At 37.6% G+C, this 144,179-nt stretch overlaps 1 protein-coding gene across 1 annotated transcript; it reads left to right on the top strand.

Moving 5' to 3' along the window:
- The first annotated feature begins 54,758 nt into the window (after positions 1-54,758).
- LRPPRC (leucine rich pentatricopeptide repeat containing) lies at positions 54,759-141,511 on the top strand. Its single transcript, XM_058021089.1, has 38 exons — positions 54,759-54,949; positions 64,789-64,991; positions 67,571-67,693; positions 68,368-68,489; positions 68,579-68,637; positions 69,187-69,273; positions 69,757-69,883; positions 70,908-71,052; positions 71,857-71,999; positions 72,280-72,385; positions 72,466-72,573; positions 78,316-78,434; positions 78,986-79,079; positions 82,258-82,327; positions 85,451-85,478; positions 87,722-87,779; positions 88,910-89,016; positions 89,230-89,307; positions 89,635-89,688; positions 90,413-90,526; positions 91,742-91,872; positions 93,291-93,376; positions 95,014-95,218; positions 102,832-102,956; positions 103,580-103,686; positions 116,078-116,146; positions 116,387-116,477; positions 118,709-118,851; positions 118,962-119,043; positions 122,864-122,984; positions 126,678-126,766; positions 129,971-130,175; positions 132,201-132,340; positions 132,503-132,618; positions 135,324-135,398; positions 136,932-137,016; positions 139,580-139,722; positions 141,003-141,511. The coding sequence occupies exons 1-38, from the start codon at positions 54,759-54,761 to the stop codon at positions 141,057-141,059; spliced, it is 4,206 nt and encodes a 1,401-aa protein (XP_057877072.1). The 3' UTR covers positions 141,060-141,511.
- The last annotated feature ends 2,668 nt before the right edge of the window (positions 141,512-144,179 follow it).

Raw genomic sequence — 144,179 nt, 5'->3', positions numbered from 1 at the left:
CTTGCTCTTCAAATGATTCTCACCCCTACAAGCAGAAGAAGGACACGTGTCTGAAAAGTCCTGTGTTAGCAACCAAACCTTCAAGCTTCTAACAGCTCCTAGAGTGCTGAATATGCTGAGCACTCACTGGCAATGGAAGCCCCTCTGCATTTCTGCAGCCAGCACCTGTGAGCACCACAGGGAACAAGATCCGTGCCCCAGTGTGGCCATGGGGAGGAGGGAGGAATGGAACTGCCTTCTGCATTGCTGGAGGTGGCATTGCTGAGCTGCCTCAGACCCAAACTGCTCTCCCTGTACCAAAAGCCTCCATGAGCAGTTCAGAGCAGGGATTGTGCAGCAGTGGGGAAAGCATTCCATCAGTGAGGAGTATGAAGTGCTTCTGGGACTGCAGTTCACATGCTTGGGGTATCTCACAGTACTTGCCAGTGCTTTTCCAGAGCACAGCATCCAGACCCCCACACCAGACATGTGGCCACAACTGGCATAGTTCAAGCTGGAAACCTGTGAAAAATTGAGTAAAGACATCACCTTTTCTTGGTGCTTTCATCAGATTCTGCATGAGCCAGGGACTGAATCTCCACCATGAGGATTTTCCTCCATTTTCCGTGGCAATGATGGTTACTTGGACTAACACAAAGCTGCTGAGTTGCTCTGTTGTAACACTAAGCAAAAAGGTCCACCGGCAATGCACCAATAAAATGACAACAAAGGACAATTAGCTTCTTTCTTCTCTTATGCACACAAAGAACATCTTAAAAGGTGAATTGCTGACTGAGGCACCACTCCAGCTGGGATGAGGATAAATTGGGATTGATAGCTGTAGTAACTTCTAAGAGAAATTCATTTGCTGCCAGTAATGCAGCTCTAACTGATTTTCATCTGCACTTTTATTAAAGCAATTACAAAACAAGGTAGTCTCTGGTATGTGAAAGCATCCAAAGCTGGGACAGGAGCTCAGAACATAACAAGGCAAGGTACCTAGGATTTGGATAAAATCCAAAGGTCCCAGGATTAGAAATGTTAAGGGCTTCTCTTATATATAACTGGCTGGGTATACCAGTGGGCACAGTGGCCTGCCACAAAGCCCACCCTGCACTTTAGTCACTCCAGAGCCTGGGAGCCAGCTTTGTCTCATGCCCAGGTCTTCCCAGCACTGCCAACACTTTTACTGAAGTACCAGAAGTAGGACTGCTGCAGCCATTTCCCAGTGATGTATCTCACCAAAAAGAGTGAAAAGAAATCTTTTGCTGTTGACAGGATTTAGTGATTCAAGACTAGATCTAAAATTTTAGCTGAGACTCCCAGTGTCTCAGAAAGGCTGAAAAATCTGATTACAGCTGAGGTGAAATGGGAAAAGATTTTGCATAGCCTTGCAGACGTCAGGAATGTTTTGTTGATCAGAAAGAGCTACTTCAGCCATCCACAATTCCAGAAAGGATAGTAATTTATAAGGAGGAAAAATAGGTTATAAGGAAGGCATAAACAGATTGTCACTCAAGAAGTTTCTTTTGCCAGTAAACATTTCTGGAGAGATCTTTGTTTCTAATAAACTGAATATCTTGGAATACCCTTGCACTATTTCATAAAATGTGCAGTTATTATTTATAGTATAACAGCAGCACAGAATGGTTTGGGTTGGAAGGAACATTAAAGATCACCTTATTCCAATCACCCTGCCATGGGCAGGGACACCTATTACACCAGGCTGCTCAAAGTTCACTCCAGCCTTAAACACTTCCAGGAATAGGGCATCCACAGCTTCTCTGTGCAGGGTGTTCCAGTGCCTCGCCATCCTCACAGTAAAGAATGTCTTCCTAAATATAGAATATCTAATCTAAACCTTCCCTCTGTCAGTTTCAAGCCATTTCCTCTCGTCCTATCACTACCTGCCCATGTAAAAAGCCCCTCTCCACAACTCTTGTAGCCTCCTTTAGGTACCATCTCTTCTCCAAGCTGAACAAACCTAGCTCTCTCAGCCTCATAGGAGACATGCTCCAATATTGAGAAATTTTGCTGTGCTATAGAGTACTTATTTGTACAAGCATCCTACTTGCTTTGTGCAAAATTTTCAGCTAAACTCCTTGGGTTTTGCAGAGCATTTAAAATACTTGAATGTCAGTGAGTCAGAAGTGAAGACCATTTGATGTAGTTATATCCTGTGTTCTTTCTCTACATATTTTAGTCATGTAATATACATGTAAAAGAATAAAATTAACTGGCATTGCTTTCCTTAAGACAAGTAAGTCCTCTTTGCAGCAGCTCTCAATCTGGCCCTGCAGCTTTGGCTGTCTGCCAGGCAAGTTAGTGCTGGTATCATGTAGGCTAATGTAACTCCTGAATCACTCGACTATATTTAGATGCTTGTCTCAGAATTGTCTCCAAACATTTAAATAGACCTCACAAAGACGCTTTTCAGGTTTTGTGGGGTTTTGTTTTTTAAGTCAGGCACACGCTTTAATTTGGCTTTTAAAATTTCTTCAGTAAAATTGAATTAATATTCATAGTTACTCATGCAAAAAAAAAATTCTAAATAATGCTTTCCTAGCATGGTGTGCATTCAGCAATGTAGATGTTTGAGTGCTTGGGTGCAGGAGCAACATGCAGAGCCACAGGTTCTGGCAGCCCCCAGCAGAAACATGCACAGCAAGAGCTGTGCAACTCAGCATTATCTAACCCCAAACACAATGGCTGTGGGGGCATTGTCTCTTCAGGGCACACGTCCAGGGCTGCTCATTAGGAAAGGAACTTCAGACCAGAGGAAATCAAAGGCACCCACCTGTGTTATCTTCTCTCCATCCTTCCCTCCCTCAAGGTGAAGGATGTGTGGGAAGCAGGAAGAGTCCAGCAAAGCAGGTTTGCAGTCAGGTCTCACCACCCTTTTCAGTGACCCCACACTTGGTGTTTGAGCTGCCTCTCTGAGTAGTTGATGGTATGGTTGTGTTATGGTTGTGTTATGTGTTATGTGATGAGCCATAACTGCGGACAAGTCAGCCCTGAGGAGTGGATCCCTGGCAGAAATATGCCAGTTCCATTTTAGGTGGCAGTCAGGTCCAGTGACACATCTGACAAGCAGAGATTGAAGCTTGATTGGCACAACCCACTCACTACTGGGAAACTGTAGGCTCACAGAAAGTCCAAAAGACTCACAAGAAACACCAGGGATATGACTCCAAGGCATTTCTGAGCCTCTAGGAACGAAATCCCATTTTCTTAGCTGAATCCCACACCAGTGATTTTTCTTTAAAGGATATTGAAAGAAATCTGTCCAACAGAGGGTAAGCTCATGGATGTTTTGGAGTTCATTATACACTGTAAATATTGGTATCTGATTGTCAGTGCATAGAAACTCCCCTGCTGCAGAGCTTCAGAAACTGAAAGCAAAGCCTATAACTGTTGTGTTTGAGAAACACCACAGAGAAGAATTGGGTAAGCAACCAGTCAAACAAGATTTATGAGAATATATATGAACACTTCAGCTGTAAACAGCTGAGACAAACAACCCCACAGTTTAATTAGTGTCAGGGATGTGCAGTCCCTGCTGCCATACTGGAGAAAACGATGTGTTTGTGTGAGAAGCAGAAGGTTTGGAGTGAGCTGGAGACTGTGTTGACCTCCTCACACTCCATACATCACTGGGGGTGGTAACAGCTGACTCCACTCATGTTTTGTCTTCTTAAAATGGATGGTTAATATTCACTCAGTAACTGTGGCAGCTTAGTTTGGTTTATTCTATATAATTAACGAGTTTATTCCAGAAATGCATACTGTAGCATCCTTTAAATTTTTCTCTGAAGCATCTGATATTGGCCAGGGTCAGATCCTAGATTATTTTGGACCAGCTTGGAAATTCTTCCTTGTTTTATTAAACAAAGTCATAACATTTTCCTTGTATATGGCAAATAGCCATATTTGAAGCTTAGAAAACAGTATACTAGCAGCATCTACTCCAAAAGAATCTGAACAAGCTGGATCATATAATTCTACATGTACATACAGATGTCTATGTACATAACTATATAACTATGTATGTAAAGATATACATATCAATATGTAAATAAATATATCTCTACAGGCAACACTGTCTGAAATACTGCATGAGATCCCTAAGGAAAAGCATAGCAGTTGTCTGGTGCTGAACTCACTCCATGGCAGCAGGAGGAAGGGGAATTTTGACAAGCTGCTACCAATCCAGAGTTCCCATTGGTAGCTCCCATGCACAGCATCTCCCCGGCATCAGGTCCCAGCTGAGAGTGGGCAGCACTCCACAGGGCAGCACTCCTAAGTGAGTGCCTTGGAGTTGAGAAGGACTAAATTTGCACTAGAAGACTGAAGTGTTCATTCACAGCCAGAAGACACAGAAAGTTTGCAATGAAAGATGTTCAGTGGAAGATGCAGCTAGAGAAGCAAGGGATTGCTGAGTCCAAAAGGACAAAACTAAGCCCAGATTTGTCTGAGAAACTGATGTCTCAAGTCTGCTGAGTCCATCAGTGCAATGCCTGGGCTTTCTGGGTACTGACAAGGTCTCAGTGATGTATCTTGTTTGGGGAAAGGGAGGTGAAATGGGCTGCTCAGGATAAAGCACTGGGTTTGACAGTGACCAGAGCATTCAGGCTCCTTGTGTGAAAACAGCCAGAACTTCAAAGAGAGTTCCAGTCAGTGGCTGACTCTGTTTAACTCTATTAATTCTTTAATTACATAGTTCACTATCTTCCTCCTTTCAGGAAGGGAGGGCATTTAGCTATAGTTGAATGTGAACTTGCACCTAATTTTGAAAACATGTTTTACCATAAAATGTTAATTTCAGTTTGGATCTCAATTTTACTTCTGATCACTTTAGCATTTAAAAATATTTATCTGGAAGAAAGTCCTTCACAATTGACAATGTTTACCTGTGCATTTGAATTTAAAACCAAAGCTGATGTGAACCCATAGTCCATGCATACTCCACACAATTACACTTTCAGAGAGATACACACTTTCATTTCCCCATGTGGCCTGTGCCCAAGATTACAGCAAAATATTTTCCACATGCCAGAACTAAATTGTCAGCTTTAACAGTAATTTCATCAGTAAAATCATCACATTGGCCAATGTCATTCCTGGTTACTTTTTACCATGACATTCTGTCTCAGATTGAAGTTGATTACCTCTAGCTTTGTCGACAAAGGGAAAAAAGCCCCACTCTTAGGTAATACTGCAATCTGAATGCTTGCTGAAACACAGTAATTTTTTGTTCTTCCTGTGAAGTCCACCTCTTTCAGTACCGTAAATATCCTTATAGCATAGTTTGAGATTATCTGTATCAGCCAAAGTCACTATTGAAATTAGCCTTTATTCAGTCAGTGTTAGGGGGCATTCAATTCTAATTTTAATACCCTTCATCTTCATGCCTCAGAGACAGCCAAAAGAGTCCAAAGAATGACCTAAAAATCCTTGTTTCAGAGGTGAGAAGGATTCCTGCTGAGCAGGAACTGGAGGGACTACAGTAGGTGTTGTTTGGTGACCTTTACAAAGCCAGCAGTAGAAGGCATGGAATTGCACTGCTGATGATTGGAGACTGGCTTATTACTCTAATTAAGCTGCTTTGCTGGCAGTAGCCCAAAGTTAAGAGGGCATAAAGTTGGAATTCCTGCAAAGCAAGGTAGAAATGAGACAAAAAATCCTTTATGATACACTTACACTTTAAGAACAATTGCAATTAACTAAAGAAGAGAGCAAGAGACTAGACACATTCTTTAAATTTGAGTGCATTTCCTCACAATATTTTTTCTATTGAACTTCATTCTCCCCTGCTCATAAACCAGGAAACAGAGTTCTCCTCATAGACCTTTCCTAGTATCAGTTTCCAGGCAGTGGCTCAGCCCATGAGCTATTATTCCACTCTGCACTGCCATTTGCTGTCCTTTCCTTGAAGATTAGTCAAAACACCTGCACTAGCAGTTTGAATTACCTGACTCTGGAAGATACTGCTGTGTACACAACATCAAGTTCCCCCTTTGGAGAGCACATTGAGAATGAAAAACTCACTATCTCACTTGCAGAATATGATGCACAGGCCAGTTATTGTTGGTGAAGAGATCTCACAATTTTTCTTTTCAATGGCAGAGTGTTTCAAGGGAAGATTGAAAGAGATGAATGATCCTTACAATCTGCAAAGTAGCAGCCTGTTCTCAGCAGAAGTGTGATATGAAAAGAAGTGCAAGTCACAAGTGGGAGAAGATGACAAAAGAAGTAGGCAGCAGAAAATGCAGGAACAGATCAGGACTGACTCACACAGCTTTCAAGTCTGTGTATTTCTTTGGAGGACTACTAGAAATCTACTTGCCTCACAGACAACTGCTGCACACAGCCTTGCTTTCTTTCTATGCCCACTCTGTAGGCATAAACCTCCTTCCCCATAGGCAAGCCCTGTAGAACAACCTGAGAATGTGAGGGGAATGAAAAGGGTATTTCGTTACTTCCATGACCTGCAGAAAATTGGAATCAACCACTCCACCCTTGTACTTTTTTATCCTTTAACCGTATTGATGTCAGTGTTCTCCTGACCTTTCCAGTATTTCTTTGCTACTGAGAATGAAGTCCCTAGAGCACTCAGAGCTGGCTGGATCCATGCAAAAGAAGCAGGGAAATGACAATCCTCTGCATTTTAGAGCTTTTCAGGGACAACTTCTCATCAAACACATGCTGGAAAAACAGGTGTCTTAGATGCCTCTAAGATATCACACGGAGAAAGTGTGGGTAGAGTTCAGGACTTAGGTAGCCAAAAGCAAAAAAAGCTTTCAGGAGAGCACTTAGACTAAACTTTATACAGCCTGGAAACTTTGACATCTGCAGAATGCAATGCTTAGTTATTCAGCCTCTGTTTACATCTCCTTCAGATCAAGCCATCTGCTACACTTCAGCTGTTGTGTTTTGATGCCAACCTCCCTGTAAGCAGGCTTGCATTGATTGGATTCCATCTAGCAGTGGAGCTGCTTCTCTGAGAAAGCCTAGCTTAGTAGTGCCTTTTTTACTTCATCTTGGACATGACAATATTGCTTTCTCATCAGATTCAAACTGACACATCATACATCTACTAGTTGCCCACGTCCATTCTTGCAAGTCCATTCATTCACCAGAAATTCCTATGATGTTCCTTTACATTGCACTACTGCAGAGGATGAAAGTAGAGGCGTTCCATACATGAATGGATATGACAGATTTAGCAGTTAGATGTTCACTTTCTTGAACCTTTCACTGGCAGCAATCACATCCTAAGCAAAAGGAACTGTTCAATATATTAAGAGAAGGGAATTTTTAGAGGCTGAGTTGGCTGAGATGCAAAGATTTCCTCACACCTTATTTTTTTCTCCGCTTTTATATTATTTCTTCCACTGCTTTTTTTACTTTTTGTTATCCTTAAATCTGGGAATAATTTTACGTAATATTTACCAAATGCATGGATAGTGGAGGAACCATTCAATAAGCTACTAAATCATAGCCATGCAATGGAGTCTGAGGAGTGGGAAGAGAAAGGATAGAAAACCCCCAGAAAACTGAGACAAATATAATAGGTATAGATCAGTGGGAGTGAAAATTTTGTCATTCTAAGACAGTAATGACACCTTCAGAAAGTAATTTTTTGAAGTGAGGTTCTGAGATTCTTACTGCATACCTAGAAACTGTGATTCTTTCATACAGTTAGAAACATTCTGCAATTGTTTCCCTGTCTGCCAGAGCAAAAGGAAAAGCAGGTATTGGAAAATTAGAAGTGTGTCTAGCTTTAGTTTCACATTTTATCTGCCTTCCTCCCTTACCCTTCACCCCCTCTTTCATACTTTTTCCAACCATCACACTTTGTAGAAGGGGCTGTGCCTTCTAAGGACAGCATTTCGGACATTGTGAGCACACAAGTAACATCAGCAATCAATAATAATTCTACCTCTGAGCAGTCAATCAGCAAAGTACGTCCTGCAGCTCAGCCACAGTAGACACAGAATCTTAATTCTGAAAATATTTCCACAAAGTTGTTTACATAAATCAGCCAGAAAGTCCATGTTGTGAAGTGCAGCACATGAATATGGGCTTTTGAGATTAAGACCCAGGAAGCAACAGAAATTTTTCAGAAAGAGAAAGACAAAAGAATTTATTCAGGTGATTTCCTTTACAAAATGTTATAATGTATTTTTTTTAAATTGTGATTGGAGTCTGGGCTTTTGTTATAAAGCAAATGTAGTTCAATATGCACTTCTTGCTCCATCCTCCAAAAAAGCTTGTTGGATGAACCAATCAATCAAACTTTCTGTTAAAAGTACAATGGATAGTTCCCAAGTAACTTCACTAGATTCTGAAAATACCATTTTATATTATGTGGAGAGTGAAACCTATGATATTAATTTGGGGATTTGTACCATTGCACAGTGATTCTCAGCGAGTTCAGAATTTAACTCTCCAGCATCCTGGGTGGCAATCCCTTCTCATGGATTCTCTTAGGTATCATTGTTCAAGGCAGAGGTCCTACATCCTGTCTTTGTACTACTTCCCTCAACTGTTCTGTCACAGTTCATGCTAAATTATTATTTTTCAGCATGACATCATTTGTAGATATATCCAGTGTTGTCTAAGGAACCTTTATTTAAATTTGACTTTTTCAGCTCAGGGTATGCTAGGCAAAATTTTCCCCTGTTCCGCTGCAGTGAAGAGTTTTGGCCATCTCTTGTTGCAACACCACGTGCAGACAGGAAGCTCCTCTCACTGTAATTCGAGATCTCTGCAATTGCACCTTTGAGAAGGCAACATTTTTGGGGGAGAGGTGATGTATATCAAACCAAGCAGACCAGGTTTCGATTCCACAAGGTCTGATCCCAGAAGTCTCATATGGATAGAATAAATTTTGTGCTAAACATAGATTAAGCTATATCAGCGCCATGTAACAGAGAGGGCACACACAAATTTGTACATTTCTTACAGATAACTACAGATTAAAAAAAAAAAAAAGAAAAAACTAATATTTTTTTATGCATAAAACCCCAGATTTCTACATGGAGGAGATATTTAAAAGTTACAAAACACAGGATATTTTGAACTGAATATGGGCTTATGATGCTACCCATCTTTCAGAGTAAAACATTTTTCCTAGTTCTGTGTTACTCAGATTGTTTCACATCATTCCTAGGTACACAGATGAAGTTTTGCTATGATGAATCAGCTGCTCAAGGCAGAGCATAGTTTTTGGCATAGCATAGCCAGGTTCTTTGGTCCTGCAATGAAGATAATTTCATTTAAAAACACTTGAATGAAGTATAACCAGATTCTTTCCTGTGGTTTATAAAGTGATTGCTAATGCAAATGATATTATCTCTGTTTCTTCCTACAGTTCATTGATATTCTCAGTTTCTTTCTATAGTTCATTGATACAGATCAGTGAGGTGTTCCTTGATGTCTTCTCCCAAACTATATAGAAATATTTAGTTGGAGAGACTATATATTTCTATATAGTTTCTCTGGAGAACTCCCTTCAGAAAAATATTTCTTTACAACATTGTCAAGAAAAGCTGACCTCTCAGAGAGAAGGATTTTGAGGACAACCATGGAAAGTCAGAAAAGGAAACACCAAGGAAGGCATCTGGTTTCTACACACTGCCTCTGCTGCTCATAATCCAGAATTTCTTTGCAATGAAGATTCCAGTCTGGAAGACTGTGTGGGCATGCAAAGGTCAGGACAGCAAGGGGAAAGTTTGAGGTATGTATCTTACCAAGTTTATGATCACAGAAGAATAATAACATTGGTCTAGGCCTTTCACCTCTAGATGCTGTATGACCTCTGACTTCTTTGATGACACTTTCAAGATGCTGTAACAGGGTGATGGAAAGGGAAGTTTTCCTCCTTATGAGTGGTGATAGATAGAAGTGTGCAGGGACTCGGGACTCTCTCTATTTGTAACCTCTGGAAAAATAAATCCCTTGCATTCTCACCCTTACTTTGTATTGACCTTCTCAATTCACATGTTAAGGCAAAGATCCAGAGCCGCCACCAGCAGGAGAAGAGGCCTGTGAATCTCATGTACTCAAGTCTGTTTAGCAGATTTCAGAGTGGTGCATGGTTTCTCAGGCAGACCAAAAAGTATAATTCTGCCTATTTTTTAACAAGTATTCCCTGACTAGAAGTCTATTGACAGAGCCTGCAAAAAATACCACCTTTAAATGTCTGTACTTAGACAAAAAAGAGGCATTTTGCCAAAATGAAAATGGAAATCATTGGCCAAATTAGCATCGTGTGATCTTAGTTTAAAATGACCCTGATGTTGTATAAACAAGATTACATAAGGGTTCAGAGGTATGTGAAGTAGTTCAGTAGTGCCATCTTGAGGGGAGCTCCTTGATGTTATATATAATTCCAGGTCTCAGATCATCAGCATTTGCCTGTGTTTTATTAGTTGGAAATAAGTTAATGAACTATCTCAGAAGGATGAAGTATAATAGATTTAGAAATGCATTAAAACATGCCCTTATTAGCAAAAGAGAAGTCAAAGCCAGGACTAATGCATTTCTATTGCTGCAGAAAATTATAGTCTGGGAAATAAAATTGTAATGTTTTCCACTTTTAGCTGTTTATTGCAAAGCCACTTAGTAATATGAATAAAGCCCGGCAAAACATTAACACTAATTTAGACCACAAATACCTTTGTGTCAGAAGGGAACCAGTGGAAGCAAAGAGTTGATGGCAGACTCTCACAGAATCCTGTTTGTTTTATTAATCATTATTTTCATCTGGGATGCAGACCAGCATCTGTTTATTCTAGCCTGACTTTATCAGTAGCATTAGAACCATACATCGGAAATCAGATTGATTAATTTATGAAGTGGCAAATGGTCAGAATTATAAAAGAGGATGCTTACAATTACGATCTGCTTTGTTTTCCATCCATTCCTATCTTCCCCATCACATTGGTCTGGAAGTGCCATGCACCATCTGGTAGCATAAAATCAGTAAATGTCAACAGTGGTTTTCATTTTTCAGATCTGTCAGTTAGTGACAAGTAGGGCAGTTTAGAGATCATGCAGATTTTTATTTTCCTTTTACTTGTGAGGGATCTGTTCTTATCCATGAACATTTTGCATTTCCTGACCAAAGCCAGAAATAGCATCAAATTATGGAATTTCTTCCCTCCCCCCATTTCCTTCTTTTAGCAAGAGCAGATTTCCACCACAAAAGCAATGCACCATCTTTAAGAGCTTAGATGCTGATGACTTGTTTGTTACTTGACATGCACAATCACCAGAGCTGACGTATGATTTATTGATTACCTATGAAAGGACAGACAGCTGTGAACTTTGAAGCTTCTGTAAATATCACCATCACTCCAGTGTGAATGCATGCAGTGTGTGATCTTACAGCCACACACAATTCCTCTGGGACCTGCGTGTGGAACTAAACACAGAAATTCAAGTCACCTCTTCACAAGACCCAAGCACATTGATTTTTTGGTGAGTTTACCAGGATCAAGGGTATTTTGAGCCTTTAGGAAGCTCTGCCTAGTCCAAGACTCTTGTTGGAAGAAGCAGGAAGGCACAGAGAAAGAAGAGAGCTTCCCTTCAAGGAAAAAATTAAAAGGAGAAGTGAATATCCCCTTGAATGAGGAGTAGATGACTTCAGAAAAATCTGACTTCCTGGCATACTAGTATGATGCTCATTTCACATAAGAGGCTCTTTGAATAAAAAAATAAAACTTGTAAATGTCATCATATTTTACTGGTTAGACATCATGCCGTGACTTTTTGGTGTCTTGTAATTCTTTTAGAGTTGGCAGAGTATTAAGTCCCTGTATGATACCAAATGTTATGCTGTTCCACCACATTCTGGTGTCAAGTATGTAAAATACTGACCCTGGATAGTGCGGCCAGCAGGACCAGGGCAATGGTTGTCCCTCTATACTCACCACTGGTGAGGCCACACCTCAAATGCTGTGCTCAGTTTTGGGCCTCCCCACTACAAGAAACTTACAGAGGTGATGGAGTGAGACCAGAGAAGGGCAATGGAGCTGCTGAATTGTTTGGAACACAAGTCCTGTGAGGAGTGGCTGAAGAAGCTGCAATTGTTTACCCTGGAGAAAAGGAGGCTCAGAGGTGACCTTGTTACTCTCTCCTGAAAGGAGCTTGTGGGAGTCACCATCCTCTACCAGGCAACCAGACACAGGACAAGAGGACAGCCTTAAGCTGTGCCAGGGGAGATTCAGGTTGGACATCAGGAGGAATTTCTTCACACAAAGGGTATCCAGCATTGGAATGCACTGACCAAGGCAGGCAGTGGTGGAGTCACCATCCCTGGAGGTGTTCAAGAAGTGACTGAAATAAGCAGGTACTCAGACTGCTATGGTCTAGTTGGCATGGTGGTGATAGGTCAAAGGTTGGACTCAATAATCTTAGAGGTCTTTTCCAGTTGAAATTATTCTGTGATTCTGCAAGCAAACTGTTAATCACCTGAAAAATAACAAGTACAGAGAAGACAATTGTTCATAAATCTCTTAGAATAAATTCCAAATAAAAAGTGCTGAAGAGGAATACTTTTGCATATATCCTTTTGAAGTGCAATTTGCTTGAAAGATATGCAGAAAATACATATTTTTGCTTAAATGGGAACTATATATTGACTGTGTAGGGCCAGGGTATCAGTACATGCCTTCTTTCTTTTCTCTTTTTTTTTTTTTTTTGTTTCTTTTGCATGTCTTACATCCTTTTTGCTCTTCACCCTGTGTCATAGTCTTAGAAATAAAATCTACAGCCACTTTTGAAGGTGAGGGTCTGGCTTCATTGTGTTTTATGTCTTTTCCATCAATACCGGATGCAGATAAACAATTACTCAAATTATGATGTCATGTTACTTTTTCACCTGGTCCTCAAACCCCAAAGTTTGAACAGTGGAGAATGCACTGAATGTAACAAAAACAATTTTAAGAAAAATACACTGAAGAAAGAAGGAATTTTTCTTCCCTTAAGTGTTTTTATGGGTATTCGTCATTGCACTTCCCAGCACATGCTATCCAAACAGTCTGCTACAACATTGATATCGACTGAGTATTTATATCAGCTTAGTTTCCTTTAGAATTTTCTTGCTGTTCTGTTTCCAAATAACTGATTTGCAATTTGGCAGTTTCATTTAACTGTATTTCTTAACTTCACCCTCCAAGTTAGTAAGTGAAATGATTTTTCTAAATTACAAACCACGAAATCCCAGTTGCAGGGAGTTCCCCTGATGCTTGTCTTTCCATTTATTTTTAATTTTAAATGTCCACCCTCAAAGGAATGGGGTGAAGGATGAACGTGCCAATGTGTTGCCCTGACCTCTAGTCCAACATCAGTGCCTGAAAACTGAGAACCATCTGCTTCATAGTGTTAGTTGCTCCTACCAGAGCACTGTTTCCCAAAAGAAATTCTGTTCACAGGTTTGCTATTTCAAGCACAGAAGGTTTGTCATTGCATCTGTCAAATAGAAATCTGAACAAAAATTAAGCTTGCACTGTATTCCTGGGAAAAAACCATTCTGCAGTAGTAAATAAATGTAGGAAAATCTTTTCTAGATGGATCTGTGCTACTGAATGTGAAGGTTTGCACTCTTCTACACGTGTCCTGTAGAACTTGAGGCACAGCCCATGAGAAAAACAAATCCCAGACTTTTTTCAATTTTTACTTTAACTATCAGGACTTTCAAAACCCCCAAAAAGCCAACCCTCAGTAGATTGTGATTTCATCTTACTCATATATTTATGCTCCAAACAGGAATTCATATATGTGGTGGTGATAGCTATTTTGTTGGTATTTAAGTATGACTTTCTCTTGCAATGAAGAAGCTGTTTCCTCTATTCCAGCAAATTTACTGTGCCAGTATGGTCCTTTGCAGCCATCCAGAAAAGTTGCTGAACAATGGGAGAAGGCAGGGAGAAAACTCATGAAAAAGAAAATACTGAGAGCCTATTTTAAGGTACAATAGGATAAACACTCAGTTTTTCATGGTTAAATATAAAGATTTTGAATAAATCAGAAAAGTCCCTAGAATTACGTTTATATCTGACTATATCTGCAACACGTAAAAGTTCAAGATTTCTTTTACCAAATGGCAAGATACAAACAGGCATCGTGGTTCACTGCAGGGAACAGTCTGCAAGGCTGTACAGAATTCTGAACAACAAAATGACACACATTTAAATGAAGACTTAATTAGACATAATGTTTTAACTGTCTCCATGAAATACTGTATTTGATTTGAGATTGCATTTTAACATCACTTATTTCTGACTCTACGTACATTAAAGCCTTATTCATTCATGACTGGTTGCAAACAATAATCTGATAAACATCAGCTTTAACCCCTTGCATGACAGCCTAAGAAAATAAGACCCTGATCTTGACTAAGGTCTTAGTAAGCTATAATAAGACAAAATGATACAAGTTTCTCCTATAATTTCTGTCAGAGGTCATCAATCTGTATTCAACAAAACCATTATTGATATTTGATGCCAATGAGTTCCTAGTTCAGTGGCTGAAAAAAAACCATACGACACATTAAGCCCATTCTTTTTCTTACGTGAGACCCATAATTAATAGGGCCAAATCATTCTCCACAGATAATTAATTCTCATATAATTCCCCAGGGTGACTGACATTTCATGTAAATACTTCTTTGGACAGGAGAATGCAAAGAAAAAGGGTTTAACTGCTGAACACAGAGAGCTGCAACAACACATGTTTCTCTATTGTGTCCTCCCCCAGCGCCTCTGCAAATGGCCAGAGAAACAGTGTGTAATTTGAAGGAGGAAAGGGATGGACAATGCTGAAAGAACCCCAAGGACCAAAAGCCAAGATTAGGGCAGTTTTGAAAGCATATCACCAAGTGTAATGTCTGCGTAACCCTCCTGTGGTGACAACATCTCAACACAGTCTTTTGGTGTTTTTAAGCAAGATGGCTGAGCCAACCCTATACAGTACAGCAGTACTATAAAAGTGTTCAAACCTGCTCCTTCTTACTCGTCTTTGGAGGAGGCTCTTTACTGAGCTGACACAAGACTCCATCCATTAAACCTATAAAAATTTCAAGACCCACCTAAAATCCATATTAATCAGTTAAAACAGCCCAGTGCAGGAGCAAAGGAGCACTAGAGTTTGCCACAGAAATGGTCAGTGTGAAGAGAACGGGACAAGGGCTTCCCCTGCTGCCAGCCATGACCTGAATGCAGAGCTCACCTCCTGCAGACCTGTCCACCAGAGTCTAACACTCGCAGAACATCCTGACAACCTCATTTCCCAGCTAAAGAGAAAGAAAAGGAGGGCAAGTAGGACAAAAAGCACTCACATGCTTTCTCGTCCCATCTATCTTCAGAAGCAGCTGGCAGCACTTTGCACACACTCACAGAGCAGGCAGCTGTGCAATTAGGCAGCTGCTTTTCCCACCCAACAGCTTGAAGGTGGAATCCTAAAAACTTCAGGAACATACCCTGTGAGGAAGTTTGTATTGGCTACTCTTTCAGGGGGAGAGAAAGATACTTCACCTCATTTCCTGGGGACAGATAACTCACAAATTCAGATTCCTTTAGGACCTGCAGGAAGGACTTTGTGCTGTAACAAAGCCAGCACATAGAAGCTGAGGATCCAAACCCATTTTAGCCTATTCTGATGGAACAATGCTGACTGTTGACATCACTCAGTTTGTGTTCCTGCATGTCTGTCTCAATTTCTTATTACTGTTTTAATCACTTCCAATGACTCTTGGACACGGTACAGAGGTCTCAGGGAGGTCAAATTCCTCTGGCTATCAAGAAGAAACAGTGTGGGTATTGACCAAAGGAAGGGCTGGAGCGAACTAACTATTTGGGTGAGGCCATGTGAAAACTCAGCCTCAATACACAAGTGTAAAATCAAGGGTTTGCTGGTTCTACTGACCCCACAGAAACATCATGAATATAAGACTTGATAGAGGCTGACTATATAAGGCTAACTGCAATGTCAGTCATCTTTTCAGCTCTGGAGACCAAGTAGTTTCGTTCCCTGCTCTTGGGAAAACAGGAAAACAAAGTAATAAATTATAATATTTTCTATCTTTGCAGACATATTCTTTCTTGTCCCATAAGACACACGAAGAAAATGCCTCACAGATAAAATACAAAGGCTTTATCACAATTGTATTTTTATAGAGACCCCAGGATTAATGCAAAATTATAGCAAAATCCATGTGTAAATCACAGCTTTTTTGATAATGCTATCTGCTACTTAATGCAAGGATTTTTGGGGAAAAAGAATGCTGGATTTAGCACCACGCTACTCAATACAGGGCTTTGCAGTTTTAACAAGTTTTAAAACAGTGTTACTTTTTGCCTTTTGGAAACTATTTAAAAATTGACATGAAGGCATGGGAATAAAAATATAAAAATACAAGATATCTGTTAGGTCACCAAATCCATCTCTGTGCCAGACCAGAACAGTTCTCTGTGACAAATTCACCCAGCTGAGTTTAACATTCTTAGGCAATTGGACAACCAGCACTTTCCCTTAGATTATAATGTTTTCAGACCGTATGTTGTGTGCTCCATTTCATTAATTCAACCATATTTTTTCCTCTTCCTTTTAAATAAAGATTGCAGCACTCACATGTCAAGCTGAAGAAGACATTATTCTAACAGTAACATCTAACATCTGTTTTTGGCAGGCACTATGGGCAGTTGGCAGCAGCTCTGCAGTTCCCTCCTTATGTAAATGATCATGTGCTGGTGGCTGTCTAAGATAACATTGCTGGAAGACAAAGGAAGCAAAAGTCCTTTTGCTTTTACTTGATGCTTACTGTTAGCTAGAACATAAGGACTTTTGCATGTTGAGCAGACAGCCTCATTTTCACTGTATGTGGGCCAGATCTGGCTTCAGGGGAGCTGAAGAGAGCCCTGTGCAAGCAGGAATATTCACTAAAATATTTATCAAAGGGAAATGATTTTTAGGGTCTTATTTATGCACAGAGCTATTTACTGTAAAAAAAAAAAAAGAAAGCCAGAGAATGCTGCCTGACACAGAAGCAGCAAAGAAATTAAGATGTGCACCCTCCAGTCCACACAGTAGATGTAAAAGTCTTTCCAAGACTGGAATATGTTTGTAAAAGGTAGGTTCATTGGATGCAAGTGATTGTTCAGACTTTTTAAATATGCTTGTAAAAGACAGCAAATGCAGCGTCCTACTAATTGGGAAAATCTGGCCTTTGCTGGCATCACATAGGAAGCATATTATGTATGTCTCCCTCTCACTCTATGCACTGACTGATGTATGCAATGAACCCAGGAAAACTGGGGAAATTCTGCTCTGTCTTGTTCAAGAACACAAACCAGAGGGTCCTTTCTCCTTATCTGTATAGAGCACTGACATGCAGCTTGGGGAAACTCAGCCTTTTTAGCTCTTGCAGAGATATGGTTTCCAAAGATATCACTTCTCTGATTTGTTTTGGAGATTCTCAAATTGCTCCCCTCCCAGACTTGGTGACAATACTGCCCAGCCTTAATTCAACTGAAACACTAATGGTGGATGCAGTGAGAGCATGAGCAGACCTATGAGACTATCATCCCTTCACAGTGAAGTTGTTGAAAGGCCTTCAGCTCCAAAAAGCAGGTGTTGGCCTGAGACCAGTTTCATATTCATTAGCCCAAGGTGCTCTGAGATGACACTTCCACGCTCCTGCCTTGCCCTCTGTCTTGCTGCATCCTACCACTTTGTATTTCTGTACCTGTACTGGTGGGTTTTTAAAACTGTGGCAGGTAGCTCACATGGCCAAACACTGATTCTACAAGAAACATGGACTCTTCAGTCTGTGCTAACACACTGCCATTTTAGCAGCTCACACACGCCTCAGAGCTGCATTGTGCCATGCTGATGCTGCTCACAAGTACTGAGGAATACACTTTGCAGTTTCAGACTCTGGATAAATACCTCTAATTAGGTCTGCACTGTCAGCTACAGGTGTTTCCCCCCAGCTCTCAGAATACAGTTTTACCATCACAAAAAGACCTCAAAGCTGTTAGAACCATGTCTATGGGTAGCTGTGTTTAAGTGCTGTCATGCAGTTCAGTCAATGATTTCAAACAAAATTAAATAACCTTAGTGTTTGGCATCTGAGTGACATAGACATCAGTACGAGAGGCCACTTGTGGTACTGTGTGGCAGTAAGAGTCCCAAAAGAAAGAACTAACCATGGAATTTGAAGTAGTGGAGATCAGTTTAGATTAGATCCTTCCTATGATCCTGCTCTTGGTAAAAAGCAAATCAAAACATTTGACAATTTGGCAAAGATCATGCTTTGCCATGTTCATACACAGCTATTTTTAGAAAGATAAATTTATTGTAGCTGTGGAGTTGAGGCCTGGATAATGTTTTGGCCCAATTCTAATCTTCAGGGTAATTTTCAAGCCCAAGTACACAGCAGGAAACAGAGTTTCTTTGGTTAAGTGGTCAGAGCTGTTGAGTATGCTCTGTTCCCTCAACCTACAAAAGAATATAATAAGAATGTAATAAGTCTATAATTATAATAAGTACAATAAGAATGTCCAGTGACTTGCAGCACTGGGCTTCAACCTTCTGCAGCAGTTAGTTTGCTGCATTAGTAAAATGCTGCTAATTTCCCCATTTTCTTCAGGGACATCAGGAAGCTGCTGCTATGTGTGCATTGGAGAGGCCTAGACATTTCACTGGTAGCTTCTTCTGCATGTTTACACCAATCTTTCTATCTAAACGCCATCCTAAAGTATGCAGAAAAATGGCTGGGGACATGCTGTGCATACTGCTGTGAGAAAAGAGAAAAGAATGAGCAGAAGGCCAGTAGAAAGCTGAATGGTGTGTGAAAATGAGAATATGACTAAGTGACTTGCCATTCCAATTGCCTCTCACCAAATGTGTGTAATCAATTCCAGTGAGGGAGGGATGGTTAACATTACAAAAGCTCTAATTGTGGATTTGTCCAATATTGCCTTTCCCAAGAAGCAACCTCAGATGCCTAAAAATCATATGTATGAGTTTAGTAACAAAAATTTGATGTTAGACTACTTCATCTTTATAAAATGATTTATATTCCAGATTTTAGGTGTCCCTGCCACAATGATTTTATTCTCAGGGAGCAAGTAACTTCTCAGTATTTGTAAAACTGTGACTACAAATTTGACTGAAAACTGCACTTTGCAGAGACTGAAATGACAGTACTAAAAGATTTTTATATCTTTTATTGCATTTGAGTTTTATACAGAAGGTAAAACAATAACAATCACAATTATGCCTCCCAGGAAAATAAAACTGTACTTGGAAAAGTCACCATGAAAATGACCTCTTGCTCTCCAAGCTAATTCATGTCCTCTGAAAGGACAAAACCAAAAACTTTGGATTTTTTAGTAAATAGGTTAATTCCATGTTGCACTGGAATGATAATCCAAATATTTGTGGCCTTTATATTTAATTTACCAGGTCTAGAAGATCTATGAGATTGTCATCAGAACTAATCTAAAATCCATTGAATCTGTAATTTTAATTAATTCATTGTTTTAAAATTGAAAATGAAGTCTCCCTTCTGTGGAACTTTGTGCTTCTTCAGAAATCCAATTCTCCATTCATTATTTCAGCAGAGAAATTCCCACCTAATTTCCAACCCTAATTCAGATCCAGAAATCACAAGCCTTGTCCTGAGTCTCTAAAATAGGACTCCTTCTGAGTAATTTCTCATTAAAAGTATTTGCATTTCTATCTTGAACTGGATTACCAGAGAAAAAAGCCTCAGGGGCATTTGATCAGTCTTGGCTTTTTCCAAGTGAAGAGCTACATGAGCCTTCAGCTTGAATATAAAATAGTCTGTAGAAATTAAAGATGCTTAGAAAATGTGCTAATTTTCTGAAAAACTGAAATACAGAGGCTCTGAGCATTGACCAGATATAGATATTTGGTAAAAATATAAAACAATTCCTTTGATATTAATTGAATTTCTATTTATTACACTACAAGTAACATCAGAACTTGGCCTAATTTCTGAAGTTGCCTGCAGTACTCATTGCAGAGGGAAAAATCTGTCATTAGAGTTCTGTTAAATGAGTTCAATATCATTACATCACAACCTTAATAGTGTGTGTCTCAATAATTTTCAAGATTAGTGAAAAACATGGGCACAAAAAAGAAACCTGAGCTTTCTTATGTAATGCTTCTATTGCCATTTTTTTCTATTGTCATAAGGATCTTCTTTTCCTCAGTGCACTACAAAAGAAACCTCTTTAGACAGCTTTCTGCTGACTTCTTCTTTTATCTGTAAATGCTTTCAGTGACTAGTTCACATATCTATTTTTTTTTCTTCAAGCAAAATAGCCTTCTATAGCCTCAATGAACCTGACAGTGAAAAGCACTAAAGTTGGACTACACAGGGTCATATCACAGCTTATAGAGAAATGTGGGGCCACCAAAAGGAGATAACTGTAGACAGCACAGGGGGCCAGGATAGCTCCTGATTCAGTCCTGCCTCAAGGTAGCATCTCATGAGTACCCACTTTCCATTTCAGTAATCCATCTTTGTATAATATACTCATTGTTCATGGCCATCAAGTAAGGCAGGCAGCCCTCATCCCATTACTATTTTAGCTCCAGGGTGAGGCTTATTTTTCTTATCTACAAAGAGGATATTAAGGAGTGGAATACATACACATAGTTCTCCTTAGGTTTATTGTGTTCAGCCTACTGCCCTGCCAATCATGCCATTTTTGTTTTGTTATCACTTTTCTTAGTTTAGTGCCATAACCTCAGGCTCTGATCTCATCAGATCTCACAAACTAAATAGGGTCAGGCCAGGTCAGTACTCAGACAGGAAACTTCCAAGAAAACTCAGACTTTTGCAGGAAGGAGTACTTTTCCACCCATGCTGTATTTTTCAGCCTCAGTCAGCACCTGGCATTACTGAACCAACACCAGTGAATGATTTTCAAAATTGACAGACTTCATGTCTGAAGTGAAACTCATCTTGAGCACATTGTAAAACAACAGCAACATTTATTTCAGTGGGCTCTTTCATTTTTCAGCTGTCCTACAAGTCCATGGTTGCCTTCACTGCCTGTCTGCAGATCTTTCTGCCAGTACTGTATTTTTCCCTTCATTGCTAATGGTCACTGAGAGCTCCTAGCTCAGAATTCTTTCTTCTCTAGGCCTACCACAGCTCATAATGCCACAGGATCAGGTTCCAATTATCGATGACTGCCTCCCTCACAGGGCATTGGCATTTCACTGTATTGAAAAAACTTGTGCAACTCAGTGTGTTCCCCACAAGGTAGAAGCCAAGTCAGTTGGGATTTTGGTGACTTATTTGAAACTTAAAGCCATTGTCGATAATTTGGAAAAAATATACCAACTTTATTCACTAAAGGTATTAGTCTTCTACATGGAAATCATGGCAATATTGAATAAAATATATTTAAATATATTTAAATAAGAATCATAGAACCTGTGCTTCTGATACGTTATAGACATTATTCTCAGCTTGTCTTTTAAGAGGATAAATAGATGCATGAGAAGTTTATTTTTATTGTTGAAATGCTATTTTCATTAAAGTTATAGGGCAGGAGGCAACATGATGTCATAACCATGATGGTAAAATGAGAATTGGGATATTTGGGTAATATCATCATGATTTTGCCACAGTCATTACTACAAATAGATAGTCATAAAGTTGGGGAAAGAAACAGATTCAGGGGCACATGTGGAATGTGTTATGGAGATTGTTTACCAAAGAATGATTTCTTAATTGGACACAGTGTTTTGGATTCATTGACCAATTGGATCCACATGTGTCGGGACTGTCTGGCAAGGGTGATGGGTTTTTCTTAAGAGTAGTATAGTGTAGTAACAATAAAGTGATTGATCAGCCTTCTGCAATCATGGAGTCAAAGCCTGTTCAGAGGCTTGCTGCTACTATATGGCATCACCTGCCCACAGTGTTTATGTCACCCACTGCCCCATCTATAAAATGAAGCTAATTATTCTAGACACGTATAACCTTGGAAAATCCTTTGCATACCTTAAATAAACAATTGTGTGCAAAGACATACTACATCCCTCACAGATATGATGTGTCCTTGTGCTTACTACCATGATCCTCTTTGGAAAGCAGTACTGACTAAAAGTAAGAGTGGAGCCACATACAGAGCAAAGTGCTTCTTAAGTAGGTCTGAATTTGTATCTCAGGGGCTAAACAATTTGCCAAGGATTGTAAATAATTTTTAGAAAATGAGTAGGACTGCATTAATTTCCTCTAAAATTTATTCTTTGTTTGATATAGATTCTTTCTTTTGAGTAAACAGTTCAACCATGACATTAAAATGTTACATAAATAAAGAAATTCATGGAGTTAAAAACAATGAATTGTGAACCTATCATTTGAAAACAAAGGAGAAAAATGGACAAAGTACAAAAAAGCTTTTTTGCATTGACACTATGTACCATGTGCCTTAAAGAAGCTGCCTGTGATTTGTTTTCTTATTTCACATTTTCTCAGTGTATAAATCCTGCTAGAGAGCTTATTGCTTGTTTACATCAAACTTTTGACCTGGTAATGAAACTTCACACAATGCCACAAACAGAAATAATATTGAAAGGCGTGAAAAGAATGGGTCCATTGGGATTGCTATTTATTTTAAACAGTTCTCTGTGCCAACATCCATCTAGAGTTACCTGTTTTATCCATTAATAACCACTAAGTGTTAAAATGTGTCCCAGATTCTGCTGGCTTCTGCACTACAAACACGCTGCCTTCTTTGTCAAGAACCACTTTCAGATAAGGGCATGTGGCAGATTACTGTTTCTACTGTTCCTTCCTTGCCATTATGAATCTCAGCATGTTGTCCTCATGCTTTACAGAATTTCACAAGATCCTCTATGTGATGCAAAATTTTCACTTTACATGGACTAAAGTACCCCACGACAATTCCCAAGGGACAAACCCTCATCAACTGACAACACTTAAATGTGAGATACAGAATGGAGAAAACTAATACAGCTCCCATCTTATTTTCACAGCTGGACTCTTATGAATTTTTGACCCCAGCATGTTAGACATTAACAGAACTGATTTTTGATTCAGCATTTAAGCTTCACTTTGACTTTTTATTCCCACTGCCAGATGATTACTATCTCTGATCCCACTATGAAAGTTTACCAGTCACAAATCCCTATAATGTGTAACCTTTATACTGCTTTGATTTACATTAATCTGATCTACCAACAAATGGACACATCTGTTTCATTCTGACAAAGTTGATTTATGTTGACATGTTGACTTTTGTACTTTCCAATGCTGCATTCCCTTTATTAGGTTTCTGGCATTGTGTCAGCTAGACAGGGCTGGCTTTCCTGCATTTTTTTATCCAGCTGGGAGATATTTCAGTGCTTGTAAAAATTAGGATGCTGAACTCTTAAAATCAATGCATTTGTTACTCCTGTGGACAGTTAAATAAGGTTCTTTTTCACTTCCTAAGATTTCTATGCTTTGATTTCCTTCCCACTTTGGCTGATGTAAATCATTAACAATGCAGCTAAAATTATGTAAATTACAGTGGTGTAAAGGCAGAAATTTAGATGTAATTGATGCCTAATTATTTTAAAACATTTAGAGCAAACTTTGGTACCAAGAGGTACCGGAGTGCAAAAAATATCTCTGAACTGCATTTGCCAGGTCAGGACTCCCATCTTCTGACAGAAAGCCATGCTTTGTGTCCTGTTCCAGCCCTTCAGCAAAAAGAAACATCTGAACCCAGGCTCTCACTGGGGAGATCATACTCTGACAATAATCCCAGTTGAGAAGAAAAGAACAGAATAGCAGAAGTCTGTAATTGGATATCAGCAATGCAGCATCAGGACTGTGTGTCCAGGCCACCTACAATGGAAAAGGATGGGGAGGAAATATCACAGAGATATATGCATTTTCACATAAAACTGAGGTAAAGAACAGCTAAGAATACTTTAGTGAGACAAGGGCTTTAGGAAAGCTTCTATTCCTAGCAGCTAAGTTAAATGCCTTTTTCCACAGTTCAGTGATAGAGAGAAGTACAGAGATACTCAGGTGTCTGCACACTGAGCTGATGGCATCAAAATAAGTATTTTCATTCTTAAGAACTTCTAAGAACTCTATATGAAAAGGGCAGTGTATTTTTTTCAGGTATATCCAAACCAGGTTTTAAAGGAGATTTTGTAATACCACAGAAAGCTCTGTCTCAAGCCATCACTGAATCATAGAATAGTTTGCCTTGGAAAAGACCTTGAAGATCATTGAGTCCAACCATTAGCCCAGAACTGCCCAGCATCCCTAAACCATATCCCTCACCACTACATGTATTTTAAATATGTCTGGGAATGGTGACTCCACTGCTTCCCAGGGCAGTCTGTTCCAGTGCTTGACAGCCCTTTCCATGAAGAAATTTTTCCTAATATCCAATCTAAACCTGCCCTGGCACAGCTTGAGACCATTTCCTCTCAGACCCCCACCTGGGTACACCCTCCTTTCAAGTAGTTGAAGAGAGTAATGAGGTCTCCCCTGAGCCTCCTTTTCTCCAGACTAAACACTCCCATCTCTCTCAGATGATCCTCATAAGACTTGTGTCCCAGACCCTCCACCAGCTCTGTTGCCCTTTTCTGAAGCCTCTTCACCTCAATGTCTTTCTTGTAATGAGAGCCCCAACACTGTGGCCTCACCAATGCTGAGTAGAGACAAGTGGTCAAGCTCTTTCCTGGTGCTGCTGGATCACATTATTGCTGATCCAAGCCAGGATGCCATTGGCTTCTTGGCCACCTGGACACACTGGCTCATGTTCAGCAGGCTGTGGACCAGCACCCCCAGGTCCTTTTCCATCAGGCAGCCTTCCAAACACTGCCCCCAGCCTGCGGTGTTGCATGGGGTTGTGACACAAGGGCCGGACCCAGCACTGACCCTTGTTGAACCTCTTTTACCTTTGTCCTCAGCCCATCTATCCAGCCTGTCCAAGGTGCTCCAGCAGATCAACACTCCCACCCAACCTGGTGTTTTCTCCAAACTGACTGAGGGGGCACTTGATTACCTCACCCAGGTTGTTGATGAAAATATTCAACAGGACCTACCCCCATTCTGAGCCTTGGCGAACCCCACTTGTGATCAACTGGATGTAACTCCATTCACCACCCCTCTCTGGGTCTGGCCATCCAGCCAGTTTTTCACCAAGCAAAGAGTGCACTTGTCCAAGCTGTGAGCAGTCAGCTTCTCCAGGAGAATGCAGTGAGGAATGGTGTCCAAGGCTTTACTGGTGTCTAGACAGACAAAATCTACAGCCTTTTCCTCATCCACTAAGCAGGTTACCGTGCATAGAAGGAGACCAAGTTAGTCAGGCAGGTCTTTCCCTTCATAAACCCATTTTGGCTGAGTCTGATCCTCTAGCTGTCCTGCACATGCATGCGATGGAAATCAGGATGATCTGATCCATGCACCTTTTTCAACACTGAGGTCAGACTGACAGACTTGTATTTCTTTGGTTCTTCCTTCTCACCCTTCTTGTAGGTGTCATACTGGCCAATTTCCAGTGAATTGTGATCTCCTTGGTTGTCTGGGACTACTGGGAAATGATGGAGAGTGGCTTGATCAGCACTTCCACCAGCTCCCTCAGTACCCTTGTGTGAATGCTGCCTGGCTGCACAGATTTCTGTGTGTCTGAGTAGTACAGCAGACCTCTGACCATTTTGCCTTGGAATATGGGGGCCCCTTTCTTCTCCCCACCACTGCTTTCCAGCTCAGGGGGCTGGGTGCATGAAAAATAACAGGCCTTACTATTAAAGACTGAGGAAAAGAAGGCAATAAATACCTCAATCTTTTCCTCATTCTTTGTGGCAATGTTTCACCCCACATCCAATAAAAAGACAGAGATTCTCCTTAGTCTTTCTTTTGTGAGAATGTATTTATAGAGATGTTTTTGACTGTCTTCCACAGCAGTAGTCAAATTAAATTCTAGTTGGTCTTTAGCCTTTACCAAGGCCAATGCAATTACACCAGAGATTGAGATCCAAAGCCTTGCCTGCTGTATGGGAATTGAGCCCTCAGGACCAGATTAGAGCCAGTCAAAGTAACTTCTCTGAATCTCATTTTGTGTGAACATTGAATCCTTAGATCCATCCACTTTGCTCTTTAATCCCAATCCCATTATGTCCCGCTAGTTCCTGACACAGGCAGAGGCAGCTCATGACACAGGCAGAAGCTAAGTGTAACACTTTGCTTTGGAGGCACTGAAAATGTGGATTTTTGGTTCAGTGACCAAATCAAGAATTGTAACAAAATAAATTTTTGGCTTGGATCAAATTGACATGAAGCAATTTATTTTTAGGTTATGTAACCATTTTTAATCTGCCAGCATAAGAATAATAGATGATGGGGATGGAATAGAGGAGGGGGGAAATGGTGAAAATAGTTTTGCATTCCCTTTTCTTTTTTTCTTAGAACTTACTAAAAAACTCTACTATTTGCACTCCAATTTCTTCTATTTTCTCTGCATATTCAGGGATTTTTAAATTTCTCTTTCAAAATCTGGAGAATGAAGTGGCTTGGAGAAGAACACACAACAGAGGATTCAAAATTCCTCTACTAGAGTTGCCCAGCTGTACCCTGTAACTTCACGGACATTTTTTACTAGAAACTGCGGAAAAGAGACCAAAGCGGGAAAGCACTTGGGTGATGCAAGGACAGGCACAAGCGGCTGTGATCTTGAGGCCAAGCGTGCCATCTAGTGTTGGAGAGTGCTTGTCAAAGGGAAAGTGTCTGTTCCTCTCCACAAGGCTCTCAATAGCTGCAACAAATCTTTCATCACTTACTGGACAGGTTACTGCTATTAAATGTAAAGCTCAACAATAATAACAACAACTTTTCACCCTCGTGACCTTTAAGCAGACATGTATACGAATGAATAATTTGTGAACACCTTTTATTTGAAAGCTGCTGATCAATATCTGGTGAGCACGTCCAAAAAGTAATGAGACTTGTCCTGAAACAGAGGTGCACAACATTACAATAAAATACTTTGAATATACTGTGGCCTTTTTGATGATCACTTATTTCAGGAAACGGTGGGAACTGATAGCCCAGTGTGATGTAGAACAGATTGTAACAACATTCTCTCCCTGAAACCCCAGTAAGCAGGACAATGACCCAATTACCACCCTCATATGACGGAAAAATGGGTACAGAAAGTTGAAGATATGAAGGCTGCCATTTTTTGTTCTTTTGGCTTTTGTCAGCCACTGCATATTCAGTTATGAGGTATGAGCAGCAAGACAGGTATCAGTAAAATCCACGGCACCACTGTCATTCCAGCAGTTCTCTTAGCACAAATGCTCTGCTACCACTGAGGAGCACAGACTTCTAACATATGTTACCATAGAGTTCTCCTAAACAATTGCTAAAACCTCTCTTTGTGACACAATAAAGACATATGTGAACCCATGAAATTTGGTGCATTCCCACAAATACAAAAGTGTAAATTCTTTGGGATAAGGTGTCTTTGTTTCTTCAGTTATTCCATTTCAGGTCCCCCAAGCAGAAATGCCAGGAAACATTGGGGATGAGCTGAATTGGAGGCAAGAAGTTGTATTCCAGTCATAGAGATGAAGAAAAGACTGGCTGTGAAAGTCTATGGAAACACTCATTTCAAGCATCTCCAAGCATCATCATCTTCACGATGTACTGCTAGAATTAAGGCTGATGTGAATGCAGGCACTACAGTGATGGGCAGAGTCAGGGGAGAAAAAGGAGGGTAATTCAGAGTTATTGAGTCACATTTCCCCTGTTTGTTAAGCATAATAAAAAACACCACTATTAACTGCTAAGGGGCTTGATGATACACCTTATCTTGTGCAAGTTAAACTGATGGTATAAAAGTCACTCCCTTGCCCTCCTGTGCTGCTGTGCTCCCACCACTTCCCTCATGTCGGGTCAAGAGATCCTGTAGCATCAGATTTTGCCAGGTCAGTGAGCTGATCCAACTGAAAACTAACTGGGGGTAGAAAAAGTTTTCTATCAGGTAGCCACCAAGAATTATGTCCTTCAGCAGATGCTGGGGCAGAAAAAGCAGAGTAATCCTTCAAGGAAAATCAGCCCTTTTAGCATCAGCCCTTTTGGCAGCGACTGGCTTAAGAATAAGTGAAACCATGCCCAAGAGAGTAGTACAGACTGAATCAATACTAAAATTAGAATTATTTATATACAGACAGAGTGATATTTTTAAAAGTTTGAATCGTATCCTTTGAAGACAAAAAATTTGCTTCTTTACATTAAGATCACATCAAAATTCAAAATGTTTTCTTCTCAGCAGTTTTTTATTTCATTAGGTGCCTAAAGGTTTCCTTGATTGCAAAAATGCATAGAATATTGTAAAGATGAACAACTAGAAGTTTTCTTCAGTGAAAGCCATTAGATGTTTTCTTCAGTTCAATGTTGTTCATAATCATTCAAGACTGTGAAGCTGAAAGCAAGCAGAAACAGTGGGAGACACCATGTTTGTAGCAATCTACTCGTATTTTAAAGAAAACATGTCTCTATACAGCTAGGAGAGCACCCACACTAGCAACAGCTCTAATTCTTGTTCAGGAGTAGGCTGGAAGCCCAAACCACTCATTAAATAGACTAGAAGTTCCCATGTGTCTTTTTCCCAGCAGTGATCCAGTTTGGAGTTACTACTTGTGGGGAGTCTGCATGCCAAGGTCAAGTAGGTAATGCACAGCAATTTGCAATGTTCCTCCCAACAACTATTTTTGAAGCATGTTACAGCAGGACAACTCTTGAGAGCAGCACATCTCCTGTAGGAAGCACTATTTCAGACTTTGATGTGCAGCAAAGATATAGGAGAAATATCATTTCCTTTCTCAATTTCAGTGCCAATGATCACAGTAGTAATTCAAAGACCAAACCGAGGACTCATTTGCACTGAATATTAATGCAGGTGTAATACATAAAAAAACTGGCAGGAGTAGTTTTCAGAACAATGCATCTGTCAGCCAAGATCTTTGAAACAAATCCAAGTTTAACAGAGCAGCTTCTTTCCCTTTCTTTAAAAAGGGATTCAATATGATCAGCTACATCTTCTCAAAAGAAAACATTTAGACTCTTGGCTTTTACTGACTTTGATCCAACGTCAGAATGGCGCTGATTTCAGTGGAGGCAAGATCTTAAATAAGCTTGGGGCATTTAGCTGTCTTTGAAGCTAGGTGCTCGTTTCTGTCACAGGACTTACTTGACAGCCTAAAGACGAAAGCCTCTTTTCGTGCCAAAAATAGAATAAATGCACCATTTCAGAAAACTGCTCACACGGTCCTGCCAGCTTGCCTTGACATTTTGGTGCAGGAATCACCTTGAGCTTCAGAGAGGAGCTATTTCCCAGGTAGTTTGTCTCATCACCTCTGCCAAAAAGTCTACTGCAGGTGCTTAAATCATGGTAGTGGTGGGGAGCTGCTTCAGATCCAAGTGTCTGCTGGACAGAAAACAGGCAAGTGAGCCATTTGTTAAATATCACCAGTCACTACTGGTTTACACCCAGATCCTGCACTGGTGAAACTGCACAGAAGTAAACGGAGCTCTGCAAGCAGAACACTTGATCGGAACACTGATTTAATCAGTGAGTATAAAGTAGTCTGGTATTGGTGGTCATTCAATCTACCTGCAAAAAACAGCTTTTAACCCAAAGAAACTAAAGAACTAAACCTGTTCACAACTTCAATTTTTATGTGAAGGTACATTTCAAATGCTACAATGAAAAAAGGTACAATTTTCATAACAAAATAGTGAGAATTAAATGACCATTTTTATGCATGGATCCTTTAAGAGAACGCTTTTGGCAAAACAAGACACCTTTTCCTGTCAGTATCCTGAAGTACACTTTCTCCCTCCTCTTATACTTTGATGAAAGAATACTTCATGTCATCTCCATTACTTTCATGCTTAATGGCATTGCAATGAAAGAAATGACACCTTAAAGAATTAGGACCCAGACTAGCATCCCTTGGAGGCTGAGTTTCAGATCATTATTTCTGCTGACACTGTGCAGCTGTTGCAGAGGGTTTTTTTTTTCTAGGAGCAACTTCGGGTGTTTTGTTTTGGTTTTTTTTCTTTTTTTTCGCCACAGAAATCTTTAGTGGGAAGAGAAAGGCACGGCTTGTTGGATCAGTGATGTAACACCAGCTGACAGGTGGGTTTCAGGGAACTCTCTGGGGCCATGGCCTCTTTAGTGGTTTTACCACTCTAAACTCAATTACAGTAGAGTTTCACGCTCCACAGCAAACTCCAGTCCTTTTTTGATAAAAACTCTACAAAGTAAATAAGTCATGATGATGATATGGGTCTGCCATTTAATATTCATTGAAGTACATATGTTTGAAAATTGGAAGCAGAGTTTAATCCATTTTCATATTTATATCAACATGCAGCTTTAAAAAGGATATATTTCCTTTTCTCAGAGAATCTTGACAATTTCTGGTCTGACAAGATAAATAAAGATGTAAAAACCTGACTTAGAATGTAAGGAGAAGACCCAAAGAGATTTAAAATGCAAATCTTAAAATACATATCCTAGGTCTACTCACTTTCAAGGAGGAGCACACCTCCCTTCCACATGACTTTTGTTTTCATTGAAATTATATAAAATACTTTCAAGGATCCATAGTTCTTGATGATATGTGCATTATTCGATCACTATTTACTCCTTATTTTGTACACTGCACTGACAGTATAACAGGTAATATATTTTATAAAGGGACTTGTACATTTATGATCAATTTCTTCCCTCATTTAAGTATTAGCTTGATGTCACTTTTCCATCTTTGACATAATTAAGTCACAGTAATATTCAGAATTCCATTGTGCATAGCTATGACAGTTAAATCAAAACACACAAGGAGCAGTCTCTGTAAGAATCACACATAAAACTGGCAAAATAAACAACACATTGCTCTAAAATAACTAAAGAATTCTAATTTGCAAAATCTCACCTCATATAGCACTAGGTTTAATCATTATTTTGCAATATCAGAGAGGTTTTCCTGCCCACATTTACAAATCTTCTGGGGAAATGAAAACAAAGACACAATAAATTTTCCTTTGTCTTGATGTTTTATTTTAGATGGCTGAAGGATAAATGAAGCTGGTGAAAAAAGAGTTAACCTAATGATGTCGTCTTTTATTTGAGTGAATGTTTAAGCATGGTGCTACGGCTGATGGCACCTTGTTTAATAATGCAGTACAGAGCTTCCTAAGGGGACAGGGCTTGATCTGAAAACTGAATATGGTGCACTCTAAATTCTCTTCCCTGAGGAAGGCTGACTAACTGATAAGTGCCATGAGCTAGCGCAGGGACTGATTCTGTCAAATCAAGCTCAAATGGAAGGCACAATGTAGACTCTTCTCAAGTCTTAGTGAAGTAATTTGAGCAGACATTTGTGACATTAGACAGTGCATCAACTATGGAATGCTGTAAAAGTTCACTGTCTTACTACAAGGTGGTCTTTAGATGACAGGATAAAGAAATCAGTGCAAATTTGTTAATGTAACAACTTGGAAAAGCATGCTAAAAATGTCACTCTATTGGGATATGTGATAAAATGTATAGGGAAGTGACTGCCAGTTGGGTTTCCTTGTGAATCCTTTATTAGAACTCATGTAAAAGGCATAGGAAATAGGGAAAGGCAATAAGTACAAAATTTGTATTAGGTTCTATCAGCTAAGCTTCCGTTCTTTCTGAGCTAAAAAATCCCAATTGACAACTGAAGCAAAAAAGTCCACCATTCAGCTGTTTGTTTCTCACTTTGGGATCACATTGTCATTCAGTTCAAACTTCCCCTACTGAAGTTCTTGAATATTTTTTCTAAATGGGAACTGAAAAATATGGTCTTTAAAGTCAGGAAGAAAATTGTTCAGGTTGAGAAGGAGATAAAACCTGTTAATCAGACATAAATAATTTGCTAGCATAAAGGGAATAACTTTGAGCATATCAGCAAGAAAGACTGGAAACTAATGGAAATTCTTCGATAAACAGAAGGGAAAATAGGAGGAAAAAAAGAATTTTTCACTACTAATTCACATTTGTCTTAGGTTGCTTTTTTCTTCAAGTAAATAATGGTTCCCAGTTATAAGAAATGAGTATTTCTTTTTATAAGAATTTCAATTATAAGAAATGAGTATGAGTTCCCAGTTTTCCTGTGAAAAATTTGACAAATTGCTACCCGTGAAAAATGAAGATGAAATTAATAAAGGAAAATCTGGTACATAAGGAATTGATCTAAGAGGATAGAAGAACAAATAATGTTGAAAATAAGCGCTTCAAGTTTGAGAGATGTATTGATGGGTATATTCCAGGATAATTTAAAAAAAAGTTTTCAAAAGCTCTGTGACCTTTACAGAAAAATGCCAGTGTGCTGATGGGATGAGCTGACACTGCTCAGCTAAGAGGTAGAGCAGTACACAGTGAGGCAGTGTTTCTCAGAGAAAGACCTGATGGCTGGAATAATAAACCTGTGAAGAAATGGTTTATGATACCACACAAGATGGTGCATTTGGAGACTAATAACAAACTCTATGTTGCAAGGTGGGAATCCATCAGCTGGGTAAGGAGCAAGATTCTAGTGCAATGAGTGATGAGAGAAGGAGTTGCAGATGGCAATCTGCTGACAGCGTGAGAAAGGCAAATGACACCAAACCAGTACCAGATGAGACTTTTCTGTTGAAGATCTACTAATGTCAATGTCCAACACAGCAGGAAAGACCCTTTAGGTGACACGTTACTGAGAAGCCTTCACATCACTTAGCTCAGGAAAGAACTCCTCAAACCGCGATGGTTCTGCAAGAAGATGCTCTCTGATGGGATAATATGAGAAGAGAGTGACATGTTGTGGCTGATTACAGATAAAAATTTTCCTTTATGAAATGTAAGGGATAAGAATTTCCATTTACTCACCATGACTTCCTATTTGTATGGAGGCCAAGGAGCTGCTGCAGGAAGCTCCTGTGGAGCTTCTGGAAAGCAGCTTCTCATCTGAGCAGTGAAAGCAAAAAGACTGCTCCTCAGACAATAATTTCTGACAAGGTCAGGAAAAAGGTTATCTGATGTACTATGTGTGATCATGTTTAGTGTGAAGATCTAGGAGGTCCTCTGCTTATGTTGTTGTGGGCTGCATGGAGCTCTCTAACTCTGTTTTTATCACTGGTATGCTCAAAGGTACAATTTAGGCCAGTGCCTGAGAAGTGTCCTCAGCTCAAAGTGCTACACAAGTAAATATATTAATAACCTTGTATTAATGGACCACGGGGAGAATTTTCAAAGGCCTGTAGAACTTTACAACCAGTGATGTTAATGGCATTAAATGGAAAAAAAAATTGAAAGAGGGATCCTCAGTCACCTTGCTCTTCAGCGATTAAGTAAAGATCCAAGCAGACTTCCAGTGCAGGTAACACTGACAACTATGAGCAACAAACTCATATTCTAGCTATAAATAGTACATCTCTGGTACACAGAAATGTCAGGTTTTCACAGGACCTTAATGATTTGCATAGAATCACCAGGTGATTACACCTTACTACAGGGCTCAAACGCTGTCGCTCAGTTTTTATTTTAATGCCTTCCTCTTTTTAGACCAAAAACCCAGTGGAAATGAGTCCTGTCCAGCCAGAATGGAGGATACTCACCAGTAGCTTACTTAGGAAGATAAAGGAAAAAAAAGACAAGGAATTTTCTGGTTAAGTAGGGGAAAAATAAAAGAATTTTTATATTCTCCACTCATAGGAACAAGAGTGAAAAAAGACATTCTGATTTTTTAGAAACTGAGGTGGTCTCTCTGTGATGCAATATGAGTCAGCTGTTACTCCACATCTTGAAGTTCTGAAGCAGGATTCACTAGAACAGATATCACTGCTTCATGGGTAAAACCTGTTCTGCAAGCCCCAATAGCACTACAGCATGCTTCCAATAAGAAAACTATAAAATAATCTTACAGATCTAATGTTTAATCTAGCAAGATTTCTTACCCCAAAAAGCTGACAGAGCAACTAATTACGTTCACACAGAGCTACATTTAGGAACACTGACAGAGAAAAGTTTCAAATAAACCAGAATTGTTGTACACAGACTTCTGCTTTATATTTTCTTTAACTCATTCACTTATTTAATTCTGTTAATCCCTTCAGACACAGTATATCAGTGGTAGTGCTCAACTCCAAAATAAATGTTCAATTTCAAGTCAACCATTCTGACTTCATCTGCAAAATGAACTGTAAGTTCACCCTGTTTCCAGTGTCAGGATTTCCAAGATGGTTATATTTGGAAGTACCTACACGGCATTTGATATTAGCTATGGTCCCATTTTGCAGTCTGATTTTATCATTCTACAGCCAAGTAATTTATTTAATTTAGAAAAAAAATTGTGAAGCATTGGAAATAAGGATTAACCATATAACAATACTGCAAACTATGAAACAACACGAATTACAAGATGATGAAATAAGCACATTATGAAGAAGAACTATGTATTTGTAAAGAACAGTTTCTCAAGTCTGAAGTAATTAATGAATAACTTACATGTGTAATTTTCCTTTGTTATTTTCTGCAAAGGAGGGTGTCCTATGGAGCACAAGCAAAATTCTAAATATGTAAGTCTATAAACATCAAGCGATGAAACCTGAATTTTTCTAAAATAAGGACATAAAGCAGGGTTCCTTTTACAAACAAAGTGTAAATTTTCCACTGGTTTTATCTATGCCACTTATACTTTCACTAAGAGTTGCCTACAGTGCTGACTGGTTTTGATCCCCATTCTTACACCCTCATGTCAGATGTTCTGGTACATAGAATTGCAGCAGCTTTGTACTACTGTCAATAAACTCCATCAAGAATTTCTTCCATAGCTAGTTGAAGTAGAAGCCACAAAAATCATTAGATTGAATATCATATAGATATACCAATCCTTTTAAAGCCAAAGGAACTTTACATTATTGTAAAGACCCAGCAGTTTTCATTAGCTCGTATTTGTGGAGCAGAGCGTAGATCAAGTATTGCCTGCACCTATGGGTTACTGTCATAAAGGAGTCCAGTGAGTGGTGCTAAATGTTTATTATTCATCAAGACTGCAAGATTTTTTAACATTTCATGCAATGTCTCTTCCTTGTCTTTTTAAGACTTTTCCTATTGCACAAGCAAAACTGAATATCTGCAGCAATGGAGAGAATTCTTCTACACCTTTCTGTTTGTAATACCACATTGGAGGTACAAGGATATTGACATTTTGAAACATTTCTCTGCCCATTTAAGAGAAATATTTTTAAATGCATGTCTAGAAAACCTGGAATCGATTTATCATCAAAACATAAAATGTTCATAAGATATTTTGGAAAGTCATCTAGGAGTCATGTTCACATACAATTGTACATTGTTATGAGTTGTAAGAGTCACAGTACTTAATGCACTACATTATGCAAAAGGTCTGATGATGTTCACAACAGCCCTTTCTTTCCAGATAATCTGCTTTTCTTTACAATCATGAACATTCTTCTAGACTACTGCTCATTTGCCTAGGACAAATAGTGCAGAAGTGATGACAGCATCACAAAACTTTTTCCTTACACTTTCACCAATTTGATAATGTATTGTTTGACAATGTAGTGTCATTTTTTTCACTGAGAGAGAATGGAAGCATCTCAAAGTACTGTCAGGGGCTACCCTTGAGGCATTTGCTTAAATATCTCTATGCCTCAGTTTTCCTATTTTAAAAAAGGTTCATAATATTCATTCACACCAGCAGGGTGTTGTAAAGCTAAATTTATTATTGTTTGTTAGATGCTTTTAGAGCATCCAGCTGGAAGAATGATAGATATGCAAAACAGAACCTGATGTAGCTATTATTCTCAGACAATTTCTGTTGAATTTATATAAAAGGAATACTGATTATTCCCAGACAATTATTCTCAAAAAATATATATTGAATTTGTACAAAATGGAAGGCTATTTTTTGAACAATATAAATGTACTTGACCATTATTCATAAAATTCCTTTTTTTTGCAAATAACCAATAATAAATTACATTGAAAATACATCCAATCACTCAGCTTCTGCTAAGATGCACTGAACATACAGACATATTACATGAACACAGGCCCCCAGTCATCCTTGCCTCTTCTTGTCAGTAAAACATGCACAAAGCTTCCTAAGTGTGTGTTTGCTTCTGATGGGCAACTTTTAAGTAAGGAGAAACACAAGACACTGCTTACTAGTTCTTAATTCTGGTACTTGTCTGTGAATCCTGTCAAACTCACACTTCTAAAGGAGCTTCTAACAGTTTTCAGAGCATGAGCATAACTCATTCCTATCATATCCTAACCAAATGAAAACAGGCAAGAGTTGCTCTGATATACAAAACTAGAAGTCAAACCAAGTTTGTGGTTAGCACTGCAATCCATTAACTTTTCAACTTCAGTCACAAAACTCTGAATTTTCATTAATGCGACCATAAATTTACTGCTGCAGTTCCCATAAGGCAACTCAACCTCCTTCCATTCAAAAAAGAATCCATTCCTCTCCTCAGATTTTGACATTGAAATTACTGTGAATTAGCCAACAGCTGAGCTCTTCTTTTTAATGCTTTCACCATCCATTCTTACCACTTCCAATTCTTCACAGAATGGCTGCAATTTGATCAAAATTGAAATTTAATTTGAAGTTTTTATTTCCTTGTAGGCCAATGTGTAAGCAGGTCAGACAAATATACAACTTAAAATATTACCAACATTCAGAGTAACACATGAATTTCAGTAAGGTGCTGTCTGGACCAGAGCTACTTGCTACCATAACACACTAACTCAAGGAAATGGCCCGAATGAATATACACACTCCCAATATTATGAATAAAAGTTATTGATCAAAGGAAAGCATGTTACTCAGAACCAGAATAAGGAGTTGTGACATTTTCAAGAAATCTGAGTTGAGAAAAATCTGAATAGCCTTATATTTATCAATGAACGTGATCATTCATGTAAAAATAAATTGGTGAACTGAAGATGTATTTATTACCAGCACACCACCTACATCTTTGAAGACCGGGCTCAGCTTTGTCCAAACCACAACTCTTCTGGGACTCTTCACATATTTAATGAGCCAGGAATTGTGTCCTATAAAGCACCAAATCCGCTGGGAAGCAGCAATTATAACGTGATCCAGGATTTTCCCTTCTGTCCAAGCTCTCTCACTAAGCCCTCCCCTGGCTGGGGGCAAGATGGCAAACACGTGTGGGTGGGCACATGTGCACAGATGTCCCTTCCCACCCTTTTCTAACAGACCTGTGTTCTGTGCAGGTGGCAGGAATGGCCTGCCTGTGCCAGAGACACCCTCTCAGTTTACAGATGAGAGACTAATCCCTGGCAGACTTCTTCATTTAAACAAGGGGGAATGAATAAAGAATCAGAAAAAAGCTAAAAGAGAAGCTGCATCTCTTTGTCCTCAGTCCTTTTATATGTTTACATGGTGGGGACAGGCCATGTGGGCTGTAAAACCTTGAGATCTGACCCCAGGCTGTATTGGCTTGGCACCACACTACCTCATTTTCCCCAAGACCAAATGAAATGCCTAAAAATGTCAAGGCTTGCCAAAACATTTATGCTTTTAGCTTCACTCGGTTGTCTTCACATTCAGAGCACTTTTCTTCTTCAGGCCTACCCCTCTGATTAGATTACATTTCTCTTAGTTGTGGGAGGTGGGATGAGCCTGAGCTGGCAACTGGAGGGAATAGAGCAAAGCAGTCCAAAGGGGAAGGGGGAGTATTTCTGACATTTCTCCTGGTGAAAGCGAGCAGCAATTGACCAAACACGCTGTACATCCACACTCAGCACTTACACACTGGGTGAAAGGGTCAGCCCTTGATCTCTGTGCTGCCTTATTGCATTTCCCACAAGGCATTACCTTTGTTGACAGATTCCACCCTTCTCATCCATGAGGACTGTCATCTGGTCCCTCAGGCTATGCTCTTGACTACTTCAATTGATCCTTTAGTTTGCCTTTATTTCTGGATGCCATTGTTTTCTCTCTTTCTGGGATTTTATATGTGCAACTGAGTATTATTGTTATTCTAAATCATAGCTCATCAATTTTAAAAATACAAATAATTTTAAAAAGAAGATGTCCAAATTCCTCTAGCTTTTCTTTTGATTGAGTTTAATGCTTCTAAACATTAACATTCCTCTCTCTCTTCATTCCCCCCAAGTTAAACAGCTCTGAAAAACTTCCAACCTCACTGCCAACTATTGCAAAAAGAATAAATCAGGTAGCAACTGGTTTCAGCCAAAGCCTACAGTGATTCTTACTGGCATTGCAAAGCTTACTTGAATTCACAAGGGGCTTAAAAAGCACTGAGATGGCAGAGATTGTTGTGGCAGAAGCAACTGGAAAATGTCCTGAGATTGAAACACAGACATATTAACATCACCCTTGTGGACGCTAATGACTTGCACTTTAAAATGCCAGAGGCTCATACTGCCAGCTAAAACAAAGAAAAAACCACATTTTTAGTCTCCAAAGACTTTAGATCTTTCCAAACTCTGAGGGCAAATTCAGCCATAATGTATTTTTGCAGTAGAGCAGGGCAGCTCATGCATGCCACTGGGGGAATCATTGCCTGGAGTTGCTGTAGGCAGTGTAGTCGGTATAGCTAAATAAAACAGCAGCTGAAAACCTCAGAGAGGTTCAGCCAGTAATGATGCATTCTATAATGCAATGCAATCAAACCTAAACAGTCTGAAGGCATTTCTTGCTGACACTCACAGCCCTTGCCTTTCTCACTGGAAAGAATTTAAGGAAACGACCACCAAACACAAGGATTTCTGCAAGAGCTCTACAATTTAAATTGACACATAATTAGGAAAAAAATACTGAAATCTTTTGATGAAGTAGCAATGTCCTACTTAGACACTTCTAGATAAGTTCCTTGAGGAGTTTACTAGTAATGGCAGATTGGAAACTTTCTGGAACTGTTAATGCTTAAAGAGCTCTCCTCCAAGACATGGAAAGGTAACAGGAAAGGAAGAAAGATACTGACAATAAGAAGAAGGCTAAGAAAAGGCTTAGAAGCAAATATTTGGAACAAAAAGTAATAAACCAAACTGGCTTGAGTGGGAAAATATCTGTAGGATAGGAAGAATACAGAAGTCAAAGTCATCTCCGGTAGAAATTCAGTTATGATACAAGCCCAAGAAACTTTAAATGGACTGAATTTTAAATGGGAAAAGGTTTTTTTTCATTCTTTTTGATACTCTTTAATATGTAAAAGAAAAGAATTCCAAGTATTCTTGGCTTACATTAGAAATGTGAGCCACATGCACTTTCTTCTTCACAGATTCCATGGATGGCTAAACAAAGAAAAGGGTAAGATTTTTGTGCTATTTAACCTGAATAACTGAGAAAGTAATTTATACTTTGCCTAACTGAACATACATCTTCTGCTGAAGGATAAAAAATTCAAAGTAATGTTATGTTGCTTTCTTGGTGACCTACTGCTACCTGCAAAAATTAAACAAAACATCTCTTTTAAAAATTTTTATAAAAATCAGAAGAATTAAAGTAAAAGTCTTTCTTTAATTTTCAAATTACATTTTAATTTACAAATTACATTTTAAATAATTCTTATAATATAATGAATATGAAAAGTAAATGCTTTCTTAAAGTTGAGGAAAAAAGGGTTGTAAAAGAGGTGAAAAGTCAAGAAGATTTTTAAGAAAAACTTTTGCACCCCACAATTCTTTAGGCGCATCTCTTTCCTCACATACCCCTCAGTAAAGATAAGTCATAAGTACATTTAGGCCAATGGCTAGCATTGTCAAGTGAGTTGGTAAAAAGATAGAAGTAAATGTGAAATTTTGAAACTTGCAGGCAGAAATTAAAAATAAAACAAAACTCAGACAAAAGCAATTAAATTCCTCCGAAAAAAGAGGAAATAAAAGCAACACATGCACACAACTAAAAAACAGAAGAAAACATTTAAATTCTGAAGGCTAATATTGAGGAAAAATGTAAGAAATGAACTTGCCAAGACCCTCTGTGTAAGAGACATCCATCATTCTTCCTTTGACTTTTCTCATGAATAGGCTAAACTCTTCCTATTGCAGTCCCAATGCATTCCAGCTAATTATTATGCATCTTCTAAATTCAAATTTTGATGTAAAAGTGTTGGAAGTGGGTTTATAGTGGTTGAGATTCCATTTGTTCTTGTAAAAATGTGTTCTAAAAGTTTTAGCCCTGAATTTTGGCATGTACAAATAACTTTTATTAAAAGATCTGGGAAGATGGAGAGATAGGATAATGAGAATTAAATGTAAATGAATCTACATGAAAGTGGCTGCACCTAAGCTAAGAATGAGCAAATTATAAAAGATTCAAACATAATTTGACCAGAAAAAATGTGCAGCAGTACTGAATTGGAGCAAGTGAAGCAGTTTAATATAATTGTTATTAAGCTTACCCATAAATCCTTGCACATCCTAAATGTTAATAATGAAGTCCTTACATTGAAGTTCCACAAGAACTAGAAACACAACTTTGGGCTGTGACCCAAAGATTTTTCTGTACATTTACCTTTTTGGGGGGGGGAATGCAGAATGTGAATTTAGAGTGTCTGTATCAGGCACATTTTTGTACCAGTTTAATTTTCATATACTTCAAAAAGTTCTTCCACTACAAAAAAAAATTTAAACATCAAGCTTACCTCCAGAATTGCATTCAGTGCTGAAACAAGCTAAGTAGGACTATTACTGAAGATCATTCTGGGAAGCCAGGGAATATCTAATACAGGAACCCAGGGTGTGGATAGCTAACAGTTGTCACCAGGATCCTTCTCTTAGCTTCCACTTCCACCCCAGAGCTAAATCAGGGAAATATGCTGCTTGGCTTGACTTCACTTAGAGCACTGTAAAGCATTGGAACCTGACAGCAGCATTAGAACCAATTCAGTTGTACTTTACTAAATTTTTCACTTAAATAAAGCCTAATAACTCACTAGATTGCATTTTAAAAATTGAAAGGATACTTACAGGTAAGAGAGCATCAACACTAGAAAAAGACAGGCACCATCAGTCTCTTAGCTTCTGATTTCTGCACTGGCCCCGTCCTTGTGATCAGTTTGTGCTGGCACAGTCAGAGGACAGACACAAGGATGACCAGATGGATGGAGCCCCTCTCCTATGCAGACAGGCTGAGAGAGTTGGGGTTGTTTAGCTTGTGGAAGAGAAGGTTCCAGAGAGCCCCTATAAAAGCTTACCAGTTCCTAAAGGGGAAGTGGGCCTACAAGAGAGCTGGAGAGGGACTTTCGAGAAAGGCATGTAGTGACAGGACAAGGGAGAATGGCTTTAAACTGAAAGAGGTTTGGATTAGACATTAGAAAGAAATTCTTCACTGTGAGGCAGTGAAGGCGCTGGAACAGGTTGCCCAGAGAAGTTGTGGATGCCTCATCCTTGGCAATGCTCGGGGCTGGATTGGACAGGGCTTTGAACAACTTGGTCTAGAGGATGGGGAGTTGGATCTTGATGGTGTTTGAGGCCCCTTCTATCACAAACTGCTCTATCATTTGTGTGGTTGTGCATTGTAAAAGGCCAGGGAGATGATTTGGGTTAAAACTAATCCAGACTGATACATGCATGTGGTTCATCTAGAAACTCTATGAACACTTGCTGCCAGAACAAAAGGATGGTGCAGGTGAGGACTCAGATAAAATAGAGGTTGGAGGAAATATTTTCAGTATATTCTTCCTGCTACTTATCTCAGAGTGTTTCTCAGCTCCTGGTGACAGATTGATTCCCCCACACACACCAGACTGTGCTCACACAACAGCCTCACACTTTGACACTTAATCCACCGCTTCAAAGAGAGCAACTACTTTTCAGGGTATAAAGATCAGGTTAAGCTGATTTACTTGAAAAATCAAAATTGTTTCAAACTTTTATATATTTCCCTAGTGCTGCCCTGACCCACACAAGGGATATTCACAGGCAGGCCCCAAGTAGGTAATGATGCATCTTCAGAGAACTTCCCTTTCCAATAAAGTCCTCTTGAGCACAGACCACTCATTCTAACACACCTGAACTTACATGTGCTGAAATAACCTGGTTCTTGTTCATCTGTATCACCTGACTTAATTCAAATAATTTTGTGTAAGTGAACCATTTCCATCACTTAGTGCTCCATGATTTTTCTCACTAATTCAAATAGTGACTTTTCTTTTAGGTTTCAAGTAAAATACTAAGCTAAGAACTATCTCCATATAACCTCACTAGATTGTAATTTATTTTGCTAACCTTTCCTAGCAAATACAATTTTTGTATTAGTAGTTCACTCATGCTGAATTTACCATTGTTGAAGAGCAGTAATTTTTTAATTGGTGCCACTAAGTCAAATGCTTTCTAGAAGTGTGTCAGCACAGCTGCCACCTGTATCAAGCAGACTTGTAGTCCTTGTAGTCCTTCAAAACAGTTACAATCTCATTTGACAAGACCTAATTGCTATGAAATCATGTTGGTTAGCATTAAGTACATTGTCAGCATTAAAATCTCTGTTGAAGTCCATTATAAGCTGACCTGTTACTTTCTTAAGGCTCTGTGCCTAAATAGTAGTCTTATCTTACTTTTCCCAAATCCCATATCTCACCTGCTACAGCAGGAGCAGATCATACCCTCAATTCTCTGGAATTTCTCAGATTTTCATTCAAAATCAACATCTTGGTACAGACAGATTTGTTAAGAAACTCTTGGGATAACCTGTTTCAACCTGCTAACATAAAAATCACAGAATCAGACAATGTTTTGGGTTGGAAGGGACCTTAAAGACCACCTGCTTCCAATGCCCCTGCTGTAGATAGGCACATCTTCCACTTAGACCAGGTTTTTCAGGGCCCCATCCAACCCAGCCTTGAGCACTTCCAAGGATGGGGCATCCACCTCATCTCTGGGTAACCTGCTTTAATGCTTTACTACCCTCACAGTAAAGAATTTCCCCCTAACATCTGTTTCTTCCTTGCTTTTTTTTTGTAAATGTTGACTACAGAGTACCTGTATAACAACAGGACATTATATCAGATATAGGAGCACCAAGAAATTCTGAATATCTGAAGATTATAAAGTGCCTAAGCTTCAAACAAGACTCAAGACAGCATGGTTTTCACTGATGCTGCAAGCCCAGCACGCTGCATGTTGGAGACATCTGGTCTCATGGATGGAAAACAAGTTTTCCAGGCATTCAGATGTAGCCAGAAGATTCTTTGCATAAAGCAGAAGGAAGAATCCTTCAATCTCAGTTTGTCCTGCAAATTTCTAAACCTACCCATGCTATTTAAGAACTGGGGTTTTTCACGTGTTGTGTTTTTTTCCCTTGCTAACATTTATTCAGCTCAAATATGACAAATATATTGGAAGAAATTCTCACTGTGAAAGATGCAATATGCTATTCCTTCTGAAAATAAGCAGTTCTTGCTGGTACCTTCCAAAGGACAGCAACAATCAAGAAATAAAATGAACAGGGACAAAGCTGTTCTTTAAATTTCATTTTAAGCCAATATTCAGTGTACAAAATCAGACTTAGTGGAGCACGAAATTCTTGTCCGAGTCACTGATTTAGGAAAATAATCAAAAAGTGTTTCATGGCTTCATCAAAACATATATTTTCCAATAATAAGGAGACAATTTCGCAGGGTGAATCCACATTTGAAAAATTTCTTATTTCTTTCTGCACTAAAAACACCATCTATTTTGCAAGCTTTTGATGAATGCCTCTAAAACATGAGTTTACAGAAATACACAAATACCTTTATGCCACAACTCATATATTTAAAATAATTAATTAGACACAACAGGGAAAACAAAAAAGGATTTTTTCACATGAGATATGTTTAAAATGTAAATAATTTCTTCTTCCTTCACAGAGATAATTTGTGCTGCACCTTCGATAGCCCAATATATTCAACTGTTATTTTATCTTAATTTATCCAGACAGTGTCTGCCCCAAGGGAAATATTTGAACTTTCCAGCCTTCACACATTGCAGCAATGGGAAAATATTAGCACTACAACCCATGCTGCTGAAACAGGTTCCTCTCTCCAGTTAAATGATACCCATTCCAGTCATCCTAACTGAGTTTTGTGGGAAAAAAAAGCTTGATAGAGTTTGCAGTATTTAATGATAAATGCTTGAGTAGTATAAAAACTAATTAGTTAGAAAAAATATAGAGTACTCACAAACCACAAAGGAATTGAAGCTGTTTGTTAAGCAAATTTGGAATTCACCCTTGAATTTGAGTTTCTTTAACCAAAATTTTATTTCAGTTGAGCTGACATTTTGTCCCCAGCTCACTGGGTGCATACACAGGCTTAGCTAGAAAGATGTTTCACTACAGATGTGCATTCTTGTGGGTAAAAACCCCACCCCCACCATATTTTGTTTTTATGATACAACATGAAAATGTATAAAACCCATTCAATGGCTTAAAGCAACAAGACCACCACTGAATATTGTTTATGGTAAGTATATCTGTCTGGATTTTAAGTTTTTTAAATTCTGGAGTTCAGAAAGAAACACCTTCCAAAAAAAAAAAAAAAAAACAGGGAAACTAAATAATTTTTCTGCACAACTAACTGACACTTGAGTTCAAAGTTTAGTTTTGTAAGACAATCAGTATTTGTACTGGAAAAAAAGATAAAATATAATTTTTTCTGCCTCATCTTCACAATTGGAAATATTACTCCTCAGTTAGAGCACAGCCATATAAACATTTGTTTTGGCATTTGACTTAACTGTGGGGCAGAAATATCCAGCAGGGATGATGGAAAAATTAGCAAGAGAAGAAAAAAATTTTTCAAAGTAGATCAGCTGCCAAAAAAACCAACAACTTTTTCCAGCAGTGACTGATCTGTTTTAAGAGATTCTTGATCTCTGCCCTTCAAAATGCTTTTTTACACCTCTCTGGATATTTCTGTCTTCTTGGTCACTCAGGGTTGTCGACCTACAACATGAGGGAAGAGAAATAAACATAAATGGAAGTCTTCAACACAATGCAAGCTGATCTGATTATTGTTCATGAAGAGAACAGTCCAAGTGCCATTTTAGACAGCCACCTCATATTTGAAGGACCTGAATGGAACTAAATTGCTACTCAGGTAAATGAGCCATACAAATAAGCAGCATACTGTATCTGCCCCTGGTGTGGGTGCCAGTGAGGCAGGCATGTGAGGCACATGCAATCTGCATGTGATTTAACATTTCTTTTAATGTCAGTGGATCAGAGTATAAGTGGCCTTTGGATTAAACCACCTACATCCCATATCATTAACTGCCCAAGTCCCAAACTGTATCCAGTAACTATTGAGATCGATCCGAACATTTGTGAGAAAATCTCAAATACTTCAAACTAAAGCAGATGTCTAGAGTTTAGATGCTCCTTACTTCATCTGTCTCATATCCAGAATTATTAATTTCTTTTTTTGGGGAGGTATAGGAGGAGATTTGACAGAGACTTGGCCAGTGTGCCCAGCAATATAAAAACAGCATCAGAATTCTTGCATAAAGTAAAACCTGAAAGCTTAATAATGTTTTATTATGATTTCCCAGTCCAGCTGGTAATCTGTATGACCTCCAAGTCATTCCACTTCTGTTTCCAACCAAAAGTTAAACTATGCATCAAAATCTCAAAGTGTTTTATTACATACTGGAGATACAAACAGCTGAAATTCAATTTTACTATTCCTGAAACTTGTTTTACTGTTTTCTCCAACTACTTCCTCTCCAATACTCATAGCAGCCAAATCCTGGGACATGATACTCTTTGTAGTACAGCATGCTCCCAGTTTAAGGTGTAAAACAAAGGTAATGACAGAAGAAATTCAGTGTGTGACACTTGTGTGTGTGTGTATGTACACAAACATATATATAAATTCTTACTTTGTTATTATTTCAATGCAGAAGGTTTAAGATACTGAAGGGCTACTAATTGGTTACAGATTTATGACTGGTTTGCAGTTTTCACTAACAGTACAATATGCAAATCTCTGAGCTGTGTGAGTCACTACAGCTCGAAGAATATACCTTCTGACAAAAGCAGCCACCTCAACTTCTCATTTTATGCAGCTTATAGAAAAATTTCAGATGTGACCCAGTTATGTCATAACCATTTTCATATTGTGATCCTCTGAAAAGTAACTCTACAAAAAAAGCACCTTCTTACTCATCAGATCTACTCCCTGTAGATAGTCAGGACAAGATCTGCTGACTTGGTTACAAAAATAAAGGCACTACTACTTATTAAAATTTCTACTAACCTTGCAAAACTAACATAGCTGAGGAGCCAAGGGAGATAAATTCTTTTGCAATTTCAGTGGAAAAAATTATTTTACAGTGCAGTACAGCTTTAAAAGAACTCATCAAAGATTTTGATTGGGATCCAACAAGAGCAAACACATAGTTTTGCCTGCAGAAACATTTTAACTAAGAGATACATACAATAAGACATAAATTTAGCATTTTGTTAGGGATTAGGTCACCATTGCTCATTGGAAAGGAATTGTTTTACATTAAAATCAAGCATTCTTTATATAGAAATCAGCAGAACCCTGAAGAAGTAATTTTCCATTCAAATTGTCTATTATTCACCTTTCTCTACTTCTCAGGTTTGCCTTCTTGATTGAAATTTCAACAAGACACTTGGATACTATTCTACAAATCCTGAAACATGACTCGGATTTTTACTTGCTACTGCTATTTCCTGTTCCAGTTCCTTGGTTTGATTCTACCAAGACTCTGAGCACAGCAAACCAACATGCCAAACCAATATGCCAACACCAGCAAAGCTGTGCTGTCAGATCTCCATAAAATCTGAGATTGTCTTAAACTTAAGAAAATTTACAGCAGGGATAGGAGAATTTACTTTGGGGGAAGAGTGGAAACAATTGACACTTGAAAGATAAACAGGTCCCAAAAGCATCTGAGCAGCAAAGTATAAACTTAAAAGTCCAGGGGAAAAAAAAATCTTCTCACCATCTTCCTGAAAGTGAGCAGTACTTACTTTCACCTTGTTTCTGCAAGTGAACAGAAATCCCTTTTGTCATGGTCTAATCCCAGCTGCCAACTAAGCACCATACATTCAGCAGCTTGCTTTATCCCCAGCACGATGAGGGAAGAGAACTGGAAGAGTAAATGTGAGCAAACTCATGGGCTGAGAATACTCATGGGGTTTCATTGTGATGAAAAGAAAAATAACACAGAGAAATAAAATCCAAGAGAGGCAAGCAATGCAAATTAAAGCAATTGCTCACCACCATCCAACCAGGCAGTGGTCCTGCAGCCAACCTTGGCCCTGATTTTAGGGCTGGGCATGATGCCATATTATTGTATTTACAGGGACCCTTGTGGCAGGGAGGAATGATGAATCTGACTCCATGTTCTCAGAAAGCTAATTTATTACTTTATGATACTATATGACACTATATTATATTAAAGAATACTATTCTCTACTATACTAAAGAATACAGGAAGGATACTTACACAATGCTAAAAAGATAATAATGAAAACTTGTGACTCTTTCCAGAGTCTCGACACAGCTTGGCCCTGATTGGCCAGAGAGTCAAAACAACTCACACCAGAATCCAATGAAAGAATCACCTGGGGTAAACAATCTCTAAACACATTCCAGATGAGCAAAACACAGGAGAAGCAAATGAGATAAGAACTGTTTTCCTTTTTCTCTGAGGCTTCTCACCTTCCCAGGAGAAAAATCCTGGGTGAAGGGATTTTCCAGAGAATGTGAATGCCACTCTGTATGGTGTGGGACGTCCCTTTGGTCAGTGGGGCTCAACCCATTGTGCAACCCCAACCTCCCTGCTGGTGGGGCAGTGTGAGGAGCAGAGAAAGCCTTGACTGCAAGTGCTGCTCATCAATGCAGAATGCATCCCTGTTCCCTGCACAAATCCAAAACCCAGCCCCATACTAGTGAAAATTAACTCTGTCCCAGCCAAAACCAACACAGTTTTCCATCCAGCAACCTTACCAATTACTCAGTTACTCCCATCTCAGATTTCTCCTTCCTTTCTGTCAAGCTACTTTGTCACATTTCCCCACTTTTCTTCTGAGCATGTATGCTTCTACCATGTCTACCTCACTTGTGCAGCTCTTGAATATCTCACTTCATTTTTATCCTCTCAAAATAAAACCCAACTAGTGCAAAAATCTTGGTGACTTCAATCTTATGTGCAACTAGAGATTTTTCATGGAGCACCTGCTTTGCTATATGTAACACCAGCTACATTACAAGACCAGAAAGACACTGAAGTAATAAAAGAAGGGAATCTGGGAACCTGGAAAATGTCCCGAACAAGAAAATCACATTATTGCTAGCATTAAGCAATTCTGAAAAACATACATTTGTTTAAAAAAAACCCCACTCTTTTCACATATTTTTTTCTCTAAATTCATCAGACATCCTCAGTTTACACTTTTTATTTATTTTTTCTTTTTTTTGCAAATGAATCTGGAATATGTATTCTCACAAGGTCTGAGAAATATTAGGAATTCAACTGGAAAAAGTGAGTTTGAAGTAACAAGTGTGTGAGTTCTTTAAGCTGCTCCCACTGTGTCCTAGAACAAAATGGAAATGAGATATTAAAAGTGTACAAAAACCTTGGCAAGCATGAATTTCACTTAGATTTTCTTTGCTGTCAGAGGAGTATCTGTATATTATCTAAATATAGATCTATCTAAATATATATATAAACATACAAAATATCACAGAGAACCACATTCTTCATTATCCTTTAATCTTGAGCTGGCTTGGGAGTCACCTTTTCTAGGGGTGCACTCCTGAAATTAGGCAAGAGGCTTAAGCCAACACTTTCAGTCAGGTTTAGTGAACAAGCCATGGGGAAAGATCATGTTTCCTCCAGAAATATTAAGGAGGCATATTCTTCATACCAGAAGCTCTTAAATAATAATAAATTTCAGAAAATAACACATTGTCTGAAATCTCACCTTACTCAGCCATCAAAAATTAAACCAATCTTGATACTTACATTGCATATACATAAGTATCTCACCATCCTCTCAATTCCATGGCCTACCTTCCCCCAGAGTCCCAGGTAAAGGCTACAAATGATCCCCTCCATGGCAAACCTTCCTGACAGTGCACTTCTCAAGAGGAATGCAGCCACAAAATGAGTGCTGGGGACTGTGTTCCACTATGCTCCCTCTCCCCATTGTGTAACGTGGATCATGCCCCACCTTGGATTAGGACCTTGGTGGGAATGGATGTCACACTGCGCTGGTGACATCTGCACAGAGCTGCCTCTCGATGAGGCCATTTGAATCTAGGGAATGGGATACAACAAGCAAAAGTATGAGGAGGTTAGGAGCACAACATCTTCCCTACACACCACAGGATGCCTTGTCCTCACTTGAAAACTTCCTTGAAACATCTAGACAGGAGCCCCACCTTTCCAATAGGGACTTGATGGCTCCACCACACAACTCAAATACCAGTAGAGGACACAGCTGAGGCTGCTGAGGGACCCCAGAAATTCACCCACACCCCACTGCACAGCCCATGTCTGACTTTTTCAATGGCCAACCTCTCAGAAACCTCCTGCATGAGAGAAGTCAAACAGCCACACTCCCTGCTACCATCTATGCTCTGACACACAGCAGCCACACCCAAACTGCCTGCAGGCAACACTGATTCTCTTCTGCATGTCCTCTTATTTTCCCCTCCCTTAGACATGACTTGGATCATTCACGCCAAAAGCTTTACACTGAGATTCTGGGGATGCATTTACAGCATCATTTTAACTTTGGATGTTCCAAGTTTCCAAAGTCAACTGTGGTATAAGCTAGTTTTTTAAGATGTTTTATATGTACAGGGTTTTGTTTGAAAGACAGGACAGTGAATGAGGAAAACTCTCATTACCCATGTCATTATAACTCTTCTTTTGGAAATTTCTATGACACATTTCAAATCAATTTTAAAAGCTAATAATAAGTGCTTATGATAAATTCTCAATGGAATTAGCAGAAACCTTGAGAGAATTTATGAGTTGCAGTGGAGGTAGTATGCAGACAACTGAAAGAATCTGGACAGAATCCTTCCTTTTAAATCCCTCCCCTCTCCAGCATAGCATGGCCATCTCCAAACCACCTACTGGAAACAGTCCCCAGCTGATTGATGCTAATTCCTCAAACTTTGCCAAGCAATTGTCTGGCATAGGCTGAAACTATGGTAGAGAATTCAATACCAGAGATGTAGTTCCAGAGCCCAGGAACATAACCTGGCACTGTTTAATTATTATCCCCAGGAGTAATTAACTTAATGATGGGAATCAATTCCTTGAGCAGAGTGAATCAAGCCAAGATTTTTAGACTATGTGGTCTATGGTACGTGTCTGCAGGGAGAAAAGCTTCTCAACAACTACTAGTGACACAGTGCTTTCTCTGGATTTTTGCATAAAAAGGCAAATTTTTTTTCTCCACAAATAACATACCTAATTACAAAACTCATCTTCATCATCCAAAGAGCTAAAACTCACCTAGACTCCATAAACATTATGTCTCAATTTACTGATTAAAGTTTTTCTTATTTTCAGATCTTGATAAAAGTGACCTACACCCTCTCATCCAGAGAACTTCAGAAAATATAATTTCCTAAGTTTTCTGTTTCAGCTAAATCACATTTTGAATTAATTTCCCAGGACCTCTTTTCCTTTTCATATCAACCAAACAGTTGTCTTTACCTGTGAAGCAGAATCATGTCTATGGCTTCTCAGTCAGCAGTGAAAAGACAGAACATCTCTGAGCAGCCTTTCATTTCAGATCCAGTTATCCACCAACTGGATTATCAAACAGAGTTCTGTTTTTTCTTCATCCTTTGGAGGAATTGTGGTCAACATCTGCCCCAATGTTCTCTAAAACACTTCTTAAAATGTTCTTTACTGAGTCTGAAGCAGGGAAGTCTCAGTGACCGGAACTTACTATCATGCTAACCAATGCCACCTCATTTTTTTTCTTTCTATCTTCCGGTCTGTTGGGGTTCAGGGTTTTCCCTTTTGTTTGTTTCTCCCAGGGGATTTTCTCCCAAATGTTGCAAAGAGACAATAACACCAATACTTAAGAGAGACAAAAGCAGCTGTCACAGGAAAGGGGCAGCCAGGTTCTCTCTCACCTGGGGGGTTCTCTTGGAGGGGCAGATACCCAGATTTGGGCTGGAAGGAAAGGGGCTGGGGCAGCTCCCAGTGCTCTTGCTCCCTCGCCATTTGGAGGGGGAACAGCTGAGTCGCTGTGGGGAGATTACGGCACCTCTGCTGGGCTCCATCTCCTGCTGCCTTCTTCAACGGGAGCGAAGTTCTGCTTGTGGGAGAGGTCGTTACATTGGGACCTTATTAAAAAAAGACCTTTCCACCATCTGCTCGGGTGCCTCAGGGGAAAGCCTCCTTTCAACCCCCAAGGAAGCCTCTCCTGGCCGTGTCCTGGAGCCGGGCTGCCGCTGTTCTCGGCTGCTGCTCTGGGGCTGTTGCTACACTGTAGCCGCACACCCGGTGCCTGTTGGGACACCCCATCTGCCACAGGCCATGTCCATCCCATCCACTGTCACCGCGTGAGGGGGACGCGGCCGGCCTGGCGCCGCAGCGCCCCCTGCAGGCGGGGCAGTCACGGCTCCTGCCCTGCCCCGAGCCACCAGCGCCCCTGCCGGCCGTGGCCGGAACTGCACCGGAGGGCAGAGCACTGGAAGAGCAGGAGATTCACTGGGCTGTCCGCTCTCGTTTGTATTTGCTGCTTATCTGCCTTGTTGTATGTACAGAGACTAGTGTAATGTATGTTATGAAATGACTCATGCTTATAGAGAGAATGTATTTTATAAGATTGTGAAATCCAAACGAGCCTCTCTGACCGCAAGCAGCCCAGAGGCAGACGTCTACTTTGGAATCTTGAAATTCCTGAAGGCCAGCGTGATGATCGATGATCGCCGCTATCCTGAGTGATCAGAAGAAGCCCAAGGATGATCATTGCCCAACTGATAACATTGATTGAGATAGCAGAAGTCGCCAGAAAAATACATCTGAATACGCAACTTCCCTGGACACAATAAACACCAGCTACCACTCAGGAAACAGTGATTGTCCGGCTCTGCACAGTGAAAGAAACCATCTTGAACATGCAGGGTTACAATAGAAATTGGGAAACTCCTCTGCCTCAGGCATGAAAAACTGTATAAAATAGCCCTGCAGGAAGCGGTGCTCATGAACAGAGGGAGATCTGATGCAATAGAGGTCAGTCTAGGTTCACCCAGCACTGATACAGGGCTCGACGCTGTCTCTTTAGCTGTGGGTTTTTGAGGACCATATTTTGGTTGCAGAAAAAAAAAATTATATATTTTCCCCATTTTGATATACTTGTCTTTTCGATTAATCATTTATAACACTAGTAAAGAACTGATTCCTCTTCCCATATCTCTGCCTAAAAGCCCTTTAATTTCGAAGTTATATATTTGAAGGGGAGGGGGTAATATTCTCCATTCCAAGGGTGGTTCCTTCCTTTCTTAGCAGATACATGTCTTTCAAACCTAGATACAGTCCTTCGCTGTATCATTTCTGGTCCTTATTGTAAACAATGCATTGTTTCACTGAAGTGAGCTCTCAGGGGCTCTGCCACCGGGCTTCCTCTCTCTAGGTTTTGGAGGGTGCAGCCTCCTTTTTATCCTACTTCCCAGTAACATGTTGCCCTCTTCCTTTCCCCACTGGCTGAGGTACTAGGAAGGTACAGCCTTCCCAAACCACGTGCCACGTATTCCCCCCTTGAACCTACTGTTTTATCCCAAAATTCAGAAGTTCAGCCTTGTGCAGACCCTTGTCTGTTTCAGGAGCCAAGCTGTCTGAGCTGTGCAACACACCTGCTGTCCAAAGTTAGTAGAGACATTAAAGCCCCATTTCAAAGATGTTAACACCCATAGTTTCACCCAAATTATTTGTAAAGACATTAGCTTTCCTCTCAAGACTGAACTTTGTATTCCATGAAATGCTGTAACACTGATACAGCAAAAGCCACGATAACACTGCAAATATTGTCTTACAAGCTGCAAGTTATTCCTCAGTGAGCAATGTTGAATATCCAGGACTTTGATAAATAACAAAAATGAGTGTACATAACAATTAAAAACTGAGCATTTTGCATCTTGATGATGAGACAAGTCTTTCCAAGTAAAGTGTAATTGGAAAAGGCTGGTCATAGCCGATCTACCTTTAGAGTAATTATTAGCAAGTTACGGCAAAAATGACATATGAGTTTTGTATGAAAATATGCATTTAATTTCTAGATACCTCAGCTAATGTTTTATGTCACAGAAACCAGGTTAACTTGGATGCTAAAATGAAACATCAATTCAGGTGGCATCTCAGTAAATACATGCAACCTCAGTCAGAGATTTACTATTGATATTTCGTTTAATGACGTTCTTCCCTCTGCCTGCCGCTCCCAGGTGTGAAAAACGCCAATCACTTGTTTTAAAAATTTAAAAACTTAATAGTAATAAAATGGTTATAAAAATAGTAATACAATTAGAGTAATAATAATTTGGACAATTTGAATTAGGACAATATGAGACAATAGAAACAAAGAGTTATGGACGTCCAGGTACCTTTTTCTGGGCAGCACAAGCCTGAAAAAGAACCCACGTTAACAAAGGATTAACCCTTAAAAACAACAGCCTGTTGCATATTCATACATCTCATACAGAATGCATAAATTGCATTCAAATACAGGATTCTGTCTGGTCGTTGTCAGCTTCTTTCTCGGAATCCTAACAGTGCCTTCGAGGCAAAAAGAAGTTCGTTTCTCCTGATAATGGGGCAATAAATTCTCTTTCTCTGAAAGATTTAGGTGTCCTGTGGCTGCTATCTCGCTACAAGTCCTTTCTTTAAAAAAAGTATCCTACATAGCATAGCATAGTTTCTATTTTAACAATTTTTTATAACCAAGAACTATATTTAACACACTACTTAAAAGAATTAATACAGCATTACTTTCTAACACAACACATATAAGACTCATTTTAATATTTGCGAAAAGCCAATCATAAAATACGCATTTTTCACAGAGGCAATGATAACATTTCGGCGGAAAAGCTGACAGCGACCAGCAGCTTTCCCAGCCCAGTTCCCCATGGCTCCCCTGGCGTACACGGCGGCCCGCTACGCTTTCGGTAGGATGTGGAACCATCAGGGGCAGCGAAGAAGCGGCGGCCGCCGCCGGACTGCAGAGAAGCAGTACTTGGGCGGGCAGCCCGGAGAGCCGGGCGGGTAGGGCCAGCAGGCCACAGAGGGGACCGGCATGGAAGAGATCCCGGGAGTGCCCACCGAGAGAGCCGGGCGGGCAGGGCCAGCAGGCCAGGGAAGAGCTCCCGGCAGTGCCCGGCAGGGCCAGCAGGCCCCGCGGACCGGCACGGAAGAGCTCCCGGGAGCGCCCGGCAGGGCCAGCAGGCCCCGCGGACCGGCACGGAGGAGCTCCCAGGAGCGCCCTTCGGCAAACCCGCCGTTTCCTCCGGCGCGCCCGCCTTCCGCCGGGGCCGCTCCCGGTTGGCTGCCGGGCGGCCCAACCCGGGCCTGCGTGGAACGGCCCATCGGCCGCACGGGGTGGAAATTAGCAGCGCGCTGGTGCCTTAGCGGGCTCTTTCTGAGGCCGCGCTCAGCGCCTCCCCCCTGAGCTGAATGGTTCGTCCCCATCACGTGGGGCTGACGGCGGCGCGGCGCCGGCGCGCGGCTCACGTGCTGCGAGCGGTCATGGCCGCGCTGCTGAGCTCCGCCGGGCGCCTCCGGGCGCTGCGCCCTCGCCTCCCGCCGCTGCTCCCGCCGCTCCTCCGCCCGCCCGCCGCCCCCGCCCCACCGCCCGGCCCCGCCAGGTGAGGTCCCGCGCCGTCGCGCCGCCTGGTAGGGTTGGCGGGGCCGGCTGAGGCTGCGCTCCGCACGCCCAAGGGCACTGCCGGCCATGCTGCCGGGCCCTGCGGCGCCGCTCGGCGTGGCTGCCCCGGGGGCTCTGAGGCAGCGCTCGGCCCGGGCCGGCCCGGCGGCCTCACCGCGTGTGCACGGCCTCGGGGTGAGCGCAGGGCAAAGGCCGCGCCAGAGCCACGCTGCCCTCAGGCTGGGCGGCCTGGGCTGGCCGCGCTTCCCGCCGCGCCGCGCCCAGCAGAGCCCCGACCGCCGGGGACGCGGCTGTGGGGGGAGCTACAAGGCTGGGGGGGGACACGGCTGTGGGGGGACACGCCGAGGGGAAGGGGCGTGGAGGGAGAGGGGAAGACTAGAGGAGATAAGCAGTGATGGAGCGGAGTTACTGTCCCTTGAGGCGTTCAAGGAACGACTGGACGTGGGTCTTGGGGTTCTGATTATAGCTGACAAGGTGGCGATCGGTCACAGGTCAGACTTGATGATCTTGGAGGTCTTTTGCACCCTGAGTGAGTCGGTGGTTCTGTGACCGACTCTGGGTACCTGCACAGTTGGAATCTGGGATTCCTCTTCGTGCTCTCCGACTCTGCTGTGCCTCCTGTGAGGAGGCACGGCAAGATTTCTTTGCCGTGGTTTTCTCTCCCTTCTGTCATGCAGGTAGGGCGGAGAACAGCCTGTGCTACCTGTGTGCATCCCTGCTGCAGGTTTGACGGCACTTACGCGTGGTTAGTGCCCTGCAGGAAGCTTAGAGACGCCAACCTTCATTAACACAACTTCAGACATACAGATTTATGAGCTGATATAAGGGCTTAGTGCTACCCAAGTTGTTCTGTCTCTTGTTTCATGTTGTATTTCTGGTGCTCCCTCTAAGTCAGTGTAGCTTAATTCCTGGTGAAAAACCATAACAGTGTTCTGCTATTCTAAGTAGATAAATATGTTCAGCAAAGAACTTGGTGTGTTCCAGAGCTCCTTCAGAAGAAGGAATGGGAAAAGAAGAATCAGAAATTGAGAACTCCTAGAGGAAAGTCTCACTGTCAAAATAAGGACATTGTTGCTAATTTCCCTTCTTTTAGTGCTTATTAGTCTTAGTTTGGAGCTGTTTTATTGGTAGCCTGGCCAAAATCTTACTTGAAAAAAGATGGTTTTCTTTAATCACTGATGTATATCAGCTGCCAACAATTGTTAAAATTGGTGTGAAAGATGGAGTAGGAAGGACCAGGAATGTCTGATTTATGGTTGGCAACAGAACTGCACATTTAATTATCTATAAATTATCAATAAACCTTTCTTCTTTCTAGTAACTAAGTTTTGTTTTACTGAACTGGAAGCTTAATTCACTAAATTTGTTGCAAGAAATAATATTCACTGAAATTCATGTGTGACTTGGTGAAGGACTAACATTTTATGACCCTAGAATTCCATTTCCAGAAAGAACTTTAGAAGTGCTTTATGTGATGATATTTTGGTGCTTACAGCTGAGGTTTGGTTTATTGGTTGTTTCCCTCCCTATACGTTTTTCTTACACCAAATTATATTTCATTTCAGTTATAAATTTGGTCATATGTGGGATAGTTCAGTGATCATGCTGAAAACTCTTTTGAAACTTTTTGTACATCCTTCTTGTTCAGTAATTTCATTCCTAAGATAAGTTTTCACTTAAAATCTCCCTGTCACACTACTGTGTGTTTGGGCATCCTAGTGCACAAGTGATGATCTAGAGTCAAAGTGTAAAGCAAAGGTAATACTTACAAACTCATATTTCATGTATTAAGCATATGATCTAATTTAATTTTTTTACCTTAAGTAACTATTTATTGCCTTTTTTTTTTTTTTTACTTAAGCCTTAATTTCTGGAACTGGACCTCCTTTGAAGAACTAGAGTGGCATGTGGACAACATTTGGGCTTACTGTACTTGCTGTTCAGGTCTCAAGATTATTTTGAGAATGACATGCAGTCTATTTGGAATAGTAGGGGAAGACACACTCAGTTTTAAGATTCAATAAATAAACAGGAATAAACTTGCATTTTGCAAGTAAATTGTGTAAATAACTGTTTCCATGTGCTGTAGTCACTTTAACATTGAACATAATAAAGTCAGTTCAGAGCAAATCTCTGACTACTATTACATTAATGGTTGCAGAAAAGTTGCAAATCTGTGAACTTCTTTAGAGATGTGAAAGAGCAAGCATCACATTCAAGCTGAGGTTTTATCAAAGCATCGTGATTGCTTTGATTTTTAATCTAAGCTTTTTGGAAAAATGAAGTAGGATAGTACATGAATGTTCTAATGGTTGAGCAGCATTTCATAGCAAGTCAGATTTAAGACAAATTTACTCTTTCACTTGACCCACCTGTGCTGTGAAATGTGAAATAACTTGAGCTACATCATCACTTTCCTTCCATGCAATTTCATTGCAGATCAACTTCAGCAGACCAATACAACAAACTTCTGATCTGCAGGAGCAGAGTTCAGCAGTGCCCTGATTTATGTGGTACAGATAGCTTACTGGAACTTACAAAAGCTTCACTAGGGGGAAAAATGCCTGGATTTGCTGTTACTATCTGACTGTCAAGAATGGTGTAACAAACCTCTCCACTGACATGTGTTCAGAGTATTTTTGAGTTCACATCAAGGTATTCTACATACTGTAGGTGATGTTACAGTTTGATGTTGCAGCTTTCTGCTCTGGGAAAGTTAGTGCTCAGAAATAGGGTCTTGGCTCCATTCTTCTGACAGCCTCCTGTTGCTGGCCACCTTGGCTGGCTCTAAATCAGGGAAGGAGAACAGTTAGGCTCCTAAAGCTTAGAGATCATGGAAGTATAGCTGAAGAGGAAAATCAAGGAGAATCAGTACAATAACAAAATGAAATCAAACTAGCAAACCTGCTCCAGTGTGGGCTCTTCTCTCCACAGGCCCAAAGGTCCTGCCAGGACTCTGCTCCTTCACGAGCTTGTCTCTGTTTTCAAAAATGAATTCAGCATAAATCCAAAAGACAGCCCCATACTTGCTACTTTGAAGAAAATTAACCCAGGCAAAACCAGCACAGAAGGTGCTTGTAAGAACTCTTGCCTTTTGATTCATTGTGCTGTGTTTAATTATGTTGTTAAGATGGGAGAGGAAATATCTCTTTAAAAAAGGTTTCAGACTGGGGAGATGGATTTTATTAAGTCATAAATAAAAGACCCAAATGATTCATGGCTTAGTGAATAGTGCATTTTCATTTTTTAATTTGTTTTAGGTTAGCTGCAAACAAGTTCTTTTTGGCTATTTGCTGTCATACTCAGCAATCCATTACCAATGGATAGAAATGTACAGCTGAATGCTTAATGAAAGCATAGAACTGAATGCTTAATTACATTAGCAAAATGATAGAAGGAAGGGTCTTCAAATGCAGAGGAGACATAGAGTAGACTTGCTTTCCATAATACTTTGCTGTAATAAAGTTGCACAAACTGTGCTGTTGTAATTAAGTGTTCTGGTGATGGATATAAAATGCCCAGATACTTCCCAAGAAATCACAGAATCTTAGAGGTGTTAAGGTTGGGAAAGATCTCTAGGATTATCGAGTCCAACAGTTGGCTGACACTGCCAACTTCACCACTAAGCCACGTCCCCAAGTACCTCACCTACCTGTCCTTTGAACACTCCAGGGAAGGTGACTGACACTTCCCTGGGCACCCTGTTCCAGTGCTTGACACCCTTTTCAGTGATGAGGTTTTTCCCAAGATCCTAAGTGCAGTACAAAAGGTTTTCTCTTTTACTTCTTGTGAATCACTTAAAGAATTTTTTAGACATTCTCCAAGAAACACAAAGCTTGTCAATCTACATGGAAAGACATGGATTTTTCTCTCTGGTAAGATCCTGCTGTATCTCATTGTAGCAACTATATGGTGGCCTGAGCATTGTGCCTTTTTGTACAGCTGATCATGGCTAACAGCACAAATACTGCTTTAACAGTCATGTGAATCGTGCTGGGATCTCAGGTGGTAAATTTAGTGTTAGGTTTACTGAATTTAGTGTTAGATCTGGAGTGCTTTTATGTACACTAATGAATTCTAACTCACTTAAGTTTGCCATTATTCTGCTTCAATGATGACTTTATTTTGAGAACTATTTCATGCAGGTTTTGCATATTTAGTTTAGAAAGAATGAAATATTTGATACTTTCTGTAGAAAAAGCACAACAACTACCTAATTATGGCTCTGGTAAAGGGAGGCAAATGTCTCATATTTATAATTAAACATGTGGTTATCTTCATATATTTATACGAATATATAAATAATGTATGAATAAATATATAGCTGAATATATAAATATAATTTAATGTTTGTAATTGGTCAAGTCTTATGGACAGCAACCCTTCTGCTGCTGCAAGGGGAAACATGAACATCACCTACTTTTTGGGTTTTGGGAAAGATGGGACTTATACTCAGGCTGGTGTGTAAGATATGTTCCTATAGGAAATTAAAGGCAGTGCCTTAAGTCTGCTCTAGCAGTGTGGAAGACATAAGTATGTGGGCACAGCACTGGGATTCCTACTTAAACCCTTGTAAACAGAAGAATTTTACTGGTTGATTTGATGTAAATTTCTCCATGCACACTTCATCGCTGCATCAGTTTTTGTGAGTTGATGTTCAGCTGCTTTCCCAGTGTTGTAAGCTAAACTGGAGGTGGAGTTGCCACTTGTTTTGGGATTACAACTGCACAGGTAACCTTTCCTGTGTGGGTGAGGGCTGCAGTTGTAGAGACAAAGCTGAAAATGGTGTAAAGGCTCCGATATCTCAAGGCTGCTTCCAATCCTGTGATTGTGGGAGTTGGAGAGAGATTGTCGTAGGGCTCAGTGTATCCTTTTGAGCTTTTTCCAGTTCTGAAGTGTATTAGAGAGAAATTACATGTTTTGGGGAAGAACCACATTGCTTGTTCAGACAGATCTGAAATTTACTGTGCAGCTTTATGTGCTTGTAAATAAAGTGTTTCACATGGAGAAAATATTAAAATACCTTTTGGAGGTAATAGATGAAAGTAAATACTTGGTACTCATTGCAGCTCTTAGGGAAGTATGTATTTTGTTGTGTAGCATAGCATTTAAGTCTGGAAAAAGTGAATTAAAGTAATGGGGGAAATATTATTACATCATAAAACTGTAATCAAACATCTAGTTCTGAGGCAGCATCAGAAATATCAAGGTCATGCATGATAGATTTTTTCCCCACTCCTAATCTTACTTTAGAAACTTCCAAATGAGAAACCTTGACTGAAGTATCCCATTCAAATATTTCCTTACAATTAATATTACAACCATTAGTATTGGTTGTGTGATTCCTGGTGGATTAGGTTCAGTTGCTTCTGTGCTTGGAGAGTGAGATGGGAGAGACAAGTCCTTTAGGTCTTTTATACTTGGTTTTTTTTTCCTGAATGAACACACCATGATGGAGAGATCATTATCTGTATTTTAGCTATCTTCCTGTGTTTAGGAGCTGAGAATTCAAAGTCTTTTTCCTGTGTGGTGTTTCATGCTTAGTAATGCCTCATTTTCAGTGCCCTCTGGGCTGCACAGCTTAGCAAGTTGTACCCCATCTTGAATTTCTGCTTTTGTCCAAAACACAACTCTTTGTGTTCTGTATTGAAGCTGTTATTGCACATGGATTGTGCCAGTCCTTTCCTAGTTGGGTCAGGAGATAGTTTCACTTAGACTCCCCCACAATATTCCCAGTTCTGCAAGGAACCACATTTTAATTTTGTGTATGGATTTAAAATTTTCTTTGCACAACTACTGCTCCCATACTAGAAGTACATTGTGTCTCCTTGCTTTGCTTGCAAGCAGGTTGTCAGGTAAAGTGGTGCCAGAAGCCTGTACATCAATCTGTATTTTTTTGTTAGGCTTCTGTTTTTCCCACAACTTACATGGATTTTTCAGAGTAAATCCAAAGAACTGGAGTTTGAGTAAGATCCAGTCATTTGCCTTCAATATATCTTAATGTTTTCAGGAATTATTTGAGTCATTCTTCCATATTCTCAGCTACGCCCCCATCTCCTTGTTAAAATTAGTAATGATAGTTAAAATTTACAGATGGTTGCAATTAACATTTCTTGAAAGCCAAACAGTGTATGAGCTGTCATTTTTTTCCCTGTGAAGAAGTGATTTCTAAAATCATCTTTATTAAATTTAGCAACCTTTCTTGCTGCCTTTTTAGGTCACTTCCTGAGAGAAATAGTTAACCTGGCCTTCTTGATTTTTATCCTTGCCTTTTTTTCCTATTTGTCTTAATTGGATGTTGTTTTTCAGCTTCTGAAAATTAAAGATTCCTGATGCATGGATAACTGCCTCGTTTTGTTAGCTTCTTTTTGTGTTTCATAGGGAGGTTGCCTACTCTGTTCTCCTATCATTTGCCTGAAATCAAACCTAATGCTGTGTCCCTTAATTTGTTAAGTTTGTATCTTTTTATGAAAGCTGACTTTCTGGTCTGCTTAGTCTTTCATCTTAAAAAATAGTGAGTTCTTTTTTGGTGTTTTTGGTTTTTTGTGGACTTTTTTCTTTTTTTTTCTTTTTTTTTTTTTTTTTAATTTGGAGTTCTTAGTTGATTTGTAGTGCTACATACCAGATTCAAAACAGTAGATGCTGCAGCATCATTCACCTTTTGAAGCCATAGTTATTTTTAACAAATTCTTATTATGGGATTGGCTTAACATTACACAGCACCTTAGTGTAAAGATGTAGTTCATTCAAATGCTGAAGGCCTGCTGAAGAAATGCTGAATTGTGCTCACCTTTCAGAAGGTGAAGTTACTGTATAAAAATAACACTTTCATATGTGTCTAGTGTTTTACAGTGTGCAACTGTAGCAAATGATACTTATGTTATAAATAGCGTGGTGCTAAATGTGAAGCAGGAGAGTTTAGAAGCAAATGAAACTTAAGAGTCTTCTTGTGCTGTTAACCAGCTTATGCTGAGCATGCACATAGTGTTGTCTTTACACTTCATCTGATGGTGCTGTGCAAGTGTTTAAAGTACTTGTGACTTCTGAGAAGAAACTCTTACAAAGATGGCTTTCTTAAAACAGTGCAGGACTTAGATACCAATTTGTCTATGGTTAGAAGTGTGCTGTATGTCATAAGATACTGTTCAATAATTTGAAAAATACTTTAAACATGAGCAGGTTTTTACAGGGAAAAGCATTTCAATTCTAATCTGAAGCACAAGAGTTGTGTCCACTCATGCTTTGATTGTTAGTGGGAGTTAAAGTATCAATTTCTGTGTTCTGAATACAGCCCTGTGTTGCTACAGCTTCCAGAGCATTTTTCTAACCTTTCTGGAAGTATTCTGAAAAGCTTTCAAGTAGCTTTTCAATTTTCTTTTTTAATTTATATCTTTAAGAAAATTATAAAGAACTTGCATTCACTACAATTTCATTCTTCTAGCTGTCCACTGGCTAGCTCAAAGTTGAGTATTGCTATTCATGTGTTATAAGGAGTTATTTGAGTTCTAGGCATCTCACTTGTTTGTTAAATCCTGGAGGAGTGAAAATTTAGTGTCTCACTGTTATTCTTACCTTGTGCTACTGGATTTTATGCTAATTAGTCTAATGATTTCAGTTTTCCAGAAGTACCCTCTGGTCATAGGAGGCAATAGAAGGAGAGGAAAAAGAGGGAAAGAACTGAGGAAAATGACACCCTTGGGAATACTTTTAGTGAGACATGGCATTACTAGTAGCAGCAAAAAAGTTTGTTGTTAATCTGACAAGATGCTTACCATGAAAAATAGTGTTTCAGAGCTTTTCCTTTTTTGTTTGTTTTTATTTCTAGCTTCTCTGATTTTAGGTACTTTTTCTTTCTCAGTTTCTTTTTATTCCATGTTAATTCTGGTGGGCTGTAGACCTGGTGAGCTGTTTCCTCTCTAAATTGATGCAACAGTAATTTTACTTTTTTGTAGAAGGGGATAAATTGATATTGTGCTTGGTTAGTAAGTGAAATAAACTCACAGAGGGATCTGAATAAAATGAGAGCTAGCCCAAAGGGATTGGTGGGAACTTGCATCTATCAAGGAATGGAACTGAGACTACAGGAGGGGATCTCTCCTTTTTTGTCAGTCTTTCTTCCCTTCTTCAGTTCTTTCTTCTTTATACTTTCCCTAGTGAAATACCATGTAGATAGTTAGCTGGGCTCTGGGATATTCTTCAGGAGGAAACTTTAGAAGATAGGGCAGTGTAAAAATCATGTTCTTGAAAAAGCTAATGCCAAATAATAGTGATGTTCTTCATTACTGAAGGATTTTTTTTTTAATCAAATATCATCTGTTAAACTGCTGTCGTGGCTCCATTAGGGAAGACATTCTGCTTCAGGCTACTTCTAGAATTTATGGCCTGCTGAGCTACCAAATCAAGATTTCAAAGAGCAAGGAAGAAGTTGGCCTTTTGGGCTACTTTCTGCTCACAAGAGGCAAGCAGATGGTAAACCACCAGTCTGTGTTTTGTACCCCAGTGATGATTTCTCTGCCATTTAGCAGCTTGCTGCCAGTGCTTCTGAAACACGCAATTGCCACCAGCAAGCTTTTCTCCTCCGCTGGGCTTGTCTCCTTGGGCCCTAAACAATGACTGTTGGGTGAGAAAGCAGCCAGCAGATAGAGCTGGGAAAAGCTGCAGGGACAGGAAATGGTTTTGTAGAGAAAGTCAGCACTCCTGGCTTTTAGAGCTGCCATTTCACAAAATGTGGAGCCATTACTTTGTGGTATAGACTCCTGGAGCACCTGTAACAGCAGGGAGTACAAACCTTGGGGGTTTGGGGCTTTTTTAAACTAGTCTAGAAAGCTTACAGAAATTTAACTTAAGAGTTGTCTGAAGAGCCAGAGATGAGGAAGGGCAATTTTAGAAGTTGCTGAATCTTGCTTTTTGCCACCCAGGAAATAGTACCTTTTTTTGTACAGGATTCTGGAGGAGAATAATCTGGTTTATTTTATGAAGTTGTAAGCACAGTTGAGAACAGACTTCCTGAAATGCTTATGTGTAATGATAATTTCACCTGCACAGGCTGTTCATAACCTTGGTGTGGCACATATTCAATTTTTTTTACTCTTACATATTAACTTGTTCTTTAAAAAAAAAAAAAGGCAAGCTTTTTTTTATTGCTTTGCTGGAAATAAGATCACTTTCTCGTTATGCTTCTTTTTGTCATATTTTATTTTGAGAAAATAAATGTTTAAACAAATCTGCTGTTGATGTCTGGTTTACATGGCAGAATGGGTGGATACTTCATGCTGGTTATTGTCAATTCTGTAAAATGTGGAATGATCCTGTTGGTGTCCAAGCCATTGCTGTCTAACACACCAACCTCTGCATTAGTTCTTGTACAGTTTAATTGACGTGGAAGGTATGATTTGCTACCTTGATTTAATGTGTTCTGGAAGATCTGTCTGTGACTGTTCTTGAGAGTTTTCAAAACCTTTTGAGAGCTTTTGGGAGTGGCTGTAATGGGACAATAGACTTTTATAGCACTTTGGATGACTTAAAAGTTTTATTTTTGTGGGAATATTATTTGAACCATTTAATTCATGAGATGAAACTAACTAAAAATTTCAGAGAAACTTGTCACTGTGAGAAAATGTATGGCTGACTTTTTAAGTAGAAAGACACTGAAATGAATCACTTAAATATTTGTTTGTTTATTTTAAAATGGAATGTTTTTGAGACTGTTCATCAGCAAGCAGTGCATTATTATATTTTTGACATTATGTGACTAGTCTGGATCCAAAATGACTCACAGAAATGTAATCTTTATTTTTTTGTTTGTTTCTGTTCAAGCAGAAATGCTGTAAGCCAAATCAGGTTCCTCACACTTGCACCTCAAGAGGAAGGAAGTGTTAAAGAAGAAGCAGTCGCAGAAGTTCGAACCAGACGGACCTGGCAGTTTGACTGGGCGTTAAATAGAGTGGATAACTCTGTCAGAAAAACTGGCCGCATCCCTAAAACTCTTCTACTCAAAATCTTCCAGGATATAAGCAATGCAGGTAAGTTGCTTCCACTTAAAACCCAGTTAAGCTGAATTTCAGGCTGCTGTCTAACCAAGGAAATGAACTGAGTGTTCTGATCTGTGTTTTGTCTTTGAATGTTGTTTGATCTGCTGTATATGTTGATGGACAGGCTTTAACTGCTTTGGAGATATTATTTTGTTTTGAATGCTCATGGTAGCTTATTCAAGCTTGGGTTTTTTGTGTCTTTAAGAATTTAAGTCTTATAAATGTGTACTTTTAAGGTATGTTATATTGCCTTGCTTATTGTCGAGTTTTAATCTGGTAATGCACTTTCCTCATGTAACTGTATTTTGCTCTCTGAGCAGGGATCATACATGCCTCCTTTGCAGTGTATATTTTTAAAGCATCTATAATGAACCATGCTGCCCTTAAGACATTATTTGTCTTAAATGGAATTACAACAGGGAAATGTGGAGGTGATACACAAATTTCCATGTTCCCAGGTAGCTGTGTTCATGACAAGAAAGCTTTGGTTTTTTTTAATAAAAGAAAACCAAATAGCTGAGGCATTGTCCATTCTGATAGATTCAATACCTCTTTGGCTAAAATATGCAGTCCACATTAGTGTTTTGCAGACCAGCTGCCACCATTGCTGAGGTTTGGTACCAGTTGGGATGAGTCATTGGAGGTATTTAAAGAATATACTTGCTAACTACTACTGCTAATATTTATCAATGGCAGCCTGTCGCAGACATCTTTTCATTAAAATCCTTTCTTAGGATTTTTCCTGCTGAAGCTGAGAAGTTTCAGCCACAAATGTAAACAATGGTTATCTGCTGCTGTGGAATGCAACAGGTGGATCCTGTGGATGGTCTCCTGTGGATGTTTGGATTTACTGACCACTCACGGCAGAGCTGCTCTCGCTCTCTGCTGAGACACAGACCTTTGTTATTCATTCTGTTCTATTCTTAGCTTAGCTAGCCTTCTGAGAACTTTTCCTTCCATTTCTTTTAGTATAGATATAATGTAATGTGTATATGTCATAAAATAATAAATCAAGCCTTCTGATCATGGAATCAACATTCTCGGCTCTCTCTCATCCTGAAAACCCCTGTGACCACGGTCACAGCAGCATGTATTGTTTTGCTTAAGTTTTAAACTTTGCTGTGTGTTACTCTATTCTGTAACGCCTTGTCTAGCTGGCATTGTGCTTTTAGAAGTGTTCCATTTTACTGTTTAAAGGCTGAACCTTCAATTCATGCTCTTTCTGTTGAATGTAGTTTTTTCTTTTTTGCTTGGGACATCCTTTCTGGTTCTGACTGCTTTGTTGTTTTTTCCATGTAAACCTTTAATTTGGGAATGTGGGTTGGCACGAGCTTTGTGTCTATAAACCTCTCTGCAAGTTGTTCTTCATGAACCTTGACTAGTTCCACAGTTTCTAAGTCATACTAACAAAAAAAAATCTTAATCTCTTATAGGGTATTCCTTTGGCTTTGGAATTGTATTTAAAAATAAAAGCATAGAACCTCACAAATGATTTAGCTAAGGTGCTATTAAAATAAATGGCAAATATTACCATATGAAAAATTTAGTCCTTGTTTATTTATGAATAATGAAACTAGTTTAGCAAAAGTGTGGAAAGTTAGTGTTGATTTCTGCCTGTTTTTATTATTTTTCCATTTCTAATTATAATACAAAAAATACCTGAAAAAGGTGTTTGCAGTAGATCTCAATGTGCATCTCTCCATCCTCACACTGCCAAAAGTTTTTGATTTTCTTTTCCTTTTCAAGGTACTATGAAACTGAAGATGTGTTGTCGTTTTCATTGCATGAAGTAATTATGTGCAGGGATTTAAATGCTGGTCAGTTAAGAATTGATGATCATACTTGACAGCATGTTGCTTTCTAAGGAAACTCATTTTTGTATCTAAACTCTCTTTGTATCTAAAGGTGGGATAGAGAAAATAATTGTCGTCAGCTGACTTCTGCAGTTCTGCCTTTGCCTCAGTAATAGTAGTGAAGTACAAGAAAGAGATGAGTTTATAGTTAACTTTTTTGACATTCTGTGACTAGTAGAGAAGTCAGAAAAGGCAGATAATCTTACAGTTCACTATTCTCTAGGTGTAAATTTTCTCATTTATTATGTATTAAGTAAGCATAGGCCGAACTGGAAATGGAAGTTTGTGTGGAAGTGTCTCTGACTACCACTTGTGGAATTATATTGAATTGCTATGAAGCATTTTGACATTTTAGAAATTTATGAGAAAGTCATGTCCCTGTTACAATGAAATTATCTCAGGATCTTGAGTTGGGAAGTTGAAAGTATTGGATAATCTAAGTTTAGGAATTTTGTGTTGTCTTCTGACAATTTCTGCTCAGCTAAGCTCATTATTGTACTAAATGGCATGTTTTGTCATGAATCTTTTTGGGTAATGCACAGTAGTGCTGTTGTTTAATCATTTGGGTATCCTGTTCATTTAAAATCTTCAGTCTTGGAGAAAATTCTGTTTTATAGAAAATGCTAAAATATTTCAGTAGATCGGTCTCAAATCTTATTTCTGATATTGAATTCATAATCATGTATTAATAAATGTGTGGTTTTGTTCCATTTGCAGGGTGTCCAGGGAGTAACCACACCTTGCTTTTGTTACAAAGTTGTGGTGCTGTCTTACCAGAGGTATTGTCATCGGAAAGAACAGAACTGGCCCATATGATATGGGACAAGATGAAAGAACTTGGTACGTTGTGTCTGTTAGTCCTTCTTGCAAGAACAGCTCTGTGCTTTAGTTGCTCTCTTTGTAATGAGACACAATTTATTTTAACGGTATTTAAATGTTAGGTTATAACAGGTTGCACTTACTACTGAATGAACAGTGGGTTTTATTGTTCAGGTGAGAGACCTGTTTGTAATTCTGGGGGTTATAGTGACATCTAGGGGTGTTAATCTAAATTTCTAAAATCTAAAGATTTTTTGAAATGTGCTTAAATTGGACTTCTGCTTGATTTTTATTATTGAGTTTACTTTCTGTTAGATGCTACCTAAATATTTGATGGGCTATGTATTCCTAGTGCTACCAGCAATTTTATCAGATTATATTTTTATTGTGAGTCATTTATGTATAGATAATGCATAGGTAAATGCTTTTTTGATAGTAACATTGCCGAATCTGTAAAATAAATACAGCTGTAGAGACTGTAGAATAGCATTGCTGTTACTGTGCTCATTATGTTTTAACCTTTTATAAACACCAGAGCTGTTAAATAAATGTCTGATGCTTCAAAGGTGAATAAAATTACTGTCTCCTAAGTTCATACAGAATAAAATTGACAGGAAATTAATTACCTGAGAAAGCTATGGAACTGTGTTGAATTTAGAGAATCTACATTGACTGTGGTTGAAATATTTTCTTAGGTGCTGTGTATGATACGAGCCATTACAATGCTTTGCTTAAAGTGTATCTTCAGAATGAGCACAAGTTTTCTCCGACAGAATTCTTGGCCAGGATGGAGGAAGCAAATGTGCAGCCCAATCGAGTAGGTGTCCTTTTAAAGATCTTCATTCTCAATAGCAGGCTCCATTTATTGAATGGAAATAATTAAATTCCCCATTTTGTTTTCTACAGGTTACATACCAAAGGTTGATTGCTGCTTATTGCAATGAGGGTGACATTGAAGGAGCAAGGTATTCTTTTGCATTTATGTTTAAAGGGATTTCCACAAAATCTGTTTCTCATATTCCCTACCAGTGATGTTAAAACTGATTTCTGTGTGATTCACCAAAATTGAGCAAAGCAAAGAAGGATTTTCATAGAAGTATATTTTTAACCATGCAATGAAGAACGATTTCCTGGAGACTGCCAAAACCTACACAAACGAAATAAAAATAAGTGATAGACCAGTGTGTTCAAATCAAGTTGTAATCACATTGCTCAGAAAATAACTTGTTTTTGTCATTGCTAGAGCCATCATGCAAAAGTGTGAGGTTATGAAGGCTTACTGGCAAAGGCATTTGAGAATAAAGTGGGCTAAGGAGCAAATAGTAATAATTCTGGTTGTTGTTGTTCTTACACAGGGCTTGCCAGGTATCTCTAACAATTTTAGCAAGGTTAAGCTGTAACAGTGTGATTGAGGGGTATGAGAAATAAGTAAAAGGAAGATAAAAATAAAAAGAACCCAGCCCCACTTTAGTGTCTGCATGTTCCAAAGTGGCAAATACAATTTTTTTTTTCAGTAAGATTCTTGGATTTATGAAGAGCAAAGATCTCCCCATCACCGAGGCAGTATTCAGTAGTCTTTTGAAAGGACATGCAAGATCGGGGTAATGTTTAATGCCTTTTATTCCTTTTGTTTACCGTTAGCTTTACTAAAATACAAAGTGTTACTGTACAGAAAAAATTACATGCTGCAGAATAGTGTGGTGGTTTTGAATAATCATGTGTAGAAGACTGTCTCTACATTTATGAAGCAAAAAAGCTATTTAACAAAGGAAGTAGATTTTTTCTTGTGTCTGAAAATCTTGTATTTCAAGATAAATTGCTGTACTTTTGTAGTGTTTAAGAAATTTGCTGCACTTAGTTCTGAACTTTATAATCTGTTAAAGTTGAAAGAGTATTTTAAGTAATATAATTATTAAAAAGATACGCACTTTCACCTTTCAGGATTTGCTTTGTTAAAATAAGTTTCTCTAAGCCTGTTGCAGTCTTTGTTTCCAATTCTAATTAATTTAGTGAGGAAATGTAGTAGTCGCAATAAGCATCATTATGATTAAATCTGCTGAGAATCTTGCTTTGAATTCTTTCAGAGATATGAAAAGTGCAGAAAACATCCTTTCAGTGATGAGGATGGCTGGTGTTGAACCAGGTCCAGACACCTATTTATCACTGCTGAATGCGTATGCTGAAAAGGGTGATGCTGATAGCATCAAAAAGGTATTGCCAATTTGAATCTAAATACAACTTGTTTTATCTTTTGTTCAATATAACTTTGGAATGCTTTCTGTCCCGACTGGAGAAATAAAAATTTATAATTGGTTTCCTCCTACTTGGAAGTAATTATCAAAAATTTTTTATTGCAATTAAATAGCTGATTTAACAGAAAGCAATGTCACAATTTCTAAAAAATATTTGTCTTTTGATAGTGGCATTTCACTCTGGGAAGATAGATTTGTCAGCGAGCAATTTAATAATTTAGGTTTTTTTTTAAAGACAGTACATGTGGGATATCTATGTATTTATTTATGAAAACAACAAAAAAAGTAAACCTTGCTTATTCTGTTCCCATTGAGCCATTCTTTGGCCATTGAAATCACAGGATCTTTCCAGTAAAAATGAATTTTTGTTTTGAGAATTCATACAAACAGCTTAGGTATTTGTAAGGTGAGGCTTCCTTACAGCCCTTTGTGTAGCTGATTTTTTTCAAGTATTCTCTCACTTTTTTTTAAATCAAAGAAATACTCATGAAGCAATGAGAAAAGATCAAATCAGTTTTCTTAAGTTGTTTCAGGAGTTTAATCAGATGTAGAGGACCAAATCAAGGAAGAAGATATTGGAAATAATTTTCTGCTATGACTTGAACAAATATTCATCAACCAATATTCTTCCAAACAGTGTCAAAATGTTGGATTTGTCCTTCTTCCCTTTAGAAAGTAATTTCTTTTGAAAGTCATCTCACAATGAGAATACCTCTAGTGTTTTAATATATTATTAGATATTAGAAAGAAACTATATGCTGTATCCCTTTTAGGTGTCCCTTTTTCTTTTCACAGTTTAAAGGTGTTTGAATGTCTCTTAATACTTCTTGCGTGTTTTTTTTCTCTACCATGTTCCATTATCTAAATCTGTGGATTTTAAAAAACAAAAAACCCCAGGTTATTATGCTTGTTTTGATTTAAAAAGTATTCTGTTTTGAGTCACTTTGGAGTTGATTCAAGTTAAATTTATTTTGATTTTACAGACTCTAGAGCAGGTTGAGAAGACTGAAGGGTACCTTATAGATAGGATTTTGATGCAGGTGATTTTTAGCCTTGCCAAGGCTGGATATCCACAGCACATCGAGGATATTAAAAGACGTATAAGATTTGAAAAGGAAATAATTCCAGGTATGTCCTTGGTTCCCACAGCAGGGTGGAGAGAGAACACTTTTTTCCTTTTTTTCTTATTTTTGTTTTTTTTGTTTGGTTTTGTTGTTGCTGGTTTTTCCTTCTTTTTCCAAAAATAGGTAATTTTGCAGTTTTCTCTTGAATACTGAGGGAAAGGAACATTTTTGCCATTAGTTTGTGGATTATTTGTGTGCTTTTGTGGTTTAGATTGTATTTCATAAAATCTAAATATGCAACAGCTTTAATAATTTCAAAAATTAATCTATCTTTAAAAAAAATTCTAACATGAATTAAGTTTTTATAAGAAGGCAGCAAGTGTGGAGTCCTTTCTTAACACTGCTGTTAAGATTCCTGTTGTGAGAGCTCTTCAAGACTGCCATAAAAAAGGGATAGTAAATACTGAATACAGTTTTTTATTACCTACCTTTAAAGTTGCTTGTGGATCCCAGTATGTTTAATCTGATTGATAACTATTAATTATACTTCATGCTTTTTTTTTTTTTTTGATGTGTCTAGGAATTAGTTTATTTTTTCCTTATCCTTCTGTCATGCTGCAGGGGTGATACTTCTGTAATTTTTGGCCTAGTCTTCTTATGAGAAAAGTGAATTTCATTGATAAATATAAATAATTTTGAAAAAGGTAGTCTCAGATTTGGATTGTGAATCTTATTTAAAGGTATGTTAATAGTACTTGTAAAACATTTACTTTTCTAGCTTTCACTAATTTTAGTAGCTTAAAGTGAAAAAGTTTTGTGCACTTTATTAATGTATTAATATTGTTGTTCTCTGTTTTTCACTTGCTAGATGTAATGAACCTGTGTTTGACTCTGATAACTCATGGCTTTGAAGATATCAGCTTCAGCATCTTGAGGTCTTTAAGTCATTTATCACGTGAAGATATGGACCAAGGTAGCTTCTTCTTGCAACATTGTGTAAATAAAAATCTGGTAAGCAGAATAGTAATACTTTTTTTCTTAATAATAGCAGTATATTTATTTAGTTTAATGCAGCTGTGAAGATTGCAGATGTTGAGTTGTTGCACAGTTCTTCAAGAGGAAAAGAAGCATTTTATTATTCTGTATCAACTTGTATAGTAAATTGAAATTCACAGAGGAATCCTGTTTTGCTTATGTAATATCCATTTTCTAAACATTAGAAGAATCTGACATTCTTAGTAGTTGGATAAATTGATAAATACCTTAAATTAATTTTTGAAATTGTTTGCAGCCTATGAGCAAGCTGAAGCAGTTCTGTAAGGAGTTAAAAGAAGCAAAGATGCACTCGGCGCCGTTACCATTTATCTTGCGTTGCGCTTTGGAGGCCAACAGATCAGGTACTCTGCTTTTTAGTTATTCTACCTGTGCTCATTTAGAGTACCTGGTCACTGTTTAATTATTTGGTTAATATTTTCAGCCTTGGCCATTGATGTAATGAAGATGATGAAGGAGGAAGGCTTGCCACTCAGACCTCACTATTGCTGGCCACTGCTAGTTGCACACCAGAAAGAGAATAATCTTAAAGGTGAGTTGTCTGAAAAATGCTCCTGTGGCATTATTGCATACCTTGAGCACAAATCCTACTGCTATGAGATTCATCAGAAATTTAACAAAGCCCTTGCTATATGTCCTCATTTCAAACAATTTTTCCTTCAGAAAGACTTTTTTCAAAACCTCCTTTCTTGCTTGATTGTGATACAGTTCTACAAATTTCAAATCTCACTTGACATAGAAAGATGTGAGAGAGTGTTTGGTTATCTTTTTAACTCTTCACATTCTTTGTGCATTCCAGCGTCCTCTATGTTACTCATTACTATTTACAGTTTACTCTTGAAGAAACCGCACTCCAAGTGAAGAATTTAAAAGTAAGGTTATGTTATTATAGCTCTCTTGGACTGCAAACCCAGTCCTTTATTCAAGCCAGCTTCTTACTATTTGCCAGATGAACCAAATGTGAGTTTTGTTAGAATCATAAAAACTGCAGGAGAACTTACATTGCTGAATGTGTGAGCCTGACCTGACAGCATACTGATTGAAGGACAAAAATGCTCAATCTTTGGGATTCTTAAGTAGGTCGAAGCATTTAGCATACTTTCCCCTGTTACACATGGGGATGTCTACAGGATATGAATAAGAATTGAAAAAATATTAAATTTTATAGTACAGTATCTAATTCTTTGGTTTGCGTTATTGGTAATTCAGAAAGAACGGTATTGTAAAAAGATGCTTTTAACAGAAGTACTTCCCCCTTGGGGAAACAAAAAACTGTCTTTTTCATCTTATCTCACAGTATAATGTGCTTTAGAATGAGATGCAGAGTTGTTAGTGTGACACTGGGTGACAAACAAAATGCACAAACAAAAAAAAAGTGCTTTTAGCAGACTCTTCCATATCGCAATTTTATCTTAAATATACAGTCACATTCCAGTTTGGAAGAAATGCTGAAACAAGTATTCCCTAATTGTTTCTGGCTATAAAAATGTCTCAAGTCTTTTTCAAAAAGCCTTTGTGAAAACAATATTCAGTTTTTATTAACTCCTTAGGCTCTGTTTCTGCTAGGCTACTGCCCAGGTTTATCTTCTCCCAGGTTTTCAAATCCTTGAAAGTTCTATGATATTTTAAAAGTCTGGCAATGTTGTTTTAGTTGGGTCCTCTGTGACTTACTTGATACATGGTGTTGCCAAAAATAAGTAAATGGAAATAAATCAGTACCATGCTTCCCTGTGTGGATGTTGTCTACTGAAGAAAGCTGCTTTCTTTTACTCCATGAAAAATTTCACCTCACTGACACAATTCTGGGAGATGTTGGAAGTATTTTTAGATTTAGACTTGGCTCCCAAAATTAAAGCAATAGTTGAACATCAAGAGAAACTTAGGTTTTCATACTTCTTTTGGTCTTTGTCAAGATCAGAGTTTGCCTTAATTTGGACTCCCTGCTGTAGAAATCAACTGTGCTTTGGCAACTGTATTTGCTGCTGGAGGTCAGCAATTGTAAACAAATTGAGAAGTGATGAAGGATCCCTCAGTTCCAGCATTTTTAGCCATTTTCTGTAGAGCCTTTGTTTTTCTGTCTGCAATGGCTTTGCTTACATGTACTTCTGTATGGCTGTAAGATAACGCTGTGAATTTGCAAACTGAGTTTGTAGCCTGGTGCTCACTATCCAACTTGATATTGTCAAGTGGAAGCACAGTACATACCTACACAAGTGATTTTTCAATTCTTTAAATATATTAGGTAAGAAATCCCTGCTCAGTTGCTTCTGTAGTGAGGAACCAGTGTAACTATTCTTGATGAATGGTGAAACAACTTGTCTTCTTCTCTTATGTAAGCTTGCATTCAATTTTTTCCGAGTTAATAATTTAAAAAAAAAAGAATAAGTAAGTTCCACTATCTAAAAATACAACCAGTACACTTGAAGAAAGGTAAATAGGGGGGAAAAAACCTCATCCACCTTGGAATTGTTTCATAGAAATAATAGAGCAAATAGTCATGCTGCAGTGAGAGTCTAAGGATGACAGCAGGTAGTAAATTAATAGAATAGTGCTTTCTAGGAGCAAAAAATAATGTGAACAGGAGTATAGACACAGTATCACATCTCATACCAAAAATATGGTCATTAATTTCTCAACAAAGTAGTAATGCCCTGCCTAATGTGTGTAGTTTTGTGTCTTGCTGTAGGCAAGGCTGGTAATGGAAGAGAACTTGGAGGAAAAACTATTATAAATATGATAGAATGTAGACTGGACTAAGTAATTAGAATGAACAGAATAACAGCAACAAGTTATCTAGAACTGCAGTGTACAAACATCTGGATCAGGACATATAGTGTGACCCAATCAATTAAATAACAGTGTTTAATTACACGTTTCTCTAATGTTAATTACAGCAAAATCTGACACTGAATAACAAAGAAAATTCTGTAATTTCTGTATTATGGAATTGTGTTTGAAAGAAAAGTAGCAGTGAAGTGGTGGCTAGGAGGTATGAAACTAAATAAGGCCATTTTGAAATGCACCTTAACCACTCTGAAATAGCAAACAGTTCTTTTCAGTCATTTTACACAGGCAGATAATTTCAGGTGGGGCATTGCCTTTATGTGCATCTGTTACATGAGTTGAGAAATACTTATTTTCTTAGTATTTATTAGACTTTTAGGAATGAAAAGTGCTTGCCCAGTTTAGAAGATCAGTATGCAGTGGATCTGAAACTGTTACTGGCACTGAGAGTCATTTTGTATCAGATTATGCACTAAAGTCTAGAGGGCCTAGTGTAAGTAAGCAGAAATGTTCAACTTAGGCTTATTCCTGAATATTTTATTGATCCCCTTTGCCTTTGAATGATCATGCTATTTTTAAAAACTCTTCTTACAAGTGTGTATTTTGCTTTTGGGTTCTACTGTTGTTGAACTATTGTATAAACTACTGTTACATACAAAAGCCATGGTTAGTGAATGGTAATTCAGTTTTTACTTTGGAAAATAAGAGTGTTGGTCCAAAGGGAATAAGGGTGGTGATTTCACAAAGTTACTGCTTGAAATCTTGTTTTATATGCAGACTCTTCTGGCAAAGAATGTTCTGAGTGGATCTGAAACTACCAGCACAGCAAAAATACATTAAATGCTATACTTTCCTGAATGTGAGCTTACTTTTTGACCTGAAGTTTCGGTTTTTTGTTTCCTCAGAAAACTGCTTAAAGCCAAATTTATCTTCCCTTGCTCATGTAGAGCCATACATAGCTGCCTTAGAAATTCCTTCTGTTCTCATGGGACTGCTTTAGGGAGTAGACATGACTTAACTCTGAGAACTTGAGGAGATGAATGGTAGGCTGAAATGAAAGCCTCACTTTGCAGTTTTTGCAAAGCTGCTCTACCACATAAATACTATGACCACCTCATAGTTAATCTCTTATATTTGTTCTTCAATATACTGATTTGAGGTTGGAATCTGTTCGTTGTGGTGTTTGAGTGCTGTTTCCAGTATTGACAAAAAGGGGTTGTTCGACTTGGTTTTGTTTTCTATTTCTGTCTTCTTTCTACTCAGTTATTTAATTTTGTTTACTCAGCTCCTGTTTACTTACACGTGTCAGCCTAAAACCTCAAAAAGCCTGTTCTCAATTGAGTGGGGAGATAATCAAAAGACTTTACTGGGGGTTTTAGTCATGCCCAGTCTTCTGGATCAGTGGTCTCCAGAGTGGGGTGTGCAGGGCAATGCATTGGGTTGTGAGTGGACTGTTAGCAAATAAATATGGTATCATTTAAATATTGTATCATTTTATCATTTTTGCCTCTCTATTTTCATGTATGTTTGGTAATGCCCACAATACATGTGAATGTGTTCTCTACATGTGAATAATTTCTAAATCAATATACATGTATATTTGGGGGAGTGATCTCGAAAAAGATTGTGAGACCAGTGTTCTGCATGAGCATGACTGCACTTTTGTGCCTTTCTTTTTTAGTCTGTTTTTTGGTTGGGAGGGAGAGAAGAAGTCAGTGTGCTTTCCATTATGAGCAGCAAAGAACTTGTGAAAGTCCATGTACATAATGCTCAAATCTTTTTAACTGAAATGGAAATGTTTCATTGCTTAGTATTGTGGAAGATGTTTATTTGACTATAAAGTAGTTCTGCTTTTGATGAGGTAGAAAATGTATGCAAAACTGTAGAACTCTGTGTTGGTTTCATTAATCTTCTGTCCCCCCAAAAATTGTATATCAGCTGCCTTAAAAAAATGCTGCTGCACATATTTTCATTTTAAGTTTGTGATTACTTTGGCTATGGAATTACTTTGGTGCAGTATGGTTGTGCTGGTGTTCTCACACCTGCCTTTTGCTGCTCAGGAAATGTGCCCTAGTCTGTCTGCCAGGGAGTGGGGATGCTTAATAAGCCTGTTTTCTGCACTCTGCTGCATACAGGCTTGAGCTCGAACCTCCTGAGTGCACCACACCTTATTCACTGTTGGATCTAGTTCTTGGTCTTCAAACTAATTTTAGTGTTAGAGTTATTTTTGAAAAGGTTTCAGCATGAGAGGACTTAATGTATTTTCTGCATGTTGAAAACATGAAATAGAAACTAGCTGTCAACATTTGAAAGGTATGAAGAAAGACTTGGTGTAATTAATTCTTTATTCATATTTTTGCAGATTCTGGTCCAAAATCGGAGTTTTGTTTAAGGCAAACTTGAACAGATGATGCGACTTTAATCTAGTGTGACTTGCCTGCATGTATTTTCAAGTGCTCAAAGGGAATTCACATTTGATTATTTGCACCATAGTGCACTGCATAAAATATTCATGGAAGTGTCACTTTTCCATAGGTGGCACTCCAGGGCAAAGACAGGGACTTTGGACATTTTTAAAGTAATAAGTATGAAATGCAAGTTGAAAAAAACATATGCTGTTTGGTACTGGTGTCCTGCAGCAACTGACAAATCCTTTTTAGACCAGCAAAAAATTATTATACCTGTATTGGTTTTGACAGGAGTTCAGAGTTTGGTAGCTAAGGTTACTGCAAGAAGTTTCTGCAAATCAGAAGAGTGTAGGCAATTAAAAAGAATTACATATACTCTACACTTTGCTTGCTGGACTATTAATATTGGTGTCTGGTGTCTTCAAATGTGACTCTACAGAAGTGATACACAGTCTCGTTGTGTGACATGATGTGAACCCTGTAAAAGTTACAATGTGGCTTCACTGGGATTGGGAGACTCCTTTTTCTGAGTTTCCAGTTTGAAGCTGATGTGTTGTAATCAACCAGCTTGATTGCAAACATGTTACTGCTTTTAAACAAGTCCAGAGGAAAGTCCTGAATACTGACACTAATTAGACTTGGATACTGGAAACAAAACGAGGAATATATGATGTGTTGAAGAATGTGTTTGTATCTTGAGTTTATGTACTTTATATCAAATTTCAGATTTGTTTATTATGCACAATAATATGGGCATTTTGATACATAGCTCTATTAGATGTTGTGCAAACATGAGTAACTCATATTTGCTGTGTAAGAAAATACCTTTGTATTATAGCAATTTCCAAACTGAACTTTCATGGGTTTTATAGTACAGCACAGAATACAAAGTTTTGTGAATTGATTTTAAGTTTCACAGTTAAAAATTTTATTAATACCTAAAATAGAAATGCAGGAATTTTCATGGCAATTTCAAGGAGGGAAATTGAGCCTTTTTTTGTAAAGCAACATTTATTTTTACATGTTTATTATCGAGTTTTCATTTTTCTAAAGGCTTAGCCTTATTAATTTTGCCTTGATAGGTATCTTTGAAGTTCTCAAAGTGATGCACACATTGGGAGTGGACCTTGATGCAGAAACCTATACAGACTATGTTTTTACAAACTTTGCTGATACTGAAACTGCCCATGCCCAGCTGAAGGTGAGTTTATATGTAAAATTTGTAAAAATGGCTATTACATGGCTTCTTATATTCTCTGTGAGGCCTTTAGATCCCAGTAGTGCTCCAGACATGAACCTGGTATGATAAAACCTGTTATGAGTATTTAGAATATTTTTTAAACAGTTATTGCACTGATGGTTTGTTTATCATGTTTTCCTCCTGCTGCTTTATTTTTTTCTTTTTCAGAGCTAACCGAAGTATTTTGCTCCAGACCTAGTAGCGCTTTGTTTCCTGAAGTGGAAAACAAATGAATGAATAGTCTCTTTTTTTTTCTGGTGAATAGTTTTTTTACTCACTAAAGAAGTGAGAATTGGAGACCAAATATAAGTGTCCCAGTCTTTCTGCCTTTCATAACTTTGTCTCTTGCAGTTGAGTTCAATGCTAAAAAAAATTTGATCAGTAGCAACTCGTTTGGCTGCCATATAGACTTGTGTAGAGCACCCTCTGTGTTCTCAGCAGCTAGCTTTGGGAAGGAAATGTTTAAAAATATGAAGTATCAGAAGTTCCATGGTTGATTGCTTTTTCTCTAGGAAAATGGCTGCCTGTTTGAAAGTGCTGGGCTCTATGTAGCAGAACTAAGAAGTGAAGCACTTCAGGGGAGATTGGACAAAGTTCTTTCTATATGTGAGTATTTTTCATGTTGCTTGTTGCTGTGTACTTGGTGATAGTTTGGATTGGTTGTAGGCTGAGAGATTTACTTGTATTAATATGTCAGGTTTCAACATATGTGGGGAACTTGAGCAAAGTGCTTATCATGTGAGGTCTTCTATGATGACTTGCCAGATAGAAACTACCAGTTCTGAACCATAAATCATAGTTTAATTCTTCTTTGGTATTGAACCTGACCATAAGATTTGTATACAAGTTATTTGCAAATAGCAGCTTTACTGTGATTGTGACAGGAATGTGACACCCTTGTACTTAGAGAGTTAAGCAAAGAGTTTGTTTTTCACAAGGCCTTGTGAGGTGGTTGGTGCTGAGATTGCTTTTGTTTGCAGCATCAATGACCGTAGAAAACGGGAACGATACAGCTCTGAAGTACTGCAGAGTTACTCTTAAAAGAACCAGCTTTAAAGATCTGATGGTCACTGACATTAACCTGAGGGTGTTCTGCTGATCTTTTGGTCATGGAAGTTGTGTATAAATGTGATTGGTTAATTAGGCATTGAATTGTAGCATGTTTAACAGGTTTTTTCAAAGACTGTTCTGAGGCTCAGTGCTTGCAAATGTTAATTTGTGTCATTGACTGAATGTAGGGATGGGATAATTGGCTTGGTTAAGTAAGAATGAGATTCTCTTCAAAATTTAAAGAAATAGTTTTTATATTCCTAGTATGCTGATACATTAATAAAATACCTAAACTTGGGCTAAATCTGATACAGGAAAATCTCTTTGTAAAGAACAGTTTTATTTGTCCCAGTGTCAGGGAAAAGCTTAAGCAGTTGCTTGCTGTGGTTGTCTTCAACTGTTTTATTTAACAAATACAGAGATAAATAGTCTATATACCATGACTCTGGGAAGCTGTTGTGTTACAGATGAGAAAATTGAGTAGTTGCTACTCAGTGATTTGATTTTGGTATTGGAGAGTTATCAATTGGTGAATCCTCAAGATTCACCTTACATTTTGTTTGGTTTTATTACAAAAAGAACCTAAAAAGCATGAACCCAGCCATTGACCCATAAAATTTAAGTACCTAAAAAGAAACTTTGAATTTTCTTTCTAAGGAGGACTGTTTATTAATAACAATGAAATCTCTTCTGGAATGTGAAATAGTTTGGGGAATTTTTTTCTCCATGAAAATGTAGACCACTCCTTTCATTCTGCTTAACTGAAACAGGCTGGCTTTAATATGTTGTAAGACTCAAATGCATGTATGCCTGGTTTGTGGTAAATGTATATATCAAAAGTATGATACAGGCACATAGAGTAAGTTGAATTCTGTCTTACTGTCACAAAATTAGTATCACTTAGTATATTGTTTAGCCATTGTCTGTGAGTTGAATTTAAATCTTTTATTGGTATTTCTGTTTACAAAGAACAGGGTTAATAATTCATGGAGACATATCAAATTTCTTTGAACTTGAGCTTTAAAGGAAGCTATTCCCTAAATAGTTTACCAAGCTGAAATGAATGCTAGTAAATCTAATTAGCACCTATGTGATGATAAGGCACAGATATTAAACAGCTGATTTTTTTTTTTCTTTTTGACTTGTCTCCTTTTGCAGTATTACAAAGAGGGAAAAATAAATGCAGTATGGAAAATAGTTTGAGATTGTCTCATCAGTATAGTCAGAGGAGGCAAAGGTTGGTTATTAATGCTGGCTGCTATCTAGGTGTATTGATTCAGCTTCTCATGCCTTATAATGTATAGATTGGTGCTACTGACAAGATGAAAACTCCGAACATCAGCTGAGGAATCTGGGCACATAAGGCAGCGTACATGAGAGCCGCTTTTTCCCTTTATCATGCCGTTCCATTCCACTTCATTGTCAGCCCCTCGATTTTCTCAGACTTGTTTGTTGCTAAGGAAACCAGGTTGCCGATTGTCAGCAGCAGCTGAGCATACTAAGATGCTTTTCTGCTGGTTTTTGTATGAGCAAAAAGTTTAATATACTGCTGGAGGAGAATTTGTATTGAGGGTGTCTCGAAACCAACTTTACCTGAGGTTTTCAAACAAAAAGTAATGCTCCAGCATTTAAAGCTAGAGTTAGACTAAGGAGGTGCTCTTAGCATATTCTTGTCTTTGACTTCCCAGGTTCCTTTAGAGCTGGGGTTTTTATTTTGGTTATCTTCTACCATATTGCAGCCCTTGCAGAAAGGGCCCTGTGCAGTCAGGTTTTTTCCAGCAGTTAATTCCATTGTGGTGCTGCAGTGAGATGGTGATAACTTCATACAGGACATAAATGCACCCACTACTGCATTTTTGTCTTTGCTGGTCTGCGGTGCTGGAGTGAGAGACAGCAATTCTACAGGAAGAAGGTAGAAAGCTATGGAATATTTAGTCAAGCAATGGTGTAAAGATGAGGACATGAATCATAACTGTAAATTGCCTCTCAGAGACATCTAATTTTAAGTGATTTTGCAGTTTCCTTTGTGTTCAAATATTATTGTATATAACAACATATAGAACTGTATATTTGTCTCTTCCCCCCCCCCTTTAATTTAATTCAGTGGATGACACTTTACGTGGAACTACTTTTTCTTTCTTGTCAGGGAATTTATACTAGTGGAAGCAAACACTTAAGAAAGTGTTGTGCCACTGATTTTTGCTTGGATTGTTATGATTTTATTTTTATTATTATTTAAAAAATAAAAGGCAAGAATTTAAAACCTATTTTAAGGCAGATGTTCAGTCTGAAACAATTAGCAAACCATTTGCCTTCAGTGGATTTTTTTTGTTCCAGCATTAGTATCTCAGGTTTTCTTGATTAGTATTGTTTGAGGTTTGTCCGGCTTTATGGAATTGGTCTTGTACTTTCTTTAGAAAGATGCTTTATGCAATTAATAATAATTACAAAAAGTTAATTTATTAACTATTGACATTGAAGACAATGTAGAGGGAAAACTTCTGACTCTCTGAATATTTGATTGCTTTTGAAATGGATCCGATTTTGAGCTGATAAAAACAAGACTGTTTCAAACACTTGGACATTTTAAATCTTGGTTTATAAATGTTTGTCAGCATTTAGTAAACCATCAAAATAGCTTTTCAAGTGATGGTTTATTTACATGATCTGCTCAGTTGTTGCAGTTCAGGGATTTTTTGACAATGACTATTGAGAAAATTTTCTTTATTTCCAGTGTCTTCAGCAAACACACCTGCTATAGATAATCGTCTGTTTAGAAACAGCCTCTTTATGGGTTTTAAAAGGTAAGGTTGTTATATGACTACTTTCTTTTTCCTGTGTAACAAAGTTCCCTCTCTTTTTGTCTTGTTGAACACAAGTCTGTCTAGTCTTTTGTCCCCTGCTCCATGTTTTAAAAGTAGCATTCCAGGTGTAGTAGGAGATACTGTTGTTCCTCCCTGCTTTCTTCGTTTTCCTTGCCTCTGCTATGTATGAGCCTACACTTGAAACGTTATGTGTAGTAGATGAAAAAGAATTTCATTATTCTTCGTTCTGTGCTATGTGCCCATATATAAACTTAGGGTAGTAAACATTTGGGGATTTATCTTTATTCACTTTTTTAAAAATAAACAGCTGTGCTACTGTAAAATTTTCCTAAAGATTGTCACTATTAACCCATAAAGTAATAGGGTGCTTGATGAAGATGAAATACCAGTAGGAGCCTGGCTTTTTCTGCTACATGTGCTAACTTTCTGTGCCCTCTGGGTTAATGTGGCTCCTGAACACTGACATGTAACACCTGGTTCTGAGCTACATTGCCAGGACTTTGTGTTGCCAGTCATATGGTCCTGTTCTGCAAGGAAGGTTCCTTGTGTGTTTGCAAGATTGTCTTAAGCTTCTGCAAGCAGATGTGAATTAGCAAGCACTTCTATCATGCACTGCTTGCCCCAGTCAAATGTTTAGGACTGGGAATGATAGGGTTTTTTTCAGCATGCCTACACCACAGGGAACAAGAGAAGTCACCTAAGATTATCTAGGACCAGGGTTTGAAGGTTGATTTTGTTATTTCTTGGAATTTTGTAATGAGTGAGAAGTAGAACTGGTTTTGGTTGGATATTAGTAAAACGTAACAGGTGAATATAACAAAATAATTTCCTAGTAAATTGCATGTTTTATCTAGCTGGTCCTGTTGTATCATAGGAAAAGGAGGAGAAAAAGCAAACCAGTGTTGAAATTTGGTTTCTCAGCTAGGCCCTAGCTGGCCTTGGCATCCAAGGGATAAGTGAAATAATATTTTAGATCCAGTAGGAGTATATTGCTGTTCCTTTAATAGTCAGCCCCAGAATCATCTGTTTCAGATGTATTAATTAAAGTGACAGATTTTCTAAACACATTTCCTCTCTATAAGTATGGGTAAATATCCAGCTGAAGTAGGATTTTCACTAGAAAGCAATCCATGCCAATGTTTACCACCCACAACCAACACTAGGCTGAAATATCCCTGCCACGGGGAAACTGTGCAGGTGTGCAGAATGTGATTTAAAGTATCTTCAACATGTCATCATCTTGCTAGCAAACTATTTGCTAAATATTAGAGTCTTCCCAAGTGAAACAGTTACTTTCCTCATAGTGGAAACAATTCCTGCTGTTCTGATTACATCAGTTATTGGACATCTGGGTTAAAAGCTCAGAATTCTGATAGAAATTAAGGTTAGAGGTCTTTTGATGTGATTTTTTTGGGGGGTGGGGTGGTGGTGGGTTTTTTTCACTTCTTGCTTCAGCTTTCATTGCCACTCTTAAGTGTGTCATAAGTTTTGTTTATCTGTTTTATGTTTTGCTTTTGTTTGCCTTTCTCGCTCCCTGGTTTCAGACGCTGTGTCCAAGGTCACCTGTGCTCAGATTTTACCCTTACATTATTTCTGAAAGCATACCCACTCATGTTGCCTTTTCTGTTTTAAACTTTAATGGCTATAACAGCCTGAGCATGAAACTTGAGGGTATGATAGGAGAGAAGAAAGAATATTTGTAACTTTTGTAAAGACCACAGCAAAATTTTATGGCTAAATGCAGGTCTTGTGTGTTCAAATGAACAAAGTTCAGGATTAGAGTGCAAAAGTACAGGGTAGGGATGCCAGGGACACGTAAACAATGGCTGTGGCAGACTAGTTTATGGATTTCTGGTGAAACTGCTCTTTTCCAGTAACTGCTTGAAAGTATTCCCATTCTATTTGCCTGATGTACCATTACTATTTCAGAGTCAAGTACTTTAGGAAATTGATGCATTTGATATCTGCAGTTCATTGTCATGCTGTCAGTGTTGGAGTGAGTTCACCCAACAAAGCTTGACTAACCTCACAGATGGCATTTTCTTTTCCCTCTGTGTGGACCTGCATTTGACTCATTTTCAAATACAAGTGGCACTTGCACAGAAGGAACAAATGTTTCATAGGCTTGAACTTCCTAAATAAAGTCCTAAATTTCTGTGAATGCATTCTAATTTTTGTGCATCTCTTTAGACTGCCATCTTACTTTGCTCTAATGAGAATTACAGGAAGATAAAATAATGTAATAAGATTTTGTTTTCTTACCTGTGCCTATATTAATGCTGTTTTATAGTTTTCCAAAAGTTACAATTCTTGAAAACTTACAGATTCTAATGAGAATTTTGAAGTTCTATGAATTACAGGAAAATGTCAGGTTTTTAATAGTTGAGACAGCTGGTTTACATTAAGATGTCAGGGGTTTAATACTTTGGTGAACTGGTTGACATGATTTTTGGTTGTAACCTCATGATATACAGGGAATGTTCTTCTTCAAGTTCTGTTTCAATCTATGAGGGGAGAAAATCTATGTTTTGTTTTCTACTTTTTAAAATATTATGTGTTTCTCTCACTATAATGACCATTATACCTTAAGAGATTTGATTACTTTCTTTTTTTGCATAGAATAAATGCATTAATAGCTGCCTGTAGTTAGCTTGGTGTGTAAAAGGTCTAATGCACAGGAGAGTTAGATTTTTTTGTTCCTAGCAAATTCCATGTATGAAGTGCTTTCTATGTAAAGTGCAGCTTAAGTGAAGCTTATTTTCTTGAAATGCTAAATAGAGAAGTATAAAACAAAAAATATACAATTAGGATATGTTAAAAAATTGAACTAAGACCAAAACTAAAACACTTTCTAGTCATAAGTGGTCTATTTGGAATGTTGGATTGTTTCAAGTTTTTTAGCAGAAATTATGAGCATATTGAGTATAATAAAAAGCCCTAAAGATATTCTGTACAAAATTGGTTTAAACAGTATGTGGAAATTATTGTATTTTAATTTCATCTAAATAAGATCTTCAGTGTTAATGTTCTGTGTTGTTTTAAAGAAAGCTACAAGAGTAAAATCATTTTGTTGCTTTTGTTATCCTTTGCTGCCCTCTTCAGCTCAGATGATGTACATCTATGGAGCAAGGTAAGTGGAGATAAAACTGTAAATAAAATCAAGATTCTTTAGGCATTGCATGTTTATGGGGCATTATTGTAAATCTGAATTCTGAGACTGAAAATGGTAGGCCAGGTAATCTGAGCAAGACTTCTGTCAGTGGCAGATCGGACAAGTGTATCAAACTGAGTTTTCAAATCAGACAGTTAAGTGGAATTGTGAAAAGTCAAGTGTGGTATTACCAAGTCATTTAGCTTATTCTACTGCAGTTTCTAGATCAATGTAGTTACTTCTGAAGGTAATTGTAGCTTCTGGACAAAGTCTGCCATGGTTGTGCCATCCAGCATCAATTCACTTTCCTGCCCTCCTTAAACTTTCTCCCTGTCCTGACACCGGTGCTACCAAAATAGTAAGGCGGACTTAGTTTCTCAGAGTTTCTGTTATATCACTTAAAGCATCGAAGTCAAAGCCAGATAAAGAAGTTACCTGGATGAACTCCAAGGGAAATTGCTGATTGTCTTGCTCAATCCTGCGTTTGGGCTACAGTAAAGACATTCAAATATAACTTTGTTGTTACATTTTACACAATTCTAGAATAGGGGAGATGTTGGCAGGTACTGCTTTGGATGTGGTTTCAGAATTTGGGAAGGGATGCACTGTGTTTTTTATTGTTATTCCTCAGGACTGTAACTGCTGATTAATAAAGTGCATTTTAGATTTCACAAAGAAATCTTGTAATGAAATGGAATTTGAGATTTGGAAAGTCTCTGATCAATGATTTGCGTAAGATCAGTTCAGGATTTTTTTGACATTTTATTACCTTTTACTGCTATGTGATGTTTCTGGTGAGAGGATATTTTTGTCTGCTGCCTCTCTCCTTCCTTTTTTTACATTTAAAAGAAAGGGACAGCAGGAGAAGAAAATAGGACATCTCTTATTGATCCCATTATGAAAATAATTTTGAAGGACAGAGAGCTGAAGTAATAGTGGTCTGCAGGTGAAGTAAAATCTAGAGTTAATTTTGTTCTTCATCACAATGGAAGAGAAATTTTGTTGTCTTCACTAAGTTTAAGAGTAAATACATTCATTGAACTTCTAAAATAAGAAATGCTTACTTGGGAAGTAAATAGACACTTAGAAACAGAAATAATATTGCACATTTTTTCTGTAATTCATTGCTTTTAGTATTCTGATATTTGCTTCAGAAGAACTGTTATGACTTCTTTGGATTTTATTGCAGTGTGTATTGATTTGTCATAGGAAGATGAGTGGAAGAGGGCAGAAAAATGCTGTGTTTTCTGTGTGAACAGTGTCCATGGTGTTGGTAGAAAAGTAATAGATAAGATATTCAGGTGCACATTTGGTATTTTCGGTCTTTATTTATCCATTCTCATCAACAATTGAAAGTGAGGATTCTTTTTCTTTTGTCATTACTTAAAACACAGCACTTTGGCAGTGAGAATGCATCTCTTTCTGACTTCCTTGAGATTGCATTCTAGAATCATGGGAGATAAAACAAAAATTCTTGAAGCGCAATTTCAGTTTTTAACTGAACATTTAATTAATAAAATTATTTTATTTCCTTAAGAAGAGTCAAATGATTTTTAAAGTGATGTTGTTTGGGTTAAAGTATTTGTAGGTAAGATGTGGGGGGCTTTTGGGTAAATGTTTCTTTTCTTTCAGAGGAGGTAAAATCTCTATATTTCTTTGGTTTGCAGGATGGATCAAACAAGTGCTAAATAGAGTTGTATTTAATTTTTATGAACACATGTTCTGTCATTCAAAATTGCATTTATTTACAACTGCTTATTTACAACTAGCTATACTAGTTACCTTAACTCTACCAGAGCATTATAAATGTTGTTCCTTTATAATTTTTTATTTCCTTCTTTCAGATACAAAAAATAAGAAGCTTTTTAGGACAATTTCAGCCTTTTGATAAATTGGAAGATAATTGTAGCATCTTCAGGAGTGACACACGTTAAGCAGTGTCTTAGGGATAGCTAACTTCCTGAGAAGATATATAAACAGAATACTAGTGTTCCCTGTCTTAATGCTATACCTCAGAAAGCATTTCTGTTGCAATATTTTTTCAAGAAAACCCTATTATTTACCAAAAAACCCCTTTGTGTTTCTTAGGGAATGACTATGATGTGGTAAAGAATAATACTTTAACAGAGAGATGCTTTATTATTTTGAGAATTCAATTTCAGATACTATTTGTCCTTGCTTGCTGCTTTTGGCTGCAATGTACGATTATTCTGTCTCACCAGATAACAGAAGTGTTGTACAAGGATGAACGTTATTGCCTGACGCCTTCAGGACCAACTGGTAGAGTTTCAATTTCTATGATTGTAACTTATCCACAAATCCCTTCTTCTGTGTAATGATGGGTTTGAGGGATTACAACAGTAAACACTGATTGCTTCTTTTTGAAAGTGAAATTTGAAAACATGTTGGGTGAAATCCTGATTCGAATAATCAGAGCATATTCTGTGAGATCCACAAGATATTTTTTCTTTTTAGAATGATAAACAAATCTTACCGATAATGATGTATTTTTCTAAATTTATAGATCAAAATGGAGAAGGAATACAGTATCAGTGCTTAAATACTTTAAAAAGAAAGCAGTTTTTCAACCTATTTTCACATTTAATGTTAAAGGTACTGATTTTGTTAGGCAAAATGGTACTTAATATCCCAAATCTTCTAGCTTGAAATAAGTATACTTTTTTGTTTGATGTGTTTGTTTTAAAAAGGTTTGGGTTTTCTCCCTCCTTTCAGAGCTAGAGGGACAAGGAGGTATGAGGATGGCTAACCTTTGAGAAGGCAGTACTTGATACTCTTCCTGTTCTGGGAAGAGCTACAGAGCCCCGCATATTTTGCACTGCATAGATAAGAAACTTAGCATAATTTGATGAAATCTGTTCATCTTAATTTTCATTGGCTAATAGGCAGTTTCTTTGGTGTTACTTGCTCAAATGGTTAAAATATTTTTGTATGCTTTTATATTAATATTACAATACTTAAAGTAGCTTGGTAATGGAATATAATGGATAAAATGTACAGAATAAATATGCAAAGTGTTAGAAATCTGTTTTTTCTTTTGAGCAATGACAAAATATTTGTGGCAACTATTTGGGGTAGCAGGCAGGAAAGGGGGGGAAGGCCTTGGGCAGTACCACTTCTGTCATACGGTAGTGGAAAAAAATAGATTGAAGTAAGATTCTGTACTGAAAAGCTGTCACTAGGTCTGAAAATAATTAATATTCCTTTCACTCACCAGTTAGATATGTGCTCCCAAACCACATAATCTCTATGCCTCAGTGATCATTGTTGCCATTTCAGAGCCTCTCATCAGGGTGACATCTCACACCAAAATGATTTCTTATAAATTAATCTTGATAACATGACAGTCTCGGTAATTTTAGTGGAATGCTTTCTCTTGTTTTTTTCCACAGAAGCTGTTGGCTATTTTCTTTATCACTTGATTGACAGCATGAGTGACTCAGAGGTACAGGCCAAGGAGGAGCGTTTGAGACAATACTTCCATCAGCTGAAGAAGATGGTACCGTTTCATTTTTTGCTACATAATGCCTGTCCTGCCTGACATGTATCTATTAGGTTTGAAATTGCTGCTTTTAAGTACAACCAGACCACTTCTCAATGACATGCAAGAGCTGGAGACTTGAATTACGTCTGAGATAATTTCTGTTAGACAAATTTCAGTTTGGTTCTGTTTCAAAACTCATATAATTTTTTTCCCCACCTCTTGGTACAGAATATAGTTATCCCCACCAGCCACTACAGCGGCATTTGCAGACTGCTGGACTCCTCTCAAGTTCCTGAATTAATTAAGGTCTGTGGTTCTATAGCAATTACTTTGAATCTAAAAAAATCTCTGAATATATTCTCCTTTGCAAAATAAATATCTTCATGCAGTGATTATGTGTAAGCCTTTTAACCTTTCTGTGATTTTTCACTGTTGTAGCTGGTTTCATTTCTAATGTGAAAGGGATACATTTAATAAGTGCTGTTTCAAGTCAGTGTAATAATGCTGCAGAACACAGCTTTTTTTTACCATTGCTATTATATGATTACCTTGAACCTTTTGAGTACGATATGCTTACTTAGAGATTGAACTTAGGGGGAGATCAGTGATATTTTTTGTCTTACTGAATTTCAGGATGTAAGGTTACTGTGTCATAAACCATCCCCGTCTACAGACAACATTCCAGAAGTAAGTAAATTCACAGATAGCTGTGCTTCTTCTTACTGTAATAATACTGTTTGGATGTAGGGTTTAGATGAAGTGTAATCACTGGCTTTCAGGTCATGGAAGTATATTAACGTTATTTAAATCTACCATTTCAAGTTCAGAGGTTACTTTCCAGAGCAGGAGTAAAGGCTGTCCAGATTTTCATACAGACCTGATACTTGACCTTGGAGTTGGCTGAGGTCTCATGCCTCAGTTTCCCTGCCTGGTAGATATTTTTTTTGAAAGTTCTAGTTAGTTAACAGTAGTGGTGTGAGGCTTAATTCATGCTTGTAAATTACAGTGATCCACTTGAGTGGCAGGAACCATATAAATCCATACTGCTTCTAATGGTCGAGTGTCAAGTCCTTACATTTCTGATCTGAGCAAAGTGGAGATGGAAAAAGAAACAGGCTTGTATTCCCTACTTCCCTGAACACAAAGAACTGAGTGCGAGAGAAATAGTAATGTTGACCTTTGTAGATATGTGACTTAATATTGGGTTTTTATTTTTTGTACTGTATTCTGACTCAAGTCTTCAATTAGTATGTACTGTTTAAACAGATAAAAGCACCTTAAATGATTAAAAAAATTTCTTCGAGTATGAAAGAAAAGGATTATTTTGTCTGTCTTTTATTAAAGTGATCCGACAAGTTGCTCAGGGAAGGGTGTTTTCACAATTGACATTCTTTCTGTTACCTCCATTTAGAGTGCTAAATCTGACGTGTCTGCTTTGGAGAAGAAACTGGAAAAGCGAAAAGCTGAAAACCAGCCTATTACAGATGTCTTGAAACAACTCATACATGCTCTTTGTGAAGAAGAGGTATCTTAAGCAATGCAGAGATAATTGGAAACACATAGCTATATTTTTAAAGGGACATAAATGACTGTGTTATGGAAAGACACAGTTAAGCAAAGACAAGTGCCGTGCTTCAGGTTTCATGGTTTGATGCTAATAAATCAAACATAAGTGCAAAAAGCAATTAAATCAAAAGGTTAACTAATTTCAGCAACACCTTGAATGGCATGTTTTGGGGTTGCTGAAGTTTGTTTACAATAATCTGCAAAGTGAATGATAGTAACAGCTGTGATAGGTTTATCATACATGCCAAATGTCCTTTCAAGCCATGGCTCCGGTCTCTTATATCTAGATTGTCAAGCAACTGATACATGCACTAGTCATTTGCAATTCAAATATTACTAGGTTGTTAATGCAGGGATTGAAATTCCATTTTCCTGCAGGAGGAAAGCTCTTCTGAGATAAAGGGTCTCTTGCCTTCATTCGGCAGGCGTCCAGCTGTAGTTTACATTCATTTAGTGTGTGTCTGTAATTTGTGGGGTATCACCACACTTTTGTTAGGTTTCTTGTTCAGTATGATCCTGCCTGTAAAGCTGGATCTATAGGAACAGTAACAGTTGTGCAGGTGATAGCACAATATTCTCTGCTGCTACGAACACAATTTAGAAGAGTTGAGTATCTCGGCTGTGTATCTCTACAGTTTTGCATATGAAATAAGCCTAGATGCAAACACCATTGCAAGTTCAGTGTGGTCAAAATGTATGAATAAGAATTTATAGAAAGATAAGCTTTCTATGGAATTAATAAGTAGTTTCTTATTCTTTAGAAAGTAGTTTTGTTATGTGTTTGGCAGTGTACCAGGTGAAAATGGTTATGAATTCCAAATAAATAAGAACTGTTTTAGAATATGGGTTAATCATGTTCATGATTATTGGGATGAAAAAAAAAAAGACGTCTCTCTTACATTAAAAAATGCAAGAAATATAAATGCAAAGCAAGAAATTTTATTTAGAAGTCTATTCTCAAATTAATGTAAAAAGTGTTCTACAAAAATAATGTTTGCAAAAGAGCTTTCACTCTTAAAATTTCCTAAGGCATTACAGCACTGTGTTCTTGTATGTGATCCTACACTACTAAAAGCACTAAAGCAGTCATATAACTGCACACTGAATGTATAAGATTCATAATGTCAGATTGACTTTTCCTCTCGTTCACATCTTTGCTTTGTTCCTTTTTTAGAATATGCAAAAAGCCCTTGAAGTGAAAGCCAAATACGAACCGGACATGGTTGTCGGTGGCTATGCAGCCTTAATAAATTTGTGCTGTCGACATGATAATGTAGAAGAGGCAATGAACCTGAAAGAAAAAGTGTAAGTACACCGGCACTGAAACATGTCACAGAGATTTATGCTGATACACAGACCTTGTTGAATTAAGTAGGTTGAGTATTAACCCTCTCATCCATTTTTAATTAGTTTTCCCCAACAATGTATGTGCATTTAAAACAGTCATGGGTGTGGTTTTTGGAAACAAAAAAATTTGCTTTGTGTAATTGAACATTAGAAGCAGCTACTTTTTGTGGTCAGTAATTTCATTTTATTTTTATTTTGAAAAAGGCAGATTGCTACATAAGATGTTTTATTTTTATTTTAAACAGGCATGGTGTCTAAATTGAATTTTGGCTTAATTTACAGTTAAAGATGGGCACCTGTATTGTGTGTTACAAAGCACCTAGAATGTGTTTAGAGTGTGGAACACCTATATTGTTTTTGGAATAGCAGTATTTGAGTAGTGTTACTTTAAGACTGTCAACAAGCATTCTGTTTTAAATTTTTATATTCAGTTCTTTGAAACTTGGCAGTAAAAGTTAGCTCCCAGCTAAAACATGCCATGCATGACTTAGCCCCGGAGCAAATTCTTACAGATGATCCTTTTATTTGTCCCTTTCTTTTTTCCCTCAAAGGGCTCCTTTTGGTCTGGTGCTGTAGTGAATTGAAAACAAGTTATATGTGACTTTCAGGGTCTCTCTCTCACATACACCCACAAAGTACTTGTTTAGGTTTTACAGTAGGTTGGCAGCCAGGTGCTCATTACACCTTGCTAGTGTTAGAAATTATGTGAAATGATTGAGCTGTGAATATAAAGAATTTTGCCACTCTACAAATAAGGGTTGTGTATTGGCTTTGACTGCAGTTCTTCTCTCACACAGTCCCCAGTGTGAGTTTGCAGGAAGTGTAATTCAGTCTTCTGCTGGAGTTTCACTGCAATAGCACATTTTTACTGATCTGCCTCAAGCGTAGCCTCATATTGCAAAAAAGTGTCTCTTTGGATTGTTATACAAAGAAATAGTGGTGAAGGAATTAACTTTTAGTACTTCCAGAGAAAAGAAACAATGCATAGAAGAAACTTTAAAATAGTGGCTATGAACTTAGGCAAATAGTTTCAGTCTCTCTGTCAAAAAAAAATATAGCCCCGTTCCAGTCATCTGAACTTTTCTTCCCTTGCTTCTGAAAAATACCCTATTTTAGAGTTAGAGGATTTAATTATCTGCCTTTCTCAGAAGCATAACCTTTGGCTTTTGAGGGTGGGAAAGTGCATGGATCATATTTTTAAATCATGTTCTAATAATGCATCTTTTCAATTCTATCAGATTTTTCCTTTAAGACTCACTATCATTTTTAGCTCTTAATGCTGTGGCTGTGTTATGCACTTTTAAAAATAAATATTTAAGCAGAAGCTATGAAATGTCAGCCTCTGTTGATAAAATTCTTAATGCTTTAATTTCCAGCTTCCCTAAGAATTCACCTGTTGCTCTTGACAGTGGAAAGTACGTAGCACTGATAGAAGTCTTAGAAAAGCATGGTAGACTGGAAGGTAATCCATTTGCTTTCATTGTGTGTTTCTGCTATATAATAAAGGTATCTTGCCTCGAGAATAAAAATGTGACTTGATATTAATGGTATATCATGTCCTGAAAAGTGCTTGAACATTTTGCATACAAATTTGCATGTGAATTCAACCAGAGATGCTTGGACAGTGCAGGCCATTAGTTTTAATGGATTGGCAAGCTTGTCATTTACATTTGCACAGCTCAGTGCTTTTTGCATTTCTGCAGCTAGTTTTTATTAGCATTGCTGTTTGGATTGAGTTTGAAGATCATGACTTATGGCACAAATTGCGTATGTGCCTAGACTAATGGCTTTGTTTTTGCTTAAGAAGGTCTGAAGGCTGAACATAAAACCTATAAACATAACCCTCTCATAAGAGCCAAGTACTGCAAAAAAAAAAATTAACTTTTCATAAAGTATATATTTTTCTGTTACTATTCTTTTTTATGTTTGCTATTGGATTTTATATTCAATCTGTAAACTGCCTGGAAATTTTGGCTTTTTAATGAGTGTTCCACAAACAGCGTATTTCACATTTCTAGATGTTTGCATTAAGCTGTTAGCTCTTTGATTTTTGTAATTTAGTCTGATATAATTCTGTGGCTTACATGGTTTGGTTGATCTTTAAAAATAACTCTAGACTGTCATTAGCTTTAGAAGACAATTCTGAGTATTGAGTTCTATGATTTTGTAGAGTAACAACTAAAGTAACACTATAAAACATGGTCTAAGCCTAGACACAAAATGTAATGGTTTTATTTAAAGCACTGTGAAACAAAACAAAAAAGCTAATACAGTTTTTTTCATGTAAGATCAATTTTGAAATTTGTATTGGCCTTTTATTAAGCTTACTGTTAGAAAAATAATAAACAAAGCTGATGTTGTCCAAATAATAATAAATCAGATCATGTCCACCTCTGCATTAAGCAGTTTGAAAATATGAGCTTGCTTTTAAGACTATAAATGTTCCTCAGAAAATAAAATAATTCAGAAATGTAGCCAAATGTAAAGTGGTCAAAACATTCTGTCTATGCAGTAATTAAGAACATTATAAAAATGCACTTATTCCATATACAAAAATGTTTGTTTCCACCTTACTAATGAAGCTTAATGAACCTAATGTTTTAACATGCAGTCTGTTAGAAAGCTTTCATTGGCTCTCCTTGGCTAATTAGTATCGACACAGCAAACAGGCCCTATCGGTATCAGACCATTAGTCTGGCTGTATATACAGTGTAAACATATCTTTATTATCTGGCCTCGTGACAAGCCATCTGCTGAAGAAACAATGGAGTGATTTAGCAGATGTTAGCATTGAACGATAAAAGCATCCATTTAGTAGAATCTTGCAGCTATAGGGCAGGCTGTACAGGGTTATGTGGTGCAGAGTGGGCACACAGTTCCTATCTATAATTTGTAGTCAAAGTTGCAGGAAAATGATAAAACCATGCTATTGTGGATTTATAATTGTAGTCTCGTTTAGAAATGCAAGTAGTAATTAACTTGAAATCGGCATTATACACCAGAATTTACATTCCTGCTGGGTTTGAAATGCTGTTTTAATAGCAGTTTGTTTTCCCTACATGAAATTACCTAAGGGTCTTTTGTGTTGTTTCATTGTAGACGCTATTAACATTCTAACGGAGATGAAAGAGAAGGATGTTCCTATCTCAGGCAGAACAGTTGCATCTTTTCTCCGCATTCTTAATGCCGCTGCCACGCGAGGTGAAGTTGAAACAGTGAATCGATTACATGACACCATTGCAAACCTGGGCTTGGTGCGAACTGCTGCCCTTCATGCCCCTCTGATTACAGTTCACCTTGAAAAGTAAGCTATGCTTGGGCTTCAGATGAACCAGGTTATGATATTTATATGTGTTCTGTGACCTGTGTACGCAATTCACAGCTGCGCATACGTGTCTGGAAGTGCTCACGCACGTGCAATTACTGAAGTGATCTTAGAGCAGTAATGAACAAATATGTTTTCTTCATTTAGCTAAGTCTCTTTTCATCAGCTAGACATCATGTCACGATCTCTGGGAACAGCAGCTGTGTTTTACGGGCACATCAGAGATGAAGTGGCTATATGTTGGAATATGCTTATGAATTAGTTTGTTCTAAAGTCTGTTTGACAAGATAGCTATTGAGTGCATGATAGGTGCAGTGTCAGCTCTTGTGGTTAAGTGGAACCACATCAAAACAGCATTATTTTGCTGTGCCTTCCAGTATATCTCAGGTGAGTTGCAGGACGGTTGTTGAATACTGAAGTATTTTTAATTCATGTAATTCAAATAATTTGATATCATTGCCAGTAGGCTGCTGTGTTTCTGTATTTAAAATTCAAAGCAAATACTGTCTTGTCTGTTATGTTTGAGGGATTTTGCCAATATATACTTGTACCATTTATTAGAGAGAAGGAATTTTGTAGAGGCATTCTGTTGGGAAGTATCTTTAATTCCTTGTGAATTATTCCTTTGCATAAGTTTTCATTATGACGTGTAGGATATTTGAATTAACATGCATATGAATTTTATAGTAATTTCCTTTTAAAATTAAGGCAAGAGTCGCTTTTCCTTTACCATATTCACAATCCTTTTATTATTCTTTTGCGTGTCACTTCTGTAGTTCCTGGATTTTCGACACTTGTAGCTAGAGTTTATGAATCGATTTCTTAAGACTTGGTTCATGTAAACAAAATGTTAATGGCATAAATATAATATCTATGAAATAAATGATTTTTCGTATTATCATATAAGTCAGCCAATAGGGGCTTTTAGTTCTTGTAGGTATTCTGGGTATGCAAGGTCTGTATAACATTTCTGTATTGGAAATTCTTGAGCAAGCGCTAACTCTTGGTAGATGTGTGCACATTCTCTTTTAAAAACAGTGTTTTAATAAGTGGTCAGCAGTTAAGAATATAGTGTACATCTTCTCAGTCAGTGACTCTGCCTTGGTTGCATCACAAGCCAGGCAGATGTTTATGAAAGCAATTTAACTGCAATCATATGTAACTAATGTGTCGGAAAAATATCTGATATGCTTTGCAGTGTGCATAAGAGCAGCTGCCTTTTGCATAATTGCTTTATGCACATTGACATGCAAGTTGTACCTGGTGCTACTTCAGCTCTTTTCACTTGAGATGCAGTGTATGATGGTGTAGATAAAGGTGTGATCATGTGCAGATGAAGAGGGGGACAGTAATGAGTGTTATTTGATTTTGATTCCACTGGGTTTTTTTGAATTACAAGTTTTTGGGAAAACTTTATAAAAAGTTAGAGGTTTTTTTATTAATAAAGGAACTTTTGATGCGACTAGATTCACGAAGGAGAAAGTAGTTCCAGACTTTGGAATTGTATGGCTTGAAGTCATTGGTCCTTAACTGTAGGGGTGCCAATATAATTCATACATATAAATAAAAAGGAAAGTATGCTAATGGAGAGACTACATCTTCTCTGATGGTAGACAGAATTTGGAAGGTTTTTTCCTGCATATTTGCGTAGGAGGAATAACTGCATTTTTACTGGGGTGTTTGGTTTTTGGCAAGGGGGAGGTGTTGTGGTTTGAGGTTTGTTTGTATTTCTTAGATATGCCAAGAGAATTTTGAAAGTTATGAGTGACTGAAATAAGTGTTAGTCATTTCTTTCAGTAGTAGTGCTTATTGTTTTCCATCCTACAGCTCAGGTATCATGCTGCAATGTTGTCATTTAGCTGCAGGTCATCAGCATGACTCTGAAATAAATTCTGGGGTATTTTAAAATGTTCCGCAGTAGTGATTATACTAGTGTTTTGTTTTCTTAATTTATTTCAAACTTTTTAATTGCTTGTAAAGGAATCTGTGATTTGCTTTTGAAGACTTCAACAATTACAGGTATAAAATGTTTTCATCCACCCTTTTCTTCCAATCCTGAATATTCTTAAGTTCTTATTAAGTCCTAGTGCAAGTTAAAAGCTTTTAACAGAGCATGGAAAAGAAAAAAAATGTTGGTGGTGGACAGCATAACTTTACAAAAGCCAACATTCTAGTAGAATGGACATTTTGCCTTTAATATTCTGTGAAGTATTTAACTGAAGTAACTAGAGAAAGAACCTATGCTTACTTTACAGACTTTCTGACACTGAGTAATGGAACTATCCCCCTGCATTAAATTTTGTTTTTTATTTATGACCTTGAACAGTTTCTCAAGATGGGAAAATCACATTAAAAATTAAGACAATCCATATGGTCTTGGTCTGTCATATAATGTCATAAACCTTCCTTGGATTGTGTGAGAAAATCTGCAGGTATTTAAAGAACTTGTACTTTGTCTTAAAATATGTCTTACTTTTGAACTGATTTTTCTACCTGCTGATAATTAGAAAAACTTCTGATATCTACATCATGTAAAAATTACTAAGATTTTTAAGTATTGTGGGTTTGGCTTAAGTTCTCTACAAACTCACCTTTGAGAAAAGAAACAAAAAATAAAAAATCTTCAGGTTTGAAAATTTACTAATTCTTGTTATAAGAAGTACTCTTAAGCAGAGGGAAGAAAATTTGCAGGTTAACTTTGAAAGCATTATGTTACAGACCATATGAGTAGATTATTTTGTAGTTTTAAGTCAGGGAACACAGGCTGTTAATACCTATATCTTTAATGATAAAAAGGCTATATAGTTGGATTGTTTTTCTTTAAAAATAGTGTATTTTAATACAGCATTGTCCAGTAGAGCATTGTGTGCTCATTTGTCATTAATCTCATATAAACCCATTTTGATTAGTTTCTTATGTAGTAGACAGAGCATGAATGCAGTGCCTTGACAATTTTCCTTCTGTTGTTTTCACAGAGTTAAAATCACCTGTGATTCTTTTTGAGATCACTCTGCACCACTTACAAGTTATTTGACTTTTATATGCACTTGTAAAAACAGGCATCTTTGTAAATGAAGTGGTATTTTTAGTGGGGGACACATGTCTCTACTGGGGAGAGGTTTTTTCCTAATTTTTTTAGCAGCTTTATTTCAAATATTGTATTAAAACTCCTTATGTGTTGCAATGAAATTAGGGATGTTTGGCTCTCTTACTCCATTATTGCAATTAGGAATTTAGCATCATCAGTGCCAAAGGACAAAAGTGTCTCATTTGCCCTATGGGGACAGGACAGTGATAAGATGATTTTTCGTCAAGGATCATTGGGTCGTAATTAAGTTACATTCATGGCTATTGCTTTTTGAAGGATGATTGGTAAATGACAGGCTTCATGTGCTTGCTATGGACAGTGTTCACTAGGGTTTTTTCTCCCTCTGTCAGAAAATCCTGTTGAGTCTGATAATGTAAATGTGGCATTTTATTCTGAACAAAAGAGCAGGGAAATGAGCTATCTTGTCTAATCATTCAGTTGTTTAACACCGACTTCCAGTTTAGACTCAATTGGCTGGAAAGCACTTGACATGTGAAGTTAGTGCTGTTCCGAACGCATGTTTGAGTAAATTTTAAAGTAAGTGACAGCTAAATTGTACCTAGGGAAATTACAAAGCCTTCAACACAGTTAATTTTTTGGGGAGGATTAGTTGTAATTGCAACACCAGTCTCCTTGAAGATTCCTTAGTACAGCAAATGAACAGAAACACATTTAGCTCTTTCAAGAGCCTGTTCTCTTTTTACAGAATAATTTTTGTAAAGCTGATTGTACCTTGCTGAATTGACTTCCCTCTACACTAACATCTGCTTCAGATTTGTAGAGAGGGATTTGTTTTACCAGGCTACCCTCCACCCCCACTCCAGAGAGTCCCTTTTTTCTTTTTACCTCTCTAGTGATTTCAGGTTTGAGAGCTTTTCAATCAGTAAACCCCTTAGGTAAATTGCCACTTCACTAAAGCTTTATGCATAATGTTGCAGCACTTCATTCCAATTAAAATCAATATTTGGAGTCTTATTTTTATCAGGCAGACTCTCTGGTTGGGAAAGTTGTTTATTACAAGGAAAAGGGTTGGATTTAGTGCTACATTCTTTAAGCAAGACGGGAGTGGCTTGTTGAAAGAGAGGGGGGCTGAAATATTGGGGAATGCTATAGCCAGTCCTGCCACAGTGTATCCTGCAAACCTTCCACTTCCTGAGTAATTTTGGCTCTTCAGATAGCTTTGTGTGATTAAGATTGCCCACACAAATATTTTGGAAGATTGGACCCATAATACCTTGGACTTCGTAGCCACTCTAAACAGAAAAGTATCATAAAACTTGGTGTCTTAACTTGAACTTCAGCTGGAAAATAATGCCCAAATAGGACTCCCCTGGGGCTGCATAAAGGCCAAGCAGAATGTACTCATGGCTGAGGCTTCTTCTGTCATTCAAAAATAATAGTGTATCTTCTTTTTTAAAAGAGCAAGTTTCAAAGTGCCAGAAAAATACACCTAATCTTTAAGTGGAACAGGTCTTAGTCTTGAAAAGATAGTATTTGTGAGTGACTTAAAGCTGTAGTATCTGGCCAACTCAAAATGAAGCATGGACTGTCTGTGTTCACACTTTAAATACTGTTTATTCCAAACTGATGCCAGAAATATGGTTTTTCCAACATAGCTATGAATATATGGGCTTTTTTTTCCCTTTTTGACTAGAACCATATTAATGAAATTGTAGTTTTAGAGAAGGCTTTTAATGTCTTAGAGTAGTAAGTATCCTTGGGGAAGATAAAAGGGTGTTTGACATGCATAACTTCTTACAGAAAGGCTCCCAAATACTTTCAAATGTACAGCTGTTTGTTAGTTTGAAATCATTATGTCTAAATAGCGTTTTCTTAAATGTAGAAATTCTCTTTTGTGCAGCTCTTTTTATTATAATTGTTTCAAGAAACATATTAAAATGTTATGTCTGCTTGAAATTTGAAGCCTACAGTGAGTTCCTTATTTTTCATTTTCGAAAATGACTGTAAAAACTGCTCACAAAAGTTGCTGCTGGTACTTACTTGGAATTAACTGCAGTTTGTGACAGTTAAAAAATACTGCAGTTTGCTAAATCATAGGAGCTCAAGTACAGGCATAAGCTTGATAATTTTTTCTTTGCAGTAGTGATTTATCAAGTTGGAACTTCTCTGTGTTTTCTTGTTTTATATTTGTCTTTGTCAGTTTTAGTATTTATATGTTCTGTAAACCCCATTCTCTGGTAAACTGTGGATGACTGGTTGGTTGATTAAATGCAACTGAACAAATATATCTGATTTTAGTAGATTAAAAACAGTTGTAACAATACATCAGTGTGTAAGATACAGTACTCCTTAAACACAAACTTACTCAGCCCCTTTGAGCAGTACGTCCCAGTTACAAGTACAATATTTCAATTTATTTTTGTATCAGGTCTTTGCTGACTTTTTTTTCTCTGCATGTGCAGTATTAATGCCTTCAGAAGTATACATGTAGAGACTAGAAAACTCTTAATGCTACTGCTTGAATGACATTGCAATTATTCATTCATTTATTGATAGCTTTGACCTAAAAACAGTCACTTTAATCCTTTAGGAATACAGCTGAGACAATACTAGAGCTGTTTGAGCATCAGTCTGAAAAGCTAGATTTATCACTGAAAACTTTAATTTGAATGTATAAATGTTGTTGTGCCTCCTTAGAAATTGAGTAGTTTTCTGTAAAACTGTTTTTTTTCTAGATGTTAACTGAACTTGCATCTAAAGCAGGAGAAAAATACTGATTATATAAATCTTTATATCTGACTATGGTAACTACCATAGTATTTTGCTTTTATGACAGTAATCTAGACTGCAACATCTACTTGCAGTTTTGAAATTAACCTGTAATTTAGTCTTCACCCCAAATGACAAAAATTCAAATGACTCCATGGGGTGCCAGAAGATGCACTGTAAACAGGGCTCAGTAAGGGGGATAAGGTAGAAATACATCATCTTAGGTTCTTTTAAAGAATGCCAGTATTACTGAATAAAATTAATTCTTCCTCTGTGTTTTACTGTTAAATTTTAAAAAAATATTAGCCTAGATAATGATAGTAGTATATGGTAGTTTAGTTAGTTATTCTTTGAAAAAGCAAAATCTGTGCTGCACAAGAAATGTAGTGTGAGGAGAGGACATCTGAATTGGGCTTGTTTTAACAGTAATGTCGTGATTTGTTAAGGTTTTGTTGGTGAAAAATAACATTTTCATCATGCTTGGGAATGTAGCTTCGGGAATGTTAAATCATTATTTCGAGTCAGCATCTCAGCTGCTGTTGTTAAGTGATTTTTAATTTTTTTTTTCCCTTTGGTAACTTACATCACCCGTATCAAATAAGGCTCTTGGAATCTAAAATGCAGTCTCACTGACTGCCTGGCTACTTACATTTTGTGTGTGTGGTCTTGCTTTGTTTCTGCTTAAACCTCACCCTTCAAAGAATAATTTGACCTATTGTTTTACCAGTGTTTCTGTGGTTGTCCTTGGTTGTTTCTGGTGTTTTTGCTTTGTTTTGTTTGGTTTTGTTTCAAGATAGGGTTGTAATTCTTTGAAAAAAGGTCTGCAGCAGATGATTAAGTACAATTAGAGTTACACAATATGGAAGGTTATTTTGTATTTGTTGTTACTGTGATTGTTTTTATGACTTTCCAGTTTTGCATTTTAATTTTGTGTACTTCTGAAGGTGTTAATAGTTTGTACATAGGGGAAAATTCAGTGAAGGATTGAGGTACCAGAAATGGAAATACTCTCTGTGTTACTTCTACTTGCTGCTCAAAGGCTCCTGACAAAATGCATTTAATGCCATCTTGTACACTTACTTACCCTTACACTAGTGCCATGTCTGACATGAATAGGCCAGCATAAAACACATTTTGGTACCACACTATATTGTTGGATTAACTGCAAAAAATGTATTTTTTAAAGTAGAAAATATCTGTTGTATTCTGATTTTCATATAGAACGTAATAATGCTATAGCCCTTCCACTGTGATGGAGTGGACATCAACAGATGTTTTACAGGCACTCTGTTAAGGTGTAAAACCAGTGTAAAGCAATGTAATGAGCTGTGGTTATCTTAACTCTGGTGATCTCTGTTGAAACAAAATGTTGTGGAATAATTGTGAAGAACTTAAAAACTGGAAATGCCCAAGCATAGAGAGAGAGGTAGTAGAGTGTACACGGTATTACTTATAAATGAGAAAATAAAGCTGTTAAGCGCTTAAGTGAAATTTCCATGAAGTTTGGGTTTTGTCAAGATAGGACATAGCATAACTTAAGAATATTGCTCAGAATTTAAGTGCATCTGATGCTGAGGAACATTCACACCTTTGGCTAATTTGTAGTAAACAAGTGGTCATGGAATCAAAAACAGTAAGACTTGAGGGGGGAATAAGCACTTGGATTTTAGACTGCTAAATGAATTTTCTGTGAAATTTTCAAGATTAAAGTGCTTTCAGCATGGATTGCTCCTGCTCAGAATGTTTTTATTCTTGTTTTGTTTCTTTCCACAAGGGATGACATGCCTGCAGCTCTGGAAGCTTTAATCAGCTGTTACAAGAAGTATGGTAAAATTCTTCAACTCCATAACATCTGCTGTAAACTGGTAGAAAAAGGAGATGCTGATCTTCTGCAAAAGGGTTAGTTGCATGTACTCAAATGCTGTCTACTAATATGAAGTGTTTTCTGGGGGTTTTTCTTTCAGGATTTGTATATAATTTCTTTCAACTGAAAGAAAAAACAGTTTGTCTTAATATATTAACTTCAAAGCACTAATATGATGCCTGCATTCTTCAGATTGAAAAATTGATTGTAATTTTGAACATGGAACAGCTCTGTTTGTATAATACATCATTGAGCTCTCACAGATTAGTGCTAATACTTGTTCTAGCTATGTATGCTACTGTTAAGAAACGAATTAATAGTAACACATCACACTAACAAAACAATACATCTGTTTTTCAAATAGCTGTGCAGTTCACAAACCATATATCCTCACTTTCTATGAGCAGAGCATGCCAGTATAGTCTATTTTGTTGAATATAGTTCAAAATATAGCGCAGAAAAACATTTTAAATATACTCAGCCACAAAGCTACAACAAATTGTGTCACATGTTATAATCATTCTGTTTGTTTCAAAATTATCGCCCCGTAGCTTATCTTTTATGAGGCTTGGAAAATATTGGTGTTAGGAATGTCTGACATAAATATTGAAATGCTTCAGTATATTGAGTAAATTAATGAGTTTTGTTCTGTCTTTAGTTTCAGATTTTATAAGCAGAGAATATGGTGACATGATGGCTCTTTACGATCTCTTCTTCGCTTTCTTGCAAACAGGAAAATACAAAGAGGCCAAGAAGGTCATCGAGGTGGGATTTTAACTATAGTACTCTAATAGTGCAGCTATTTAGACTCTTAATTAGAAACATTTAAAGTTTTTAACCTTTAATTAGTCTTGTTCTGATTCATGTTAATAGAATGCAATCCCAGTAATAAAAAACCCTCGGCCGGCTTTATTTTGTATAATTGCAGTTCAGAAGAGAGACAGTCGTCTTGTACATTGAAATTGTTTCCTCACTTTTTCAAATTTTCTCTTATATATCAAAATGATATTTGCATATTAAATATCGGATTGTGGAACAATTAAATTAAACTGGCATTCCTGGGTGTAAAGTTGCTAATCCTCTTTCCGAAGGAATTCTTTGTTCTTAAAAGCACTGGAATTTAATTTGCTGCAGACCATGCTCAGATTTATTTGTAATGCTTGTCTACAAGTTAATCAGCCAAACAAGCGCTGTCTGCTACTGTTTGGCATTTAATTTAGCATTTCTTCTCTCTCTCCCTTTTTCAGGATAGTAAGCAGCTTATAGGAAGTGGTAGGTGACAAACTTGGTCTATTTAGGATTAGTATATTTTATCTAGACTTGATTGAAATTGTGCTTACTGAAATTGATAAGTCAAAGGGGCAGCTGCAGAGTCTGCCCAGATTGTGATTATTTTTTCTTCTTAACACTGTTGTATGTTTTTAAAATGCTGCATAAGTTTTTCACTTAATGTATGGGAGGAGGCATCTTGCAGAAAAAGTAATAGTTTATCCTCAGCATTTTTGTGTTACGCACATACACAACTCTAACCTAATTTTTGTTTGTTTGTTTGTTTGTTTGTTTTTTAATTTCTTGAGACAAAGAATGCTTTTCCCCCAGTTCCCCTTAGAGTATCTGAAATATTAGCTATCTCTGCTTGAATTGTCTAATGGAATTTTTGCATTTAAAAAAATCTTAACTGAAGGTCTGTTTGTTTGTCTGCCATGGAACAATAATGTCCTGCTGTAGGGTGTGTGGATATTGCTAAGCACGGTGTTGAAACATTGTATTTTTGTTCTGAGAGGTTGTTTTGGAGCTCAAATCTTACAGTACAGAAGAACAGAAATATCAGTGTCTGACAGCAGATGACACTGAGGACTTGAGTTCTTTTTACAGTGATTAAAGCATATAGGAGGTGAAAGTATGAAATCTGAGATTGGGAGTAAAATTAAAGCTAAATGAGCTAATGTTACATCATGTGATTTAGCAGCTCTTTCTTTGATATTGGCATTTAATTTCCCAGAATTTCCCTTGGTGTCTGGAGCTCAGCAATTGTGAATAGGATAATAAACAAGTTATCAAATTGTTGGGGCACTGAAACTCTTTTTTCTTAAAACATGCCAGATTCTCTCTGCAGGTATTCAGTATTTGGTGATGGATTGTGAGTTACTAATATCCACAAATCTTTAAGCATAAATCTAAACACCAAATATCTGGAGATGAAATGGACATTGTCCTGCCTTTTATGCTAGTTAAAGTATTTTTATCTAACTTTTATGAAGTATGATTTAGAGCTTTGTTTATGCTGCAGAGGAAGAGCTGTTTTAAATTACAGAATTTTTAATAGGGAATTTTCTAGGACTAGTATGCCTGTATTTTACTAGTGGAAAAAGTGTTACAAAATCAATTCTATATGGTGCATAATATTTTAAATATGCCTTTGTTATGTCACAATAAGTTAAATATTTTCAAAGAAATTGTTTCCAAAAGGGGAAGACAGAAACCTTATTGTTGATATTTTGCTGAAGAAGAAAATAGTTTGTATTGTTTTAAAACATAAGCAAGTTCTGCTTGCTCTTTGATTTGTTGCAAAGTGAAAGTCTTATTCAGTATAATGTGAAATGGTGTGTGTGTGTATGTAATATATATATATGTGTATGTATATATATAAAAAATGAGTTGTAGGTGTATTTTTTTCTCTAGTCCAGTGGGTTTTGTGACTAAATTACTGCTTTGATGGTCATCTTAGATTATTTTTCTGTCTTCTTTGCTTGTGAAATAATACTTAGTGAAGGAGATTAGTTGGTGCTGCTTTCTCTTTTAGATGCTGTTGCATGTACCTTTAGGCATATACTTTGTACCTTTAGGCATATACTTTGTACCTTTAGGCATATATTTTAATCAAGTATTGCTGGTTATGATGGTCAATTTTAGTGATTTGAAAACATCTATGGAATTCATAAAGAGTATCTAAAAGGATAGTAATAAAACTGGAAAGAAAACTCTTAAGGAGCTAAGGAAATTCCACTGTGGAGGATAATGGTTGCTTAAATGGGATTTTTACTCATTGCAGACCACTGCCTCTGCTTGCTCCTGTTTTTTTTAGAAATTAGAGATATACTATATGCTTATGTGAAACTTAATGACAAGTGCTACTTTGAAAAACTTGGAACTCAAAGGAATGAAAAAATAACTCTTAAATCTCAAATCTTTGGTAAAATGAAAGTGGGTGACAATACTGGGAAAGGACAAAGGGTAAGATTTGAGTGAGATTATAAAAATCAGGTCAGACTTGTGTATGTTACATTATCTGGCCACAAATGTGTTGTGAATGCATATATATGCAAGATCATGTCATGGGAAATAATGAGAAAGCCGAAAGCCCTGGGCTTCATCTGCTTGGTGGAGTAAAAGCAGGACTAACCAGAGAATGAGTGTGAGAAGCAGTGAAAGGTAAATACAAAGGAGATGAGGCAAAGAATTTGTCTGGCCCATGCTAGAACAGCTGGACTGAAGCATGTGGTAGTTTTGTAGTGGGAGTCTCTTCTGAGGCAATGCTGACTGGAAGAGGAGCTGTGTTTGAGAAGGCTGTGGGGGAATGCTGTTCCTGAGGCATCATGGGCTTTGTGTGACAAGGTAACAGTTTGCATTATTGTTGAACTGCCTCCTTAAGCACTTGAAAGTCTTGTTCTCAGAGACAACAGCTACAGATAAGGTAGCCTTGGTTGCTCTGTAAAGTGCCTGGAGATTCCTGAGCCCCCAAAGTTGTGCTGATAGATGCTGTTTTGCTTTACACTGAAAAAAAAGTTCTACCAATGGGTACATCCAGACATAATTGAGTCTTCTTAACTGCACCTCAACTGAGAAGTTAGCTTTGTCTTTAGTCCTTCAAAGATGATCTTGTCAAAACAAAGTTGGCACATCTCTCTTCTTGCCCCTTACTGCAAGGTCACATACTAGCTTGCTTTCCCTTGGATTGGCACAGCATGACTTCTATGTCATCAATTCTAGCTCTGGATACTTAGGATTTTTTCCCTTACTTAGAAAGGCAGCTTAATTGCCTTTTGTCCTTGAATTTTGTTTTTCATAAAGAAAAAAGGAAGTAAATTAGGTCAGTATGTTTTGCTGTTAACTAAACTACGTTAGAACCAATGTAGGCTAAAAGAAAGGGATGTGAATTTTCAATAAATGGCATTAGGGGAAAAATACGTTTTTAAAAATACCTATCCTCTGAAATGTTTTTTTATTTCAAAAATGTTTAATCAGATCTCCTTCTGGAGAGAGGTCTTACATAATTATGTGGCAAGAATATAGAATAATTGTTTGGCCTTATGTTCTTCTAAGTCTGGTTTATAAATGGTAAAAGAATATTTTAGAGCCTAGTCCACAAGATCTTTCAACTTCTTACCTCTTGCCTGTACTGGACAGTTAAAAGTCTCTTTTGTTTACTCTGCTGTTGATTGCGACTTTATTAAACAGGTGCTTAAGATCTGTACTAATGGGAAGGTCATCCAGAAGAATAGGTGAAAAAGGGAATCTTACAACACCTTGGAGGAATTTATTCCCCTTTTAACCTGTTACCCTGTTTGTTTTCATGCTGCTTGGAGGTTTACAAATTTCACTACTTAGAGTAGTTAAAATATAATGGATGTCTGCCATTTTGGTTGGATGTAATATTTTGGTCATCTCTGAATCTTTCACCAGGATCTCATGATTTGCAGCTGTTTGCATTCGTGGTGATTGAATATTTCTAGACCCACCTTTTCCCCTTCATTTACTCATGCTAAATGCAGCTATTTAAATACCCACTGAATCAGTGTGTAATGCAGCCCATGTCCAGTCTTGGCTTTTTCTGAAAAGGTTTGTGTCTCTTTCAGTACTGTAACAGTTCTGCAGCAGAGGGTCAAGCAAAGCCCAGCTGTAAATCTGCTTACTGAAAGTCTGAACCATGTTTTCATAAGCAGAACATTCCTGTGACTGAGCAGGCAAGGTAGTAAACTGATGTTAAACTATTTCTGTGCTGTATCAGTAAAATCATTGCACCTTAAATGAAGTTTCATTGTACTGGAAAATACTTACCTGAATAAACCAAAACAAGCCTGTTCAGAATCATGTATCAGGTCACTTGCATTTTAAATTGGGAGCTTATGGATCCCTCTGATAGGAAGTAGGAGTTGGTAGCAGTGTTCCACTGTCTTTGTGTTATTCCACAGATCATCTTGAAATCTTTCTAGATCAAATTACTTGAGCTGTTAAAATAACAGCTGTTAATTTGCTCCTTCAGTGAAAGAGTGAAAGTTCTCATTCCTGCTGTGGTTTTGGTTTTGCTGGAACTGAAGGCAAAGATTGGAATACAGGGAAAGATCTCAGAACTGTGTGGCAGAGTTTTTGAGGAGAAGTTCAACCTATTTTGTTTCCATTAGAGGAGCCTTCCTTGAAAATGGCCATGGATAGTGCATGGCTTCAGAATTCCTTAAACCAAATTTTAACCAAGTGTGATACTATCTTCATCTACTCTTATACTAAATATGTTGTTTATATTGAATAATTAGATTTATCATACTGTATCCCACATATGTTGAGACATTAGTATGAAGAATTCAGGATCAAATGGTTGTGAAATAGCTTAATGAAATGTGTTCCATTGTGGAGAAATGTAGGAAAAGGCATTTGCTGCTGCAGTCTGGGACCTGAGGAAAGAGCTGTTTTGGGTGAGTTCAGTGTACAGGAATATATCTATCAACAGATGTCAAGTTAATTTAAGAGGTAAATAGATTTAAGCAAAGAATTGTGACATTCATTGTCAGCAGACCTCAAGATACCAGTAGCCTTTGGATTTAATCTGCCATAAAGACAATGAGAATATTTCTACATGATATTGAGAGATTACAACCTTCTTTCATCCAGATTGCTTTTTTTAAGAGTCTGCATCATAAAATTGCATCCTGATTTTATGCTGGAGATGAACTACCAGGAGAAGATGCTTTCTTGATTTGTGACAGCAGGGTTGGGGGAGTGAGGGGGTGCATCAGTTATGTGTAATTTAGTGATGGTTTATATCTAGTCTCTGAATTTATTTACAAAGACTTAATTTTGGTCCTGTTGAGAAGAGAGTGGACATGATTTAAACAAAATTTAAATGTTTGTGAACAAGGTTGTATGAGATAATGGTGGTCTGAGATTTAGGAATAGTTGGTAGGAGGTGCCATAGCTTTTATTAGACTAACTATATACAACTGAGACAGAGGGGAAAGAGCTTTTAAGCATGCAAGCCCTATACAAGAAAAGATTAATTTTTTAAATTATTGCTATTGAGTCCTATTAGTCCAGTAAAATCATTACTTCTCCTTCTGTAACTGGACTCTGATACAGTTAGTTATTAGTGAACTTGGATTTTCTTTCCATGCACCAATGTATGTAGGGTAATTTAAAATGGGGTGCTTACTAGTTCAGTGCACGTTATTTTTCAGAAGTTCCTAAGTATTCCTTTCTTACAGGGAAGGGATATGTTTCAAATAAGTAAATTTGGTAAAGGAGATGACTACTGAAAAAATTCCTTCCCAAAAGGAAGGCAGTAATGCATTCAGAATGTGGGATTATGGCAAGATCTGTGCTTGTTTTCTTAGCTCCTGGGACTTTGTGTTAGAAGGAAGAGGTTTATAGTGCTTTTTTTTTTTTTTTTTTTTCATTCATCATACACTGTAAAACTACATTACGAGGCCAAGAGCAAATTTTTGCTCTGTTTTGAGTCTAGGATAACCTTGAGGAATTTGTTTTAAGCAGAGTTTTTGTGTGTTTTTTGTGTCACCTTTTCTTCCAGTGTAGTTATTGTTGGGAATGTCTACTGATTTTGTTTTTTTTTGTAATAGTATTTTACCGCATAATTGATCTTGGAAAACTTACTGTAAATGTAGAATATTCCAATAGTGATTAAATCTACATCAGTTTCACTTGTCTTGAGAACAATAAAGTTGTAGAACTCTATCCTACTTTTATTTAGTATTTTTGGAAAATAATCTACTTGCCTGACATTTTTCTCCAGGTTTACCTAAAATATAGCCGTGTGTATTTCTCTTTCAAGTGAAATAAATTAAATCATGAGTATTTACTCAACAGATTCTTGCCTTGGTAAAGTCAGTGAACTGTGAAACTGACAGAAGCTTTGAAGCAAATACATATGTAGGAAGAAAAAAGCCACAAACCAGCAGTACAAACTTAACCAGTGGGGACTGTAAACTTTGTATTTTCTTACTGTCAACTTCTGCTGCTTTTTACATCAAAATTGACCTAGTAGAAGTTGACTGGTTGCCATCTTGTGTGATTTTAGAAGAGGAGAGCAATAGCTTGAATTCTCATCAGTCTCAGGAGAATAGTTAGTGAGGATAGATGTGTAGGCATGTGTCCCTTTGTCTTTCATTAACTATCTGGTACTGCAAATAAAATATCAAATACACTTTAGCTGAGCAGGCTTTGAAGGCATGACTTGCAGTGGAGCAGCTCATAAGTTTCGATATTGCAGTACTGCATTAGGGTACGTGCCCTCATTATCAAACATGAAAAGTAGACATATTGAAGGTACAGATATCATTGTTTTCAAGCTTACATACAGTTATCTCTTGCCCAAAAAGTTGAACAAGAGTCCACATATTTTGGATGAGTTTCTCTTTAAAGAATTCTGTGTTATAGGGGTTGTATTTTGTTTAGTCATGTTTAGTTCTGGGCAAAGTTGCTTATAAGAAGAAAAGAAATTACTCATTTTTTAGAGAGTTTGCAAGGTTTTCTTTTGTTTAGAAAGAGTGAAGTGAGTGAGGGTGTCATGCTGTGCTATCACCAAAAAAGCCATTTTTGAAGTCATTGAAGACTACTTTCAAAGTGGAAAATGAACTTGTAGAAAAAGTATTGCTTCCATTGCCAGCCATAAACAGCCGTAGCTGTAATGCCATCCTGGTAGCACAATGACTTAAATAATAGCTGAGCTAGGAGAGCACTAATGTGTTTTGTTGGGCAGTTGGTATGATTGCAACAGGAAAGGATGCTCTTTGAGGCACAGGTTATTTTTAGATCGCTCAATCTCTAAAGCTGGATCTTTTGTGAGCTTCTGGACTATTGCATAAAATTAGAGCCAATAATCAAAATAGGGTTTTTTTCCTGTATATTTAACAATGATACTTCACTTGGACTTTGCAATGATGACTATAGTGGGAGAAATACAGCAAAGTGATGTGCCTGCATACATATGAACTCAAGATGTAAGATTACTTTTAAAAATAATATAAAGATGTTAATTGGTATTTTTAAAAAACTCATGCATTGTTATTTGAAAGTAAAGGAGTGTTTAGCAGGAGGAAAAAATAATAGAAGTTTAAAATAGTTTTAACCATCTCAGTCAACACTTATAGACTAGGATGGCTACATGAGGTACAGAAATTTTATTTATATTCTTTTGATTAAGAGGTGCACCTACTGCTTAGCAGAAGTGAAGACTTCTGCTACAAGTTTTAACCTAAGAGAAGATTCAAGGAAAACATCCAGTGTTTATATTGTAAACAACTTTGTTCAAATAACCTGCTATGCAAAAATATTCCAGGCTTCATTAAAGCTGTATGGAATTAGTGAGATTTTCCTAGACATTTTTGTGGAATCAGGGAAAAATCTGTCTTTAAATTAAGAACTTCCCATCAAGTGTTCTGTTTTCCATGGTGCTTATGTTGGGGAGAGCTGTTAGGAATGACACACATCAGTTCCTATAGCTGTCTGCCCAAGGCTGTCTGCTTGGAGGAGTAAAGCATTTTCCTGCAAGACATTGCTTTGGCATCTCAATCTCAGTAACTGGTTCTGGTACTGGTAGCATAAGTCTCTTATTGCTGCTGATGTAACTCTTCATGAAATGTTCTTCTTCCTCTAGCAGCATTAGCTGTCTCTTACTATTACTGGATTTTTCAGCTGCAAAGAGAGGAATGAATGGATCTGTCCTTCCAAAGAACACCATCAGGAAGTGCAACATGGGTGGCTTCTATAAAATTTGCCAGTTTCTTTCCAATATGTTTGTATTAGTGATTATAGTAGAACTGTTTCCCTAAGAAAAGACTGGACTTTTTGCAAACAAAATGCAGAAATTTTGAAGTAAATGTAAACTGGGTAAGGTGGTTGGGGTTAAACTTGAATAGTTAGAATTGATGTGTTATTCACAGTGCAGTTATGAAAGGCTAGAAAAAGTTGACTGCTATATGTAAGAATTATTTTGCCAAACAGGCACAGTGGTCATTTGTGAACGTGCAGCATTGCAAGGTTAAAACAGAAGCTCTCCATCTCGTGTCACATATATGCCAAATGAAAAATGCTGCTGCTGGTTTTTAAACAGTTATGCAACCTAAGCCAGCAAAAGTGGCACTGTTTTGGGGCAGTTCTCAACTTTTAGTTTGCTGAAAGTCATCTTTTTGAAAAGGACTCAACTTCTGGTCTGTATGTTGTCTTTTGTGGTTTTTCTCTGTAAGTTTTGTGTTTAAAAAGAAAAAGTTTGGTTTAGGCAAGTGGAGAGGAGTAAATAAATATTTTCATATGTCTTCTGTAATTTTTAAAACTTTTTTGTTAGAAAAGCTTTTTTGAAAGTAAAAAACCAGTATGGCTCTATTGGCTGTAGCAGTTACAGAATACTAAGGTAAACAGAACTTGAATATTTCTATTGTTATTTTAAAATCTGGAAGAACATCTCATAGATTCCTCTCTGACAGGTCACTATTTTTCCAGACAATCTGTTTTCTTTCAGCTGTAATAGGTAGAAATTAGCTCAAATAAAACTGTTAGTACAGAAAATCTGCTGATTGGACCCCTTCAATCACCTGAACTGACTGGTTCTCAGAAGGAGGAGAACAAATCAAATGCTCTCAGTGTGTTAGGACTGTTGAATGATTTTTATTGCTTCTTCACAAGAGTTCTTCCAAAGATGCAGCATATTTATCCCTTTCTGGTTAGTGTTCCTTTCTGTGTGTGAAGGTGCAGAATCAGTGAGTAAATTGGCATGGGTGTAAGTGTAGAATAAGTGTAATTCTCATAGAATCACACAATATGCTGAGTTGGAAGGGGCCCATCTGCATCATCGAGTCCCCCTCCTGGCCCTGTGTAGGACACCCCAAGAATCACATCACATGTAAGTTCTGGTCAAAACTCTGGGCTGATTTCTGTAGGAGATGCAATGAAGTAGCTGAATTCTGCTCAGCCTAGAGAAGAGTCAAGGAATTATTTTATATACTAATCATTAAATTAGTATGAAATTGAGATATTAAAGAAAAATCAGTTGTATATTGTCTTCTAATACAAAATCCAAGCTAGTAGAAGTTAGACTGAAAGCAGTCAGAAGTGGTTTACTTTGGTTGCTCTCTGCAGAAGGTGGTGGAGGCAACCCATTGCCAAAAGATCTTCTGAATAAATCTTAAGGGGTTTTAGGGGAACCAGAAGAGCACATGGAAGAGAAATAACTTACTAGAATAATCCACTCAACCTCAGGTAGTTGGAGAGTGGAAGAGCACTAAAGGGAAAGTATTGCTGTGTTTCCTGACATTTTATATTCTCCTGTTGTTACTGTTACAGAGAGGATAACAAGGTTTGATTTAGTACAGTACAACTGTTTTCTATTTCAAAAGAATGTAAAAGCCAGAAATCTGTGTTTGGTTTATATGCTGGATGAATTGCATGAGACTCTCAAAAAAGCCCAAGAAAACAAAGAAACCACTAAGACTCGATATAGATGTATTTTTTTAATTTAGTCCATTGAAACAAGCAAGATTGAAATTGTAAATAGGAATTTGGAAGAGTGATTGTAGTTTTTTACTTAATTTTTCTTTATTCCTTGCATTCTCTTATTCTTTATTTCAGTCTGCTGTATCGTGGAAACACTGCTTGCTGCTAAATGCAATGTTTAAAATTCCCTAAGATTGTAAAGGATAAGCTGCAAATATGGACTATCAGGCAAGCCCTGGAGATTTAGTTAATCTGACCTAGATGTTCTTTTGATGATTGAGACCTGCAGTATGTGAAAACACTTCTCAATTTCAAAATGAAACACAAGGATATCTGTTGTATAACTCAGCTGTCCTTGTAGTGACAGACACATCAATCATTTCTGAACAGGAAAGGATTTACTATAAAAAGTTTGTAGCTTTCGAGCTGTTGAGTTCATTGGCATTCGGATCAGCAGTGATATTGGAAGTTGTAAGTGAATTCAGCATTTGAATTTTACCATGTCCTAAAGAGGATTAGCTACAAATGCAGGCAACATACTTCTTTCTTTTTCATTTTCAAGAGCCTGTTGTGTATCAAGAGCCTGTTGTGTAAGATGTTAATTCTTGACTTAGTTTTCAGCATATTTTATGTGAAACTGCTTGGTAGCTTTTAAAAAAGCACTGAACAGTACCTATAAGTATAAATAACTGTGAGGAGGGGAAAAACCCAAACAAACAAGTAATTGGAAAAAAAGCACGTACCTGGAAAGCCGTGTTCATATATACCACTTTGAATATGTGGGAAGACACAATTTTTCTGTAACCTTCTGGGCTGAGACTGTTCTAACAGTACAGCTAAACACCCAGAGATGCTCCATGTTGAGGAGCTATGGGATTAGCATCCTGTTTTTAGCAAACCCTTGCATTGACTTCATAGAATGGTTGGGTAGTTGGTAGGATTATGTGGCCCAACATTTACTCTGCAGAACACTGTTTGCTATATATTTAGCAAAATTTAAGACTTTTCACTGAAATTTTGCATGCTGGTTTTCTGGTGTATGCTGAATTATTTCAGAAAGAGGCAAGGGTAGTAATTCTGCACTTGGAGACCATGGGAAAAGGAAATAATTTCTGTTTAAAAGAGAGAAGGTAAATTCACATTTTCAATAGTAGTTGTTTCCACTGTTTTGCAACTGAAACTTAATATTTCTCACAGCATTTTGTTCAAACTGCCTCTTTTGTGCAAAGTGGCATTCAAATTTTTAACTTGCACGTCACATTTAAACTGTAGAGATTTCTTACAATATGAAAACCTAAAAGCCTTCAAGAGTCAAAACGCATGTTTCTCTGTAGGGGTGAACAGACATTTCCTTGGAATTACTTTAAGCCTAATGTGAATCTGGACATTTGAAATAAAAAACAGAGTTTACTCTGTAAATTATATTTGTGCTAAGACAAGGTAGTATAAAGCCCGGAAATCCAAGTATCTATGGGAGGGAAAGCCAAGAGGTAAAAATTATGGATGCTTTGCACACATTTTGTTGTAACCTTTTTTTAAATATGTTGGACATGAGTAGGTAGAATGTATGATGTATCTCTTAAAAAAAAATTGACTTTTCCTATCTTTATTTATGAATTTACTTAAGTTGAGGAGCTGCTGTTTTGATTATGGTATATGGTGCTGGGAAGGCACAATGTGGTTTTCTATACCAGATGGAGTTTCAAGGATTGAAACCTTTCCTTTGAGCATGTGTAGCTACCATGTAGCTGCAGTCTGCTTGAAACAACAAAGGAATGAATGAGCAAAGGCTCACAACCTGGAAAAGTCAGTAACACAAAGAACTGTGGCATGCTGACAATTACACATCAGTTCCTCTATGTATGCACACATAAGGGTAAGCTTTGAGTGTCTTAGCTTTAGGAGTAAATCTAGAGCCTTCTGTTCTGGAGTAGGAAATGCCCTGTGGTTCCTGTAGCTGGTATCTGTACAGTATATTGGCGTCACCAAATGGTGATGGTGCAGTTCAGAAATGTGGTTCTCTAGCTGCTAGGTTGCAGTGGTGCTGAAAACAAATATTTCATGGTGAAGACAGTTTAGAAATATTTGGTGTAATTCTTTACCAGGTGTAATACAAAGGATTACTTTAGGTAGGAGCAATAATACCCTATTAATGTGATGATAGAAGTTATTTAATGTTTCAGTTCATCTGAAATGTATTTTAAATGAACTCTCTCAGCAGTGTTCAACCAAAAAGGAGACTGTCTTGAATAAGATGACTGTAATTTTTATGTCTCTTAAATGCAACTTAACTACAAGTTCACAAATAATCATGTTTTCATTTAGATTTCAAAAAACAAACAATAGCTATGAAGTTTCTTTATGAATACCTGTATTATGTTTATTTTCCCTTAGAATGTTCTATGTGCAGTAATGTATTTCTTGTGGAAATATTTTACAGACTCCTGGCTTGAGAGCACACTCTGGAAGATTGAAGTGGTTTGCACAAAAGTGTATATTAAATAAACAGGTATGACTTGTATGATGTGTTCTATGGAACTGTCATTTTATTCCAGGAAAAATTGTTTTGAAGTATTTTCTCACTTGATTTTTGTTTGTGAAAGGACATATGACAGGCTGGTGAGATGAACTTAATGCTGGTGTATACTTAAATACTATTTTAGCTGAATGCACGCAGCATATATGGACACATATATAGAAAAATAATTGTTTGGCTGAGGTATAACTGAGCTCTTTCTTCTTTTTGAAGATGGAAACTTTGGAACAGTTGGTAGAATCAACTCGAAATCTGTTTGAGTGCGATAGAGATGAGATGTACTACCACCTGCTCCAAATGTGTGGTAAGTGAGCTCAAGACCTTATCCATATTTCTGATCTGGTTTCCTTTGTGGTTGGAAATGGGACATAACCCTGGAGAGAAGATGTGTCTTGATACACAATTAGTCTGGCTAGCATTTCTGAGGCATCTTGTGGGGGAGGAGACGGCAGGGGTTTGGTTTTTTCATCTGCAGACCTGAACGCTTAGTTAGTATAGTGTGTGTGTGTGTGTTTGGCTTTCAATGTGCTTAGAGAAGAGAAGAAATCCTGTTCATCTATTATCTTCATAACTGGTAAAAATTGAGGGTCTCCTGTAATTGGATCTGGTTCTTCAAGGTGCATATATTTTTAAAATTTACTTACTTTTCCCAAGCCACAACCTAACTTTTGCATCGCTTATTGTCATGAAACAGTTTTGAAAACTGAAACTTCATTTCTATGCTGCAGACTTAGTGGAGGATGTGTTTATGAGGTTTTCATTCCTCTTTTTGTGTTTTTTAAGTCTATGTTGGTTTTGTTATTCAGTGTATTTTACTGTATTAAAAAGGATTACAATTTTTGAGATTTGTTTTAAGGTACTGAAAAAATACATTGTATTCAGACTAGATATGGAGCACTATTGGGTATGGAGCACTACACAGTAAATTGGGACATAAAGCATTGTAGGGATTTCTGTGTACTTCAGTAAAGTATGTACATATATCTGTATATTATTGACCTGTTACAGATGTTTGATATGTCTGGAAAACTTGCTTTTGAATTTTTAATAATTTTAGGCTGTTCTCTATGTATGTTTTTGGTTGGGTGGGACTTGATGCAGCCCTCTTCCCTACTGCATGAGTACTTGCACAAAAAAATGCGACCAGAGACCCCATGAGAATTTTGCTGCTTTTCATTTCCTGAAGCCTTGGAAAGCTTCAAAGAAAACCACTGTTACTTAAGTCTGGCTTTACACATACTGGTTCACCATCAAAAATCAAATAGGCCTGAAAATCAATGTTGTCTCAACAGGGAGAGAACCTTCCTATTTCTCCACTCATCCTGTTCACCTCTGGCAGTGACTAAGTCTGACAGTGTGCCTGCTAGGAAGAGAATCTAAGAAGATACAATTCATCAAATTCTGTCATGCAAAATCTTCAGTCTTCTTTCAGAAGACAGAACCAATTCCATCTATTCAAAGAAGTGGAAAAACATTTGTGGGTTTCTGTCACCATGAAAGACAAAAGCCGTGCATAATCCTGCTTTCAACCATTTTAGATTACCTATCAAAGCTGCCCCATGCACAACTACAGCAGGACTGTTATTGTGTACCAAAATCATAACTTCAGATCTATTTTGAGCATATAAAGAAAACCCTACCATCTAGTCCAGGCAGTAATCAAAAAAGCTGAAAACAAGGATTTGATTATCACAGAATAATTTATACTGGAGAAAACCTCAGGAGTTTTCCTGAAGTTAAGATAGCTCCAAAGTCAGATCACATCAAAGCCTGTTTAGCTACGGTTTGGGTGCCTTCAGCAGTGGAGATCAGAGAGCCTTTCTGAACAGCCTGATCCAGTATTTGTTCATTCTCCAATACTCCATTGCTGTAGCTGTGAAATGTCACCTTCTGCCCTTTGCTGTGCGCTTGTGAGGACAGACTGACTCGAGTCGGTGAAAAATTTACAAGATTTGCATGTATAGCAGGAGAGCAAAACCTGATTTGAATGAAATGCCAAGGCAGTTTATTGAGAAGGATGTTTCTGCTTTAAAGAGCTCATTTTTACCAGGGTGTAAATCAGTAGTGACTGAGAGTCATCAATGCTTCACAATTGGTGACTGCAAAGCTAGAAAATGTAAAGGCAACAGCAAAGCACATGCTGTAGGTAGTTAGATGATAGCTAAGCATTTTCTTACATGAAGTCCAGATTTCTGTTTATCTGCAGTTGTGTACAGTGATGCATATATAAATTTAAATGAACAGTCTAGAACAATAGAACTGATGAGCTGGGATGATCACCTCTGCACTACTTTTGAGCTGATTTCTCATTTATCTGAAAATCCATACAATCCTTGGGGGGTTTTTCTGGCATCCTCTAGGTATTAAAATAGTTTAAAACTTCAAACTGATGATTGTATGAAGCAGAAGTACATGATTAATTGATTTACATTATTAATTGATGGATTATTTTCCAAAGACATAATTTTGAATTACCTTAGATATGCATGCATATTCTAAATGTGCTTTTATCTGAAGATTTTTATCTTGTTTCAGACAGCAACAAGGACTGGGGAAAGGCTGAAGCTATTTGGACTAAAATTCAAGAAGAAAATATTGTTCCTCGTGAGAAGACACTAATCTTACTTGCTGATATATTTGAGAAAAATGGTCAGGTTGTTCCATTTGAGATACCTAAGGTAAGTCGAGTTTAACTTTCCTAGTTAACAACACTTAGGAATATATTTCTTCTTATTAAAAACACTAACAGATATCATTACAGTAATTGAAATGTTTGCTTCTTTTAAAGGATAGGCCTGAAGATAGCAGCAGTGCTTCTACTGGGGAAGAACTGAAAATACAGATGCTTTGCAAGAAAAATAAAGCAAAAGGTAAACTGAAATCCACTGTGGGTTTTTCCCCTGCCATGTTAATTTTAAGGTTTCAATTAACTGCAGAGCTCTTCTGTGCAAACTTCCCAGTTTCTGCGAAAAACAGAATTAATTTCTGCATGGACCTTTGCCTTCGTATATAGAAGAGCAGAGTATATTTCAGTGCCATTCCTTTGATTTGGTCTGTGATTAATCATTGGAAATCCATCGCTATCCATCTCATTCCAAAGCAGAGTGACAGTAGAAGAAATAGCTTTACTGGGCCTTGCAAAATGGGGAGGAAATCACAGAATCCCTGAATGCCTCAGCTTGGAAAGGTGGATCATCTGGTCCAGCCTTTTTGCTCAGGCAGTCTCACCCTTGAGCACATGGAACAGGATCCTTGAATATCTCCAATGATGAGACTCCAACACCTCTCTGGGAATCTGTTCCAGAGTTCAGTCACCAGCACAAGTCATATTTAGGGGAAACCTCCTGTGCATCAGTTTCTGCCCATTGCCTCTTGTCCTATTGCTCTGCCCCACCGAGAAGAGCCTTGGTCCCAATCAGTTCATTTCTAGTATTTAACAAGGTGCAGAGCATTTGAATGTTCTGGAAATACATATTTTCTTTGTTTATATTATAGTAAATAAATAGGCACCTTAGTTGAAAGCGGTATAGAAAATAGAATTCAGTAGGTTTAAAAATTATATTTGCTGAATGAGGAAGATTTATAAATGCAAGACACCTAGTAATTTTCTTCTCTAAGTGTAATCAGTATATATTATGGGTTGGACACAGATTTTTAAGCTCTGAGTTTTAACAGAAGAATGTATCAGTCATTCAGACATTTAAGTTACATTGTTAGTGAAATTACCATCTAGAGTTACTCAGTCTAAATATTCAGTTTATTTAGATTAGTAGTCCAGAGTTGAGTCTGGACATTCTGCATATTGGGAGTGCAGTACCATGTTATGTGTATGAAATTATGAATCATGTATTGTGGCAGACATCATGTTTTCAGGAAATTCTTCATGCTGCTAACTGTTGGGTATCATAAAAAGATGAGAAATGAAGAAATGTTGTCATTGAAAATCAGATGAAATCAAGGGAATGTGCTTCATGACATTTTCACTGGGAAAGTGTCCTGTGCCTTTGATATCATAAATGATCAAGTGAATAGCAGGAAGAAACTAAATAGCTGCCTTAGACTTGACAGGGAGACTAGTTTAAAACAAAAATATAAAATAATACTTCTGTGATGACTTCAGATATTGAACTTAGCAACAAATCACTTCTGCATATTCTTTTATTTAAAGGTGCAATATTTGAGAGAAGGTGGTCAAGAGCTATTAAAAATGAAGGGGAAAAAATGTTCCAACTATGTTGGAAAACAATTTGTCTTGGAAAACTGTTCTCTTGGCCTTAGAAAAAACCTAAAAAAAAAAAAAAAGAGTTGTTGCTTTTTTTATATAACAGTATCATGTAATTTTGGTGTGAATGTAATGGGGCAGCTTTCTGATGGGAAAAAGATTAACTCAATCTAGTTATGTAACTATTCAGTGAACTTTCCAAGTCTGACACGTTTTGATAATCTGTTCTCCAAAGTGCTTGATTTATGCAAAGTCATATTTTCATCTTTGTCTTGATTTCTCAGTGTGAGAACTTGACTCTAGGGGATCGTGTAACACATATCCCAAACAGTCACAATTACTGAAACAGATTTGACTGTCTTGAGAACTGAGACTTTCTTGGCAAGTTGTCACTTTTCTAACAAATCTCTCTGCTTGAAATAGCTGGTATAGCACAATATGATTTTGAAACCAAGAAATTTCTCTTTTGAATGCTAATATATTTTAATAATTTTAGATGCCTTCTGAAGAAGTAATAAGCTGATAATACCTGATCCAGGGATATGTCTCAGTTCAAAATTGATCCAGGTATACTTCAAACATGCAAAATGAAGTTAAGAAAAAAATCTGAACAGGATGGTCATAGGACTGACATACACAACAAAATTGATAGAAATATTTTTAATTCTTCATTGAAGTAGTCATTACAGAAAAACCTGAAAATTAAATACATTTCCTTGTAGAAGGAGATCTTAGAATGTTATGGACTCTGATAATTGTTAGTAACATATACCCGACATCTTGACCACTAGGGGCCAGGTCCATTTCTGTACCCAACTGATTAAAGTAATATTTAAACACAGGGTGAAATCCTAGTTCAGTCTGAAGACAGCAAAGCTTTTGCAGGAAAACATAAGGAAATTTTGTCATTAAAAAAATAGAATTCAAACAGACATTTATGAGCAGAAAGGCCAAACCTATCACCAGTCAGCTACATTTTTGTAAATAATTAGTTGCATTTGTAGCAGGTTATACCAGTCAGAGGGGTATTGTTTTTGTTGACTGTGTTTACTGGTCTGCTACTACCTCAGCTTTCAGAGCAGTGGATCCAGTGATCAGCATCTGAGCAGGCAAGAGAGTTCATCAATCACATTGCTGCAGGCCAAACTAACTTCAGACCTCTAAGTAAAAGTGGGGGAGGATTTCAGGACTTTTCTTATGTAGTCCTGTTGTTGTTCATTGCTCTTTTGGTTGACAGTGCAGTCACTCTTGTAATGTCAGACTCTCTTGTGAAACTGAAATACACAGAAGTTAATTTAATCTTTACTGAGATGCTGTTACCCTTTATTTCTCTTCATATATATATTTAACAACGTTTCAAGCATACAGAGTACATTATGCATGGCTGTGGTAATTCTAACTTGGTGTAGGAGTCTGTGTGATGTAAATAATAAGTTTTATGCATTTCTTTGCCTGCAGTTCAGGAGATTTTTGTATATGCTTGTTGGCTAAAGAAGTTAAGATGCAAACTGAAAGGCATACCAACAGTTTTGATTAAAATTCCATAACCTGCTGTACTAAGTGCAATTAGTATAACGCTTCTTATGACATTAAGATTCAATTGAGTTGTCATTATCTTTACTTTCAAAGTAGAAGAAAAAAGCTTAATGCTTATCTGTGAAATTTGTGGTGATAGTCCAACTATTTCTGATAAGTTTTAAGGGTTACTGTGGCTGTGATTTGAACTAGCAAAGGAATTACTTCATGAGTCATTAAAATATACATGCAGTCACTGTTTAGATGTAAAAGGTCATTTATGGTTCTTAACACAGCTTTCTAGCATATGTTACAGCGTGGATGGCAGTTCTAGCTGCATGTTTATAGCTGCATAATCTTGTTTCAGAAAAATAAATGACTGAAAACTGTGCTTATAATTTTTTCCCCCTTTTTGGTAACATCTTTTCATACACTGACAGTTATTGTGAATGCATGAAATAAAACTGTTAATCAGTCAAACAAATGCAGTGTAGTTTACTTGCTAAATATCTGTATATTTGTAAATTGTATGTTTTGTATAAATCTTGTCGTAGCCAAATAATCTGATCTCCCCATATTGGAATCGCCTCCTATATTATTTGTTAAATACTGTTGTGATCATGCACCAGACACTGTAACTGCATACCCCAGAATTAGGTGTTGCTTTAAAAAATCCTGAGTCTTCCCCTTCTAACCAGCTGTGTTGATATTGAAGCAACAGCCACATATAAAGGAAGAGCAGTGGCAAACTTTTTCTCCTGTAGAAGTGTGTGTTGATTTTTTATATACAGGCAGTTCTGAGCAAGCTGTGATCTGCAGCTCTGGGCTTAAATATGTAAGCAAAGGATACATAAATTTAAGATGGACCTTTTTCAGTGAACAAGTGATTTCTTTCTGTGATCCATGTTCTTTCAGTATGACATTTCCTTTTGGCTTTTTTACTCTTTTTTTAGAGGCCTACAATATTTTCAGGAGAATGCAGAAGGATGAGTCTCATTCTCGTTGCTGTGACATCCTTGTAAAAGCGTTGTTAACACAGGATTGTCTTGATGAAGCCCTTGATGTGAAACGCATGTAAGGCTTTTCTTTGTTTGGGGGACTTTTACTGCCTTAGAGAGAGGGCTTAAATAATTTCTGGATCATTTTCAGGTGAGTCCTTATCTTTTAATGGGAAAACAGGTCATGACTAGTGATTAGGAGCTGTGGTAAGAAATACCACAGCTAGTTCAGTGTTTCATAGGGCGATACGCCACATTTTTAAAAAGGTACTAGAGTGACAGTGTGTATTGCTAATAACTCATTTCAAATAACAATCTGAACAAATGTACTTGGCATCAGAGTTGAAAGTCTACCCTTCTGGCAGTCTGCCTTTTCCTCTTTAGAGCAATATCCAAACAGACAAGATTCCTTCACTTAGCTGCCTGTGAGCCTTCCCCTGAATGCCTGTCCCTGCTGCTGTCTTACCCTGCCCACACTCCCTGGCAGCTGGCTGCCTGCCAAATGCAAAATGGTACGTTTGACTGTGATGCCAGTGGCTAAGAGATGACCATAAACCTTAGATCCAACTCTTACACTTCTGAAATAAATCCAACCTGCTGTCACAAGTTATTAGAAGGGAAGGAATCGAATTAACCTTTAGTGAGTTGTATGATACAGCCCTTGCTTTAATGATTGCCTGTAACGTGTGTTCTGGTCAGGTTATAGGCTTTAAAGGGTTCTGACTTGTCAGTGTAGAGTTCAGAAGAACAAGAATTTACGTTTAAGGGTTTTAAGTCTTTCAATTTATTCAACTAAAACAAGACTGTTGGTTGTCATCAAGTGTGCTCACTGAACGAATACAGTGGATTTGGGAATGCCTGTAGGTGAATTACCTAATGTATAGAGTACTGTAAAAAGTTTTTAGAGCCAAATTAATTTCTGATGTCCAGGAACAGTCTAGTGTAAGATTATATTGATTATTTTAATGTTTTCTTTAAAAGTGTTTAGATTGGAGAAATGTCTTTCATTGGAAAAGTGTTGGAGTTCTGCTTTCAGAAGAACAAATAGTCCTTTTGCAAATGGCTCTCAGCAACTGGGCTTTATGATAAGTAATGTTTGTGCCTGCAGGATATATGACTTATATTAGAGAAAACTAAATCAGTTTATCAAATTGATCTCCCTGTAATGCAAGTAACTGATAAATCTTTGCAAATAGAATGTGGAGGGGAGATGTGTTAGGGAGTACAAAGAACACCGATAAAATTTAGGTAGTTTGTTTCAGAGAAAATGCTCAAGTATCTAAAATGTATTGGAATGTTCTTCAGGGAAGAAGCTTGAAACATTGTACTGAAGATTTGTACATGGATACACTGCTTTCCTGCTCCACAGCTCAAACAGTTGTAAGGAAGATGCACAAAGTAGTGCATAATTCCAGCAGTAATTTGAAAAATTACTGGAAAAGAAGTGGAAAAGAAGAAAGAAAGTGGTGGTTTGTTCCTAGTATTTTAGGGATTCAGATTTGTCACTTTAGATAAGTGTTTAGATAAGTGTAGTACATAAATTCAAAATTCAGGGGAAAAAAATCATTTGAAAGACTGAAAAGGTCAGAGATGTGTTAAGCCTCTGAAGTTTGAGATGTTTAGGAGTAAAGTAACAGGATTTTATAAGAGATTTTCTTCTTGGTTGCTGGTCAAAGCCAACTATTATCTAACCCTGGTGCTTTTCACAACTCTCCTACTCCATCTTGTAGCTTAGAAATGCCAAATAATGACAATCTGAGAAGCTTCTGACAGCTTACTGTTGCATCAAGACAGAAAATGCTTCATATTGGTTGTGTTCATGGCATATCTGTGTGGCTTTTCTTCTAGTAACAAAGTTATGCTTATATTAAGCATTTTTAAAAGCTTTTAAGTTCTAAGTAATTCACTGAAATAGAGAAAGTGATGATGTGCATGCCTGTGATTGAGGAATAACAAATCTGTGTACAGCACACATTACTGGATGCTTCAGAATTTTTCCAGCCTCATACTAAAAAGAGATTACTCCTACAAAGCCTAAATGTGTGTGGTGGTCTGAAACTTGTGCAGCTCCTAATATTTTCATAAAATACAGGACAGCTACCTTAATTTAGATACAAATTACTTATTTGACTGTTTGAAGCCAATTTGAAAGGTAAATAATATGTAGATAGTCTTACTGTGTACATTAGCATAGGCAACAAAATAACTACTTTTTAAATAATTTTAAAACATCCAATAACTTCAAAATATCCCTCTGTTACCTGAACTGAAAAACTTCCATGAGAAAGTGATGTGGAAGAAGTAAATGGCACTCCTACACTGCCTTTGAAAGAAACAAACACCAGACATCCCAGAACATTACTGATCTGTTGGTCAACCCAAGTGTAGTTGCTTTCACATTCTAGAACTGTTTTGAGGAATATTTACTCCATTTAGTCCAAGAAGTTTTAAATAGAAATTTAGGAGTATTGGAATGATGGATTAGTTCTGTAATAGTAGCTAACATCTATTTAATCACACTAAAGATTGGAAGATTGGAGAAAGTAAATCCTTTGTTATATGTAATTTACAGTCTCATGCATGAATTGTTGACTTAAGGGCTTTGACAGATGGGACAAAGGGAAAAAAAAAAGGCGGAACTGAGCAGTGGGTGCTTAGGCAGGGATTAAGGGGATTGGTTGGGAGAGGAAGAAAATCCCGAGTCCAGTGACTGCATTTGTGAGCCTGGGAGGCTGAAAGTGACTGAGAGGATAGTCATATTGTGTGCAATGTGAAGGATTTTCTTGGGATTGAGGAGAACAATTTAGCAATGACCCTGCTTACCTCCCAATCCGCTCATCCCCTAAGTTCAAGTAGGTAGGCTGCTCAGTTGTTTGCCACAAGATGATCAGTGAGGCTTATCTTGATTGCTGATATGGTAAATGGCAATGCCCCCCTTTGCTCTGTTGAGATTTTGTAATCTAGAAATGAACATTTGTAAAGTTATCCTTATATATTAAAAATGGAGCTTGGCTATATGTCATTTAGGAGCAGGAACATTTTGTAGTACAAGACCGATGTGATTGCTGGTTAGTCTCTTTTGACTAATTTCCAGAGTGTTAGAAAAGCTTTAGCAGGGTTACTGAAGTAAAGGCTGTCTTTGCTCTACTTACATGAAGTTTTGTATTACAGGAGACAAGGAATTGATAAGCAAATACAATTTTAATGTGGCTAAGGCAGCAAATGTAGGATGTTCGCTTTAAAACCTGTATACATCTAGATGACAGAAATTTGAAAATTAATCAACCAAATGATATGGTGTTAGTTCATAATATGCTTTAGTTTATGTTTAAAATATACAGTGCTGAAAATAAATGTTTCATTTTTATTGCTGAAAGAATAGTTTTATATTTTATAATTATGGTGACTATTGAAAAAAGAAGAAAAAGTATCCAGCTTAGGATACAACAGAACAATGCAGGGCATGCAGTTATTTTAGTCATCTAATATGTCAGCATTCAAGAATCTGAACCGATTGTTTAAAAAAAATCTTGTACTTTGTTTCTTTTGTTGCTCACTTCCAACTTTGTCATCTGTCAGAATGCAAAAAAAAATTATCCTTCTATAACCATTGACAGGATAACACAAAAGCTGTCTCCAGGTCGATATTTTGCAGCAATATTTTTAACATACGAACAGTAGTTTTTATAATTTCACCTTGGTGCTCAACCATTTATTATCGTATCAGAAGCATGTCAGTAATTCCTTTCTAAATGTCTGCTTCTTTTAGTGCTGAGACCCACATCAAGGGCTTCACACTGAACAGTGCTGCCAGCAGCCTCCTCATCATATCGCAAGTTAGGCGGGATTATTTGAAAGGTATGTCACAATGCTTGACCTTTACGTCACATTAATGCCTCTGCAGATTTTTCTTGTAACGCCCTTCGAATACTTGGATAAAGGAGTCCATTTAGCAAATTACCTGCTTATCAAGAGCCTTTTGTGGTAGCTGAGAGACGTAAATTACTGTACATGCATTTATAATACAGCTTGAATATGAATGTACTTGTCATTTGACCACTTAGTCCAGTTTCCATTCCATTTAACACAAGATGGGTTTTCTTAAGATGAATCACAGCTCTTCAGACATGCAAAATTTGTGCTCCAGAACGAGAGAAAGTACAGGCTTTCAAGTGCGTTAAAATTCACAGCACAAGTCATTTTGCTTTGGAAATTAACATACTTTAGAGCATCTGAAACAATTCCCAGCAGTTGTTTCTTGCATATTGTGTTGGTTGTGTGAGATACCAGATGAGTTAAATTGACTGTTAAATGTGCATGATTGTGAACTAAATGATTATAATATTGATTTAAAAACTTAATCAAATACTTTTTAATAGTTCTCAATACCAACAGTAACAGAATACTCTGTTTGGTTTTCTTTTTAATGTAACAATGATAGTGAAGAAAATGGTGGCTGAAGAGTACGTAAGGGTACCCAACAAGATGGTGCATAAAGTTTACAGTTGTTTTATTTTAGTCCTCAGCATTGGCTGCTTTGCAGCCTAGAGATCAGCTCCACAGAGTTATGTCCTACTTATGTAGTTGGGCTGTAGAAGTGTTGTGATGGAGGAAAACTCTGCATGCAGGTAGTTGTACATGCAGGGCAATGTCTTTTATCTACATGCAAGCCTAAGTACAGTGTTGATACATATTTTTGTCAGTACCTTTAGGCATTAAAGCAGCTATGTACAAATTCAGAAAATCCACTTTTGATTTTAACATCATTACGTTTTAGTTAATTCCATCATACATAGCTGTGCTAGTAACTCATACCCATGTAACATCAGCTACATTAAAATACTCAAGATGAGCATTTGGACACGTCTTCTCACTTTTACTCTTTGTTTCCTGTGGCTGATAAACCTGTCTTCTTCCTCATTCAGTCTCCAGTTTCATGTCATTGGCAGGTGTCACCCACTGAAGTATTTGTGATGAATGCCATTGCTCCTTTTGCTCTTGGCAGATCTTTTTTTGCTGCTTTCAAGGCCTTCACCTGACTTTCCTGTCTGATTTTATTCTCATAAATCTTCTCTGCTTTCTTCTCTAATATGCCATAAATTTTACCAGTTCTTCCTGAATGTTGCACGCCAAAAGTCTTCCCTTCTTCAGAACATCAGTGATGTTTCTATATCCTGCTAGTCTCTTGCACTGCGGTTCTTTTAGCTAGCATACTAAATCCTGTTACATCAACTCTCTTCCTTGTTGTACTCTAAAAATCTCACTTTCTGCACAATGCAAAGTTTCTCAATCTTGTGGAATTACATTACTTTGCATAATTATATTTTCTTATATCTTGTGCATTGAACAAGCTTTATCTAACAATTTTATTGAATAGTCACATTTAATCATTGTTTCTATTTTATTTTGAGATATACTACTTGTCTTTGTCTAAGTGAAACTTCGAAAATGCAAGTTACTCAGTATTTCAGCCATACAGGTCATTTTCTAAAGCTCACAAATTACCCAAAACATTTTTGGCATGGTGTTTTTGTAGTCTTTTGTTGGTGAGGTCCATTTGACCTACATCCTGTGATGGCTTTCATTTCTGTAAAACCTGCTTGCTTTTTACCACTTACATACCTCATTTAGTTCATCAGCATTCTTTGCTGTGTAATGTGGTGCAGTTAAAAGGTTTTCTGGAGGTACTAAAGTATACTCCTAAGAGCTCTGATATCTTCTAGCAAGAACTTGGTAAAAACCAGGTTACAGTCAGAACTTGGGTTTGGTGGTAGGAAATTTGCAGAGTTTGTAGAAGGTTATTTTGAAAGATGCATGGTTGGTTTCCACAAGCATATAGTTACCTGCGGAATTACCCACTATGCTACTAGTACCTTACTTCTTGCAGTAGTTCTGCACATATGGAGCTTTCAAATCTTTTCTGTCCTTGTTCTTGAGAAGGCTGGTTGCACTCTGTGCTAGAGGGAGGCCCACACCTAGTTAGGAGAGAATTGGAACTTGGCATGTCTTCTGAGATTGCTTGTTAAAAGTTGGGCGTCTTCCTCCCCCCCATGTATTGCTCCTTATTTTCCCTAAAAAGAAGAATATGGGGCAGAAAAAAAAACTTCCTGTGAAGGAAGCCTAAGCATAAAGGATGTTTTTTGCTTCCTCTCGTGTAAAGGGTAGTTACTTGATTTCTGCAGTACCTGCATATTGAATTGGAATGGCAATGCTGTGGAGTTCGTGTGGGTGTATATTATGCTAGGAGTGTTATCCCTTGGTATTATAATTATCATCTGTGATTAATCCTGCCTGTGCTGGTAAGGAATAAGAGATTTTTACCAGAGGGGCATGTCTTTCTGTGTGTGTTTGCTCATGGATAACAGTAACTGACAAGAATTCTGCTAGGAGAAACGAGGGTGACTTCATCAGCTATGGGTTTGGGGAATTTGTGGCAGATGGACAGGAGATTGACCTTGTGTGTTTTTATCATGTAATTGCTATAATCTTAGGAGCTTCTGAGGAAAGGGTTGAGTTCTTGGTTTTGGTTCTTGCAAGGAAACTTGTATCCCATAATTCTATTTAAAAATTAAATTTGGGGAAACAAAGCTTTCATGCACACTTAAAAAGAGAAATCTCAGTATTGTAATTCATCAGTTTCTGTAATGGACTACATTTTTAGGCTATATTTATTCTTAAATATACGACATTTTTTGTTTTTAGTGAAGGAAATTGATTGCGGTTTGGGGAAGAAAAGAGTCAGGACTTCAAAATCATAAGAGAGGATGTTTGTGACACACCTGCTTTCCTTGAGCTGGTTAAAAACAAATTATTTCAATGTTGAAAGTAAAGTAGCTTAATACTTCTTATTATGAGATATTACAGCCTTTCAACCTAAATTATTGTTGAAAGTTTTTGTTTGTGTATATGTATTCAAGTTAGAATTCACTCTAGTGATTGCAGGGCTTAAAGAATTTTTTTTCTGTACTTATTTTTAATGGGTAGGATTAATGATACCAGCAGCATGGTGCTTTCTGAACTAAAGTCTGATTTCTGTTTCCCTTATTTCTTTACCATTGTTAGATGCCTTGGCTGTTTTAAAAGGAATGCTTGACAGTGGTGTGTTGCCTACTAGAGCAGCAGCTACTGCTCTCATTCATGCCCTGGCAGAAAAGGGAGATGTAAAGAGCCTGCAAGTACTTGAAAACATCCTGGGAGACGTCACAAAATCCATTCATTTACCTGACTCACTAATCTCTAATGCAATTGCACTGGCCCATACAAAAAGGTAAGTATTTCTAGGACTGTGTATTTAATTCTTTTCTGCAATGTGCTGAGAAATCTCTTGCATTATCCATTTCATTCTGTTTCCATTTTTACAGTGTCCCAGATGTTGAAATTCTAGTTGAGTATAGTGTGTAGTTCTGTTCTGGTATTGTCTCCCATACAAATTTGGGGTTGGAAATTGAATGAAATAGAGATATAATAACTGTGAAACATTAAGGTCTTTTTTGGTGCTGTAATTTGATACTTTTGTTCCAATGTGCATGTAAAGTGTTTCCTTGGTGTTAGATCAAAAGCTCTATGAAGTCTGAAGTAAAATGGAATTACTTCATCAAACATAGCACCCAGGGATTATATAAATATGTATTAAATATATGTATTTTTTGTTGTTGTTGTTGTTTGTTGGAAAGAAAAATCTACTACCTGTTCCAGCAGTTGAAATGGCAGTATATTCTTGAACTCTTATTGTCTTTACCTTCAAAATGTGAAAGCCAAATGTGTATCTGTGGAGTGAGGTCTTTCCAGTAAGAGCTGAAAAAGCTTGGCTGATACTTTAGGCCGCAGTTTAGTCATCATGGTTATCCCCACACTTCCTAGTATCCAGTGATTCAGCTGTTTGTTCAGTATTGTGCTCTGTGTGCATTTCTGGTTTAGTTGATACATTGGTACTTTGCTGGTTTATCCTTTGTGTGTAAAACTGCATGAGGAAGCACCTGGAGGAGAGAGGGCAAGGTCAGCTTCTCCAATACACTTTGCAGGGACCTGTCTTCAGGAATCCTCCATATTCTGTTGTTTCATTTCAAACTAGTTTTTTTGAGTGGACCTCCTGTGCCTGGCTTGGCAGGAAAGCTGTAGAGCTCTGTAGTACATCACAGATTCTTGGTTGCCTCAGGCATGCCAGGCCACAGGGAGCAGATCCCAGTGGTCCTTGGCACACAGTTCTAGTGCATGGACTTGAATGTAAATTAAATGCTTCACATGGAAGAGACACTTCATTATTTGTGTTAAAATATGCCTATTTTCCTGTATTTCCATGTCATAAAAGTGTGGCAAACTCAGGCTGTGCTCTTAAGATGGAGTTTGGTGACAAGTATAAATAAATAAATTTCCATGCAGGTAGAGCACCAACTTTTCCCATACCAAAACTAACTTGATGTATGAAAAGACTGAGCAGTGTAAATAATATATTCTTATTTATATTCTTCTATATATTCTTAAATACCTTGTAATCTCATCTTTATAACTCTGAAAAACAGATTCTTACTGATATTTCCAATACAATGTTCATTTTTTGGTAGTTCTGTGTTTCTGATTCAGTTTTCAAAGCATTTTTCATAGCTTTTACATGTGCTGCATTGCTGCTTCACCTAAAAACATTCATTGTGCTCAGTTTTCTCTTTCAATTTAATTAGGTTTTACAGTGGACTGGTAAGAGGTGTTGTCATTTGAACTTTTTAGAATGCTGGAAGAAGAGTTTACACTTTGGTGAATACTTCTTGCATTATTTTATTAGCATTTGCTATATTTAAGCCTTAAGATTAAAAGCAAATAGATGTAATGACCAAATGACATGTAGTATTGTCTTTTGCATCCAAAAGGGCAGGCATGGAAAAATCAGGTAAATAATTAATTACATTGCATAAAAATACTTAAGTTGCATGCATTAATTATTCAGATATCCTCTGTTAATGTTTAGATTTTACCTTCTAGATTTGCAGGACGCATTTTCCTAAAGCAGAGTGCTGAACTCTTCTTTCTTAATGAGGACTAAAGTGTGTCCAAAGTACCTAAACTTTGCACAGGTCAAAGGCCATTTAAAGTGACTTATTAATTGATTTATTCATTCAGTCATAAATTGTTTCACGTTTACAATATCTGAGCGAATAATTTCTTTTGGTCAATGTTTTTTCATCAGCTATTCCTGGTAAATACAAGCTTGATGTAGAAAACAAAATCTTCATTTTAATTGCTTCTTTAGGTTTAGAAATCTTGATTTCAGAAACTGAGCCAGTTCAATCTCTTTTCCTAGCAATGACCTTGATGCTGCTGTGAAATACCTTGAGCCTCTGCTTATCTCTAGTGCACAGAATCCTGATCAAGCTGTCAGAAGTATTTCCTATTTGTTAAGAAAGGTGTCTGAGGAAGGATTAGAACCAGCTTTGGAAAAATGTAAGTTAATTGCAATGATATTTAAATATTCTGACTCGACAGAGGTGTTATGAAAGAGCTATTACACATAAAACTTGCTCAGTCAGCATAAATCATGCCTGTGAAGTTTGCAAAAGCAGCTTTTCAACCCAAGCTTTTCCTCATGTTCTCATCATTTTGCAGTTGGTGCGATGGCAGAACGAGTGGCCAGTCAGTGTGGAATGTACAGACCTGTCACAGATCTTTTCCTTCAGTATATCACTGCAGGCAGAGTGGATGATGCCAGATCGTTGATACAGGTAATGACATAACAAGAGGAACAGAAATGCTTAGAGCTCTCCAAAGGTTAACTGAGAAATTGTCACAAAGTGATGTTGTGCAGCTGCTGGGATGCATTTGAATTACAGTGTGAGCAGCAGTGCACCCTTTACACTAAACCACGGGCTCATGCTCTACTGTGAGGGTAGCAGTGCATGCCAGAGTCAGGGATGGTTTTTGTCTTCCAGTAACATGAAGGGAATAAAGGAAGAATTTGTATATTGCACAGATTTTTTCTCCAAGTTCTCTGTTAGATGTCAGTTGCTTCTTGCAAACATTTTCCTTGAAACTTCTCACCTAATTTCCTAAGTGCTGTAAACACGATATCTTACAGCTGTACAGTTTGCAAAACAAGCAGGCAATAATTGCTTGTCATGGACTTCACTTGGCTGTAGTATTGTATATATTGTATTCAGGGTTGGTTAAAAGCTGAATTTGCTTTCTAGTTGTCACAGATGCATTAAACCCCAAATGCTGGTCTCTGGGTCACAGTCTCAGCTAATTTAGGAGTTGAGACAGCTGCATTTGTGCCAAGCTAAAGACAAGCCAAGCAAGAGGTGGGATGAGCTGTGGGTGCTGGGAGCAGGCTCTGTCAGGAGGCTCATCCAAGCAGGTGATAGTGCAGCAGTCAGACTGATGTGTGCATAGGCTCCTGCCTCAAATCAGGGCCTCTTATCATCTCCTGATAGTGCATGCTGCTCATTTACCAGTGCCTAAGTATTTTAAACTCTTAAAGAAAAAGCTCTGCTTCATCCATGACATATTTTATGATATTCCAAGGCACTACCAACAAAGCTGTTCTGTTACTTCTGCTGCAGTAGGAGGGTGTATTCCTTGTAATTCCCTTACTTTGTGCAGGGCTTTGCCTAACTGGTGATCTGAATATTAAATGAAAAGGAGACTACAATTTTGCCATAAAACCCTCTTGCTATATAGCTTGAAACATCAAAATGCAAAAAAATTCTCCTTATTCCACTCTTTCTGATTTATTGATTGCTCTTTGATTGCTCTTTGTTTGAAATGGAATGAGTAAATGAAAATTGGGTACTTTTTTTCTTTTGTGAAGATAAGATTTTTATACATGTATATATTCGTGAAACTTGTTACAAGAGCATCTAACTGTTAGAATTAAATTCATGGCTCTATAGCATACTTGAAATAACCTTGTATACATTGTATCTTAATGGACAATTTAAAAATACCTTGTTATAAGTGGATATTTACAGGTAAGCTTGAGTTATAACTTCTGTGTCTAGGAGAAAAATAGGGGATTTTATGACTCAGGAAAAACTGTGGGCTGGGTTAAACATTTGTGACTGCTATGTGGATCAAGTGTTTCACTAATAGGAATCCACCAACTGGAGGATAGGAATAGTCACTCTGCATTTTGGAAATTAAACAACAATCTAAATAAATACTTTGCTTGTAATCTAAAATATTAGTATATATATGAAGACTCCATGGTTTCAGAAATGCATCTAAGAGTCTATTTCAAAGTTTATGGAACAGCTGCAGTGTCTGTTACTGTCTGGAGGGAGAATGCTTTTACTGATGAGAGTCAGAAGGGATTTGATATTTCAGCATGAAAGGGAGCTGTGGATAATGTTTCTCAAACTAGACTCTTTCCTGTCAGAGCAGTTACTGGCAGTAGGTGAGAATGGCTAGAACTGGTAACAAAATATTGCAAGTTTCTCTCATCAGTGTTTTGCCCCTATTCAGCACCATAAAGGCACTTCTTGTCTGTTTGCCTAAAGGAGGGAACCTTCACGCCTTTTCACCTGGACTTTAAAGAGCTTGTAAACATATTACTTCAACAGAATATTCATAATGGCATAACCCAAATTTTCTTGTTTGCAAATGTCTACAATACTAGTTGAATATAGGAAAATCATAGTATGTGTTTTCATATGCACAATATTCTCTTTTTCCTGTGCATTTTGGTGCTGATATCACACAGCTGGTAAAAAAACCATACTCTGCATTTTTAAGAGTTCTAACACTGACATCTTTGAGGAACACACACTTAATATTGTCTTGTATATTTTATTTTGTCCTTGTTTCTAAAGTAAGATCAATTTTTGATTTTTATCTGGTCTGTCTCAAACTTTTTTAAGTTCAACTTCTCTTTCTCAAACCCTGTCTATTGCAGTTAAAGCCTTTTATAAAATAGAGAGATTGAAATCAGTCCTTTGTATGCATAAGTGTAGGTAATTATACTTTAAAGAGAACTTGCTTTGTACATTTTAATTTTTATAAAGAAACGAGCAGTTATCTCCCTGACACCTTATTAAATGTATAATTAACCTTATGATCCCTAGCTCACTTGTGAATGCTTGGCAGTATAATTGGAGAGGAATAGTGTTTCTCTTTTTCATTCTTTTGCAGTCCTAAACCTCGTTTTTGTGGTATATTTGAAGTATTAGTTTAATTCTTTCCCCTATTGTTTTAAACAAACTTTATCCCTACCATTTAAAAAATGTTTACCAATGAAGTGCATTAAATGAACTTGGTTTGTGGTTGGTTTTTTGGTTTTCTTGTCAACCTAATATTCAATTATTTACCTTATAAATTGGTAATATGTTAGTATATTGTTTTAAGCATCTGTAATTGGCAATTTTCACCTTGGTAATTTTGTTTAACAGTAACCTACTTATGTCTGCTACATTAATCATTTCTTTGTCTTTAGAGGTGGGATGGAATAGTTCAGGAGAAGAGAGCTTTAGGGCGTTTTTTGGCTAGATCAGCATCTCAACCTGGACAGGTACAATATTTTTTTCATGTATACAATTTCATATGTTGCAAAATACTATTTCATCAACCTTTGTTAAAGGGTTTTGAACTTCGCAGTTGACGGCTTTACTGGGTTTCTTGAGGAGGGAGGAGGTTAATTTGCAGAGCTGGTTATATTTAAAGAACAGTTTACATTATGGAGCATGATGGAAAGGAGGGTGTACTTAATATTTTTCTATTGTTTCGGTTATTTCCTGCATTTTTCCATATTACACTGTACATCCTGCAAACATTGTGCTTAGAATGTTTTACTGCATTATCCTGTTCAGTTTCACAATCTGAAAGTCCTTATTTTATTGGCTACCTTGTACAAATACAAATGCAAGTTAAAACCTCAGCCTCTCTCTGATAAAATGCCTCTGTGTTTACATTAAAAGACACATTTCATATTACTTGTTATGGTGGTTTGGACATGTATCTACTTGGAGCATCTGTTTAGATTCCTGGCTTTGTCCTCATTCCCTGTAATTTGAAATGCTGTTTATATGCTTGCTCTACTCCTATCCCTCCCTCCTCCTATTGCCCCCTTAAAGTAAACAGAATAATCCCAAAACAAATAAAATACAAATCCAAAGGCCAACAAAGAAACTCCAACCCACACAAAAAAGCCTTAGAACACACTAAAATAATCAAACAACTCCCACCCCTCAAACCCAACACTGAACAACAACCAAAAAACCCTGAAATACACACCCAAGCAAAACCATATGGATTTCTCTTTCATAGAGGAGCAGCATCAGGAACATCTAGCACACAAACTAGAATAATTTTTTTTTCAAATGAGTCAAATGCATATTTATGTTTTGTGGGAATTGCATTAAATACTAGTTGATTTAAAGTTCTTCTCTTGAAGTGATGATGATAAATACAATGTGATAAACATTGTTTGGTGTCTATAAGAAGGAACTAAAAATGTGTAAGTTTCCCAGCTCATCAAGCTGAAATTTTACTAACACATCAAAGTTGGTAGTGTGTGATAAAGATGTTCTTCATTTCAGTAAACTGCTTTTAATTTAAAACCTAAAAATTTTTGAAACTGCAATCAGAGGCTGAGGGAAGGAGGTTCTAAATTTAAGCACATCAGTTAGTGATCTGACTCCTTTTAAGCATTGATCATTGCTGCCATTGACCTCTGGGTCATTGAAGGATGAGTGTTTTGCAGTTTTCCTAAATTGGTTGTAATCCAGCCATATTCTTATTGATACATTAATTGTCTACTTGAAGAAAAAACAAGACACTAATGTTTAGGATTCTTGAGTACAGATTTTAGATCTGTATTGCATTAATTGCATTTTGTGCTTAATTGCTTTTACTATTTCATATCTGCAAAATTTTGGGAAGGAAATTATTGTACATACTTTGAGTCACACAGTCTATTCTTTGTTACCAGTACAGTTTATTTCACTTTAAAACTGTGCAATCACTGTTCTGAATTTGGTGACTTCATTTTGTTCTTTAAGATTTCAAGTTCATGGGTTTTTTGTATGTGCATTAAATCTCACAGGCCAAGAGGATTGAGGCACTTATGGAACTGATTCCTGAGCATCTTGATCCAGCAGTGGTGTACCGGTACCTCTTGAGATGTTATGGTAAGCAATGCTCCTTGGAACAGTGTTTTGGTGAGAGCTCTGGAGACATTCAGAAAGGTCATGCAAGCCCTTACTTTACAGTTCAAGTCATAAAGAGGTGCAGAGGTTATCTGAGGTTTTTCTTGTTTCAGTCTGTTGGGTCTGTATGCTGTCCTGGCTGTTAGGATGAAAGAGCAACCAGCTGACACAAGCCATGAATCCTTTACTTAGAACCTTAAGTAGAGGCTTCATGGAATAAGAAAGAATCCATCCTAACCCATGGGGAAAAATGCTGTAGAAATGAATGACTTTTAAAATGAATTTAGCTTTTTTCCCCCAAAACATGTAGTAATATTGGTTCCTTTTATGTGTGCATGTGTAGGTTCCAAAATAATAAGTGATGTGTTCAATCAGTAATGTGAAACGATCTTATTGTTATTAGTGTAAATTATTTATACATCTTATAATGTAGCCAAAGTTAGTATTCCAGATGTCTGCATTTGAATTTACATAAATAGTTGAAATATTTATCAGTTCTCTTTATAGCTGAAGTCAGAAGAGACCACCTCTAAAAAAGTCAAGTTTTTTGTTTATGCATGTTTATTTGCAAGGCTCACTCTTGAAAAACTAGGACAAACAGCTCCTATGGCAACACTGGCATCTCTGTGCTGTAGAGTCCTTTGCCTTTTGTACTCTGATACTGTCCTCCAGTTTTATAACAGGGAGTAAATCCTTTTCACATGTGTTACAAGCAAAAAAGAACAAGGACAGAAGCCTTTGTGTACCAGTCTATCACAGAGGAGATAAATAGGAATAATTAGGTAAAACACTTCAAACACTTCAAAGATATGATGTTAAAGGAATACAAACATACTTATTTGAATCAAGTTGTAGAAGTGCTGTGATTGTTATCTAACTTAGAAAATTTGCTTGCTTAGTAATATTGGAAAGAGCAATCACTACCAAAATTGTTTAGCCCTGTAACAGATAGGTTCAGGTTCACAGCAGGGTATGTTTTTGAACATGTTTTCATAAAACAAAAAATTGCCCTTTTGTCACCAGCACTGTGCTTGCTGCTTTATGCTGTCATTAGTCCTCTGCTGCTTTAACTTTAGTAAAAATTCTGTAAGTAAGCTAAGCTATTCACTATCCTTCCTAACTGCATGATGGTAGAGCAGTTTCATAAAGAGATTGCTGAGAATCAATCAGTTGCCCAGCTGCACCCACAACAGTGGTTAGAGTATATTGAACAGTGAAGCTACACTCTGTATGAACAGATGCTTGCTGTACTCTCTTCAGGCAGAAATGTACCTGGTTCCTAGCAGGTTCTAGAGGAGACACTCAGTACCAGCATGAAGAGTTTTAAAAGCTGTTCTCAGGTCATTCTGTGCAAGCATCTTACCTGTATGAGACATTGATCATTTGACCATTAAAGGAATCATCAGCAAAATATTTAGCACAACTGAAAATGAGAAGGCTTGGATTGTGCTCTAGCTATGAGGGGTAGAAATAAGATCTTTTAAATGAAAGTTGCTGGGTTTTTTTAATTTTAAAGTTACTACTAAGCTTTCAAACATGCTTTCTTGTTTTGCACCAAATCCAACCCTGTATTAACATTAATTTCTTCACTCAAAAATTTTCTCCTTTCAGGCGATTGTTATTTTTAATTAGAAAAGGCTATGAAACATGGCAGAGGATTGTTATTACCACAGTTGCTAACTGTTTCTAATTAACAAAAAAAGGGCAAATAAAATTATAATTGTTTGTGTTTAGCAAAGATATAGAAGAACATAGATCACAGCTGAAAGAAGCTTGATCATCTGTCAGGCATCCATGATGGAACAAATAAAAGGACCTTTACTCCTGTCCTTGTCCTGAGATGAGATCCACTGCCAGGGCTAGCTTTCCTTCAATCTGGTGAGATGCACAATCCTTTGCTGTACACCTTTTAGAAAAAAGAAATATGTAAAATCACGATTGTGTGGTCCATTAAATGCAATCTAAGTATTAGCTCTTTTTGTTGGTGTTTCCCATACAATAAATCTATTTTAAAGTTGTAGAAAGTTAACAATTTCTATGCTTTCATTAAGCTGTCATTTCATGCAGTTTTTGCAGTAGCCTCCCACATTAAAAAAGGAGCTCAGCCACTTGCCAGATGTGAGTGGGAAGCTCTTTCTCATGAGAAAGGGACACAGGCTATCCATTTCTGCACAAAGCTTTTTTTTCCTTTATGAACCATTGCTTTTATAGCTCCTGTGGTTGCGAAGATGATGTTTCCAAATGTGAACAAGTAATACCTGAGACAGCTCCCATACTGCAGGTGTTTGTGTTCCCCCTCCCAGGCAACAGAATGCATTTAACTGGACATGATGGCTTCCTTGATGTTTACAAGGTGCTAGGAGCTGTTGTACTGCTTCTAGGACCCTGGGGACAGCAGTGAAACTGTCAAGGGTCGCTTCAGTTTCATCCCAGTGCTTCTCAAGCAAATGTCTGAGCAGCAGTCTATGGTTGAGCATGAGTAAAAATAGGTGGAAAGAGAAACAGGTAACCATTGAGATGTTTTGGGTTCTATTTTTTTCCTCAGAATTGGATGGGGATGTTGCTTCTGTAAAGGCTACATATGAGAAAGCAAAAGCGAAGAATGTAGAGCTGCACGAGATCGCTTTGAAATCTTTAGCAACTTTTCTGAAGAAAGTAGGAGAGCCTGTCCCTTTCACTGAACCCCCTGTGAGTATTTCCTAATTAAGAAATAGAGCTGCAGACTTGTGTATGTTCAATATTAATAAAACAAATTGCATGAATAATTACATAGGGACTAGGTCTCCGCAGAGATTCCTCAGAGGAGGTAATGTGTGAAGTCCTGGGTGTTGTGGGAGCTGTGGTAATCTTGCATTGGATTTGACTTGAGGAAATAAAACCCCTTGGGGCTTATGATATCTAAACTGCCTCCTTATCAGGCACTCATCTACAGGTGTACCTCAAATCTCCTTGGGGCATTCTTCTAAGCAATTGGACTTGAAAAGGCGTGCAGAAATTGTTCTTCCGTAACAATTAATGGCTTCTAGTTTTCATTAATTAGTGTTTTGTGTCTCCTATAAGTTGCTGAGCTAGTAAGATGGAATTTTAGACCTGTAGGAATTATTTTTCTGTTGCAGCTTTGCTTCTAGCTGCCCTGCCAAGATACCTATGCACTGTGCAAACACATATTACTTGAGGGTGACAAACAGCATGACATTAAATCTGTGAAGATTGCAAATAGTTCTGCATCATTCCTTTGACTAATTGTTTACCAGTACCATTTTTGCTAAGCAGATTTTGAAGACATTCTCTTTTCCATTCCCTAAGCAAACCTTTTATTGCAATTTTCTCACCACTTTTTATATTCTAAAAAAATGTTCTGTAATTTGGTGAAGACTGACTATATACTGTTTCTCTATATTGCTTCATGATAAATGTGATTTTTAATTTGGAAAGAGTTGGAGAAAATTTTGGCGCAAAATATTTAGTTTAGTCTTTCAATGATTATGATGGGTTTTTTCTGCAGCTTTACATAGTTTATAGTCTGATTTTTTTGTTTGGACTGTAAATTTAAAACATAGAATGTCTGTTTCTTATATGTAGCTAGTGAAAATAAGAGTGTTTTTTCCAAGTCACTGGGATGATTCATTCCCTGTTCAATTTTTCTCTAATGCAGCTTGGTCTTTAAAAACGTTTCAATTTTTTTGACACAATTGCAGATTGAAGTTAAAAAGTATTTTCATTTTAAAATGAAATTGATTATATTATTGCATTTAGTAATAGAAGCTTCATTATGCATTTTTGGCAAGGTTTTCCTTTTCCTTTTATTCACTCTCTCTGGTATTTCTCCTAATTATACAGACTTCAATACAGATCTAGTTTTGCATGACAGAGAATAATAGATTTTGTCAGGACATGAGACTTTGTTCAGAATTAGTAACTTTTCAGCTGAAACAAGGTTGAACTTGTTTATTCCACTCTGTTTATAGGAGCCTCTCAAGGTCTATGTGGAAAAATGGAGGAATAGAAGATCGGCAGCATCATGAACAGACGGTTTTATGATTTAGTTGTTTATGAAATTGTTTAAATACTACACTCAATAAAAACTTTAAAAAGCATGTTATGTGTAATTAATTTAAATCTGTGATTAACATCACTTTCCTTAACTGCAGTTGATAGAAACATTTATTAATGGAAATGCTGTTAAAATTGCTAATGAAATATCAAGGTGCAGCCCTGTGAGATATTTCCATTTTGATGTATGATCTGCTGTAAACTCAACTGGTTTTTTGCCCCTGTTGATTTGCCAGATATATGTATATCAAGAAAGTTGCTAGAGGGGTACGGAACTGTAACTGAAGGAGACTGTCTTGTCCTTGTTCTTTGCCTGGTCACTGTACTTTGGGGTGAAAATATGAGGGTGAAGAACATAATCTTCAGGATTCAGCTGTATCTACACAGAAAATAAACAAAATTTTTAAGTTTTCTCTTAATTGTACTTTCTTGTGTTAAGCATCTTGGTAGGGTGTTGGCTATTATATGTAAAGACAAAATACTTCCACCTTTTATACTAGCCTTGTGTGCTATAGTCATATAGCATTTCATTTTCATAACTCTTAGTCCAGTTAATTTTATGGATACAAGAACTCCATATTCATGAAAACATGTCCTTTAAACAAAGCAGTACCTATTCTTTGCAGGGGTAGCAATTTTTACTTGCTGGGAGACTGGTGGACATTTTTTATTTGAAGGAATGTAGGAGAACAGCCATTCTGAGATGATATTTTACAGCTCAGAGTTGTGTGATCATGGAAATAAGACATGTCTAAGTTACAAAGATTAAATATTAGGTAGAAAATACATCCATTATCTCTGTGCATTATGGAAACTCACAAATGTGCACATTGGTATTGCAAATGGAGTACGTTGCCTGCTGAGTAACTCAAACAGGTTTTACTGAAATGAAAGATTGTTTCTGTGCATTTCAGCTTTGTTTATTAATCCTTAAATTTTCAGCCATATCTTAACTGAGATATCTTTCTTAGGTTTTCCCACATAGGCAAAATAGTGGTAATTAAAAATTTATGTGTTGGTTCAAGGCTTTGGCAAAATTTTGCAGGACTTGTATGGTCAAAGAAAGAAATTCAGACTTAATTTTTTTAAAGTTAAAACTCCCAATTTAATTAATTATTATATTAAGAAATACACAGAAAAATCCTGCTGTCGTTCAAAAATGAGGCTTCACTGATCAGGAGGGGGAGAGTGGTAAATTTTGTTCTCCAGGCAAGCTGGATGAGTGCAAGCAGTGTCTGCCTCCTCGGTGGCGTGGTTTTGCAGTGACCTTCATCACTCCACGAGCGTCGACTCGACAGCACACGGCGGCTACGTGCCTCGAACTGCCTCGCACCCTTTGTTCCTGCCTTGTCAAGATAAGGCATTAACGTCTGAAATTTCATTCACAGCCTAATGGTTGTGTGCCCTATCTGAAAGCAAGCCTAGGCAGGACTCAGTTTATTTCATTTCACAAATGGAGATGGTTCTTTTTTCTAAAGCTGCAGCTACATTACATGTGTTTCAATGTAATAGCAGCATAATTGAAGACTGTGTCAACTAGTTGGCAACCCTTTCTCTGGTGCCACAGCTCTTGTTTTTAGAGGTCATCTCATGAATCTCTCCATTTCACAGCAGTAGCCGTGTTCCTGTAAGTGGAGTCACAGCTGAGCGTAACTCGAGGAAATGGGCACAGATGCAGCTGGAGCTGAGCTAACACATGGATTAAGGAAGAGAATATTACTTGAAGCAAACACCAGGTCACCACAGAGGAAGTTAACAGCAGATCTGCGGATCTGAACTCCCATTTGACAAGGAGGTGAAGTCTCATAAGGCTGTGGATCAGGTACTGCACCCATCAGTGGTCTGTGTTGTGATGCCAGGGAGTCATGTTAGCAGATTCTGCCCTCTGAGGCAGGAGGGCAGCACACAGGGCCACAGCCGGATGCAGGGCTGTGTTGCTAGTGCCCACGGTGGGGTCTGACCGTGCTGGATTGGTGCTAGTTAACATCTGTCCATTTTTCTTCTAGCTGGTTTGCCTCTCAGCCAGAACCATGCCCTGTAATTGCTGCAGTTACAGAGATAATAAGTACATTTGATAGCCTGTAACTGAGGAGTGTAAGTGAAATTGTTTTCAGCTCCAAAATTGCCTTTTGAGTGAGCTCATGGAAAGTCGTGGGCTGAGCAAGCCAGCTCCGGAGCCCATTAAACATCAGTGAGGCGCTGCAGGAACATGAGACCAAACAGAACCAGGGTTTCATGGCAGCAGGGACAGGGAAATGAGCTAAAGGACATGCTGACCATTTGGGATCCCATTGGAATAGCCTGGACTCAGGAGCCCAGCCTGTCTCTGTGGCAGAGATGGGAAGAAGGAGATTATTCAAAGGTTGGGCTGCTGTTGTGTGATAATACTTTTGGATTTCCTGTTCCAGTAAGTGTTTCATGTGCAGTTAAGGGATGATTACACACAGAAGTGCAGTCTCTCCTGTCTTTAAAATGTGGGCCAATGAGGGATTTGTGCCACTCTGGGACACAATCATCTCAGTCTGAAACAAGGGTATAACGGGAGGGTTTTGCAGAATTGGCATTTGTGCCGACTCTTCAAGAGCACGCTTGAAATGATAATATTTCTTGTGCATCGTTGTGCTGAGACTCAGCCATTTCAAGCATGAAGAAAAGTGCAGTTTAGAAGGTTGGCATTTCTTTACCAAATAAGTAGGTGGTTTCATTATTTCCTCCTCTTCAAAGAGAGAAACCTGTAAGATGAGAAAATGCAGAATGGCAGCCTTGCGAACTTGTCACGGTGATTTACTGGTCCTGAGAGTAAATGCACTCTGGCACACTGACCACAGCATGCACCCCTTTAAAGCAGGATAGAATTATTTGCCACCAGCTAGTGGATAACTGGGATTGTGCAAGATCCAGACCAGGTGCAGTGTCTGTGAGATGGGAGCATGCCTTTCCAGAGGCCTCCGTGGGAAGCAGAGAGCCTGCTGACATGCCATGACCTGACATGTTACTGTAGAAAGCAAATTGTGGGAGTGTGTATGTGTTTGCATAATCGTGTGTCTTGATTGGGGTTGAGAGGACTGGGAAAAGCTTGCTGCCTGAATTGA

Source organism: Melospiza georgiana, chromosome 3 (assembly GCF_028018845.1).
Source record: "Melospiza georgiana isolate bMelGeo1 chromosome 3, bMelGeo1.pri, whole genome shotgun sequence".
NCBI lineage: Eukaryota > Metazoa > Chordata > Aves > Passeriformes > Passerellidae > Melospiza > Melospiza georgiana.
Note: the sequence above shows the minus strand (reverse complement) of the source record. Positions and strands in the feature narration are given on the sequence as shown.

Coding starts and splice junctions, on each gene's coding strand:
- LRPPRC (XM_058021089.1), top strand. CDS start 54,759: ATGGTTCGTCCCCATCACGTGGGGCTGACGGCGGCGCGGCGCCGGCGC. Junction 67,694..68,367: donor GGACAAGATGAAAGAACTTG/GTACGTTGTGTC, acceptor ATATTTTCTTAG/GTGCTGTGTATGATACGAGC. Junction 68,638..69,186: donor GGTGACATTGAAGGAGCAAG/GTATTCTTTTGC, acceptor TTTTTTTTTCAG/TAAGATTCTTGGATTTATGA.